Source organism: Bos grunniens, chromosome 5, assembly GCF_055505025.1.
Source record: "Bos grunniens cultivar Pamir isolate PY7600 chromosome 5, Bosgru_T2T1.0, whole genome shotgun sequence".
Lineage (NCBI taxonomy): Eukaryota > Metazoa > Chordata > Mammalia > Artiodactyla > Bovidae > Bos > Bos grunniens.
This window is the reverse complement of record NC_141169.1, coordinates 117,614,590-117,722,099: the sequence shown is the minus strand read 5'-3', so window position 1 is coordinate 117,722,099 and position 107,510 is coordinate 117,614,590. Positions and strand designations below refer to the sequence as shown.

Here is a 107,510-nt window from a genome sequence, read left to right as displayed (position 1 = left end):
TGCATTGGAAGGGCGGAGTCTTAACCACTGGACTAGTGAAGTCTCTGCCCAGTCCTTGTGTGTCCAACTCTTTGTAATCCCTTAGACTGTAGCCTGCCAGGCTGCTCTGTCCATGGGGATTCTCCAGGCAAGAATACTGGAGTGGGTTGCCATGCCCTCCTCCAGGGGACCTTCCCAACCCCAGGGGTTGAACCCACATCTCTTATGTCTCCTGTGCTGCGGGTGGAATCTTTACCTCTAGCACCACCTGGGAAGCCCACCCAGCCCTTAAGAAGCTCAAAGCTGGAGGCGGGGGTGGGGGTGGGGGGTTGGGGGGGACAGGATCGGAAGGGTGGAGGGGAGGGTGGTGAGGCGCTGTGCGTGGTGGAGCAGAACAGAGGAGGAGGCAACGGTGGGAGGGGTCTAGGAAGGCTCCTGGGAGGGGGCTGCCTGAGCTAACACGTCTTCAGGAGGATGTGTAACTTTATCAGGAGACAAGAGTGGGCCACACTTCAGGCCGAGCGGGTTCAGGGGACACAGAACGAGCATTCTAGGCAGGGGAGCCTTCTAACAGGTGGAGGATGGGAAGAACGCACACTAGGGAAATCCTTCCCGGGCAAACTGTTCTGCTTCTTTGCCTGTCTACGCTCTGCCTCCTGGGTGGCCAGCAGGATGAGAGACACCAAAATTAAAATAAGATCTCTGAGAGGCGTCCGGGCAGGAGAATGAGATGGGGGAGGGCTGAGGCTGGTGAAAAGACTCCTCTTGCTCTTGAGGAGTCACAGGTGGGGCTTCTCTTGTCCTCAGCACAGAAGACTCAGGGTACTGGGGAGCAGCTGTGTGCCCAGGAGACCGGCAGCTGGACTCTGTCCCTGAAAGCAAGACCAGGTCCTCACCTTGTCCCTCTGACAAGCCATGCAACAGGTGTCGCTGAGTGTGGTGCCAGGGGCCAGGGCTGCTGCTCTCAGCGTAGGCACAGCTGCGAGGGGAGAGGACGTCTCAACATGCTGGGTGGCATGGTCTACTCGGCTGGGGCGGTGGGGTGGGGAGGGAGAGGGCAGTGCCAGACTTGGAAATCAAGGAAGGCTTCCTGGAGGAAGTGATGCAAAAGAGTTGGCCTGATTCCGGCAGGCAGGTTAGCGTGGCTGCAAGGCGGTGGCAAACATGGTGCAAGCCTCCCAGGACGGGCAAGGATGAAAATGAGCCTGGCACACGGTTAGCCCCAGGGACAGAATGCACCTCCTCTGCGTCCTCAGTTAGCTGAAAATCTGGCTGCTTCAGAGATAAAGCTGAGACATGCAGAGGGCTGCGGGGGTGTGGGGGGGAGCGGTACGAGGCGGGGAGAACCACGGAAAATTGGTAAGTCACGGTTGACTGCTCTTCACTCCCAAAGACACATTTGAAAACAAACAAAAGCCAGGAAGGCTGCAAGCCCCAGCTGCTGCCCCGACCCTCCTGGGCCTCTCCCGCACCTGGGCATCTTGGCAAATCCGCACTGGGACGGGGCCCTGAGCAGCACGGCCCCTGGCTCCTGACCCGCAGGAGGGGAGACTGAGACCCCAGCAGCGCGCTTGTCTGAAGCCCAGACGGGCCGGGTCTCCCGCCTTCTAGGTCTTTCCACTACTTCACCAGATTCCTCGGAAATTAGCAATGGAAAAGTGATCCCACGCTGGGGTAGGAAGAGAGTCATATTTTCCGTCCTGGCTCCTTGTGAGCACCTGGGGTGTGGTGGGTCCCCCCAGATCCCGTGCAGAGAGGGGAGCTGGCTTCCGTCCCCCTCAGGGGCAGTTAACAAGGATGCTTTGGCAGTGCCGACATCACGGGCTGGGCTCCAGTGTGAAATCAGTGCTGGGGGCTCTGGCTGGGGCGGTACCCGCCCACTGCTACCCCCATCCCCACCCCTGCCTGCACCCTGGGCGCTGGCCACCGGCAGAGGGAGGCGGTCAAGGTGGGCAGCTGGCTGGCCTGGGGGCGATGGCAAAGCCTCAGAGCCTCTTGGGCCCAGGAGAGGAAGGACACATAAATGCTTGGCTCGGGGCGGGGGCCCCCCAGCGCCGTCCTGCTCTTGCCCTGGGTGGACCTGGAGGCCAGGAAGGCAGCACCAGAGCCGGCCGGCCTGAACTTGAGTCTGGCTCGCTGCTCACTGGTCCTGCGCCCACAGCAGGCCGCTTCACCTCCCCAGGCTCCATCTCCTCCCCCTGTGAAACCAGCCAGCAAACATAACCCAGTGCTGGGCCCATAGTCAGAGCTCAGGAAGTGCCAGCGTTTATCTGATGCTCAGACTCCCCCACCGCCACCCCCAGCCTCCACCGCCCACCCCGTCCTATACCCAGATGTGGAAACCATGGCAGTTTTGTCTTTTCTCCCCCACATTCTGATCCCTAAATCTGAGGTCTCAAACTGCTCCACGTGGAAGAGCTGGCAGCTGGAGGAAAGGCTCTGAGGTCCGACACCCATCAGTGATGTCCAGGCAAAGCTTGCTGGCAGGGTTGTCCTGCCCCAGGCTGTCGGGAGAGGGGTTCAAGCCGAAGGGGACAAACTGACTGAGACCCTGAAGCTGGCAGCTTTGCTGAGTGGCATGAGGGCCTCTACGGAGGCCTTGGTCCCCAGCGGTTGGCAGGAAATCACTGTCTGGGTCCACTGCTAAGCTGGTGCCCCCCACCCCGCTTCCATCCTTCCCTCCCTTCCTCCCTTTCTCCTTCTTTCCTTCCCTCCCTCCCTCCCTCCCTTCTCTCTCTGCTCTTTTCCTATTTCTGTCCCTGTCTGTGCTGCTCGCTGGAAGCAGAGGGTGAAACTGAGCAGACATCGACTCAGTCTAGTGCAAAGCAGCAGGCACCTTGCAAATAATCCAGAGAAATGGTGTCCAGCAGAACTTTCTGCACTCTGTATCTGAACTGCCCACCACAGTAGCCACTAGATGTACGTGGCCAGGGAGTTCTTGAGCCGTGGCAATCGAGGAGCTGAATTTTAAATTTTATTTCACTTAAATCAATTCAGATGTAAATAGTCCCCTGTGTCTAAGGGCTACTGCATCAGACAGACAGCACGGATCTAGTCACAACTCCATGTCACCAGGCTGTCACTTCTGCATGGCACATGTCTTTATCCGAATGTGTGAGTTCAGTTTTTCATAATCTGTCTCTCTGAGATGCAATGTGCCTTAATCTGCTGTCCCTGAAAGCAGGTCCTGAGATAAAGGCTTGCCGTCTGGTAGCTCGGTGGGGAGTGAGACCCTAGAGATAACCAAGACAGGCTTCTCCTGCCTGCCCCCAGCCTGGCTCCTCCTGCTGGCGTGGTGCCTGGCACTTCGCCGGATCGTACGCCGGCACAAGAAGCCAAAAGGACCAACAGAGAGTTGAGGCCTCAAGGCTGTGGAATCTTTAGTTTGTCCCCTGGTGGAAGAATCCCTGGGGGAACCAGACCTCTCGCTTGACAAAGCCTAGGCTCGGGGATGACCAAGGAGCTGGTTCTCCTTCTTGGGCCAGTGTACTCCCCTCGGTTCCTGGACTGCCGTGTTCTTAATCTCAGGGCCCCAGCATCGCGTGTCAGAGTCCGTCTCCCACCCTCTGGCGTTGAAGGCACCTGCCGCTCACGGTTCATAGGACTTTGAGGAGATGAGCAGCGAGTGTCTGAACAGAATGAAAGTTTCAGGGAAACAAAGTTCCTGTCTCTGCGGGTCGTTATTCTGTTTCCACCCCCTAGAACAGTATTGGACTAAAAATAGGAATTCAACAAATAGCAGAATAAATAAAGTGAAATTTTTTTTCAAGTGGAATTTAATATCTGTAAAATGTGCTATAAAGCAAATATTTTCAAGAAAGTGTAGGGCCATCACTGGGCTGTGTGGATCAATAAAAAGAATAGAAAATCTAGAAAGAAATGAAGGCAGGGGATATAAGTTTCTCTGTTTAGGTATACCTTTTTTTTTAATGATATAAATACATTTTTTTAATCTCTTGTCTTCTGACTTAAAATACAACTATATGAGGCAACAATATCAGACTGTGGTAATGGGCTTATAAAATATAGAAATATAACTTGTGTGACAATTCTAACACAAAGAAGAGGACAGAACAAAGTTATAGAGGAACAAAGTTTTGTTGACCATTTGTCATTAAGTTGGTATTAAGCCAAGCTAGATTTTTATAAGATGTTAATTATAATTTCTATAGCATCACTAACAAAATTACTTTATATGTAAAAGATGTATAAAGAAGTTAAAAAATTAATGGCACACTAGAAAATATCTGTTTAACACTATAAAAGATAGTAACGAAAGCATAAATGAATAAAGAAGCAAATGGTAAAAGAGCAGACATAAATCTCATACCTCCTTTTTCTTTAGATCAGTAACAGCATTCATATTAAAAACATCCTTTCCAGCATCCTCATAACATTTGTCCATGGTGTTTCCATCACCTGGAATACCTTCTCCCCTTCCTTTCCTGTTACACTTAAATTTTATCAATCTGTCAAGACCAATGCAAGTTACAGCAGAAAAATTAGGGATGGAGCAATCGGCAACCATTCCAAAAAATGACCCGATGGTACATTCTCTCTTCTTGCGCCAAAATAAACTTGAGATGCATTAAGAATCTTAAGGTAAAACAGTAAAGCCATAAATATACTGGGAAGGAATATATTTATTTATGTAATTTCTGAGTGGATAAAAATCTTCCTAAGCAATGTCACATGCGTCAGGAGCCATAAAGGAAATAATGGAGATTTTTGCTATATAGAAACACTATAAACAAAGTCAAAAGACAAAGAATGAACTGAGAAAAAATATGCACCGGAAAAAATAGTTCTAACTCGATATACAAAAATCCCCTTGCAAATCAACAAGACAAAATATCTGCGGAGATACGGGAAGAAAACTTAGAGAAGAGAAAGTTCAAATCTCCAACACATCTGTGAAGAAAGTTTACTATCAAAGGATGCCCATTCATTAAGATTACAATTTTCGAATATTAGATTGAAAAAGCTTATGAAAAGATGAAAATACCTGTTAAAGATCGTACATACCAGTGAGAGTTCAGGGAATGAACAATCCTATGTGTTGCTGGTGAGACAGCACACTGGGAAATATCCTGGAGACAAAGTGAGCAACGTTCACTCATTAAACAAATGTTTACGAAGCTCCTCTGCATGCCAGGCACATGGCAACAACATGCCGCTCATCTTTGCTCTCGTTTCGCGTCCAGTGTGGTGCGGAGATAGGCATGAGAGAAAGAAGTATACAAACAGGTTTGTAATTACTGCAGTTGTAGGACGTACTTATATTTAACAAGGGGTCCTAACCTGGTCAGGATAACTGGGGAGGCTTCCCTAGCGGGTAATCCTGCAGCCAAGTCTAGCGTGGCTGAAGGATTTGGTGCAATGAGAAGGATTTAGTGAGGAGAATGGAGAGGAAAACCGTTCTGGGCAGAGAAAATGACGATGTGAACACTCTGACGATCTCTGGGGTTCTCCCCTATCCTGCACCTGTCACTCCCGGCATTCGCTGTCCCTTCTCGTGTTTCTTGACTCAACTCCTGATTCCAGAGCTGCTGCAATATATTATCTCCAGTAGCCAGTTTTCACCTCAAAATTATTGGATTATCCGAGAAACTAAAAAGTGTGCCTCACAAAGGAAGTCAATAGATAAAAACTCTTGAGTGGACACAGATTTCAAATTTAGCAGTCATGTACTTCAAAGCAGCTACTCTAAATTCAAGGAATTAAAGAAAAACATGTTTAGAGAAAAACATGTTCAAGGAATTAAGTGACACTATCTTGCCAATGAGTGAACAGATAGGGAGCCACCACAGACAGATGAGATCTTAACCGCAATTCTTGAGTTGAAACGGGCAATAACTGAAACTTTCAAAAATTCACCAGATGTGCTCCAGTTCTGAGATGGCAGAAGAAAGGATCAGTAAACCTGAAGGTAAATCAACAGAAAGCATTCCACTCAAAGAAGGAGAGAAATAGGATTGGAAGAGAGAAAAAAAGAAAAAGAATGGAACTTCAGAGACCAGAGAGACAATATCGAGTGGTCCAAATGCATATCTTTTCTTCAGAAGGAGAGGAGAACGATATAAGGACAGGGAAAAAATAAGGAAAGGAGCCCTCTCAATACTAATGGAAAATTTAACTTAAATACCCAAGCAGCTCAAAAACCCAAGCAGGGTAAACACCAGCAAAAGCACTTCTAGGTAAGTCACAGTCAAAGTCTGAAAGCCAGAGAAAAGGAAAAATCTTGAAAAGTTTGGAGAAAAAACAAAAACCCAACTTGTTCCGTGAAGGGGAACTGTGATACAGTTAACACCTGCCTTCTCACCAAGAAGCAAAGACATGAACCCAGAGGCTGCCTCACTTACCTACTGTTGTTCAGTCACTCAGCTGTGTCTGACTCTTTGTGACCCCCATGGACTTATCTATTAAGATCCTCAAAAGCAGAAATTAGTGAGAGGGGAAAATAATTAATATTTAATAAAAAACCAACCAGGAATTCCCTAAAACTGAAGAGAGATGTGAGAGCTTAGATTGAAAATGCTCAGTGAACATCAAGTAAGATAAATAAATGAACAAAAAGAAAAATCCAAACATTCCACATCAAGGCACACCATAATGGAATTATAGGACATCCAGGAAAGAGGGGAAAAGTCTAAAATTATTAAAAAAAACTATGAGTCACTATAGGACTAGTTTTTAAAATAATTATACAAAGATTATAAAGGTATTATACGTTACAAAAAGTACTTATAAGAGTTTATAAGTACCAGCTTGGTTAGAGTAGAAGTCAAGCTGTGGAAAATTGACTATTGGGTAAATGGTTTTTGTCCGTAACAATGCAAGTGAATTTTTTATAGTAGAGCTACAATTGTATTCTGTCTCATAGCAAAGATAACCCAAAATAGTACTTTGTAGGATGTTAACAAGTTTTGTACCTATTAGCAAATTCATTTCAGCGTTTCTGATTGCCTACATATATGTCAAATTCCCCTTCGAACTGTTTCTCACATATTACTGGTTCCTTATTAATTAGTGAGTTAAGCAAAACCTTAGATGTGTTCATTTTCTATTTGCATGAGGATCATGCTTTTAAAAATTTAATTCTTTTAGTTCACTGACGAGGAATTGAACTGGCACATCCTTCATCGAAACCTAAGTCTTCATTGAAACGCCAAGGAGGTCCCATGAAGATCAAGCTTTAATCTCTTTAAAAATCATTCTTTGTCTACAAGAAGCTGAATTCGTAATATATAATATATAAATAGAAAAAGAGCTCCTATACAGAAAAAAGAAAAACACAAGTTCACTTAAAAGTGAACAACCTGTTAAACAGAGAAGTAACCTCATCACTATTCAGAGAAAGTACACTTGCAACAGGAATTAATCGTTTTTCCCTCACAGCAGCTTTCCATGGGCCTGAAATCATGGTCAGCAGAAAACTGACCAAGAAGGGGAGAGGGGCCTGGCAGCGGCAAGGAGCTGGCCGGGGGCAGACTCACCTGTGAGGTCTGAACATCTTAGAAAGGGGCTGGGCTGGGTGGGGGTGACACCTCCCCCAGGGGAGGGATGGCACGGCTCAGATCTAGATGGTAGCAGAGACAACACCCAGAGAAATCTAGGTGATGTGGGACACCAGCCTGCGATCTGAGAGTGACCCCCGGGGGCCTGCAGGACAAGTTCAGTCTCCTTATGCCACGGGTGAGTCAGAGGTCAAAAGCCACGGAGATGGGATAAACAAGGTCCTGCTGTACAGCCGTCGCTTTGCCGACCAAGGTCTGTCTAGTCAAAGCTACAGTTTTCCCAGTGGTCACGTTTGGATGTGAGAGCTGGACAACGAAGGCTGAGCGCCAAAGGATGTTTTTCCCCAAGAGGGAGAGGGAAGCACTGGGCACTGGAGGGAAGGGGGCCAAGGGGCAGGCACTGGAGGCAGGAGGCGGCCGTCGCCAAGGCAGAGGCGACGGCCGGGACCTGGATAAGCAGGTGGCGGTGCAGAGGGCAGGGCGCGGACCCCGCACGGTGGCTTTGGTGGCAGGGTGACGGGGCATGCTACCGAGAAGAAGGCAGGTGAGGCAGCGACTTGCCCCAGGTGCCCCAGCCCGCCCCAGCACCTGGGACGCTGACGTATCCGTGTGACAATCAGACGGGCTGAGGCAGCCCCGTGGGAAGATAGCTGGGAGAACGTCTGGGCTCAGGAACACACAAGTTCCAACAAAGAGCTCCACCCAGGCAGCGGTGCCGATTGCTGCGCGCCCAAGGCTGCGGGTCTCGCCCAGAGCCCAGCGCCAGGGTAAAGGCGGCTGATCCCAGCAGGTTCCGCCCTCCCATGGGCGCAGGTGGGAGGTGGAGGCTGACTCAGGCCCTGACTCAGCAGGGCTGCCGCTGGGGTGACGAAGCGGGTCCTGGCCCACCCTGAGCGCCCTTTCCTGGCTGTGTTCTGGGAATGCCTCTCAGAGGTCCTCAGTGGAGCCCGTGGCTTCCTTCCTTCTCTCGGAGTTCAAAGACATTTTCTGGGTTGGTCCCACAGCCTCTGAGCTCAGGGCTTGCCCTTCATGGGGCTTGAAAGGAAAGCCTTCACCATCTTCAGTTCAGTTCAGTTCAGTTCAGTCGCTCAGTCGTGTGCGACTCTGTGACCTCATGCACTGCAGCATGCCAGGCCTCCCCTATCCAGCACCAACTCCCGGAGTCTACCCAAACCCATGTCCATTGAGTTGGTGATGCCATCCAACTGTCTCACCCTCTGTCGTCCCCTTCTCCTCCTGCCTTCAATCTTTCCCAGCATCAGGGTCTTTTCCAATGAGTCAGCTCTTCACATCAGGTGGCCAAAGTATTGGAGCTTCAGCTTCAGCATCAGTCCTTCTAGTGAAGGAACCATCTTCAGGGTGATGAAATCAGTTCACGGCCACCCTGATCTCATTTGCTCGTTCACGTGCTCATCCGTTGGTTCCTCCCTCCCTCCCCCCTTCTCCCGAGTGTCCACTGTGGGCCTGCTGGGCCCTGGGACGCTGTGAGATGGAGACGTGGCCCTGCCCTGGAAGCCCCTTGGGAATCTTTCTCCTGCAGCAGCAAAGCCAGTAAGTGGTGGAGAACCCTGAGCTGGGGCCATGGGCCAGGGAAGGCCTCTAAAGACCTCTGCTACTGCTGCTAAGTCACTTCAGTCGTGTCCGACTCTGTGTGACCCCATAGATGGCAGCCCACCAGGCTTTCCTTCTCCAATGCATGAAAGTGAAAAGTGAAAGTGAAGTCACTCAGTCCTGCCCGACTCTATGCAACCCCATAGACGGCAGCCCACCAGGCTCCCCCGTCCCTGGGATTCTCCAGGCAAGAACACTGGAGTGGGTTGCCATTTCCTTCACCAATGCACGAAAGTGAAAAGTGAAAGTGAAGTCACTGAGTCGTGTCGACCCTCAGTGATTCCATGGAGTGTAGCCCACCAGGCTCCTCTGTCCATGGGATTTTCCAGGCAGGAGTACTGGAGTGGGGTGCCATTGCCTTCTCAGCTAAAGACCTCAGCTGAGAGCAAAAGGGTGATTTGGGGAAAGGGCAAAGGAGGGTTTTAGGGGCACAGGTGGAGGTGGGTGGGATGTGTGGTCAAGCTCTACAGACTGTGCAGGTGGCTGGAGCTGGGGTGTGAGTGGAGGAGACCCCGGACAGGGACTGTGTTCTGCAAGGCCTGGGGAGTGCAGGCTGCAGGCCTGGGAGATCGGGGCCGCAGGTTAGGGTGAGGGTGCAGAAGTGGGGAGGGGTTCAGGGGGTGCCAGGCTGGCACTGTGGAAGCACGGCTTCCCCAGACCTGCGGCAGGAGGCAGGAGGGACATAGCTGGGGCTGGGGGCTGAGGGTCAGGGGTCGGGGGCACAGCGGGGGCAGCTGGACAGGAGAGGCCCCGGGGCAGGGCCTCACCGTGGGTGCTCTGAGCCTCCTCTGCCCCAGCTTCCGAAGGTCTCCCCGCAGCATGCTCAGTCCCGGGCCCTGGCCCCTTCAGGGCTGGCCTCTAGATGTGGAGACCTGCCTAGCCCTAAATCGTGGTTTTCCCAGGCCGGCCACATCCGGTGATACTGGCAGGCCAGCGCACCGGGTCTGCCTGACTGCAGTCAACTCCTGCCCACGCTGGTGGCCCCTCTAGTTCCAGGGCTCCGGCGGGGTCAGTCTTCGGTCCAGGCCTGCATCCTTCCCCTCCTGGCCACAGTGGTGACCCCGGGCCATCGTGAACTGACATCCGGGTCCCCGAAGCCCGCCCAGAGTAGCTTCCCCCCACTGCCTACGCTGCCCCCCAACCACGGTGCCCGCCCCCAGGGGAGCGGCTGGGACTCTAGCAAAGAGGGCGGCTCAGCCCAGGCCAGGGGTGCTGGGAACTGCCCCACCCACAGTGGAGGCACAGTTGAAGGGTCAGCAAGGGGCTTCTGGAGGCCTGAGAACTGTGATTTGTGCAGACTCCTTGCTCGGAGCCTGTCCCACCTCCACACTCCCCTGCACACCCCAAAGCCCGGTAACCGAAACACTGACGGAGACCCCTCTGGGAGCCCCTGGCTCCCCCCAGGTCTTCCCAGGAGCCAGCCCTGAAGCACCACTTGTGTGAGCCCAGCTTACTTAGGAGGGGACCCCAGGAGACATGCGGAGGGCGTGAAGGAGGGTGGCAAGGAGGGAACCCAGCTATTATGGCCGGTGTCATCAGGCAAGTCACTTCTGAGGCTTCCAGGGCTCAGTCCCCAGGCCCCTGGGGAGTGCTGGGGGCCTGGGGTGGGTACAGGCTGGTGTGGCCCTGGCCGGAGGCAGTCAGCTGCCTGCTCCAGACATGCTTGAGTCGGGGGCTGCTTCTGGGCATCTGGGCTTTGTCTGACTCAGAGCCAGAGACAGCATCTGTCTGCAGAGGCAGCAGAGACGCCCTCCGGGGGGTGCCCCTGGGAGGGGCAGGAGATCCACGGGTGTGTGGGCACTGACAGTCTGGTCTCCCGGCTCCTCGCCCAGCGATGGAGGGGACATCCTATTCCTTTATCTGAGGGGCTTCTGCCAGGCCCCAGTCCTGGGAGCCTCAGCCAGGGAGCCGTGCACCGGGCAGAGTTGGGGAGGGGGTGTCCGCTCTGGCCCCCAGCCCCAGAGCTCCGAGGGGCAGGCCAAGGGGCTGGCAGCTTGGCCCTGACGGGCCTGGTCTGGACCGACGTTCCGCCCCCTGGGGCCCGTGGGCTGCCATGGGCGCCCAGCAGCCAGCCTTTGTCCTGCTGGTCACAGGCGCCGCGCTCCGTGCCCAGCTTGTGTTTCCCAGGCCAAGCCGGGCAGGCAGGAGCCCTGCAGCCATGGAAACCACACAGACCACCTGTCCCGCCCCGCTCTTCGCTCTGCCCAGCCGCTGCCTCAGTCTCTGTGGACCTCCTGGTGCGCTGGCCTGGGCCCAGCTGCGCTCCAGGCAGACCAAGACTCGGCCCTGCCTGCCCGGGGACCTCGGCTGGGCCACTGCAGAGGGAGCCCAGGGGCTCGGGAGCCCCAGGGTCCCCTCACCTGCTCCTGGCACTCAGGGCTCCGAGGATATCGGGTACTGAGTGCTCTTTCCTCTGCCTCGTGTCCCTCCTTCTGTCCAGCCGCTCGCCCCTGGGGCCCGGGCAGGGGGCCAGCTCACAGCCTTGCTCCCTGATCAGAACTGCCCCAATATAAGATAGGCTGTCTCGAAAAGAGGTGAGCTCCCCATCACGGGAGATGTGCAAGAGTAGACTCCTGGAGCTGCTCCAAGGCAGTCCTGGGGGGCGTGGAGAATAACTGACGGGATGAATGAGCGTGGGAAGGGCTTTCGCTCAACAGTTTGTTGTCCCACTCTTTTGTTCAGTGAACACCAGTAGTGTCCACCTTTGGGCTTGTCCACGGGCAAGGGCTGGGCAGGTAGGTGACATTACGGTCATGACTGTTGCCTTTATGGCAGGCAGAGGCCTGTGGATAAGCAGACTTCGGGGGAGACACACATGTTCTGCCCCCAGCCAGGCAGACTGGGAGCCCAGAGGGGTCCCAGAGGTCAGGACTTCAGTGCCAGATCCTGTTGGAGGGGAAACCGAGGCACAGGGGGTGGCCATGCCACCTGGAACATGGATAACACCCCAGAGCTCCGGGTCCATGGCCACCCCCACTGCAAAGGCCTTAGGAACTTCTGAGGAAGGGAGCCCCTTCTCCAGATTTGGGGAGTGACCCGGGAGCAGCGCCATGAATGAGGCTGGACGTTGTGTATTTATTCAACAAGGCCCTAGAAGAACTGGGCACATGTCAGGCTGGGCTGAGGACCGCCACGAGCATCTGAGCAGACTCTGCTCCTGGGACAGTATTCCAGGTTAGGACGATCCTGCTTCCCAGGTGGCTCCATGGTAAAGAATCCGCCAGCAATGCAGGAGACTTGGATCTGATCCCTGGGTCAAGAAGAGCCCTTGAAGAAGGGAATGGAAACCCACTCCAGTATTCTTACCTAGAAAATCCCATGGAGAGAGGAGCCCGGCAGGCCCCAGTCCGTGGGGTCACAAAGAGTTGGACATAACTGAGCAACTGACCACTCACGCGTGCTTCATGGGGCCATGTGGCTGGCTTGAAGGGTCAAAACGTTCTGAGCTTCTCCCCTGCTCTAGTCAGCTAGTGCCGCATAACAAAGCACCCGAAAGCAGCGATGCAGAGGTGCTGCTGCTGCTGCTGAGTCGCTTCAGTCGTGTTCGACTCTGTGCGACGCCACAGACGGCAGCCCACCAGGCTCCCCCGTCCCTGGGATTCTCCAGGCAAGAACACTGGAGTGGGTTGCTATTGCCTTCTCCAATGCATGAAAGAGAAAAGTGAAAGTGAAGTCGCTCAGTCGTGTCTGACTCTTCACAACCCCATGGACTGCAGTGCACTAGTCTCCTCCATCAGTGGGATTCTCCAGGCAAGAGTATTAGAGTGGGGTGCTGTTGCCTTCTCCAGATGTAGAGCTACAACCATTTTATTCTCATGAAGTCTGTGGGCCAGTTATCCTGAAAGGACACAGTGGGGACACGTCTGCTCTGCTCTGCCTGTCTGGTCCCTGGGCTAGGACTGTCCCCCAGCCCTCCTCTGTGTGGCCCCTCCACGTGGCTCAGGCTTCCCCAGGGCACGGAGGTCTCCGAGGCGTCGAACACCCTTCCTCTATGGTCGCTCAGGACTGTGGAGTAGCAGTTGTGCAGCCTCATGTGGTCAGCTGGGGGGAGACGGGCAGCATCACGGCCTACAGACCCAAGGAGCCCCCAGCCCCTCAGACCCGCGAGGAGAGGACAGAGACCTCCGCTCTCTATGGGAGGAGAGGCAGGGCATTGGCAGCCATATTTAACACTGCTGCTTAACTGCCTATTCCTAGCCTCCAATTTCTTCCTGTGGTTTGAAAACTGCCGTCGGCCAAGTGAGTGAAAGTCGCTCAGTCGTGTCCGACTCTTTGCGACCTGATGGGCTATAGAGTCCATGGAATTCTCCAAGTCAGAATACTGGAGTGGGTAGCCTTTCCCTTCTCCAGGGGCTCCAGGGGATCTTCCCAACCCAGGGATCAAACCCAGATCTCCCAAACTGCAGGCAGATTCTTCACCAGCTGAGCCACAAGGAAAGCCCAAGAATACTGGCATGAGTAGCCTATCCCTTCTCCAGCACATCTTCCCGACCCAGGAATCGAACTGGGGTCTCCTTCATTGCAGGCAGATTCTTTATTAACTGACCTATCAGGGAAGCGGCCGTCAGCCAAGGCTGGGCTTAAATCTTAAGCCAGAAAACCATCCTGATAACCCCTCTCCTGAGTAGCACTTTCTGCTCACACATTCACCCTTGGTTAGGACCCCTTTCTAACGGATAATAGGGACAGCCATGGGCATGGTACTCCTTGCCTTGCCTGTGCACCCACACATGTGTGTTCTTTTTTGGTTGTCAGAGCAACCCTGTGAAACATTGCAGAGGAGGGGGGCATCTCACCTGGAGTTTTGCAGGATGAGTAGGAGTTCTCCAGACAGAGTTTGAAAGAAGGTGTGGTAAGCTTGAGCACATGTGCAGTCAGGTGTGGCTGGAGGACAGAGTTTCGCTTACCTTGGGGCAAGGAGGTTTTAGTGGGGCCGTGCACCAAACAGCCCGGACTCTAACCCTAACCATTCTGGCCCCAACTGCATGAAGATTGGCAGCTGGCCCAGGACAAGCTGGTGCTCGTGCTTGCCCACGGGCACCCCCAGAAAAGCCTGTCTGCCTGTCTTCTCTGCTTTACGTGGTTTCAAGAGTCCTTCGAAGCATTCTCTGGGGTAGGTAGGTGGGTGCTGTTAGCCCCATTTCACAGATGAGAAAACCAAGGCTCTGAGCAGTTCCTCTGGAGTCCAGGTGGAGTGGGAGGGCTGGGACCGGGGGTTGGGAGCTCCTCTGGTCTGCTCCACAGCCTCATCCTTCGGGACTGAGCTCAGGCAGGGCGGGAAGTTCTTCTTCTCCCCCCAGCACCCCAGCTGCCCCCGCAGCTCCCCACCCCTCTCAGCCCTGACCACATGGCCCAGAAAGGCCGATTCAGAGCCAGCTGCAGCCAGCCGGGCCTCTGGTTTAGATCAGCAGGCAGCAGAGAGCCTGGTCACGTGCTCACTCACGTCCACTGCTCCTTGGGGCCACGGGCGGGGGAGGGCGAGAACTCGGGGGGAGAGGTGCTGGATGAGGGGAAACCAAGGCCTCTGCCACCAGCTTGGGCCCGGCTTCCCCTCCCGTCCAGCCCTTCGCTTCTGGCTCTTGAAAGCCTGCCTCCGCCCGCCAGGTAGCCAGCCAGCCCCGGGGCCAGTGCCCCGCTGCCTGCCTGCTCCCGCCTGGCCCGGTCACCCCGAGGAGCTGACAAAAGCCAGCTGCCCTCCCAGTGGTCGCCCGGCAGGCAGACACCCGGAGGCGTGACGCCCGCCCTGGTCTGGCACCGGAGGCTGCCAGGAGGGCCCTTGGAAAGCTCCCCTCCACTCCCACTCCCGGGGGCTCTGCAGCTCCTTTCCGGAATGGCTTCCCGATGAGGTCATGCCGCTCAGAGCGAGGGAGGAGGCCGCCGGGAAATGCTGCTGGCTGGGCCCCAGTTCGCCTGGAAGATGGCTGCCCGCGGCCTCCTGGCCCCGCTGCCCGAAGGACCCAACAGGGCCCCGTGGGGAGAGGACGTGGGGCGGCATGCTTGGTGGCCTCGCCCTGGGGCGGCCGGGACCCGGGGCCTTCATTCCTCTGCCAGCCTCCATGCCGTGGCCCCAGGGCCTCACACTGAGCCCAGAGCCGGGCCTGGGACCGCTGCAGCGCCCGTGGGGAGCTGGGGCTGGCTAGGCGGGAGTGGGCGCTCACTGGGCCTCGAGGGAGGGAGGGCCCTGGCCGGCATGCGGGCTCCGACCTGCCAGGCTGCGTGTTCCTGGAGCGTGAGTTCTTTCCGGCCACGGGGCAGAGAGCTCGAGGCCGCCGCCTTCCGGGGCTGGGGCCGAGGGGGCCCATGCGGAGGCCGGCTGGGGCCCACCCTTGTGCCCCTCCACCCACGTCCCTCTCGCGCCTCTTCTTTCGAAGCCAGGCCCCCTTCCCTGAAAATGGAACCTGCCCGCGGGGAGCTGGACAGACACGGCAACTGAGTGCAGAAGTGTCCCCAGAGGTGACTCCCCTCCCCACCCAAGGAGGCCGCAGGAACCGGCTGACCCCACAGCCCCCAGGGCCTCTCGTAGGGAGGAATGGACTTTAAGATCTGAAACCGCCCTGCGAGGGCTGGCGGAGCAAGGCTCACAGAGGCCTTCTTGGGTCCTCCCTGGGTCCTGGGAGCCGGAGGAGGTCACCTCTGCTGAGCGGGGCCCAGCTGGAGGCCCGGCAGGACCCCTGCCCTTGGCGGCTTGGGGACCCTGGGGGTGTGCAGAGCGAAAGAGCAGGCCTCTGTGTCTGCAGCCCGGGGCTCTGTCTCCGCCTCCAATGGGCTGTGTGACCGCTAAGCCCTGCTCCCATCTGCAGACCGGAGGCTCATCCACCCCCAGGCCTGACGACCCAGGACCAAGCCTCGCAGCTATGCGGGGGCAGCCTGTCTCTGGGTTTCAGCTCGAATGTCTGTGTTGGAAGAGACCCAGCGGCCACAGAGCGGCGCCCCGTGCGCAGAGGAGGGCCGGGCGCGGGAGTCAGCAGCAGGGCCAGGATCCGAGCCCAGCCTCCTCTGCTGGCCCAGAGTGACCCAGCTGGGCCTCCTTGTCCCCCTCCCGCCTCCCCCTGCACAAAGCACAGGCTCCCGGAGCGGATATGCTCCCCTCTGCTGCCCCCTGGTGGCTGAAGTCACACATGGCGGTCCACATCCCTAGACCCTGGGGTACCTGTCAGTTCAGTTCAGTTCAGTTGCTCAATCGTGTCTGACTCTTTGCGACCCCATGGACTGCAGCACACCAGGTCTCCTTGTCCATCACTAACTCCTGGAGTTTACCCAAACTCATGTCCATTGAGGCGGTGATGCCATCCAACCATCTCATCCTCTGTCATCCCCTTCTCCTCCTGCCCTCAATCTTTCCCAGCATCAGGGTCTTTTCCAGTGAGTCGGCTCTTCGCATCAGGTGGCCAAAGTATTGGAGTTTCAGCTTCAGCATCAATCCTTCAAATGAACACCCAGGACTGATCTCCTTTAGGATGGACTGGTTGGATCTCCTTGCAGTCCAAGGGACTCTCAAGAGCCTTCTCCAACACCACAGTTCAAAAGCATCAATTCTTCAGCACTCAGCTTTCTTTATGGTCCAGCTCTCACATCCATACATGATTACTGTACCCACCTACTATAGACACCCACAGATGTGTGGCACCCACAGGGACACAGCTGTGCTCCCTAAGAGCCCTGGTCAAGAGCACCACTGTGCCTCCCTAGGGCATGGTACAGACAGGAGGCACCTGGCTCTCATTTGCCCCTGTGCCCTGGAGCAGGGGTCCCCAACCTCTGGGATCTAATACCTGATGATCTGAGGTGGAGCTGATGTCATAACAACAGAAGTAAAGGACACGGTATGCAATGCGACTGAATCATCCCGACACCACCCCCCATCCCCATTTTCATCAGGTGGCCAAAGTATTGGCTGTGGAGAAACGGTCTGCCATGAAACTGATGAAATGGTCTTCCATGAAACTTGTTCCTGGAACCACGAGGTGAGGGACCACGGCCCTGGAGTCTCCCATCTCAGGCGGGGGGTGTGGAGGGAGGTGGGGGCCTCGTGAGCCTGCAGGAGGCCCTGCACAGCTGGATACAGTTAGGAAAGCTGAGAAGTTATTGTTTGGGGTTAAGTCGAAACTGATCTCCCCAAGGTGACGGCCAGACACCTCAAGGGTGTGTTCCCCTGATGTAGCCTCTTGGGCGCCAGGAAGCAGGGCCCCTGGATTCCAAGGATGTGAGGAAAGACGACAACAAGGGTGCCACTGCCCCCTCCCAGGGCTGGTCTGGCAGGAAGAGCAGGGCATGGGGGTCTCCACCTCACCCTCCAAGTCCCGGCCCCGTCCACCTCCCACCAAGGCCCTGCCCTGGCCCGGCTTCACCGTCGGTCGGCCCAGCCCCGCCTGGCCTCCACAGGGGTCTCCCCGACCTTTCCTCTGCCTCTGTCCACCACCTGAGCGGTTTTCTTAAAATTCCAAATGGCCCAGCCCTGACCCCTGGCCCTTGGGGAGGCCTCACAGTACCCCTCAAGGCTTCTCTAGTCCAGCCCCTCCTTGCATCCCAACTTCCATGGCTTCTGACACCCACCTCCTTGTTTGTCCTATGACAGCTGGGGGTCATTTCAGTCCATTTCACAGGTGGAGACACTGAGGCCAGGGAGCAGAAGGAACATTCCGAAGGTCCCAGGGTGAAGGTGGCAGAGCCAGGCCTGAGTGCAGGGTCTGAACCCCCATTGGGGGCAAGCAACCCCCACTCCCTCCCAGTGTCCACCAGACAGAGGCCCATGGGACCCGGGAGCTGGGGGCAGGGAGTGCGGGGCGCCACCACCTCCAAAGGGACACAGCCTGACTCCTGGCCTTGAGTGGCCTCCAGCTCGCGGGGCAGCCAGGCTGCAGGGGGCCTGGAAACTTGACCGTGGCTGTTTATTCAGCTGTGTGAGTTGGCGCCGGCTCCCCCACTGGGCCTTCTGGAGTTAAAACACTCGGCCCTGTCCCCACCGCCGGGCAGTGACCTGCTCAGAGCCGGAGTCCCCTGTGGGCGGCTTGCAGGACCCCAGGGGCCACCCTCTCCGAGCCAGAGGAAGCATCTCCTCTCCCCGTCGGGCAAAGTCCGTGTAAAGGAAAAGCAGAGAGCATCCTTGGTTTGGGTTGAGGAGCATTTAAAGAAGGGACGTGGGCGCAGAGCCAAGGACTAGCTGCAGGGGACGAGCAGTCCTCTAGGGCTGGTGGTGGAGGGGTGAGGGGGACACTGGGTCCCAAACCTGGAGCAGGTTGCCTGGAGAGGACCCCCCACCCTGAGTCCTGTCGGGGCACCTCCCACTGGCTGAGCCCAAAGGGATGTCAGCACTCAGGGAGACTGTCGATGCCTCCCGCCATCCAGGTCAGCCTCTGGGAGGCTGGAGTGGGCGGAGAGTGGGCCTGCAGATGCGAAGAGAAAAGGGGGCAGCAAGCCTCCCGAGGAAGGGGACCTGTGCCTGTGGAACATTCCTCATGGGGCTGGAGGTGGGGAGCCACAGTACTTTCCTGCAACATAAGCGCAGAGAATCCTGCTTGGAGCCAAACCAAAGGATGAAGCTCTGTGGTCTTTCTTTAGAAGCTTGCTGAAGTCCTGTCCAGGGGTGGCATCTGAGTTCCTTCCCCTCAGGTCTGGGGGGAGGCCCTGATGGCCCGGGTGAGTACAGAGTGTGGAAGGGCACCAGGTGGGTTCAGAGGCTGGGCTGTGCCTACCCCAGCCTCCGCCTGGCTCTCTCACCGGCACTAGGAACCCAGTGGGTGAGGGGACGCCAGGTGCAGGCATCACAGGTGAGAGCTGACACTGCCCGACGTGTGAACAAGGCTGCCTGCCCTGATTCCAGGCCCCCCGGGGGCCCCGAGCCACCTCCAGCAGGGCCCTCAACCTGGTGGAACAGAGGTGAGGCATTCCCACTGAGCCCAGTTCAAATCCTGGACCCAGGGAGCCCCTGAGGGTAATAAACCAACCGTGACAAGCCCCTGTCTTCTGAGGCGACCTGTTAGCAGCTCACCCAGCACCTGGAACAGGCATCACGACATAGAAATGCACTGGAAATGAAGGAATTTCTGCGCTGTCTCTCTGCACTGTGTTGACCCACCAGCGTCTCTCTCTTTACTCCGAATGACGCCTTCTAACCTTCATGGGCGCCCCGCTGGTGGTCTGCATCGGGGCAGGGAGCTGGCCCCGGCTGGGCAGCGGTGGGGAGGGCTGGAGGGGGAGGATAGGGGTGGCAGCGCCCAGGAGTCAGGCGGAGGCAAGTCTGCCAGCACAGGCCCAACCTCCGGAGACTCCCGGCTGGGATGGCGGGGTGACCAGGAGCTCCGTGTTCCCATCACAGGGTCACGGCATCAAGGGGTCAGCCAAAGAGGAGAGACGGAAGGGGGCCGTGGAGTGAATCACCGGCTGAGGCTGAGGGGTGAGGCATCAGGACACACAGGCCCGCCGGGCGTGAACGACAGCCTGCCTCTCTTCCTCATCCCCATCTGTACGCCCACAGGAGTGACAGGCGGGGGGCTGCACGGGGTCAGGTCGATGGGCGCGTGCTGAGAGCCTGGCAAGCAGGGGCCACTGTGCCCCGGTGGTGTGATTCGGATTGAGACCTGACACCCCTGACTCTAACCCTAGAGAACAATTTGTGGAAATCGCTACTTTGCTTTGTTGCCTTGGCTGCTGGGGAGCTCTGAACCAAAGCCATGAGCTTATCTCTGGCTCCACTTAGACTAAAATCAGTTTTTAAAACTTAACTGCATTTTCATTTATTCTTTTATTTGGGGCTATGCGGGTCTTTGCTGCCTTTGCAGCCTTCTCTCTAGGCTTCAACAGTATGTGAACTGTGAACTTCCAGATGTATGAGCTGGATTTAGAAAAGGCAGAGGAGCCAGAGGTCAAATTGCCAACATCCGCTGGACCATAGTAAAGACCAGAGAATTCCAGAAAAACATCTACTTCTGCTTCACTGACTACACTAAACCCTTTGCCTGTGTAGATCACAACAAACTGTGGAAAAGTCTTCAAGAGATGGGAATACCAGATCATCTTACCTGCCTCCCGAGAAATCTGTATGCAGGTCAAGAAGCAACAGTTAGAACTGGACATGGAACAATGGACTGGTTCCAAATCAGGAAAAAGAGTTCGTCAAGGCTGTATATTGTCACCCTGCTTATTTAACTTATACGCACAGTACATCATGCAAAATGCTGGGCTGGAGGAAGCACAAGCTGGAATCAAAATTGCAGGAAGAAATATCAATAACCTCAGATATGCAGATGACACCAAATGGCAGAAAGCAGAGAATTAAAGAGCCTCTTGATGAAGGTGAAAGAGGAGAGTGAAAAAGTGAATGTTTAAAACTCAGCATTCAGAAAACGAAGATCATAGCATCCGGTCCCATCACTTCATGGCAAATAGATGGGGAAACAATGAAAACAGTGAGAGATTTTATTTTCTCGGGCTCCAAAATCATGGCGGATGGTGACTGCAGCCATGGAATTGAAAGACACTTGCTCCTTGGAAGAAAAGTAACAACAAACCTAGACAGTGTATTAAAAAGCAGAGACATCACTTTGCCAATAAAGGTCCATCTAGTCAAAGCTATGGTTTTTCTAGTAGTCATGTATGGATATGACAGCTGGACAATAAAAAGGCTGAGCATCTAAGAATTGATGGCTTCAAACTGTGGTGCTGGAGAAGACTCTAGAGAATCCCTTGGACTGCAAGGAGATCCAACCAGTCCATCCTAAAGGAAATCAGTCCCGAATATTCATTGGAAGGACTGATGCCGAAGCTGAAACTCTAATACTTTGGCAACCTGGTGTGAAGAATTGACTCATCTGAAAAGACCCTGATGCTGGGAAAGATGGAAGGCAGGAAGAGAAGGGGACGACAGAGGATGAGATCGTGGGATGGCATCACTGGCTCGATGGACATGAGTTTGAGTCAACTCCGGGAGTGAAGGACAGGAAGGCCTGGTGTGCTGCAGTCCATGGGGTTGCAAAGAGTTGGGCACGACGGAGCGACTGAACAACAACAACTCCAGCTGTGGCACACGGGCTTAGCTGCTCCCCTGCATGTGGGATCGTAGTTCCTGGACCAGGGATCGAACCCACGTCCTCTGCTTTGGAAGGTGGATTCTTAACCACCGGACCAGGGAAGTCTCTTTCCCTTCATCTTTTGCCTCTGCTTTTCATACCACGCCCTGTGGCTTCTTGGTTGCACGACCAAATCCTTTCTGAGCAAGGGACCCCTGAGTCCTCCCTTCAGGCTCCTCGGTCCCCACAGCCCTGCAGAGGCCCCCCGCACCAGTGGATGACACGTACTCCTGCCCTCAGGGAGCACGCCTGCCAGGCCTGGGATGTTCACACCCTCGGCTCGGGCTCAGACCCCTTCTCCCCACCCCCTGCCGGGTCCAGGCTGCCCCTCCACCAGCACACCTGCTTCCTGGGGGTCAGCGCGTCCAGTGAGGCTGCAGGACGGAAGGACTCGGGGCCCGGCACGGGTGGCAGCTGCCAGTGTCTCCTCTGTTTCTCCTCCTGTTTTGCATAGTTTTATGTACTGATTTTTCACTGTGCAGGGTCTTCGTTGCTGTGCAGGCTTTCCTGGAGTTGCCGTGAGCCGGAGCTACTCTCTAATGGCCTGAGACCCTGCTGCGGTGACCTCTCTTGCTGCAGAGCATGGCTCTATGTGCACGGGCTTCAGCAGTCGCAACACGTGGGCTCAAAAGGTGTGGTTCCCGGGCTCTAGGGCACAGACTCAATAACTGTGGTGCCCAGGCTCAGCTGCTCCGAGGCACATGGGATCCTCCCAGACCAGGAATCGAACCAGTGTCCCCTGTACTGGTCGGTGGACTCTTCACCACTGAAGCCACCAGGGACGTGTGCTCCTCCTGTTGTGATCCTTGTCTCATCTTTCGGCCTGGCCCTCAGGCGTCTGAGTAGTGGAGGCAGCAAGCACATGGCAGAAGTGCCCCCGCACCCCACCCTGACCGGTCCCCGGTAGGTGGCACCCCAGGCCTCTGTCCCGAGGAACTCAGGCTTACCAGGAGACAAGGTGATGGAGCAAGTCCTGGGGCTGTGAGCACCTGGGGGACGGGAGGCATCAGGAGAGGCTGCCTGGAGGAGGGGGCCTCACAGGGGGCCTCACAGGTGAGACCTGAAGCTGAATAGGGTTGATCGGGAGAATGGGGTGTGGGGGCGAGCAGGTAGGCAGGAGGCTGTGAGGAGAGGTCAAGACAGGTAGGTCCATGGCCCTTCTAATGCCAAGGAGCTGAGAAGGTCCTTCGAAGCTGGCCCTGGGGTACCGGAGCCTGGGTCAGCGGAGGCAGGGCTCCCCTGTGCCTGGGGAGGAGGGAGCAGGCAGGAGGCTCGGGGGGCACACGGAAGCTTCCGGGAGGAGGGTGTGCCGGGCTCTCAGATACTCACTCGGGGCACAGTTCTGACCTGATCATTCAGTCGGGCCTGAGGACCCCTCTGACCCAGGAGCCTGGCCCCCCTCGGCTGGTGTGGGAGGGAGTGTGTCTTTCTCCCCAAGATTGGCACCGAAACCCCCCAACCCCTCAGGGTAGCAGCAGAGAGAATGGCGATGATTTGGGGAAAGGATAACGGATTCTGGCCAGATTTCTGAAGTTAAAATAGACTTTGAAAAGTATGGCTGAGACCACAGTTTTGGAAGAAAAACAACAAAAGAAGCTTCTAGAAGCCAGCGCCCCAGCCAGCATGAGCTCAGGCCCCAAACAATGGCTCTGGGGAGACGATCGTTGGTGACCCTGACCTGCACAGCTGCAGGCCTCCAGGGGGCTTGGGAACTTAGGGGGGCCCAGACCCTCAGGACAGGGCGGGGCTGCCCAGGGTCCCCTGCCCTGGGAGCATGGTGAGTGGAGCCACGGGCTGGTCCCAGCTCTGCGGAAGGTGGGGCGGGGCGGTCCTGCAGTGGCCACGAGAGCAGGTCCACCTTTTCAGATGCCCCGGGAGACCTGGGTTCGATCCCTAGGTTGGGAAGATCCCCTGGAGAAGGGAACAGCTCCCTACTCCAATATTCTGGCCTGGAGAATTCCATGGACTGTACAGTCTACGGGGTCACAAAGAGTTGGACATGACTGAGCGACTTTCCTGACGGGGCTGTGCAGGGATGGAGCCATGAGTGACCCCGGGGGCACCTGGCTGGAAGGAGGACCCAGAGTCTGCCTGCCTGGACAGAGCGCGTCTGAGGCTGGGCGCCGCTGGCGGTGAGGCTGCAGGAGTCAGATGCTACTGGAGAAGGAGGACTCTGAGCTGCCTCAGTTTACCCTGATGACCAAGATGCACTGCTGCTGCGCGCCAAGTCGCTCAGTCGTGTCCAAGTCTTTGCAACTCTATGGGCCGTAGCCTGCCAGGCTCCTCTGTTCCTGGAATTCTCCAGCCAAGAATACTGGAGTTGGGGGTCTGCTCAAGCCAGAGCACCAGATCCAAACAAATGAATTCCGTTTCCCCCTCTGGATGCAGCTGTCTTTCCTCAGGGATGCTCAAGGTGGGGGCGGGGGGAGTGCTCCGTGGTCCTGAGACCTGGGCGAGGCTGGACTCAGGCTGGGATGTCTCGGACCCTGCAGCCCCTGCCCAGGCTGGGCACCATGGAGTCCAAGGAACACCGGGGTTCCCAGGTTTGACCTCTGCGCCGGCCCGCCCACCAAGCCCTGGGCCCGCAGTCTAAGGTCCAGTTCTCTGGGGACCGGAACTGAAGCCTCTGCGGCTGCACGGCCTCGGTGGGAACCTGAGAGCTGGATTCTTTTTCTTCGGAGAGGAGGCTGCGGCCAGCCCCGGAGTCATTTCACTTGTAAATTAGGTCTTGGCTTTTCTCTCTCTGGCTTCCCCCCCTCCGCCTTGGCTGGGAGGTGACCATCTGCAGTACGGCCAGCGATGGGCTGGTCACCCCCAAGCTGGTGACTTGACTGTTGTGGGAAGAGTTGGGGGGTGGAAGGATAGGGAGGGGGGCCCCGCCTGGGAAGCTGTGCTGGAGGCGGGGCCTGCCTGCGGTGTCCAGCCTCCTCACTTTAGGTTTGGGGTGGCCCTGTAGGGGGCCCAGTTGGGTCGCCCTTCCCCAGCCCCACGATCCAGGCCCCTGGGCGCTGTCGGGGGGCGGGGGGCCCAGTGGCTTCCGCGCAGACGCAGAGCCTGAGCTGGGTCAAGGTCCCCCAGGCCCCGCCTGCCCTGGGCAGGAGCCGCTTCCGGCCGCAGGGCAGACAATGAGCTGGCTGGGGAGCCGTGGCCCCTGGCCAGATCCCCCACCCCCATCCCAGCCACACAGGAAGCCGGAACTCGGAAGACAGCGTGTCCTGGAGTGAACCCTCCAGCAGGCACTGCGGTCCAAGGCGTCTGATTCCCAGAGGAGGCGCCTGCAGTCGAATCCAACTGATTTCTTCCAGCCTTAAAATGACGGGCCCGGGAGCCCTCCGGGGGTGGGGGGACTTCAGTCCTCGCCCTCGGGGTATGCTGAGTTTCTTCCTAACCTTGAGGCCTTTGCACTGGCCGCGCCCTCTGCCCACCAAGCTGGCCTCCAGGTCCCTTCAAGGCCACCTCCTCCTGGTTACAGCTGCAGGGGCCTCTCCTGGCCCACGTCTCCCCTTCCTGTCGGGGTTTCACGGGCCGTCCGCCCCTCTTCCCTCCCCCCAGCCCCCAGCACCCGCTCAGGCCTGAGCTGGACCTGTCTGCCTTAGTCCCCTCTGTCGCCAGTGGGTCTGGGTGAGCTCCCCCCAACCACCCCGACCCCTGTGTCCACTGCCCACCCCCTCCAGCCAGCGCCTCTCTGCAGGCTCAGCTCACGTGCTCCCCCAGCCCCGGGGCCCCTCCAGTAGCACACGTACCACCTCCGTGTGCCCATCTCTAAGGGGCCCAAAGGCTGGGGTGAGGGTCCAGGTGGCTGGGGGCTGCATACCCCAGTGACTGTCGGGGTCAAAGTCACCAACGACCCCTTTCCTCTGCACCCCCAGGGCTTGCCCCTGGAGACAGGCCTGCGGACCAGGAGGCCGGCCCCTCTGAACCAGATGGAAGGAGCTGAGAACCAAACTCTCCAAAGAGCGGGGCAGCCCTTCCCTGGGCCCTGATCCCTGGCCGGACGTCCCACCTCCCCACCCCCAGCAGAGGACCGGCTCCTTCCCAGGCCTGCAGGCCCCACGGCCCTCGCCAGGCCCCCAGCCTCCTGGGCTCCTTTCTGCCGAGAGGCCCCCCAGGGCCTCGAACGCCCCTGCCCCGGGCCAGCGGTGCTCCTCCCCACCCGCGCTCGCCCTGCGGGCTGCAGGGAGCCCCCATCAGTCTGCATCGGTGGGTGGGTGGGAAGGGTGGTTTGTGCAGCTCCAGCTGGGTCTCACCTCTCCTGCCAGGCTTGGCTCTGCTCTTTATTTTCAAGGTGAAGGAGTTAACTTTTTGCTCACTTCTGCATTCTCCAAACCCTTTAGCATAAAACCTGGTACACACTAGGCCCGAAAAAGATGCTCGTTGGCTGACCCCTGACTGAGGCAGCTTGGGGACCGCACAGCCTTGCCTGTCTATGTCGGTTTGTGTGTCTGTGTGTGTCAGTCTGTGAGTGCATGAGTGTGTGTGTGTGTGTGTGTCCTTGTGTGTGTGTGTCAGGGTACATGAACGTGTATGTGTGTCTCCGTGTGTGTGCCTGTGTAAGTGTGTGTGTCAGTCTGTGAGTGCATGAGTGTGTCTGTCTCTGTGAGTGTGTATCCATTTGGCTGTGCGTGAATGTGTGTGCCTGTGCGTGTGTCTGTGTGTGTCTGTGTGCCTGTGTGTATGTGAGAGTGTGTATCTCTGAATGTGTGTCTGTGTGCATGTGAGTGTGTGTGTCTCTGAGTGTGTATCTGTGTGCCTGTGTGTGTGTGTGTGCTCCACCACCATCTGGAGCGTGCTGGACTCCACACTTGGTCTGCTGGCCTGCTCGCCGTGTATACTGGAAGTTTCCCGGAAGAACTGATGTCCCCCAGCCCCTGCCACCCTGGCGGCCCCTGACCCTGTTGGGGGGTCGCCTGGCTTCAGGGGGTCTCCCTCCTGCCCCTGAGCCCCTGAGGAAGAGCCCTGGGTATGATTCAGCTGTAAAAGGCACGAAGCCCGAGGTGCCTGTCACACCAGGAGGCTGAAGAACAGTAGCAATGGAACAGCAGAGAAGGTCGCAGGAGGAGACTGGAGGCCCGGGGGTGCGGGGGTGGCCAGGCCGTCACGGTGGATGCCAGTTTGGTGGCTCCTCAAAGGCAAAGCCTGGTGGGTGACCGGCAGTCCGTCCTGGGGTGCCCCAGGAACCTGAAGCAGAGTCCCTGGATGCCCCGCCCCCGGGCACGTCCACAGCCCTAGCGGCCGGAAGAGGACACGCCCCAGCGGCCCCAGCGACGAAGGGACGCACACGCTGCGCCCCACGCGCCCCGCGCTCACCCGGCCTCTGCTGCGTCTGCTTCGAGGTCCTCCGGGGACTCATGTAGCCCCGCAGCCCCGTGCGGACCCCGCATCCAAAAGGTCGTCCCGCCTCAGTCTCCCCGCCTGGGGGAGGAGCCCCCTCCCCAGGCCCCCCGCCGTCCACCTCCCAGCCCCCGGAAGCACCCCCAGGGAGGGGCCTGCCGGATCTCAGCCCTCCGCCAGTCTGTCCCCCCAGTGCTCTGCCTTAAGCCCCGCCGGTCCCCGAGCCACAGCCATTCCCGGCCGCAAGGCGCCCTCTGGTGGGAACACTGGGGGATGTCAGGGACTCCGGAGAAGCCCAGAACTGGGCTGGACCCCCAAGGTCAAGGGCAAGAGGCCGCGGGCTGTCTGGGGACAGAGACCTGCCCGTGTGAATCCTAGGGACCAGGGCGGGGACACTCTGGACAGGGCGGTGGAGGAGACAGAGACCTGTGACTTGTCAGAAGTGACTGTTGCTCTTGTCCCCACGGTTCAGAGGGAGCCAGGAAGGGAGGTTTCCCTAGGGCCCTCCCCCCAGGGACCCACTTCCCCTGCCTCGCCTCTGCCGCCAGGCTGGGGCCACCCTGCCACCCCGCGAAGCCCTCCACACCCAGGGGGTTCCAGGCTTCCCCAGCCCCCTGCCTGGCCCGGCTGCAATCACCCAACCCTGATCCTGATTCACCTGAGAGGAGAGGGAGACCCTTGCCCTCCACTGGACTCAGGGCAAAGAGGCCCCGGAGTCCAGGGCTGAGGGCCAGCCGGGAAGGCTGACGCTGAGATTTATAGTAAGAAATACAGGGACTTCTCTGGCAGTTCAGTGGTTGACTCCGTGCTTCCAATGCAGGGGACACAGGTTTGATCCCTGATGAGGGAACCAAGATCCCACAGGCTGGCCAAAATCTTTTAAAAATAATTTAAAAGATTCAGCAAAGGTTGTCCTCCTCCAAGAAGCCTTCCCTGAACGCCCTTGTCTGGCCTCCTTGGGGCTCCCGGGGTCCTGGGCTCTTGTCAGTTTCTGGGGCATCTTCCCAGGAGGGCAGAGTCATCCGATTTCTTTCTGGACCCCAGGGCCCTGGACAGCATGGCTTGCCCATCAGACATGACTGGTGGTCCCCTTTCTTCTGGGGCTGTTGCCAGTGCCCTGAACGAGCCTCTGTCCCAGATGGGTGTGGACATTGGGCCCAGGGATGCTGGAGCCTGCCCCGTGGTCTCCCTCTGGGTGGAACAGCAGGCCCCTCCGTGTGTGCCCTGTCTCTGGCCTCCTCCATGCGCCCGTGGCCCAGGTCCAAGGAGGCATAGCGAAAGCTTCAGAACCTTATAAAGTCTTCACCCATTTCTCTGGGCTCTTTAAAGCACAACCAGATTTTCCTCCAATTAATATAATTAATTTAAAAAGAAAACAACCAGAAAAGGCTCTTTTCCTGGCCAGAGAAGTGAAATGAAAGTCTCTCAGTCATGTCTGACTCTCTGCGACCCCATGGACTGTAGCCCACCAGGCTCCTCCATCCATGGGATTCTCCAGGCAGAGAAGGATGCATCAGCCACGTTGACCCCGTCAACCAAACGACTGCAGGGTGGTTATCATTTGCAGCGTAACTCAGCCACAAGCTCATCCAGCACCCAGTGTGAATTTTCAGTACTTTTCTGGGTCAGGCTCAGGTTCCTCCTGGCCTGGTTCTGAGAGAAGACCAGATGCAGACACTTTCACCAGCCAGGAAACCAGTGAGATATGTGTTTGAGGCAGGCTCACTTGCACCATGCTGACTTCCACCCTCTAAAAACCCTTTGCTATGTTGTCTCCAGTTTCTGGAGAGAATGTCGTAAAAGCCCCAGACCCCCAGGAAGAAATTGGGTGGCAATGCCCTCCGGGGAGATGCCACAGAAACAGACAGGAGCCCCAGGGAGGCCAGCACCAGATGGGGGAGATCAGGGAAGGCTTCCTGGAGGAGGCAACCTTTGCTGAGCCCTGAAGGATGAGCCAGGCAAACCGTCTTAAGAAGCAATCATCAGGTGAAAGGACCAGCACCAGGGAAGGTGGGGAGATGTGCCGAGGGGAGGGGAGGGGAGGCTGAGTGTGGCCCCCAGGCCCAGGCACCGTGGCATCTCTTTATGTCCACCACCCACAGACAGGGATGGGAGAGCCAGCCGGAGCGCTCAGGTGGCTTCAGGGCCATGTAGCAGGGCCCAGGAGCTGCTGTTCCCCGTGTTCCGGGTGGCGGGCAAGGGGGCAGTGTGCTAGCAGGATCCACTTTCCTGGAGGCAGGGCTCTATCCTGGGTCCTGGCCTGGATTTACCCCGTCCCTCCACAGGGGTCCGAGGTGCCCTCCTGGAGGAAGAGGATGCGGGTGGGTCTGCCCTCCCCATATGCCCACCCGCTCTCTCTCTTGGGCACAGCTCCTCACAGGAGGAAGGGTCTGGACTTCCCTGGTGGCTAGGGGTTAAGATCCCACCTTCCAGTGTGGGGGCGGTGAGGGTTCAATCCCTGGTCAGGGAGCTAAGCTCCCATAGGCCTCTGCAGCCAGAACACTAAAACCTAAAGCAGAAGCAATACTGTAACACATTCAACAAAGACTGTAAAAATAGTCCACACCGGAAAAAAAAATCTTAAAGAAAAAAAAGAGGAAGCGACATGGAGCAGAGCAGTCTCCATACCACGAGCACCCTGGAGACGCCCCGGTGTTTGCAGTCATGCCTGCGCTGGCAAGACGCCTCTCCTCACAGGCCATGAAATGTGTGCCCGGCCCCTCTCAGGGTGACAGCCAGGGAGGCAACAAGCAAGCATTTCGTGGAGAGGAAACTGGGGCTCAGAGTCACAGAGCCTGGTGCCCACAGCCCCCGTCTCCAGGCCTAGGAGCCAGCTGTGAGGCGCCCGTCCCAGAACCCCCTCACACCGTGCCAGGGTTGGGGGGCTGCAGCGTGAAGATGCCGAGGAAGGAAGCAGGGTCTGGCAGACCCAAGGCGGGGCCATCACCTCTTTCATTTGTTCCTTCACCCCTTCATTCATTCACTCACCATCGCGGACATGCCACCGGTGCTCAGGGGTCACAGGGCATCAGTGCTGGCCAAGGCCTGAACACTAAGGACAACCTCCTGAGAGCCAAGGCCCAGAGCTTTCCGGATCCCAAGGCATTTCCTGGGCCAGGACTGGAGACGGCCCCGAGGCCCAGGGTGCTGCCCTCTGGTGGCCTGTGTGCGTTTCAGGCCGATGTAAGAGGCCTCTGTGGAGTCCGGGTCAGCATGCCCACCTCCCCAGGGCCCTGCATGGTGGGATGGATCCAGGCGAGGAGGTCCATATAGCCAGGCCAGGGACCCGGGCCCCAGGGTTGGATGCTGGCTCTGCCAGCGATAGCTACAGCAGCAGGGGCAGGGTGAGAACCCCCAGGCACCCTGGGTACTGGGCAGCACACGTGGGCTCCTCCAATCCTTGCTTGGCCACTGGGTGGCCCTGGAGGTCCTTTTCCTCCCTGACTGTCAGTCTTCCCGCCCTTAAAGCCATGAGGGCCATGAGTCAAAGTCTTTGTTGTTCGTGAGTCACATGGGGTGTGGGGTAAGAATGCAGATTCTCAGGCATTATTGTGGTCAGTGGTCGGCCCTGGTGCTCTGGTTCTTGGTGCCCAAGACAAAGAACAAACACCCCCATTGCTTTTAGGAGATCAACCTGGCAAATAGGATTACGGCTTCAGATGCAATTACATTTCAGACAGTTAATCCAACTTCTTAAGGATGAGTCCCCAGTTCAGAAATGAGCTTTCCCCTCCCCCACATGATTGGCCAGTCATTCTCGGAGAGGCTGGGAAAGCGAGTGACTCAGTCCCGTTTTCTAAAGAATACTTGGCTTAAGAGGCATGAAAAATGCATGACGTTAAACGCAGTGGCAGAGTGACGACCAGGAGACACGAAAGTGTTTGCATTAGACAATGAGGCTTCGCCTGCACCCCCCTGGCCCTGTGTCAGCGGCTTTGCCCAGATCAGCCTGGGCTGGCTCTGACTCAAAACTCTTCTCATGAACAGGGGTGGCTGGGGGTGTGGTGGGGGGAGTGGGGTGTCCGCCTGCTCCTTTATTCCTTCAGCTCAGAGCTCCTGGATCTGACTGCAGCCTGGGGCCCAGCTGAGCCCCAAGGGAGGAAAGTCTGGACAACCAGTTGTCCGCAGTCTGAATGGACTGGGGATGAGGACGTCCGAGTAGATCGCGGGGTGGGGAGAAGTCAGGGACTGTGCGCTCCAATAGCCATCTCCCCACCTGCTTTAGTAACAGAGCTCCAGTTTCACCTGGGTCTATGCTGCTCAGCTGAAAGGTTACATTTCCCACCTCCCTTGCAGCTAGGTGTGATCACGTGACCAAGTTCTGGCCAATGAGAAGTAGGAGTATCCAGGAGTGGGAAGGGACATGCCCTTCTTTGGCCCTTTGTCCGTCCAGCAGCCTGGAAGCAGATGTGATGGCAGAGCTCTAGCAGCCACGTTGGAGGCTGAGGTGAAGGAACACATGCTCAGGAAGGTAGAGCGATGAGCAGACAGGACCCTGAGTCCCTGATGACATGCATGGCCTTTGCAGCAGCCCTAGCTTGCCCACATTTAGAGTTCTTTTATGGGAAAGAAAAAACACACATTTACCTTGTTTAAGCACTGCAGTTTTGAGCTTTGCTGTTATAGGCAGTCAACCCTAGTCAAAGCGGGTATAGTGGGGAAGAAGTCTTGAAGAAGAGAGACCAAGATGAAAACCAGAGGCGTGATCAGGCTGAAAGACTGCATGTGGTTTGGGTGGCTCACACAGGACCAGTGGATGACCGGCTGGGTTGGGACCTGACTCTGGGTTCAAGGTCTCCTGCACGAAGGTAAGGCAGTAAGGCTGCGCCCTCTGGACCAAAGGCCTCGAGGGGCCCACGGGAGTCCGATGGATACTGTGGGAGGATGTCAGAAAATGGCTACGGGGGCGACCAGAGCCTGAAGGAATGCAAAGGACTGTCATCTGTCCTCCAAACCCACTGTCCCCTTCTCCCCAGCCTGGGTCTGTGTGCCCACCTGTCCTCTAAGTGGAAACCGGCCTGGCCAGCAGCTCAGCTCATGACCTGGGTTCCCTGCCCCTTGTAGCTGAGGGTGAGCAGAATCCAGCCAGAATCAGTGGAATGTGGGCAGAGGGAATGCAGATGCTGCGTCACGGGCTTAAAAGGAAATTGCTTATTTGGAATTTTCTGCTTCCGCCAAGCAGGATTGCAAATGTACCCAGGCTTATTTGAGCCTGGCTGACTCAGCCGTGTCCTGGGGATGTCCGAGCCACAGGATGGACAGAACCTGCATCCTCCACACCCACAAGTCCACATCTTGTAGCTTACACCTCTGGTTCTCATTAGGATATCTGGAAATACTTTGGGTTGTTCCAGGGAGGGGAGGGATGCTGTAAGCCTCTAGTGGGTGGAGGCCAGGGATGTGACTAAACGCCTTCCAGCACCCACCACAGCACCCCCCACCCCGAGAATGGTCCAGCCCTGAATGCCTGTGGTGCCGCCATTGAGAAACCCCAGCTCACTCAGGCACCTGAGGGCATAGCGTTCGGCTCTTGCCAAAGACAAGGTCCAGGGTCTTGGTCTGGCTCTCGGAACCCTTTATGACCTGACCCAGCCTAAGGGCTCAGGAGATCAGCGGTCAGAGTCAGGCTGTAGATAGTGGTAGAAAGGAGAGGGAAAGGAGTTTCAGATGGGACAGAATGGAGGAGCCCGGAAAAGGCACAGAGGCAGCGTCAAATCATGGACCAGATGATTGCCTAGTCTCCAGGCTGAATGGCTTTAGAGGAGCAAGTGAGGGGCTCAAAACACCGGCTCTGGGGAGAGAGAGCAAGGGAGGCAGATGATGAAGTCCAAGTATTTCCTGTCATGCTAATGGAGTAGCCTCGGGTTCACGTTTTCTAAGAGTTTCTGCCTGTTTGTTAAGAGTTTCTGTTTGTTTTTTCCAATCAAGGAGTCTTCAATTTTTCTCAGTGTCTTTTTAGCATCCTTGGAGATGAGCTTGTGGCCTTTCTTCTTTGAGCCACTGATAGGACAGGCCATGGTAAGTTTCCAATATTTGATCACCCTCAAGTCCCTGAGCAAGGCCTCAGTTTGCTCATCTGTAAGTGGGTGATAATAAAACCTCCCTCATAGGGCTGTGATGAAGAGTAAACGAGTTAATGACAGTGGCTGTGCTAGGTAAGTGTTCATTAAACACGGAGCTTTCAGTGTGCCGTGGACACTGGTTATTTCTCCCACCCAACATTCACTCCCTTCTTCCATTTTCCTCTCGGAGCCACTGCTGATGGGAATGGCCCCAACCTGGGCTCCAAAACCCTAGGCCAGCGCCTCCCTCCCCAGCCACAGTAATTGGCCGCAGGATAGGCATATAGCCCCCGCCAGGCCAGCCAAAGGCAATGACAGTTGTTGGCCCCTGGGAAAGAGAAGCTCTCTTTTTCTGTGGTTGTCAACCTGCACGGCAGAACCCTGGAGCAGTGAGGGGCCACGGCCTGCCTGGGATGTGGCCAACTTCTGGGTTAGCAGAATTGACAGAGAGATAAAAAATCACTGGTAAGTTTGTTTGAGCCCTGATCCAGCTATGCCTGAAGCCACACCACCATTAGACTCTGGAGTTACGTGAATCAACAGTTTCCCCTTTTTTTAAATTGCCTACAGCTTTGGCTTCTGTCATTTGCAATGGAAAATATCCTGACTAATACAGGAGTCAGCAAGCTGTGGCTGGGGGCCAAATCCCCAAGCTAAGAACGGATTTTACATTTTTGAAGAGTTGTTAAAAATTAATAAATCAAAGAAGACTGTTAAGAGACTGCATGTGGCCTACAAAAGTCTAAAATATTTACTACCTGGCCTTTTTTTTTTTTAATTGCTAAATCCTGGACTAATGCATTACTTATAAAAATTCTTAATCTCAATACTTGGTTCACTTATTGTCGTCTTTCCTTTTAGTGGTGAAAGCAATACATTTGCCTCTGAGTGTGGCTTTCATTGCTTTCTGCAAGTTGTGTAAATCAATGGTGGTTAGTTTCTCAACTGTCTGCTCCCATCCGAGTACTGATATGAGGACTTTTCTTTCCATACTCACTGTCCATCCCTGTCTCCACCCTCTGTCCTGTGGGGCTTCTGATGACTATGGAACTTTGAAAAGAGTAAAGAGAAGGTGCTTGCATGGGGAAATTTGGAGAGGGAGTGAAAGGGGCTCGGCCCCCATGAAGAAAGGTAAGGATGTCCCAGCAGGCGCTGATGGAGGCTCTTAGTCCACAGCAATGAGAAAAGGAAGTGCTCTAGCAAAGGCCACCAACTCGGCCTGGTTTGCCTGCGACTATCTGGTTTTAGAACTGAAAATCTCTCATCCTGGGGACCCCACTCTGTCCTGGGCAAGCCAGCACAGCTGGTCAACCTAACAGCCTCTCCTCCGCCTGGGCAAGCACACGGCATCCTCCTGCATGATGGTAATCCTCGGATACTGGATGGACTTCCACGTGACGGAGCACGCCCATGTGACTCTCCAAGGACTGACCTGAACATCCTCCCAATGCCAACGTCTAGTCCTGTCCCCCTCCCTCTGCCAACCTTGAAGGTCGCAGCTCCTTTTCTCTCAATCTCATCTAGCCCAAGGGGCCTTCCTCCTATAGATGGGGCTTCAGCCTCTCTTCTTTCTCCAGTTCTAAGACTCTCAGCTCATAGAGGCTACCTGAATTTCTCACCATGAAGTTCCTTCCGTCTTCAAAGCTAGCAGGGGCACATCAGATCCTTCTTGGGCTTAGAATCCTCTCACTGCTTATCTAGATGGGGCCAACACACATTCGGAGTTGCTGGGGTTCAGGAAACACTTAAGAGTGAAGCCAATACAAGATGCAAGAATGAGGCAGGAGGACGTGCGCGAGAGCGGGTGTGGCCGACGCGGGAGAAGCGGCGGAGCTCAGACTCCAGGCTTGAAGGAGCCCGTGTTCGGTCCCCGCTCCGCAGTCATAGATGCAGCTGCCTCCTGGAAAGTCACTTATTCCACAGCTGCTTATAGAGCCTGCGCTATATGCCAGGTTCCCTCTTATCTTGGGAATAGGGCAGGAGCCAAAGCAGATGTGGAGATGGTCCCCAAGGAGCACCTGTTGTCGTTCAGTCACTAAGTGGTGTTTGACTTTTTTGTAACCCCCCCAGCATCACCAACTCAGTGGACATCAGTTTGAGCAAAGTCTGGGAGATAGTGAAGGACAGGGAAGCCTGCGTGCTGCAGTCCATGGGGTCACAAAGAGTCGGACATGACTCAGAGACTGAGCAACAACAACCTCATGGACTGTAGCCCACCAGGCGCCTCTGTCCATGGATCCTCCAGGCGAGAATATTGGAGTGAGTCGTCATTCCCTTCTCCAGGGGATCTTCCCAACCCAGGGATCAAACCCAGGTCTCCCACATTGGCAGGTAGATACTTTACTACTGAGCCATCAGGGAAGCCCTAAGGAATAATTAGGAAACAAATCATGACATTTTGTCCCCAGTGTCACAAAAGGAACATCCGAGTCATGACAGAGAACACCAGTGAGTACATTTGGGAGGAGGAACGTTAGGCCCCCCGGATGCGGGATGCTCATGGTAAGGCCACATAGAACCAGGGAAAGAGCGCTGTGCCAGAGGAGATAGCATGCGCAAGGGCCCTGGGGTGACCTAGCTTGGTGCATTCAAGTAGCAGAAGACAGGCAAGGGGGAGGGGAAGAAGGCTGCTCACGTGTGTGATGGAGTTGAGGGGCAGGTAGAGGCCAGAATTCCTACTGCGGGCAGGAACCCCTCAGAAGAAATGGAGTAGCCATCATGGTCAACAAAAGAGTCCAAAATGCAGTACTTGGATACAATCTCAAAAACGACAGAATGATCTCTGTTCATTTCCAAGGCAAACTATTCAGTATCACAGTAATCCAAGTCTATGCCCCAACCAGTAATGCTGAAGAAGCTGAAGTTGAATGGTTCTAGGAAGACCTACAAGACCTTTTAGAACTAACACCCAAAAAAGATGTCCTTTTCATTATAAGGGACTAGAATGCAAAAGTAGGAAGTCAAGAAACACCTGGAGTAACAGGCAAATTTGGCCTTGGAATACAGAATGAAGCAGGGCAAAGGCTAATAGAGTTTTGCCAAGAAAATGCACTGGTCATAGCAAACACCCTCTTCCAACAACACAAGAGAAGACTCTACACGTGGACATCACCAGATGGTCAACACCAAATCAGATTGATTATATTCTTTGCAGCCAAAGATGGAGAAGCTCTATACAGTCAACAAAAACAAGACCGGGAGCTGACTGTGGCTCAGATCATGAACTCCTTATTGCCAAATTCAGACTTTTGAAGAAAGTAGGGAAAACCACTAGACCATTCAGGTATGACCTAAATTAAATCCCTTATGATTATACAGTGGAAGTGAGAAATAGATTTAAGGGACTAGATCTGATAGATAAAGTGCCTGATGAACTATGGACGGAGGTTCGTGATATTGTACAGGAGACAGGGATCAAGACCATCCCCATGGAAAAGAAATGCAAAAAAGCAAAATGGCTGTCTGGGGAGGCCTTACAAATAGCTGTGAAAAGAAGAGAAGTGAAAAGCAAAGGAGAAAAGGAAAGATATAAGCATCTGAATGCAGAGTTCCAAAGAATAGCAAGAAGAGATAAGAAAGACTTCCTCAGCGATCAATGCAAAGACATAGAGGAAAACAACAGAATGGGAAAGACTAGGGATCTCTTCAAGAAAATTAGAGATACCAAAGGAACATTTCATGCAAAGATGGGCTTGATAAAGGACAGAAATGGTATGGACCTAATAGAAGCAGAAGATATTAAGAAGAGGTGGCAAGAATACACAGAAAAACTGTACAAAAAAGATATTCACAACCAAGATAATCACGATGGTGTGATCACTCATCTAGAGCCAGACATCCTGGAATGTGAAGTCAAGTGGGCCTTAGAAAGCATCACTATGAACAAAGCTAGTGGAGGTGATGGAATTTCAGTTGAGCTACTTCAAATCCTGAAAGATGATGCTGTGAAAGTGCTGCACTCAATATGCCAGCAAATTTGGAAAACTCAGCAGTGGCCACAGGACTGGAAAAGGTCAGTTTTCATTCCAATCCCAAAGAAAGGCAATGCCAAAGAATGCTCAAACTACCGCACAATTGCACTCATCTCACACGCTAGTAAAGTAATGCTCAAAATTCTCCAAGCCAGGATTCAGCAATACGTGAACTGTGAACTTCCAGATGTTCAAACTGGTTTTAGAAAAGGAAGAGGAACCAGAGACCAAATTGCCAACATCCGCTGGATCATCAATAAAGCAAGAGAGTTCCAGAAAAACATCTATTTCTGCTTTATTGACTATGCCAAATCCTTTGACTGTGTGGATCACAATAAACTGTGGAAAATTCTGAAAGAGATGGGAATATCAGAGCACCTGACCTGCCTCTTGAGAAACCTATATGCAGGTCAGGAAGCAACAGTTAGAACTGGACATGGAACAACAGACTGGTTCCAAATAGGAAAAGGAGTACATCACGGCTGTACACTGTCACCCTGCTTATTTAACTTATATGCAGAGTACATCATGAGAAACGCTGGACTGGAAGAAACACAAGCTGGAATCAAGATTGCCGGGAGAAATATCAATAACCTCAGATATGCAGATGACACCACCCTTATGGCAGAAAGTGAAAAGGAACTAAAAAGCCTCTTGATAAAAGTGAAAGAGGAGAGTGAAAAGGTTGGCTTAAAGCTCAACATTCAGAAAATGAAGATCATGGCATCTGGTCCCATCACTTCATGGGAAATAGATGGGGAAACAGTGGAAACAGTGTCAGACTTTATTTTGGGGGGCTCCAAAATCACTGCAGATGGTGACTGCAGCCATGAAATTAAAAGACGCTTACTCCTTGGAAGGAAAGTTATGACCACCCTAGATAGCATATTCAAAAGCAGAGACATTATTTTGCCGACAAAGGTCCGTCTAGTCAAGGCTATGGTTTTTCCAGTGGTCATGTATGGATGTGAGAGTTGGACTGTGAAGAAAGCTGAGAGCCGAAGAATTGATGCTTTTGAACTGTGGTGTTGGAGAACACTCTTGAGAGTCCCTTGGACTGCAAGGAGATCCAACCAGTCCATTCTAAAGGAGATCAACCCTCGGTGTTCTTTGGAAGGAATGATGCTAAAGCTGAAACTCCAGTACTTTGGCCACCTCATGCGAAGAGTTGACTCATTGGAAAAGACTCTGATGCTGGGAGGGATTGGGGGCAGGAGGAGAAGGGGACGACAGAGAATGAGATGGCTGGATGGCATCACTGACTCGATGGATGTGAGTTTGAGTGAACTCCAGGAGTTGGTGATGGACAGGGAGGCCTGGCATGCTGTGATTCATGGGGTCCCAAAGAGTCAGACACCACTGAGCGACTGAACTGAACGGAGGGGCCAGAGGTGCCAGCCCCCTCCATGTGGGTTAACTCAGTCAGACATCAGAACCCCACACGGTGTAAGGGCTATTGCTGGTCTCATGTAGCCATGAGGAAACCCAGGTTGCAGAGCTTGAGCGCTTTGCCTGACGTCACACAGGGAAGAGGGGCTGAGGCCACTGAGCCCCACTAAGGTGCCCTAAGACCCATCTGGGGTCCCCAGGGCACCCTGATTCTGGATAACTCTTCATTTGGGCATCAGCATGTCTCCACATTTGTTGAGTGCCAGAACCCCTTTCCTAGCAGAAGCACCCTGTCTGCCTTCAGCCAATCGTTCCCCCACCCCAAACAGATGAGGGACCCTTGGAGCCAGACCCGGGCCACCACCTTGTTCAGGATGTCTGGAGCTGCGAACCCATTTGGGAGGAGGGGTGGGGGGAGGAGAGATGGGGCTGGAGGAGGCAGGAAACTGCCTGTGTCTTCAGACCTCAGAGCCTTTGGAATGGACCCCGGGGACCCAGGCAGGAAGGGACCTCAAGCATGCGGCCTCTGTGTGTGTACGCACAGACACACGGAGAAGGGTTCATAGAGCTCTTCCACACTAGACTTCCGCCAACCGTGGAGCTATTCAGGAATCCCCTTGGAGATGCCAACAAGAACCCGGACCCGACACGGCCGGGCCTGGAAGCCGCCCAGACATACCTGCTCGGCCGACATTCGGCCCCGCGGCCAGCAGGGAGCAGCACGACGCTGCGCAGCGGTACCCGAGTCCAGAGAGGCGCGCTCTGCGCCCGGTTCTCCCAGGGAAACTGAGGCCGGGAGCAGCAGGCAGAAGGGGTGGGCTAACCGAGGCGTCTCACCCGCCGGCCGTCACCCCTCCTCTCCCGGCCCCACCACGCCCGGATTGTCCAGGAGCTGCCCGACCTCGGAGGTCTCCCTGCGCGACCCCGATCGAGGTCGGCGGCCGGGGTCCACGGGGCATGAGGTTTGGGCGGTCGCCGAGGCTCCGGGTCGGGGAGAGGCGGCCAGTGCGGGAGAGGTGTGTGTCTTTTATCGAAGTCCAGACATACTCCGCAGGTCCCCGGGATTCGCCCCATTATCGGAGGTGGAGACTGAGGCTGGGGGCAAGGTGGCCCCCGGAATCTGGGCCCAGATGGGGCCACGCTGTCCGCCTCGCAGTCCCAGGGCCCCGCGTGGCCCAGCGTCCCGCGACACCCCCTCCCATCCTGGTCGTGGAGAGCCTGCAGCCTCGCGTCTCACGTCGCCGCCGGGTGGCAGCATCGGCTAGCGCGCCCCAGCCGGCACACCCCCGCTCCAGCCACTGGCAGCTAGGGCTCGGCCGGACCCTCCGGTTTGCAGGGCTCCGTTTCCCATTCCGTGAAATGGGGTGACATCTGGGGGGCTGGGACGCAGAGAACACTTGGGGGTGAGGCTGCTATAGTCATGTCTCTTTTTCTGTGCCACAGTTTCCCTGCCTGTGAGGCTCTTCAGCGTCCCTCTCATCTATCTGTGAACGCTCCCTGTCTGCTGGCTCTGCTCAGCTGCACCGGCGGCCTCCGATCAGAGGCCGAGGAATGGCCCGCGTCTCGGTAGTGGCAAAGGTTTAGGGGATTTGCAAGGATTAAGAGGGGATCAGGAGCAGGGGGTCGCACAGCAGGGTGAGGGGAGCAGGGCCCTCAGTGTGGGGGCGGGTAGGCTAGGTGGGGCCCAGGCTGGCTGGAAGCGGCGCGCTGCCCCTTCCCGCGCCTGCGAGTTTCAGGCCTCTGTCGGTCCTCTGAAACTAAGTACTTCACAGTTTCATCCTTTCGCCCAAGAGACGTCCAGATCTGTACCCCCCGAGCAGGACAGGCGTCTGCCCAGGGTGGTGCTTAGGCAGAGGGCCACGGACCGGCCCTCTCCAAACAGAGCTTCAGCCAAAGGCAGGCCGTGTGCCCACCTGGGTGCCCGCTGGCCGGCACTGAGCCAAGTCAGATGCTCCAGTACGCGAGGCACCACGCTGGTTCTGACCTTGCACTCTGGGCACTGCAGAGGAGAAGGTGCAGACCGAGGAGTTCGGAGGTGATGGGGAGAGCAAGCAGGGGATCCTTGTGGTGGGAGCCTCCCACAGAGCCAAGGAACCCACCTCAGCATCCTCCCATCTGTCTCCACCACGGTGCTCAGCCAAACAGCTTCCCAGGGAGGTCATGGAGCCAGTGCCTTGCATCTGGCCAGGCCTGTCTGTCTGTCCGTTTCCTGTCCCTGCTCTCAGTAAGCGCCACCGGCAGCGGTCCTGACAGGTGTGGGGACCCGGGGGCTGGAAGAGGGGCTCTGATTGAGGTCCTCGGGGGCTGGCAGAAATGCCTGTGCGAAGGGCGTGGTCCGGGTGGACCCCAAACGGGGTAATTTCTAGGCGTAGGGGAAACGCGCCCAGAACGGGGATGGGTATGGGTGGTCTCTCCCTTCCTCCCTAGAAACTGGAAGCCCAGTGGCTACACCGCCCGATGGGGCCACTCCTGCCGGGCCTCCACTCCCACCCTCGCGGGCCCCTCCCCAGGTGTCTCTTCGGTGCAGCGCCCTCCCCGCGCACCCAACCCCCTTCTTCCCTCTTAGTCTGGGCTCAGCGATCCGAAGGGAGCCGGCCTGGGGAGGGGGTTCCGGGGGAGAGATGCGTTCGTGTGTCACGGGGAAGGGAGGAGAAAAGGGAGGGGAGAGGCCGGGAGCGAGGGAGAGAGAGCGCGCGGCGAGCGAGGAGGGCGGGCGGGAGGCGGGTCCTCCTACCTGGGGCGCGCTCGCTCGCTCGCAGCTCGCTTGCCGGGGCCGCGAGTCACCTGGGGAGGCCGACAAGTGCGGACACATTGGCCGCCGCGGCGCTCGGCGAGGCGCGCACGGCCCCAGGCGGCTGCGCCCAGCGGAGGCAGCGCCCGCCCGCTCGCCCGCCCGCCGCGCTCGGGCCCCGGCCCCCGCTGGTGCTCCCGGGGCCCCGCGGTCACTCAGCCCCGCTCCGAGGTTGCAGCCCCCGTCCCAGGTCACTCCCACAGGCGCACGCGGCGGCGGCGGCGGCCCGGGCTCACCATGGTGGCAGCGCGCGCCCAGTGCCCGCGCGTCGCCGGCCGCCGGAGCCGCAGCGCCGGCTGAGCGCTGTCCACCGAAGCCCCCCGCTCCTGCCCGTCCCTCGCCCGGCCCGCGCGTCCCCTCCGGCCGCCGCGGTCTATGGCGCAGCCCCCCTCCCTGGATCATGCACAGAAACTTTCGCAAGTGGATTTTCTACGTGTTTCTCTGCTTTGGCGTTCTCTACGTGAAGCTCGGGTGAGTAGCCCTGTGGGCAGGGGCGGGCGCCCAGGATGGGAGCAGCCGGTAGGAGCCGCCTCCAGGGGCTCCCCGCGGGGACCGGAGCGGGGCACGGGCAGCTCTCGGGGATCCCGGGCTGGCCTGTGTGTTGAACCCGCGGCCCGGCCCGGCGGAGACACCGCTGAGCCCCTTGAGCGGCGGGTACTCGCGAGGGGCGCCCGGCCCAGGGCCGGGGCAGGGAGAGCAGGACGCGCGGGCGGCCAGGCTCGCGGGTAGCGGCGAGCGTGCCCGGCGCGTACTTTCACCTGTTTGGGCTCCAGGCCCCGGGGGTGGGACGCGCCTTCCCTCCTCCGGGCTGCGCTGGGCGCGGAGCCCGGGCCGAGCGCTCGCCGCCCAGAGGGCGCGCCGGGGCGGGGGCGGGGGGCTTCGGGCTGCCGAGGGCCCCGGGCGGGAGGGGGGCGCACCCCCTAGGAGCGAGCGCGCAGGCCTGGGCACCCGCCACGGCACTTCGTCTCTATCCATCACCCGGACGTGTTGAAATTACCTTGACAACTCGTCGGGCTGGCTCGGAACGGGCCGTGCGGGCGGCCGGGCCGCCTCGGGCTCCGTCCGGGCCCCGCCCGCCCCGGACCCTCGGCCGGGCCCCCTCTCGCCGCGCTCCCCCTCGCGCGGCCCGGCGGGCGGGCGGGCGGGCGCCCGGCGGGCCGTGCTCGCTGCAGTAGCTGCTCCGAGTCGTATTTCCACATTCCTGAAGCCAGCCGAGTCCTTACCTGTTGAGCTGCGATCTCCTTTAGACGGAATCTGTCTCGGCCTCGCTCGAAGTCGGGGGCGGGGTAGGGGGCGCGCAGGATGACCGCGACGGGGGCGCAGTGTACCTCCATCGCCCGGACGCGCGCTGCGAGCCTACTGTGCGCCGCCAACGGTGGGAAGGCAGGCCGGTCCGGCGGCGGGCAAAGCCAGTGAACAGCCCCGAGGCAGGGCCGGCCGCGCCGCGGCCTCCCAGGCGGAGAGGTAGAAGCAGGCCCGAGAGCCATTTCATCCATCGCCCCTGGTCCGTCGCCTCCTCTGCCATTTTACAGATGGAGAAACCGAGGCCCTGGGGCCGGTAGGGACCGAGGCCAGTGGCCACAGAGGCAGCCTGGAGGCTCCCGCCCCAGCTTCAGTCTGCAGGCCTGGGCGGGCGTGCCTGCGGCTGCTGGTGGCTCTGTTTATCGTGGGTCTGTGTGCCGGCTGTGTCCCTGGGTGTTTGTTTATGGGTGGTGAGCGCGCAGGGCACTGACTGTACTCGGGTGGGGGCGGGGAGGAGGCGCTGTTTCCCCGACCCTCGGGGTAAGCAGCCCCTGGGATTACTCTTGCTGGGCCCTGTAAAGTAATAGGCAATCCCCTTGCGGGTCCTGCCTTCTGCTGCCTGGTCCTCAGCACCCAGGCCTTGTGGCCTTCTGGCGGCCCTGCAGGTGGGTACCTTCGCTCTTCTCGTTGTAAAGACTGGGAAACGATGGGGCAAGGGAGGCCAAGCCACTGTCCACAAGGGTGAGAGGCAGCCGGGACAGGCACCCTGACCATGCCCCTAATACCCACTCCTCAGCAGGGGGCCATCTGAAAGCACCCCTCCCCCAGCTGCGGGAAGGGCTCTGTGAACCCACCGCCACCTACCCAGCCCTGGACAGTGGAAGGAGCTGAAGGGGGTGCCCAGCCTGAGCTCCCAGAGCTGGGGCCAGGGTCCCCTCACCCCCAGTTCTTCCTGAGCCCCCCTCTCCCCTCTGGCAATGGGACTGAAGCTCTGGCTGCCCTGGACAGGATGGCAGCTGGTGTCCGTGCAGAGAACCCAGGGAGTGAGAACAGTCTGTGCGCCCTCGCACCTGTGCCAACCTCCCTGGGAGTACGTGAGACAGCCAGGCGGGGGCCCCAGCTCTATCCTCCGCGGGCACCAAGGAGCCCTGGAGGGGGGACTCCTCCCCTTGGCGTGCCCCTTAAAACATACGCTCGCCCAGTCCTGGGAGGGGCAAGAAGACCGGTCCCCATACGCCCCTGTGGAAGCACATCCAGGAAGCCAGAGAGTCACCCTGGGGTGGTCTACCAGGGGGAGGGGACTCAGCCCTGGCCCCCATGGCATCGATGGTGCCTGCGTTAGGAAGGGAGGGGGATGCACGAGATGGGGAACGGGGCAGCTGGGCCAGATGTGGTCTAAGGGGCTCGAGGACCTGAAGCCTAGTGCCCAAGGAAAGGTCTGGGGCTCCACCCCCGTCACACCTCACTGGGTGGCTTTGGGCAAGCTCTTTCACCTGCCAACTCACCTTCCCTCATCTGAAACTTGGGGTAACACTCACACCTCCTGCCCTGGGCGCTGGGAAGGTCAGTGCCTGGGTGGGGGCCTTCGCTCTGGCGGTGAAGGAGGTCCCAATCAAGTCAACCCTTTCTTGTTGCTAATGACATCACAGCCACCGCAGGCACCCGGGGACTCCTCCAGGACCACGAATCACAGGAGTGTGGGTTTTAGGTTCACAAGTGTGGGTTTTAGAGTTCCAAGTAAATATCTGAGATCGTGTATATTGGAGGGACTACTCCGTGATCACAGCCGCCTCCCCCAGCCTGTACCCCCATGTTTTTCAATGTTCAGGGAAGCTTCCCTCACCCCCACCTCGACATGTGTGTTGTGTGTGTGCACACACACACACGTGCCCCACAGCCCCGATGCCAGTGCAGACGTGCAGCCCTGGGGAGCCTCTGGGCTGGCAAGAGGGGAGAGCTCAGCCCCTGGAATCCTTTTGCTGATCGCGGCCCCACGAGTAGACGTGCCTTGGATTTCGGGCAATTTCAAAACAAATGGCTCTGAACAACCTGTAGGATGCTGCCCTGGAGGAAGCCAAGCCGGGGCTGGACCGAGCCACCTGGGGTCCAGGCACCCTCTGCCCCTGGAACTGGGGTCATGAAGTCCCAGGAGCAACCTTGCTCCCTGCCCTCCCCATGCTCTTGGGGTTCAGGGGGTTCAGGAGAGGCAGAAAGGCCCAGAGGGATGAAGGTCGAGGCGGCGGCCCCTCCTCCTGGGTGTTAGGGACAAGTCTCCATGCCAGCTCTAGAAGCCAGGAAACCTACTCCCTCTGGGACCGCCGGCCCCACGCACAGGCCCCTCTTTTCTTGTCCTTGTCCCTCTTTGTGCCTTAACTGCTGCTTAAAGGATCTACACCGTATAGAGAGACATTCGTATGCAGCTCCGGGTGGGCAGACGAAAGGAGATGGGACTCAAAACCAGCTTTTTGTTTGGGGCTTAAAAAAAAAAAAAAACACTGGAAGTTCAGAAAAGGGTGTTCTCCTGGGTTGGCTCCACCCCACACCTGTCCCAACCAACCCCTAAGAGGAGGGCAAAAGAGTGAGGTAGAGGAAGCCAGGGTTGGGGGCTTCTGTGCACTTGTTTGGCGGTGTGTTTCCATTGTCAGGCTTTCCAAAGAGGCTCGGAGGCCGGAGCCTGCAGAGATACCGGTGCGCTGGTGCACAGGTGAGCCCTACCACGCTGGGCCCGGTTGGCCATGGCAGTGAGCGTCTGCGACCCACAGCCAGTCTCCCCAGACCCAGGGGCGCACGCAGGCAGAGGCGCAGCGAACACAGTGCATTTGGGCGCACACACCTGCACCCTCACAGACGCGCCCACGCCGCCGCAGGCACGCACAGGCATATGCAGGCACGTGCATGCACACAGGAGCACAGAGCCTCGCACAACACCCCAGAGGAGCGCACGCCCCCGCGCGGTTAGCCCGCCGTGCCTGCCCCCCAGCTGCACCCTCCAGCGCGGACCAGAGCGGTGGGGCTCGCCGAAGTCGGTGGGGAAGCTGTCCGAGCCAGGGTGGTTTGGGCAAGCCCTGGAGGCGGCTCCCGCCGCACGCTTCGGTCAGCCTCCCCTTTAAAAAAACCCGCCCGCGGAGGAGGCGGATGTAGGGGTGGCCCGTCCAATGGCAGCTGGGCGCCTCAGGAGACTTGAAGACGTGAGGCTGAGCGAGCGACAGAGCTGGTTCCGACCGATCGACGGACGGAGGGCCGGACGGCGGCCGAGGCGCACCCACCGCCCACGGCCCGCGCCCCCACCGGGCCCTCCAGCCTCAGCGCGCGCGGCAGCCCCAGCCCCGGCGAGATGCGAGGCCCTGGAGGCGGGGCACGGGCGACCGCTGCGCCGGGGCCCGCGCGCTCGGGTCCCTAGCGCCCCGTTCCGCCGCCCTGCCTTGGGGAGGGTCGCGGAGACCCCGGCCCCAGCCGGCCCCCGCGCTCTGCCCGCGGGGCCTGCGCGGCCCCCCCGGGAGCGCCGGCCCACCATGCTCCTGCTGTCGCCGCGCAGCGCGCTGCTCTCCGTGTACTGCCCGCAGCTCTTTCTCATCCTGTCCAGCGGCAGCTACCTGTGAGTGCCGCGGGCCGCACGCGGGGCGGGCGGGCGGGCCCCCCTCCTGGGCTTCCGGCGGCGGAGCTGGGCTCGCGGGGAACGCCGCGGTGAGGTCCCGGGGCGGGGCGCCGGGTTCCCGGCACGCGCGGGAGCCGAGATACTTTGGGTCTCCTCGCCGGGCTCAGCCGCCAAGGTTGAGGAACTGGGGCGGGGGGCGGCTGAGGCAGTGAGAGGTTCTGGCTTTGAGGTCAGAGAAAGGGCTGCTCGCTGGAGGCCTGACGGCGCCGGTAGACCGACTGCGCGCACCGAGCGCGAGGTCCGGAGGGCGCGCGGGCAGCGTGAAGATGCCCGGCGCGTCCCAGCCAAAGTCCTGGACCATCAAGGTCCCCCTCCTAGATAAACCCACGCGGCCCGCACGGCCGTGCTACCCTCGGGAGAGCCGAACGCACACGCCCGCTGCACCGCGTGCACACTGGCGCACACGTGCACAGCGCGTCCCACCAGACAGCACCCAAGCTGTCCCCCGAGTTTTCCGAGGTTTCACGCGGCTTCCTGCCGCGCCGAGCGGCCGGAACTTCACCAGGGGCGAGGCGGGGCGCGCAGTGCCCGCGCGCGGCCGGCCGAGGTGCGCCCGGCTGTCCCGGGCAAGGCAGCGAGAGGCGCGTGGGCCCGCGTGCGCGTCGGGCCGGGCAGCGCCCGCCGAGCTCGGGGAAGCTCCGGGCAGGGCCCGACCGGGCCCAGGGAGCGGAGGGGCGCGTCGGCGCAGCGGTGGCTTCGCCGGATTCTCTAATGGGACGCATATGCCCTGGCCTCCGATTTTAAAAAGACGTTTGATTTATGGAACCGCCGTTTGGGGGAACTGAAGCTGGATGCTACTGATTAAACCTCAGGGCCAGTGCTGCCTCCCCTCCCCCTCCCTCTCCTTTACACGCGGGCCACGTCCGGGGTCGCCTAACGCGGCCGGAGGGGGCAGCCGCTGCCTTCCCGCTCCGTGTGCCACCCCCGCCCCCCGCGCGGCCGCAGTCCTAATAAATCGCCGCTCCCCCACCCCCTTTTAATAGAGACGCAGCCAATTTCTCCTCCAGCTCCTAGGAAATTACTATCCTACCAGTTTTCCTTCTATAAATAGTCGCGCATCTTGAAACAAAAGTTCGCAACCGCAGCCAGATGCTGCGAGGCCCGCGGTTTCCCGGGCTGTGGGACATAATTACAAGGTCCCGGCGCAGAGAGCGCTCCAGGCCCGGCGGGCAGCCCCGGCTGGCTGCGGAGGCATCGCCTGGAGCAGGGAGGGGGGCAGGCCGCCCTGGGCAGGGCGCAGAGCCGGGTGGGGACCTCCTGATCGTCGGGGGCTCAGGCTAGCAAAGTGCCAGGCTAGAGAGTCCTGCTTTTGGCGTCCCTCCGGGGTTAGGGGTGAACTCGGGGAGGTCTTGAAATCTCAGGCCCTGGTTCTTAGAGGTGGGAGGTGGAGACGGCTCCTGCTCCCCAGAACCCCCAGCAAGTCTGTCTTAAGCCTTGCTGGAGAATCAGCAGCTACTCTGCTTAACAGATCACTTTCGGGGCCAGCTGGCTGAGGTCTGGCATTGATGGGGCGGTGGTGTCCAGGGATGGGAAACCAGGAGTCCTCCCAGGGTGGTTTGGAGCAAGAAGCCGGGAGGAGGGGGGGTTGATCTTCGGTCTCAGGAGCTGATGAGAGTGGGGTGCCCAGGCCGCAGCTGAGGGGCTCAGGGGCAGGTGGTGGCCAGTGTACCTCCACGGACCCAGAGTTTTCCGCTCTGGCACCCCAGATCCAGGCCTGCAGTGACGACCATCTGTGCCCACAGAGGCTCGGTCCACACACTTCAGAGTGTGCGCTGCCAGCTTTGTTGGCGGAAATTCTCCTCCGTTGACAGCTTTCCGGAACGTTCCTGGGCTAGTGCTGGGGTCTGGGGTGGGTGGTGGGGGGGAGGGCAGTCAGACAGACTCTGCCCCCTACCCTGCCTTCAGCACCCCCGCCCCAGTGGCGTGCTGGTCTTCAGCACCGGGGTGGGGGGGCGGGGGGGTTGCTGAAGCAGAAACTAACTCCAGGGTTCCCAAGAGTGAGCCAGGGAGGCTCCTGCATCTCTGGGGTTTCCCCACCTGCTGGTGGGCACTGGGCTGACTTGGATTAGGGTTAGGAGTGTGAGGCTCCACGGGGTGGGAGCAGGGCCTCAGTAATGCAAACGAAGATGAGTATGTGAGAAGCCGCTGCAGGGTGTCTATGAGCCCTGGCCTGAATGCAGGTGAGGCTGCAGGTGAGGCGCCCCGGTGCAAAGTGCTTCCATCAGTGTTGAGGGTCAGCTGTAAGGTTAGCTCTGCGGGATCTGCGGATGCCAGGGGCAGGAGGGGCCCTGGGCGGAGGCGTCTTTCTGCTCCAGAGAACTTTCCAGAAGGCATCCATGGCTGGGATCACAAGCACTGGCGGACAATTGATCCTGCCCCTTTCATCTGGGCTGCTCTCCCAGCTCCCCGTCCCGGGCTGTGGTCCGCGCACAGCGAATCCCAGATGCATGCCTGGGCCGCTGCCACTGATCTGGTCGGACGGGTGTGCTGGCCTGGAAGAGCCCTGAGCCCCTGCCGGACTCTGAGCTCGGCCCGGCTGGCCAACCAGGCAGCTGCCTCTCTCCCGTGTCATCAGGACAGGCACTCTCGGGGCCCATGGGGGTCCCCAGGGCCTCTGGGAGGGCAGGTGGGAGACCCCAGGCCGAGGGGAGGGCCCACAGCGCCCGGCTGGCTGGCAGGGGGGCCCGGCCGAGGCCTCGTGCCAGGACGAGGCTGGCCCGCCATCCCAGGCAGGTCCCTGCGGCCTCGGCCTCCTGCTCCCAGATGCGGGGGTTGGCTGCAGCGATCCCCCCAGACCTTCCGGTAGGAGTTTCTCATGATGACCGCCCGCTCTGGGGAGCCGGGTGAGTCATGGTGACGGGGCAATTACTCACCGACCACCTGGCTGCGGGGGGTGAGGGGCGCTCACCGCTGCCTTGCCAAACTGGCCTCTTCCCGGCTCTGCCGCTGTGGCTTTACTGGTGGTGCCAACCGCAGGCCCAGAGGCCCTGTGGGCATGACCCTGGGGGGTGGGGGTTGCTGAATCAGGCCCACTCCCGGGGCATCACCAGCCCAGGCAGGGGCAGAAGGGGGCCACGGGTTCAGGAGGAGCAGCTCTCAGCCAGGGAGACCGTGTCTGTCCAGGTGCAGGAGGAACGCCGCTGGGTGGCCTCTGGGCCTCAGTCTGCTTGTTGCCGTCGGTCGCTTCTCAGGCTCAGGTCAGGCCCAAACGCCACTGGAATTCAAAAGTACCTGTGACTCTGGAGAAGGGTGTGCACACAAGCAGTGGGAGCCGGGGGTCCCGATGAAATCTCAGCCCCCAAGGGACCCCAGCTCACGATACACAGATAGAGGCGCTTTGATCGCAGAGAACTTCAAGACACTGATGACGTGTGCGTGAGGCTCTGCAGCCACGACAGGGGGAGCGTGCATTTCGACATGGCTCCTTTGACCCCCTGTGTGTGGGGTGGAGGGTTGGCAGGGGAAGGTGGGTCTCCCACGTGCTTCCTCCTATGGCCGCATTAGGCCCTTCAGCGGTGTACTGAGGCCCGCAGGAGAAGGGCCCATTTTCTGACTAGCTGTCCCTGTTGATCCTTATGAGACCAAGGGGCCTGATGGTGACCCAGATACCAGGCTCACAGCTCTATTATTGCCTGGGTGCATCCCGTAACCTCAGCTATGTCCTCTGTACAGTGAGGGGCAGGGGAACATTAACTCAGAGGAGTGTAAGAATTCAACAAGCAAATGCAGGGATGTGCTCAGCTGGGTATCTGGTATATAGTTAGTGCTCAGAAGATGGGGCCATTTGCAGTTATTAGGAGCAGAGAGGCTGGCCACCCGTGACAGAGGGGAGCCCTGTGGCTGTAATTGTTCAGGAGAGAGTAATGAACTCTTTAGGGTATCTCTGAGGGCTTCCCGGAGCAGGTGACATGTAGACAGAGTTTTGACGGATGGATAGGAGTTGCCCGGACTAAACAGGAGCATGAGAGAGACTCCCAGAAGGAACAGTACTCACTGTCAAACACATTCACCCCGGGTTTCTCTCGAGGGAGCCTCACGGCGACCTCCTGAGGTGGGAAGACACAAATGCCAGGGTCCAGTAGAGAGACCCTTTGCTGAGGCCACCCATGCCCCAGGATGACAGTCCTGCCAGCTCTAGTCCAATAGGGAGAGGAGCCCGGCAGCTCTGGGCCCAGGCTGAGCCGCTGCTGGGGTGCTCTGGAGCAGGGGTGGGGGTGGGGAATGAGGGTCTTGACTGCGGAGAGGTGGGCACCCTGTCAGCTCAGGATCAGGGTCCCCAGAACAGACTATTCCGTGCGGCCTGAGGGCAGCCCCTCACCTCGTGGGCCCCCGCCCCTCCCCGGGGCTGATAGTGGGGCTTAAGCTGACTCTTGAGGCCTCCAAGTTGCAAGGCCCTGGGTCCGGCTCAGATAGGGCTCCGCTCCCCTCCACACCCCCCCCCCCCCAGCAAGGGGACGGGAGCCCGGCGCCCTCCCTTGTCAGATGAAACCCGGGCCCAGGGCTCCCTCAGCCTGATGAAAGGGTCATTGTGTGGCGCGGGCCGCCCGCTGGCCAAGGACAAAACCAGCATTTGTCCTCCTTCCCTGGCTCGGGGTGGGGGCCTCCCCCCAGGCTGACCGGCGGGAGAGGGGGGTGGGCACAGGTGCGCGCTCTTCCCTCTCCCCATCTTCCCCATCTCCCTCACGGAGGAGCCGCTGCAGTCGCCCAGGCACCCCCTCCCAGTCTGGCCTCCCACCCAGAGCATCCACGGCTTCTGGGCCAGCCCCACGGTTGGCAGGGAGGCAGTGAGCTCTCTGGCCCTGGAGGCATACAAGCAGATGCGGGAGGGAGGCTCAGGGATGACGGGGAGAGGCCAAGCAGATGCGGGAGGGAGGCTCAGGGATGACGAGGAGAGGCCAAGCAGATGCGGGAGGAAGGCTCAGGGATGACGGGGAGAGGCCAAGCAGATGCGGGAGGGAGGCTCAGGGATGACGGGGAGAGGCCAAGAAGATGCGGGAGGGAGGCTCAGGGATGACGGAGAGAGGCCAAGCAGATGCGGGAGGGAGGCTCAGGGATGACGGGGAGAGGCCTCGCCCGGAAGGAAGCCAGCACTCCTGGTCCTCCGTGCAAGGCAGCCACGTGGCATGGCCGACCTGCTCTGTGGATGGGCTGCTGAGGCCCCCGGCAGGTCATCTCACAGCCTCAGCAGCAGAGCACCGACCAGGCTTGGCACCCTGCCCACCGAAGCCTCGCCCAGCCTTGGGCTGGAGCAGGTGGCCTCTGAGGCGCCCGGGACCCCAGAAGAGCTCGGCCTGAGGCTGTGAGTGGAAGACACTGCAATTCTGCAGTAGCCACTGCAGCCGCAGACCCTAAAGCCTGACAGCTGCCCAGAGCAGGCCCCGGGGGACTTGGCCCTGCCCAGCAAACAGCTCCCCCGCATCAACAGAAAAAGCCCAAGTCAGCAGTCCTGGTGGTCCCAGCCCAGTGACACCTGTGGGCTTTCATCCCTTTCTGGAGCCACTTACCAAGGCCACCCCTGCTCCCGACCCTTCCCCACGTGCCTCCTGGGCCAGAGGTATTCCTTGTGCTGGAAAGCCCCAGTGCCACGCCCACTGGAGCCATGAAGGGGCCACACCCTGGTAGGAGTCTGGGTGGGGGCTGGGTTCGCCCTCCCATGGCACCTGGCAGTGTTGCCAAGGCTGCTGAGGGGTCCAGAGCCGGGACGTAGGCCCTCAGTGAACCAAGCTGCAAAACAAATGAAAAATGCTTTTGAATGGGAATTCCTTCATCACCTGCTCCGTGGGCCCCTGACTGGGGACCAGGGCTTCGCATTCCGCTTCTGCGGGACCAGGGCTCCTCGGAAAGGCTTACTCTCACATCTGGGGTCTGCTCTGAATCTGTTTCCTCCTGGCCTGCCAGAAAGGGGAGCTAGGAAAGGCCCCCCACTTGGAGAAACCTGAAGGTTAGAGCTCAGAGTAACTCTCTAGGTCATGCTCAGTGGGGCTGAGCCCAGACTGAAGCTGAATCTGCTTGACTCTTGGGCTTCCCTGGTGGCTCAGCTGGTACAGAACCTGCCTGCCAGTGCAGGGGATGCAAGAGACCCCGGTTCAAGCCCTGGGTTGGGAAGACTCCTTGGAGAAGGAAATGGCAACCCACTCCAGGACTCTTGCCTGGAAAATCCCCATGAACAAAGGAGCCTGGGGGGCTACAGCCCATGGGATTACAAAGAGCCAGACACGACTGAGCATACACACACACCTTGCCTGACTCTTAGGTTCTGTGCTGCCTCTCAAGGCGTCCTGCTCATGTAGGCTTCCTGCCTGCCACAAACTCCCCTACCCACCAATTCCCTGCCTGTAACCTCACATGAGTGGAGAAACCAGCTAACCCAGCTGGCTAGCACTGTCCGCTGACCAGGAGTCCTGAGAGTCCGAGTGAGGGCTGCCTTAGATTTGGGGCCAGCGGGGACGCTTTCCCAGTGGGTGCGGGGAACCAAGAAGGCCTGTTTCCTGCCCTGGGTCTCTCCCTGCCTTGGGGCCCCAACCTTTCTCCTCTGAGACCAGCTTGAGCAGAGAGGAGGTGGCCCTAGCTTGCCAGCTTGTGACCTCTGTTGGGTCAGCATGTGTACGGTGCCCTGTGCCATGGACTTGAGGCAGCCTTGTGGGCAACCCTGCCTCCTTCTGGACTTCAGTTTCTCCCTCCAGGTGATGGGGCTAGATGCTCAGGGACCACCCCGCCCCCTCCAGCCCTCCCGCCACCAGCTGGCGGACTTCCAGCATTGCTAGCTCACTCTGCACACCAATATCGCCCATTCAGCCCCTGTGCCAGGGGAACAAGACTGGCTGCGTTGCTGTTGTTCAGTCACTCAGTCGTGTCCGATGCTTTGCGACCCCATGGACTGCAGCACACCGGGTTTCCCTGTCCTTTGCTATCACCTGGAGCTTGCTCAAACTCATGTCTGTTGAGTCAATGATGCCATTCAACCATCTCATCCTCTGTTGTCCCCTTCTCCTCCTGCCCGAAGTATTTCCCAGCATCAGGGTCTTTTCCAATGAGTCAGCTCTTCGCATCAGATGGCCAAAGTACTGGAGTCTCAGCTTCAGCATCAGTCCTTCCAATGAATATTCAGGGTTGATTTCCTTTAGGATGGACTGGTTGGATCTCCTTGCAGTCCAAGGGAGTCTCAAGAGTCTTCACCACAGTTCGAAAGGATCAATTCTTCAGCGCCCCGCCTTCTTTATGGTCCAACTCTCACATCCATACATGACTACTGGAAAAACCATAGCTTTGACTATACTGGTCACATGCACGGCTGTAATTGGGAAGCTCACTTCCTTCTCCATCACTGAGCCAAGCCCTGTGGTACCCACAGCAGGAGCCCTAATCCATCAACAGTGATGGTAGACCAGAAGGTGACCTCTGACCTGGGTCCTAGAGAATGTGCCAGAGAGGAGAATGGTGTCTGTGGCAGCAAGATGGCTGGGAGAGGGGGGTGGGGGCCTGGGGGGCGTGGATGGCGAGGAGGTGGCCCTGATTAGAGTGGGGTGGGGCAGTGGGGGGCGAGGGCTGCGTGGAGGCAGGGCAGGGGGCCCCAGGCCCGGGGAGCTGCAGGGCAGGCGTGAACTGCTTTCTTCTGAGCTAAGGGAAGACCCTGGGTGCAGAGTGACCGGTCGGGGAGGGGAGGAGGCTGGTCCGGCCAGCCTCAGAGGGAGGGGTGCCCGGGGGAGGCGGATCGGCAGGGCTGCTGGGAGGCCAAGTGTGGGAGGGGAGCCCTGTCAGCACCCAGCCTCCGAGAGGCCAGGCCTGTGGTTGTGGGATTGACCGCTGGTCCCCCAGCGCCTAGCGCAGCACTCGGCTCTCAGCTGGTTCCCAGTACACACAGGTCGGATGGCCCAATGGCGGCTTGCGTGTCTGGGGCCCAGCAAAGCCCACGGACCTGGTCAAGGCCCCCTGCCCAGCAGGGGCAGAGGCCTCCCGGCCCCAGGTGTGTTGGCACAGGTGGCCCAGGGGGTCGCCGGGGGCTGGATGACAGCCAGGCTCCCCAGACTCCCATCTTCCCAGGGTGACTGGCAGGAGACCCGGGAGTTTCCGGGGGCTGCTGACACCCCCCTGCAGAAGCAGCCAGATCCGTCCCCTCGCTGCGCCCATCCTCCCGGGCCTGTCCTGCGTCCCCTGTCCCCGGCTGCCCCGGGTCAGCTCTGCGGCAGGCAAAGTGCTGGCTTGGCGGCCCCCACAAACCATGTCCCTGGCCCCGCCCTGGCAGGGTCCTCTCCTCTCATGGTACCGCCGCCCCCGGGGAGTGGAGCTTGGGGTCCTGCCTGCCCAGGTTCCCATGGTGACCCTCCTGAGCCTCGGGTCCACGGACTGGGCTGGGATGGCGGTGGCCTGGGGGGTGCCCAGGTCGTGTGCCCAGGGGTTGGCCGGGCCAGGAGCCCAGGGCTGGCGGTGAAGCTGGTGTCAGCTGCCTTGGGCTCGGCCACTCCCTCTGTTCCCAGGGGTTCAGAGCACACAGGGACTCTGGGTTCATCTCCCAGGGCCCAGGGGACCCCGGGGACAGCGGCCTGGAGATGCCAGCCCAGGGCTGTGTGGTCAGGCAGGGCTTCGTTCCTGGCCGCAGCTCCCGGAGGGGCTGTGTAAGGGACCGTGCCCTCCCTGCCCCCTCCCCCTCCCCAACCCCTGTGGGAAAAGGAAGCCATTTCCTTCCATGTGGCTCCAAGAGCAGGCAGGGGCTGAGGGCTGATGACCGCAGTGGCTGGGGGGGTCCCCCTGGACGTCTAGCTTCTGCCCCAGCAGTGGGCATAGGAGGGAAGGCTCCCCCCGGGGCCACCCCATGCTTGCTGCTCAGCCTGGTGACTTCTGGAGACTTCTGGCGGGAGGGGTGGGGCAGGAGAAGATGGCAGGAGCTGAAGGATGCTGAAGGGATAGGCAGGGCCTGGGGCCAAGCCAGTAGTGGGGAAAAGGCTGCAAGCCCACTCTTGGCTCCCAGACCAAATCCCTTCCAGGTGGCTGGGCGGCTGGGGCCAAGGTCCTGCCCCCTCCTTTAACCCAGGGCGGGCTGCAGGAGACAGGGCTGGTGCTGAGGACCCCGGCCACCTGGGTCAAGCCCTGGGCAGCCCTGAGCTCGGGGAGGTGTCCTGAGGGGGCTGGCCCCGGAAGTTGTTCAGGGCAGTTGTTCGGGTCACTACAGCCAGGCCGCCAGGGTTGGAGCAGGTGGTGAAGGCGCTGCTCCTGGGAGGTCCTCGGCTGGGGAGGCCCCGGTGGCCCAGGACTCCTTGGAGGGAGCAGTCCAGAAAGAGGGCTGCTTTAAAGAGACGGGGGTGGCGAGGGCTGTGCAGGGGCGACTGGTCCAGAGGGGGTGCCCAGCTTTGGGGGGAGCAGAGGGCGGACCGTGGAGCGAGGGAGAGCCTGGGTGGGTGGGGCTCGCTGAGTCACTGTCACTCGGAGATGCTGAGTGGCCAGGGCAGGCCCCCGCCCACACCTGCTCCTGGAAGAGGGACCCTCCGGGACGCCGGCCTGAGGCGCCCGGGTTGGGGACTGGACCTCGCCGTCTGCCCATAGGGGACGGCTCGTTGTCCACTGTCCGACGGGAGCGTGCCCCCCAGACCTGCTGCTCAGACTGTGTCCAGGGTGGTCAGGAAGGCCGTGGTGCTGGCCAAGCCACTAAGCGCCCAGACTCCCAGCCTGGCCACAGGCCTACGGGGCCTGCCAGCTTCCTCCCACCTGTCCCGCCCACCTGTCCGTCCATCTGTCTGTCGTGAGGTTTCAGACTGCATCCTGGTCACCCAGGCCTGCAGGTGCCCCCGCATCCAACAGGTCTGGGGCATTGGGGCCGAGCCCCGGGCTGGGGGCCTCATGCCTGCTTGGGCCTCAGCTCGTGTGGGCCCTCAGGTGCCCGGGCACCTCTAGGTATCAACATCCCCACCTGCACCTCGGGGAGTGACGAGAAAGGTCAGGGCTCAGGCCTGGGGAAGGTCTGGGCACAGCAGAGGGTGCAGGAAGCGTGGCCGTGGCCTGGGCAGACAGGAGCTGCTGAATCGCAGCCCCTAAGGCCTCCTCAGGAGCCTGGCGTCGACGCGCCCACGTTGGGCAGAGGAAGGGAGAATGGAGGAGAGACCCAGGTGGGCTTCTTGGAGGAGAGGGCATCAAGCTGGGCCTTGAATCTTGCCTGGCTGCTGGAGGAGACAGGGTGGCCGGGAGGGGCAACTGTGGCACAACGTGGCCAGAACCCCGGGAGTGTCGTGAAGGGCCTACATGCCCAGCAGAGGTCGGCATGTTTCTGAGTTCGGAGGTCAATGTCCTGAGTGACCGGGTGAGGTTCGGACTTCACTGATTTGGCTGACGTGGGGGCTGGATGGATCCTCCAGCTCCTGGGCCAGGGAGGGCCTGGGAGAGCACGGGTTATGCGTGTCTGCCTCTGGTGGCTGCAGCCCCTTCCCAGGACCCCCTGCCCGCCGCCTGCTCTCTCTCAGGCTGCCCAGTTTCTCTCCAGGGTGGGGTCCCTGGATGCCAAGCCAGGAATGCCAGTTATGCGGGGAGGGCGGGGGGCCGCCACCCGCCGGGGGCGCGAGGGAGCCGGCGGACGCCGTGCTCTCTTCCCCGGGAACACTGCGGGCAGCGAGCTGAGCGGGGCAGTGGCCTGGAAAGACTGCAGCCCGGGGACCCGGGCATGGGCAGCCAGCCCGCAGGAGACCCCGCCCGCGAGTGGGGGCTGTTTCCCACAGGGGACGGATGGGTAAACTGAGGCTCCCAGGGGCCAGCAAGAGTCAGGGGCTGAGCTGAACCCGAACACAGGATCCCGACTTGGAGAAGGCTCTAGGATCCAGCTGCAGGTACCTAGATGGTTGCCCAGCCCCACTGCACAGATGGGACACTGAGGCCTGGGTGTGGTGGGGGGGCCATTGGGGACCCCTCCTCCCTGCCCCCCACCACGGAGCTCCCCGCGGGGTGTCCTCTTGGAATCGCAGTCTCCCCCTCTGGAAAGGGGGCTGGTAGGGCACACCCTGAAAAGACCTGCTGCAGATGGCGTGGGACACGGGGAGGAGGCTGCTCGGGAAGGATGGTCTTTTTGTCCTGTGGCCCCCTCCTCTCTTCTGGTGCAGGCCCTTTGACAGGGCAGGCAAGGGGATGCCTTAGATGGCCTGCCAGACTTCAGTAAAGTCAGCCCTCTGCACATCCCCCCACCCCCTAATCGTCCCGGGGGTTAAAGCACTTCCTGATCCAGTACAGGAAGAAGCCATTTGCCAGCAGAGGGCTGACTGTGCCTTACTATCAGATGAGAAAACTGAGTCTCAGAAGAGTAGCCTTGGAGTGGCCTTCCCGAAGTCTGGGGACGTCCCCAAGTCACATGCCTCCCCTCAAGCTAGCCTGGAACCCCAGCCGGGAAAGGAGATGAGCAGATTCAAGGCAGATTCAAGAGCGGGGGCGAGTGGGCTGTGTGCCCCTGGGCCTTTGCACCGGCTGCACCAGGCTCCTAGCCTGCTACTCCATTCCCTCCTGATCCCTCCTACCAAGGAAGGCTGTGGAGACCCTGCTGGTACCGAGCCCTGGGTCTGTGATGATCTGCAGAGTGCTCCCTGACCCGGAAGACATCCTTGTCCACGTTTGACAAGCAGGAGCGCCGAGGCCACCATGCGTCCCTTACCCCGACTCTGCCCCCGGGGCCCTCCTGGGCTCCAGAACTGAGAGCCTCTTCCGGCTCATCTGTGGCTGGGAAGTTCTGGGCCAACCCCTGGCCACCCGAGGCAGAGGCTGGCGGGGACGCAGCCGTGGGTGGGCGTGGGGGCCAGGTGCCTCCCTCCCAGGTATTTGCCCAGTTACTTCCTGGACAAGTGGACCCAGGCTCGCCTCCCTGGCTGATCGCAGATAATTAGAACATTCTTCAAATATTTTGCCGGAGGATGCCCGAGAAGGAAGAATTACAAAGCGCCCGGGGCCAGGAACGTGGGCTGGAGGAGCTCTGGGCTGCTGGGCCCCCCCAGGGCCAGGCCAGGCCAGGGTTGGGGGCCTGGAGGGAGGCGGGATCTGGTTCAGCTCAGCCAGCCTGTCCCTGCCTCCCAGGGAGCTGGGGGCAGGGCTGGGGTGGGGAGGGGGGGGTCATGTCCAAGGTCTGGCTGGGTGCCAGGCAATGTTGGGGACCCCCCCAGCTGGCGGTGGTGGATAGACCCTGCCCCACATGGCCTCAGGAAAAGCCGGAGGGGTCAGGCTTAAGAGTCTGGCTCTCCTGGGGGGCTGCGGGGGGTGGGAAGACCTCTCGGAGGAGGGTCTCTGAGGTGGGGAGGTCAGTAGGTCTGGGAGAAGGACCGGAGGGTGAAGGTGCAGAGGCAGAACACAGGGCTAGTGACCCGAGTTTAAAGGGGTGTGGCAGCCTCTTGATTGACAGCACCCAGGGCCAATGAGAAACAGCCTAGCGCCGGGCTCAGGCCTTGAAGCCACGCCCAGCCGGTGCTGGAGCAGGGCAGAGGGGCAGGCCGGGTCTGGGGTGGGCATCACCAGAGGGAAGAAGGGGCCGCCTGGCTGGCGTCCTGCGGGAAAAACCTTTCTTCAGTGCTCAGCTCCCCAAGACGGGTACAAGTTTCCTTCCCAGGGGGACGAGAGGGGTCAGAGGTCTCCCGCGCCCACCCCCCTAACACCCCCCCCCCCCGCCCCCGCGGTAGCTCCTGGCTCCGGTGGCTCTGGGAGGGGTCTGGGATGTGGAGGCCCAGCTGGGCTCAGTCATGAGGTCTGGGTTCCGGAAAGTCCTTGGCTCCCAGCCCCCCATGGAGTGCTGCCCCAGTCCTGGGCTCAGGGGCATTCCCAAGATCCTTTGGTGGGTTCAGGGCAGGCTGAACCCCCAGCCCTGGGGTGGGGAGGAGGGCTGCATCAGGGCCGGGAGTCTGTCCTGTGACGGGGGAGCCTGGGGTCCCTGCCGCAGCGGGCGTTTGCCCTCTGCGGAGGCATCTTTGTCCCGGGCTGTGGTTCGCGGGGTTGGTCGTCAGGGAATTTGTAGGCGAAGCAGCATGCCGAGGTGGAGGTGCCTGGCCCAGCGGCCGCCTCCATGGCCGTCGCCTTAAGGCCCCATGGACGGATCAGATGGCTTGAGGCTTCCTCTGGGCCTGAGAGGCTGTTCCGTCACGTGGGCCGGGCTGGCAGTGACACCATCTCTGTCTGGCTTTTTCAGCAGGAAGACAGGGATGCCAGTGGACCAGGGCCCAGGGGAGGGCACTTTGGGGTGGCCTCCCCCGGGAATCACAGCACCCTGCCCCGTCCGGGGGCTCGCGGTGCTAGGCCTCACGTGGAGGCAGGCGTTCACTCAGCGTGTGAAGTGGCGAGGCTCTCGTTCAGTCGCTCAGTCAGTCGTGTCTGACTCTGCGACCCCGTGGACGGCAGCACGTCAGACTTCCTCGCCCGTCACTGTCACAAGCCGCTTTCTGTGGACCTGGAAGGGTGGCAGAGAAGATGGGGCGCGCCTGGGGCCCCCGGCCTGCCGAGGGTATGTCAGTGGCAGCGTCCTGCTCTCTGTGCGGGGGTGGGGTCCCTGTCCCTGGGAGTCCCCAGCGCATATTCCCACACGTCCTGCTCACTCGCAGGTCCATCCAGCATCCATGGGGACCACTCAGGCTGGATGGGGCCTGGTGGGCGGGGCAGAGCGCGCTGTGGGGAGTGGGTCAGCAGGTGCGGCGGGGGGCTGCTGGCGTGGGGAGGGCCGGGGACTCGGGCCCTGCTCCCAACCTGGCAAGAGTTTGGGGGCCTCCTTCAGCAGCCCCCCGGGGAAGCCCCCCAATGTGGCCCCTGGGGACCGATGGGGGAGGATGGTTCTCCAGGTGGACAGGTGACCCTCCAACTGTCTTTGAGGGTCAAGGATGAGACGATGAGGTACTGACCCCCTGGGACCAGGCTCCCTCCCTCCCTCCCTCCCTGAGCTCCTGGGCAGGTGGTTGGACCTTCTGGAGCTTTCAGTGTTTATTCTGAGGAATAACAACAACCGCTATTACTATTATTGTTACAACATTCGCCTCCCCACTACTCAGGGGACTCTGAGCCGAGTCCAGCACACAGCAGGCGCTCATGCCACCTTGAGTCCAGCAGCATGAAGGATTTAGGCTAGACTACTAGCCGCTGGGGTGGGTTTGGAGGGTTTTGGCTCCTGAACGCAGCAGGAGCGTCCTACACAGGGACAGGGAGGACAGGATGGTTCTAGTCCTGAGCACTGGGGAGACTCTGGCTCCCCCTAGTCGACCCCTCTTGGGTCCGCAGCACCCCTGAGGTTGTTTTGCAAGGACGCCCCAAGAGCCCTGAGGCTGGGCCATGGCGGAAGAGGGGCTTGGCCTCGACAGGGGTCTTAGTGCGGCAGCGCTGGGAGGAGGCTGCCCCTCAGGGCCCGGCCCGGCTCCTCTGGGCGGAGGACAGCTAGCAGGTGGGCAGCTCTGCCTCTGGCCCCGGATGCTGGCCAGGCGCAGGCCAAGAGCAACAGGCCCTGCCTAGTGCAGTACCCCCCAACCACGTAGGGCTCCCTCCACCCCACAGTCCTCGGGGTCCCTGTGCCCACCTTTCTTATTGCCCCTGGAGCTGCTGGCGGAGCCTGCCTCCCTGTTCAGGGTTCCCAGAGGACCAGAACCCCGTGGCCACAGGCTGGCCACATCAGTGGACAGAGTCTAGGCAGAGGCAGAGGGTGGTGGGCAGGCAGGGGAGGGCCCTAAGCAGAGCCTCTGAGCCTGGATTTGGGCTGTGTTGTGGCCCAGCCCAGCTCCGCCTGCAGAGGGGCCAGTTCACAGCTGCCCCCACAAGCCTGTGCTGCAGGAGGGGTGAGCGGCCTTCAAGCACACAGGAGTCATCTGTAAGGTTCACGTTTTTACAAGTACTTTATCTCTTTATTTGGTCCGCGCAGGGTCTTTCACTGTGAAACAGACCCTTTAGCTGTGGCCCGAGTGCCTAGTTGCTCTGCAGCGCGTGGGATCTCAGCTCCCTGACTGGGGATCGAACCTGTGCCCCTGCATTGCAAAGCAGATTCTTAACCACTGGACCACCAGGGATGTCCTCTAATATTCACATTTTATTTCTTAAGGGTGTTTTTTTTTTTAGTTTAGTTTTTGTAAGAAAACTTGATTTTTCATTCTTGCCTTGTTCTGCCACCCCAGTAAAGTCTTGCACAGTAAGACTGCTACATATGAAGGAGTTTCGTTCTGAGAGTGTGTTCGTAAGTCCACAAAGTTGGCCCAGGTACCCAGCTAACACAATCGGCTATATAGTACTATACCGTAATAGGTTTATGATACTTTCCACATAAGCCATACAAACATAAAAAACAAACACTAAAAATAAAGACGGTTTTACTCATAGTACAGAGGGGCCTGGTGGGCTACAGTCTGTGGGGTCGCCGAGGGTCAGACACGACTGAGCGGCTGACACTTGCACAGTGCCTTGATAAGTAAGTAGCACAGCACACCGGTTGGCATCCAGGGGCTGGCAGGAACGTTTACATCTTTGCAAGTTCACAACTTGAAGGTCTGTACGTCGGGGACTTGCTGTACTGCAACAGCTTACTTTTTTTATTGAGGTATAACTTACATAAAACGCAGAAATCTCAGATGGACGGTGTGATGCATGTCTACATACACGGGCAACCGTGTAACCACTGCCCAGCTCGGGACAGAGCGCATTCTAGCCCCCAGGAGGCTCCCCTGTGCACCCCTTCCCCCAGTCAGCACCTCCCACCAAGGGCAGCTCTCCTGGCTCCCGGCTCGATGCTGAGTCTTACCCGGCCTGCAGCTTCTCCTGTGTAGCAGCATTTGCGTTGCCCCTCTTTCACACAGCATGGCGTCTGAGAGTCACCCGTGTAAATGGTCTCTCCCGCGGGGTGAATATGCCATAATTTGCCTGTCATTCTCCCGGTGATAGTGGGTGGTTGTTCTCAGTTTGAGCTGGAGACCTGCATGCATGTCCTTTGGCAGACATAAGTGCTTGGTTTTCTTGGGTGTATAGACCCCACAGTGGGATTGCTGGGGAGACGGGGGAGCTGGTCCAGGAATGAACCCCTTGGTGGGTGGGTGCGGTGGCCAGTGTGGCACCCATTGGCTGCAGAACTGCTGGTTTAAGCTTTGGTCCTCTGAGAGACACAGCTGGTCTCTCCCTGGTCCCCACAAGGAGGCTGGACCCTGGGGGCTCACTGAAGAGGCTCAGTGACGGGTGCAGTCTCAGGCTGTGAGCGTTGGTTACTAATGGCTAACGCTGATGACCTCTCCCCACAGGCCAGCTACAAAGCGCCATGTTCTGCGACTCATGCACCCCTCCAGGCAGTTCTGTGATGTACCAATGCAATTATTACTCCTCCTTTACAGATGTGGAAACTGAGGCCCAGGGATGGTTAAGAAACTTGCCTGAGGTCTCAGAGCCGGGGGAAGGCAGAGCCAGGGCTCCAGCAAAGCTGGCCAGCACGGGCACTCGCATTCCTAGCCCCTCCTCACAGCATGGCCAGGCGGGCAGCCTGGCTAAGGGCACTGCAAAAGCCCGCCCGCCCCTGGCCATTTCTCTGCTCTTCAGTCACGTGGCAGCACGCCTTCCCCCACCCCCACTGGAGCCCCTCATCCTACAGGTGGTCCCACCCACTTGGACCGCTCTGGCAGCTGAAAGATCTAATAGTTGTTCAGGGGCAGCCGCCTCCTGCGCCAGTGCTGGTCTAAGCACCCTCTGGTCTGAGACCGGATAGCCCTGTACACAGCCCCCAGTGAAGAGGCGAGGGCTTCCTGTCTGCAGGGCCTGAACCTTCCTCCTCCAAACTCCCCCCCACCAACCCGTGGGACTGACCCCGGCTGGGGTGAGCAAAGTTCTGGATTTTCAGCTTTGCCCACTCCCTCTGGCATTTGCCTGTGTCCCGAGGTCCCCGGATAGCGGAGGGGATGAGCCCGGAGCAAAATTTTCCATGGGAAAAGTCAGCGACTGAAACACAAGCGCCCCGCCCTGCTTCTCTGTGCTCAGGGCCCCACAGAGCTGCCCTGCCAGTCTCTCCCGGGGCACCTGGGCGGGCAGCCTCTCGGAGGGTGAGAGCCACCCCGCCCCCGGTGGGGCATCTCGCTTGCTAAGAGTCCCCTTAGCCTGTCCAGCACCCCCCAAACTGCCAGTTACCCCAGCATGCCGCCTGCGTCCGCCCTCCTGTCTCCTGCAGGGCACCAGCTATTTTGTGATCATGTATCTCTTCCCCTTTCCCACGCAGATGGTTTGGTTTCCTAACTCCCTGGTCTCTCACATCTGCAGCTTCCCTGCTCTTCCAGGCAGAAGGAACAGTCCTGGGGTCTGGGGGGCCAGGCCTGCTCAAGGAGGTCAGTTGCGGGAGGGGGATGGACTAGTTTCCAGACCTTGAAGGCCAGCCACGGAAGCTGTCCAGAAACCTCGATGAACTAACAAGTGACCTGGAGGATTCATTTCATTTATCTGCTTATTTACGTATGGCCACACCGTGTGCCATGAGGGGTCTTGGTACCCTGACCGGGAATTGAATGCGAGGCCCCTGCAGTGGAAGTGCAGAGTCAACCACTGGACCGTCAGGGAAGTCCCCCTGGAGGATTTTAAATGCGGGAAGGATGGAGGCTGTGTTGTGAGAATGAAAAGTGGGCGCAGTTTCCCACCCAGGCATCTTCTATATTCTGCTCCTGCTATGTGCTCTGCTTTGTGCGTTGGCTTCCGCAGTGGTTCAAGTGGTAAAGAATCTGCCTGCAATGCGGAAGACCCAGGTTCAGTTCCTGGGTGGGGAAGATCCCCTGGAGCAGGAAATGGCAACCTACTCCAGTATTCTTGCCTGGAAAATTCCATGGACAGAGGAGCCTAGTGGGCTACGTCCATGGGGTCACAAAGACTCGGACACGACTGAGTGATTGAGCTGTGCTCTGGGCCACACTGTGCTGAGCTCTGGAAGCAGAGGCCTGGCGGGGGGGGGGACCTTGGGCAGGTCCCCCAGTCTCTCTGAGCTCCATTCTGCACACCTGTCACATCGGGATGACAAGGCTCATCCCTCCAAGAGAGGGTTGAAACTCTGCAGAGGCCTGTGTGGTCCATGGTGGGTGCTCAGAATGGGAATATCGAATATCTTTAGGGGGAAAAAAGTCCCCGTGTTCTAAAGGACACAGTTCTGAAATCATTTCTGAATTATCAATCGTATCTGATTTCTTATGCTTCTGGGGTGCAATGCAGCTCTCTTCTCGGAAGCCCTTGTTGTTGTTGCTCAGTCATGTCCGACTCTTTGTGACCCCATGGACGGTAGCCCGCCAGGCTCCTCTGTCCGTGGGATTCTCCAGGCAGGAATACTGGAGTGGGTTGCCATTTCCTCCTCCAGGGGATCTTCCCGACCCAGGGATCGAACCTGGGTCTCCCGCACTGGGAGGCGGGTTCTTTGTCACTGAGACACCTGGGAAGCCCTTGTCTCACCACTAAGGCACACGCTGGCATCTGGGGGACGGCTGGGGCCCCCATCCCCATCCCCCGTCACCACCACCCCCCCGGGGGAGGCAGACAAGCGGCTACAGGCAGGGAGTCAGCCGGCCGAGGCCCCTCTCAGCCCCTTCCACACATCTCACCCACGGCCGGGGTGTGCAAGTCCTGTAGCACTACAGGTAGCAATGTTTAAAATTGTGTTTAACCTGAAGTGTCCACTTCCACGGGTAGAGCATACAGTTCCGTGGCGCCTGTGCATTCACCGTGCTGTGTAGCCGCCACCTCTGTCGAGTCCGTAACTTCCCCGTCACAGCTATGAAGCGGGGCCTCCCCGCTGCCCGTCCCCCAGCTGTTTCCGTCTCCACGGGTTTGCCTTTGGTCGACGTTGCTTATCGAAGGGATCCTACAACACGTGGCCTTTTGTGTCTGGCCTCTTTCACTGAGCATGATGTTTTGGAGGTTCATCCATGGAGTGTGTATCTGAACCCCATTCCTTTTTATGGCCAAATAATATTCCATTGTCGGGAGAGACCACGTCCTGTTTGTCCATTCATCCACTGATGGGCCTCTCAGCTGCTTCCTCCTTTCGGCTATTGTGACTGTGCTGCTGCGAGCATTTGTGAACAGGTTTTTGTTTGAACACCTGGCTTCATTCTTTTGGATACACACCTAGGGGTGGAATTGCTGGGTCCTGTGGTCATTCTATATTTAACTTTTCGAGGACCATCCCAACTGCTGCCCCACCCACCAGCGATGCAGTGGGTCCCTGTTTCACCACATCCTTGCCCACGCCTGCTGTTTTCTGTTGTCTGATCACAGCCGTCCTGGCGGGCAGGAGGTGTCTCTTCACTGTGATTCTGATTTGCATCTCCCTGGTGATGAGCGATGTTTAGAATCTTTCCACGGGCTCGGGGGCCATTTGTCTTTCTTGGGAGAAATGTCTGAGTTCTTCGTCCATTTTCAAATTGAGCCGGCTTCTTGTTACTGAGCTGCAGGTGCTCTTTTAGACACAATCCTTGAGTATTTTTATTACTATTATTTTTTTATTTTTGCTGCCCTGGGCCTTCGTTGCTGTGTGCAGGCTTCCTCTAGTTGCAGCGAGCAGAGGTGACTGTCTAGTTGCAGTGCGTGGGCTTCTCATTTCGGCGGCTTCTCTTGTAGCTCACAGGCTTAGCTGCCCCGTGGGATGTGGGATATTCCTGGACAAGGGATTGAACCGGTGTCTCTGCACTGGCAGGCAGATTCTCAACCACTGGACCACCAGGGAGGTCCCAGTCCCTGAGTATTTCCTCATTTGTCCATTCATTCACCCACTGCACACTTATGTCGACTCCACGGGGGCAGCCCCGAGGCCCCGGGGGCAGCCCTGAGGCCCCCGGGTCAGCTCACATCTGCACTGCCCTGGACACGTTTGCGGTCTTGGGTGGAGACAGGCCAGGTGTGGAAATAACGACTGTGGGGCCGGGGTGGGGGTCTGTGTCCACGAGACCAGTGTCCCCCATACTTGTCCTTGGTAACGGCCCCACGTGATGCTGAAGCGGAAGTACTTTGGCCACCTGATGCGAAGAACCGACTGATTGGAAAAGACCCTGATGCTGGGAGGGATTGGGGGCAGGAGGAGAAGGGGACGACAGAGGATGAGATGGCTGGATGCCATCACCGATGAGATGGTCATGAGTCTGAGTGAATTCCAGGAGTTGGTGATGGACAGGGAGGCCTGGCGTGCTGCAATCCATGGGATCTCAAAGAGTCGGACACGACTGAGCAACTGAACTGAACTGAACTGAACGGGCGGAGGGGTTTGAGCACAGAGGGGCTTGCCCGGGGGCCTGGGAGGGAGGAAGAACTTGCAGAACAGGAAAAAGGGAGGGAGGCCAGCGTCCCAGGCAGAGGGACCAGCACCAGCAGAAGTGGCGGGGTCGCTAGCGGGCAGATCCCAGGAGGCCTCTGGCTCTGGGCAAGGAGCCTCGGGGGCTGTGGGCTCTGAGGGGCATGATTTGGGGGTGGGGGTTGAGGGATGAGGGGAGAGGGTGCCGGGGTGGCCAGTCCGGAGGAGGGGGCCGGAGCTGCGTGGCTTCTTTCTGCCCCCAGGTCCGTCCTGTTAGACCCCATTTGTCTGAAGCCCTGCCCCTAGGCACAGGGGTTCTCACCCTTGATGGCCCAGAACCTGCTGGAAGAATCCGAGGACAGGGAATGTGCTTTCCACGTCCAGGCTCCAACCTGAGGCCTGGAGGCCAGTACCCGGCAGAGTTCCCATCCATCTCGTTTCCCCGGCTCGGTTTTCTGAGCGTCTACGGTTACTTTGGGCTGAATTCCCCAGATTCCAGCCCGCTCCCAGCCCCGCCTGCCCAGATGCTCTTCCTCCAAGCCAGCCCCGGGCATTTCTGCCCATTGTGCCCGTGGGAGACCCAGGGGGGTCCTGGCCAGATTAGCGGGTGGGGCGGGCGGGCCATGGGGATTGAGTGTCACCGGAGTGTCCTGGGCGCAGCACGTGCTATGGGCTCAGGCCACATGGGGACTTTCCCAGCTGGCTGTGGGTGCCCAGCTGCCCTGGAAAAACACTGACTCGCTCCTGTCCAGAAAGGGGCTGGCAGGCCCTGGGCAGGAGGAGCGAGCTCACCATGCTAGGAGACCAGGGCCTGGGCAGTGGCTTCGGGGAGCCCCTCGTGGCCTCCCCACTCCCGCCTCTTGCCCTCTGGCCTGCTGTTTGGAAGTCAGAGTCCATCTTAAAACCAGCTGTTGCCGTGGGCCTGTGAAAACCAGCTCCCCTCTTTCCAGCTCGCTGTCCCTTCCCTGGGTGCTTAAAGCCAAGCAGCAGGTGCAGCTTCTGTGGGAAGCAGTCAGAGGGTTCTTCAAAGAGCAGGACAGATGACCCAGCGACCCAGCAATTCCGCTCCTGGGCACCTGCCCCGGAGAACGGAAAGTGAGGATTCAGACTGAACCTGCGCGTGTGTGTCCAGAGCAGGGTTATTCCTAGGAGCCAAAAGCTGGAAGCAAACCCAACATCCGTCAGTGCCAAGCAGATAAACAGCACGGGATCTCGCCAAACGGTGGAATGTTATTTAACCATGAAAAAATAAGTTCCTGATGCAACGAGGACGAGCCTTGAGCAGGTTATACTAAGTGAGAAAACCCAGACACAAAAGGGCATGTGCTGTTTGATTCCGTCTGTATGAAATGTCCACAGGCGCAGAAAGCATAGTCTTGGCTGCCAGGGGGCTCGGAGGTGACTGCCGAGGGGTAGGGGTGCTTTCTGGGGTGGTGACGATGCCCTGGGACTTGGCAGCAGTGGTGGTTGATGAACGCTGGGGATACGCTGGATGCCACAGGACTGTAAACTGGTAGAGTTCCTGCCATGTGAATTCCACCTCCTTAAACAGACAGTCAGGCTGATGACACCCAAGCAAAGAGAGAAAGAGCCCAGAAAATGCCCGGGGTTCCTGCAGGGTGCTGGGGGATTAACTCTGAGCATTTTCAGGAAGCGTCGCTCTGAGGATGACTTACCGCAGTAAAGCGCCTGCTGAGTCTGGCACATGGCTCAGTTCATGCCAGGTCCTGTCTTCTCCGCATGCACCCCAACTTCCAGAAACAAGAATAAAATAACGACGGTCACCCCCATGTGTGCAGCCTTTCTCCCCCATGCTTCTCTGGTCTGAGCTTGTGTGTTGGGAATAGGTGCTTTATACCCCACATCGAGGGTGTGAAAACTGAGGCTCAGAGGGGCAGGCTACACGTGGGCTGCAGCTGGAGTCAGGACCTGGTGGGCTTGGCCCCTGGCCTGGGCGGCCCCCTTAGCAGCCTGCCTGGCTTCGGGCCCCTGGAGGAGAGGGGAGTTGGGGTCTCCAGGTGATGGGGAAGTTGGGGTTTGCTGCTTGGGGGCAGCTGCGGACGATCCCAAGTTCATGGCCGTCAAGTGCCTGCAGAGTCTGTGTGTCTGATCCCGAGATTGAGAGAGGCGTGGTTCCTGTGTTTGGAGGACTGTCGGTTCGTCAGACTTGTGACTCTGGTCCTTCCAATCCCATTCTTGTGAATTTGAGGCTGAGGGGACTCAGGAGGTGTGTGCATGTCTTTTCAAAACAGAGTCCTGCGTGGGGGTCAGTGGGACGTGGTCCCTTGAGGGCAGGGGTCTGCGCTTCGTTCCCCAGCAGGCAGTGTGGCGAGGGAACGCGTTCGTGGCCCGAGGGGCTGGGTGGGGCGGGCACGGCGGGCGGCTCACCTCCTCGGTCCTCTCCCCTCCGCAGAGCCCTGTCATCCGTCGTGGCCCTGGGAGCCAACATCATCTGCAACAAGATTCCTGGCCTGGCCCCGCGGCAGCGCGCCATCTGTCAGAGCCGGCCCGATGCCATCATCGTGATTGGGGAGGGGGCGCAGATGGGCATCAACGAGTGCCAGTACCAGTTCCGCTTCGGACGCTGGAACTGCTCCGCCCTCGGCGAGAAGACCGTCTTCGGGCAAGAGCTCCGAGTAGGTAAGGGCGCCTCCGGGCCCGTGGGAACCTGCCGTCTGGGCTGTGGGTGCCAGGGGCCAGGCACACCCTCGCCCTTGGGAGGCCAGGCCGGCCGCGCCCGCTCGCTTTTCTGCACCCGCTGGCTGGTTCCTCTGCCGTCCCAGTGCTGCTCTGTGCCTGCCCGGCCCTCCAGGGCTCTGGGATGAGGCAGGTGTCGATGGAAGCCAGCCCCTGTGAATGGATGCTCTGCGGTGTCCCGGGGCGGACGTGCACAGCAGGCTGGCCACGGGGTGATGTGGGGCGGCGGTTAGAGGCCCACCCTGCAGATCGGTGGCTGCTGGTCAGTCCTGGGCGTGAGGCTCTGTCTCCCCACTTTGTCTCTGCGTCTGTGTCTGGAAATGAGCTAAGGGTAGCAGCTCCTACAGGGAGTGAGCCGGGGGCTTGATGGGAAAGGCCCCCAAGATGTGCTGTGTAAATGCCGCTGTGATTCTGAGAGCGGAAGGGGTTGTAGGCAGGGGTCAGCACGAGCAGAGGGTACAGGACACCGCAGTGGATACACGGGGCAGGGAGGCATCGGGCTGAGGGACGGCAGGGTGGGTGGGTGTGCAGGGCAGTCGGGGGAAGGAGTGGGCCTCTGGGGACACCGGCAGTGAAGGCCACCGCAGCAGCCAGGCAGGGTTTCAGGGGGCCGAGCCCCACTGTGTTTGCGTGTCCAAGCATTGGGCTCCCCGCATGGGCCAGGGGCAGGCTCCCTCGAGCCTGCTCTCCGGGGAAGGAGACGGAGGACTAAAGGGAGAAGCGCATGCGGCTTGCGGAGTCTGACCTGATTTGGAGCTGCTGTGTGACCTTTGGCCTGGCGCTCGGGGCTTCGAGCCTCAGTTTCCTCATCTGTCTGGGCCCCCCTCCCAGGGCCTCTCCCAGGACCTGCCTGTGGGCGGGCTAAGTCACCTCAGTCATGTCCGACTCTTTGAGCACCTGTGGACTGTAGCCCTCCAGACTCCTCTGTCCATGAGGATTCTCCAGGCAAGAGTACTGGAGTGGGTTGCCATGCCCTCCTCCAGGGGATCTTCCCCACCCAGGGATCGAACCCAGGTCTCCCACACTGCAGGCAGATTCTTTACCATCTGAGCCACCAGGGAAGCCCATGAATCCTGGGGTGGGTAGCCTATCCCTTCTTCAGGGGATCTTCCCGACCCGGGGATCACACCTATAAAGTCTCCCGCATCTCTTGCGTCTCCTGCATCAGCAGGTGGGTTCTTTCCCACTAGCGCCGCCTGGGTAGGTGCAGGTGCTTAATAATCAGCTGCTGCACGGGTGAGGGTCGGGGTGGCGAGCCGGCCTGCCCCCTCCAGGAGTGTCAGAGGGCGGGGAGTGAGGACGGGGCACAGTGCCTGGCACGAAGCGCTGTGACCCCAGGCCCCCGCTGCAGGCACAAGGAGGGCCTCCAAACATGTGTGCACCGCAGGTCCCTCCCAAGGAGCCTGGGCCTGCCTGCCGAGCGGAGCCCCAGACGCCGGGACCCAGGCCAGCGCTGAGCTCGTGGGGCTGGGGGAGGCGCAGGGGAAAGCCCCAGGGGCCCCTTTGCGGTGAGCAGCCTGTGGGTGGCACCTGGCAGCGCCAGGAGGGTGAGACCGCCCCCTCCTGAGGGCCCACCACCCAAGAGCGGCTTCCCCTCTCCAGGCGCCGGGGGAGAGGGCGGGGCTGCCTCCACACCCGCCGCGGTTGGGAGGGCGTGGGCACCAGGCGTGGGCCCTGGTGCTCACTTCATGCCAGGTGCCCACTCAGCTGCCTGGCACCCCCTGCCCCGAGACCCTGGGCTCCCAGAACACGGAGGCCAAGGGAGGTGTGCGGTGGTCCGTGGCCCATCGGGGGAGCTGGGTTCAGATCGCCCCCTTCTGACAGCCCTGCCTGCCTCCCTGGGCACAGGGGACCTCGGTGGGCGTGGTCCACAGCCTGAAGACAGGTAGGAGCTTGCCCTGCATTTAGGACCTTGAGACACAGGCGGCAAGAGGGAGCTGGCCACTCTGCACCTCTCCTCAGGGTCACGCCCCAGGCAGGGAGGTTCACCAAGAGTACCCAGGAAACGCCGGCCTCCGATGCACCCTGCAAAGCCGAGGAGTGGTGTTGCCCCCCAACTCCCGCCAGGGACTGGCCCACCCCACCAACAGGGAACCCAGATCACTTTTCCTGAAAGCATCCCCTGGTGCTTCCAAGGCTCTTGGCTAACAGGTCCCAGCTGTTCCTTCTTGGAGACCAGCCCTCTGCCCACGGGGAGAGGCGCCTACCACCAAGGACCGGTCGATGTGGTGGGGGGGCGGGCGGCCCTGCCTGTGACCTTCTTCATGCCTTGAGCTCCTCTGGGATCAGGCCTCTCCGGCTCTGCTTCACCCGTTTCGCTCTCAGGAGCAGTTCAGAGGCAGACGTTAGGCAGAGATGTCCACCCACCATCCGTGTCCCTCATTTTCCCCTACTCCTGTCATCCCTGTGCATGCTCAGCCACTCAGTCATGTCTGACGTTTGGCAATAGCCCGCCAGGCTCCTCCATCCATGGGGATTCTCCAGGCAAGAATCCAGGAGTGGGTTGCCATGCCCTCCTCCAGGGGATCTTCCAGACCCAGGCATCGAACCTGCCTCTCCTCTGCCTCCTGCCTTGGCAGGCAGATTCCTTACCACTGTGCCACCTGGGATGCCCCCTGGCACCCTCTGCCAGGCCATTCATTACCTTCGTGTGGCCGACCGACCCTCTTCCTTGGCTGGCCTCAGCTTCCACGGGCTTCCTCTTGGCTCTCCGGTTGCTCCGTCCTAGAAATGGCAACCCACTCCAGTGTTCTTGCCTGGAGAATCCCATGGACAGAGAAGCCTGGTAGGCTGCAGTCCATGGGGTCGCACAGAGTCGGACACGACTGAAGCGACTTGGCGGCAGCAGCAGCCCTGCCCCAGGCAGCTCTCCCCCAGGGTCAAGACCAGCATGTCCCCTCCCCCGGGCCGTGGACCGCGAGGCTGAGCATGGGCACCTCCGGCTGAACACTCAGCGTCCTGCCCCTGAAAGCTCCATCCTCAGCCCCCTGCTGGCCTGACAGCCCCATCATCTTGGCAGTAACTGTCTCTACCCCTCCCTCCACGCCGACCCCGGGTCTGCCTCTCCACTGACAGCTGTCAATTCCTCCCTCTGCCTCCTACTTACCCCAGCCTTGTCACTCACTCCCTTCCTCCAAAACCTGAAGTAGCTCCCTACTGCCCAGGATGGAGGTAGCTTCTTAGCGTGGAGTCTGAGTAGCGCCTGCCTCCCTTACCCCTGCCTCCCTCCATCCCTTCTGAGAGCCAAGCTCCAGCCATTGCCTCCTGCCTTTCCCTCCCCGAGCGGGCCAGTCCCCTTCCCTCCTCTGGGACTTTGTTCCCGCCACTTCTCACCCTGGGAGGCCCTCCGCCTCCGCTTTGCTTGCTCACGTCTGATTACCCCACTGGCCAGGGAGCGCCTTTGTCCACCCATCCCTGGCTCTTCCTTGTCCACAGCCAGGCCGAAGTCACGTCCAGGAGCTTCACCCTCCCAGGGTCGCTCAGCCCCTGTCCCGAGGCCCCCCTGCACTCTGCCCGCAGTGGCCGGGATTCCTCCCACCAGACTGGCTCCCGCCCGGGGCCTGGCGCCCTCCCCGGCCCTTGCTGACCTCTAAGGAAGGCCCAGCTCTCAACCAGGGGGGGCCTGGCTGCAGGCCAAGCCAGGCTGAGCCCTGGGCCATCAGAGTCCCGCTGGGTGCTGCAGTGGCGGTCCGAGCTGGCACCCTGCTCCTGCCAGGGCTCAGCTGCTAGGAGTCACGAGCAGGAAGTGAGGCCAGCCCGTGTCAGAAGCACGCGGGTGCCCCGGGCACGGGATCGGAGCCCGGCTCTGGGTGGGCAGGCAGGCACTCGAGCGGTGCCAATTAATGACTGGCCTTGTGAGGGGGGATGGCCTGGGCGGGTGGGACAGGCCCCCTTCAGGTCCTGCCTGTGACCTTGGGCCATGCCCAGACCTTGAGAGCTGCAGGGAAACCCTTTAAAGGCACTGTTCAGCCTTGTCCAAGTTCTAGCTCCTTCTCCAGCTCCTGGTGCTGTTGCTTGTATGCTTCCCGGGACGGGGGGCTTACTACTTCAGGTGAAATTCGCGTTTCTTATGATGACCCTGCACCAGCTTTGACCTGGGGCCCTCTGGGTGCCAGTCTCTGTGTGCTGGGACTTTCCTTCGGGGAGCTGAGGCCCACCCTTGCCCACCCTCCACCAACGTGGTCTCCCCTCGTGCCTGGCAGCCTCCAGCCTTGGACCCTGAGCCCACTCAGGCTAATTTCCTCATCGAGAGAGCGAGGCTGGGCCACCCTGGCCCCTTCAACCCGTCTCTTCCATTACCTGGAATTGGGCTTGTGGGGGTGCGGGGTGGGGTAAGGATGGGGAGGAACGTGAGAGTCTCTGGAGTGAACCTCGCATTCCAGGGACACGTGTTAGCGACTCAGGGCCCCCAGGGCCCCTGACCAAGGCAGGGTGTTTCTGACAAGCGCCATGATGGAGCCAGGAGTCCTATTGAGGGCTTCCTTGATGGGGTGAGCGTTCATGGAGACCCAGTGACTATCAGAGTGACCCAGATCAGCACAAAGCTGAGAGCAGGGAAGGGGGCCCCAGGTGGAGGGAACACCAGGAGCCCAAAGCCCAGAGTCCAGAATGTGAGTGGTGTTTTTCCGGGAACTGCGGGAACATCAGAGCAAACCAGAAGATGGGGAGACCCGAGGCTGCCCAGGAGGGGTCAGGGCTGGAGGGTGCCTGCGGCGTGAGTGCTGTGAAGGCCAGGAAGGCCCAGATGGGTCTGAGCAGGAGAGGGTTCCCTGCCACCACTGCCCTGCCCCCGGCTGTACCTGGTGCCCCTGGAGACCCACTGGCACAGGACACGGGGGCTGTGGCTGCGTGCACTTGGCCCCTGCCCGCACCCTGAGCTGCCATGGAACACTGAGTCCCGCCCATCACATGCTGCTCGGACATGACCAGGCATAGGGCCACCCCTAATCCCGCCTCACGTGGGGCCCGTTTGCTCTCTGGGTGAGATCGGCATTGGGAGCAGGCCCTCTGCCTGCTGGCCGCCTGCTGTGGGGGCTCAGCAAAGGTCTCAGTTTCTGAACAGTCCGAGACCTCCCTCCACGCGTCCGAGGGGATGGTCTGGGGCTTCCCCGTGGGGCAGTGGCCGGGGCCTTGGAGGAAGAAGGGCAGCTCCGCAGCTCTGTGCCCGTGCTCGTGCCTGGACCCCTGACCAGGGCCTCAGAGCGCAGGCTCAGGGAGGTGCCACCTGAGTCCCCAGGAGAGACCAGGGCTCGAGGGCTGCCCTGTCCCCTTTGGGGACACAGGCCCCCACGGGCAGAGGAGCCACTTGAAATACGGCCCATGCAAACCGCGAGGTGCCATGAGTGTAGGATATGCGGCAGATTTCAGAGATGTCAAAAGAGAAAAGCAAGTAAAATGTCTCTTTCATGATCTTTACATTAAGATGTTCAAATGGTAATATTTAGGCTTCCCTGGTAGCTCAGTTTGTAAAGAATCCACTGGCAATGCAGGAGACCTGGGTTCTACTCCTGCGTCAGGAAGATCTGCTGGAGAAGGGACAGGCTACCCGCTCAAGTATTCCTGGGCTCCCCTGGTGGCTCAGCTGGTAAAGAATCTTCCTGCAATGCGGGAGACCTGGGAGATCTTTACATAAAGATGTTGAAATGGCAATATTTGGATATATGGGCTAAATAAAATATGTCACCAAATCTAAATTCACCTGCTGCTCTTCACTTGTCTTTATGTGGCTGCTAGAGAATTTTAAATGATCCCTGTGTCTCGTGTTTGGGACACTGTGGCACTGTTCTCAGAGGGGTCAGGAGTTGCCCTGTGTCACCCTGGTCGGGGCAGAGTGGACGTTTGAACCCAGATCTGAGTGTCTCCTCCCAGGACATGGTCCTCCAGCTCGGCCACGGGCAGAGGGTCACCGCCGTCTGCCCCCTGGGGCAGCACGTGGGTGTGAGGGTGGCTCCCTTCAGCAGCCCCGGATGGCTCAGCCTGCCTGGGGCAGGACGCTGGTGGTGGTGTGACGGCCACCCGGTGCTGCTCTTGAAGCCTCGAACCCTGCGCGCCCCGGGTGAGCCGATGGGGCTGGGCTGGGAGGCCCAGCTGGGCCCCGGCCTTGAACCTGCACACCCTCTCAGGGAGGCGCATCTTTGTCCTGTCTGTCTGGTCACTCCCTACCCCTACGCCCATCCCAGGGGCCCAGCCCGAGGCAGCAGAACAGACCTTTTCAAGGCTCACGGCTTGGGGTCCAGGCTGCCAGGAGACCAGGGACACCCAGGGCCTCCAATGTCAGAATCAGGAAGACTTCCCTGAGGGCAGCGCTCCCACCGGTTCACTCCTGGTTCAGGACAGATAAGGCCTGTGGTCAGTCCGGGGGTCCTGGCTCTGCGCCCTACATCGGAAGGCCCCTAGCTCCAGGAGCAGCAGCTGCTGAGGTGAGCAGGCGCTGGACCGTCCAGCGGTGACCAGCTGGAGGCTTGGGCTGGCCGGTGGCTGATCCATCCATGTGGCCCCTCAAGGCCCGCCTGGCGCTCATCCAGGGTGGGAATTTTCCAGCCTCAGCTGGCAGAGCCCGGACAGACAGGACAGGCTGTGGGTGGAGAGAGGGCACTTCTGCAAATACAGACCAGATTGGCCCAGCTGCCCGGGTCCCACTGGGTGACCCTGGGCACAGCCTCACATTCTCTGGGCACCCGTCTGCCCACCAGCGCCAAGGCTGGGGTCCTGATTCCCCCAGGACTTGGGACGAAGTGTCCCCAGAATAGGGGCAGGAAGTTCCCTCGGTGCCCACCCTGCGGTCCTGCCCAAGGCTCCATGGACAAGGGGTCCAGGCCTCTGGGCTCCTGTCCACCATGCTGGACACAGGTCACAGCGTGGGCAGGCCTCCACCCTCGAGCTGCCAGGGCAAACCTGACCCAGATCTCAGCCTGTCTCCCCGTGGGCCCCTCCTGCCACCGCAGCGGGGGCGCCATCGCTCCAAGGCCGCTGCGGCCAGGCCCTCACAGAAACGCCGCTCGCTCCTGGTTCCACTGTCCACACGGCACAGACAGAGGCCCTGGAAGCCTGAGCTGCCCGAGGTCACACACGGGCAAGAAATAGTCATCTGAACCCACGGTGCAGCCCTGTGCTCAGTGAGGATCCAGGTGCCTGGTTGGGGGAGGGGGCAGGGGGCAACTGCAGAACGTGGGGAGGGGGCTCTGGTCACGCCGAGTTCCCTCTCACAGGCATCCGCTGATTTTGCTGCAAGGCCTGTGCGGGGGAGCGTCTCTAGGGTAGGCTGCCCGGGGCTGACCCCCCTCAGGAGAGAGGCCGCCTGCCGGAAGCTGGGGTCCTTCCTGGGAGACACCGGGCCAGCCCTCCCAGAGCCCCGGGCAGGACGGGAGCCCCTGGAAGGCCAGCCCAAGCCTGGCTCAGCGGGAAGGCCGCTGCGGGCGCGAGGGCCCCGCTAGGTCAGAACAAAGGCCTCGGGCACGGGCGTGCCGGCGTGTTCGGACCTGGCAGGGCTGTTTCCAGCCCTGTGTTTATGACGACGGCGGGGAAGAGCTTAGCGCAGAGACACTGACTCAGCCAGGAACCAGCGGGGTGGGGGCCGGGTGGGGCCAGAGGGGGGCGCAGCGAGGGACAGAGGGATGGAGACGCAGATGGGGGTGGGCAGGGACCGGCAGAGCCTCCCAGCAAGAGGGACCCGGAGAGGGCAACACACACGGGTCACAGGCGGGCCTGTGCCCACCCGCTCACCCACCCAGGCCCAGGTCCAGGCGGCTCTGAGATGGGCGGTAAAAGCCGCCACGTGCGCTGAGCACTTCCAGAACCCTCACTCCACTGCCTGGACCCCAAGAGGTGGTGCGGGGGGGATTCAGAAAGAGGCAACAGGGAGCAAGAGAGCCTCTCTGCCATCACCCAGGGGGTCCAGGCCGGGCCCCCTTTCCCAGAACCCTAGGTCGGGCTGGCAGGGGTCCTGGTAGGGCGGGGGCTCTGGGCTCCAGAGTCTTCGGGTGCACAAATGGGGCTCCGGGGCCTGGCAGCCTCAAGGTCCCTGTGGGCTTGCCTGCCCCCGCCTCCTGCCTCACCCCACGTGTGCTGGGACACACCGCAGGCAGGGGGCACCTGCCCAGGTCCCGTGACTGGGCCAAGGCTGGGGCCCAGGGGCCAGGCTGGGGCATAGCAGCGCCGGGGGCCACACGGGCACTGCGCCTACCCTGCTGGAGGACCCCAGGAGCTGCTGGTGCGGCCGGGGGTGTCTCCTGGCCTCCGTCCCTCCACCTACACCGTGGGTAGGGGAGGTATTCTCCCTGCCTTCCAAGCTCATGGGAATCTGAGACTCAGATTGGGTGGGGGTCTCAGAGGGCCGGGGGAGCCCACCAGCTGGCAGCGTCCCACTGGCTGGGCCTGGAGGGCCCAGGAGCCCACCCTGGCCCACGTGCCTACCCTACTTCAGCCCTGGCAGCCTCACTTGGATCTCAAGTTCAAGTCTGGCAAAGGATCCTGTTAAGGAGGCTTGGAACCCACTGCACTGGGCCCCACCCCCGTGTTACGTGGGCAAACAGACTTGGGGGAGTGAAGGTCCGGGCCAAGGCCACCCAGGAGCCCCAGGGCCATCTGGACGGGGCTGTGGGTCTCCGGGGCAGGGGAGTGCTCGGCTGCCCCCTACTTGTGGCCAAGGCAGTGCCTTGATTTTCCCCAGCCGGGACCTCTCCTCGCCTCTCGTGGTGACGGCCCTACCAGCTGCGCATTCCTTTTGGACGTGTCTTTCCCCAAACCTCCTCACCCAGTCCCCCAGCTGGTCCCACTGGCTCCACCCTCAGACTCTATCCCAAGCCTGGCTGCTCACCTCCTCCACCTGGCAGTCCATCAGCGTTTCTTACCCAGACCCTTCCACAGCCTCCCCATGGGTCTCCCTGCTTCCACCACACCCCTGCCATCAGCAGAGCGTCCTTTCCAATGTCCGTCACAGCAGCACCTTCCAGGGGCTTTTCATCTTCATAGAATAAAATGTAAAATCCTCCCTGTGGGCTCCCAGAGTCGACATGGTGTGGCTGTCTCTCCTGCATCAAACCACACACCCCCATCTCATTCTGTCCTCGGGGCCTCAGCATCGCCGTTCCCTCTGCCTGAACTCTGTTCCTTGCACCTTTGCACGACTCGCTTCTCTTGTGGTTCGGGACTTCCCTTCCGTATCCTTGTCTATTTATTATTTTGGCTGTGTGGGTCTTAGTCGTGACCCACGGGATCTTGATCTTCGTCGTGGCATGTAGTGTCTTTTTAGCTGTGGCATGTGGGGCCTAGTTCCCTGACCAGGGATCGAACCCGGGCCCCCTGCATTGGGAGTGCAGAATCTTAGTCCCTGGACCTCTAGGGAAGCCCCTTCAGCCTCCTTCCTGAGAGGGGCCTGCACTGGCCACCCTCCACCCAAGTGCCTCCCTACAACCACCCTGTCGGCCGACCCCTCCGTGGTTCTGACGGAGGCTGTCTGCCTGCACGCCCTGTGAACCCCCTCCCAGCCCATTAGTCACCTGGGCTGTGACGCGCCAGTCCTGCCCTGCTGTCTGGCGGCCTTGGGCTTGGGGGTAGGTAGGGGCTCCAGTCCGTGGGGTCGGTGAGGAGGGCGGACTGTGCTTGGTGCTGGGGAGACATATGGATGGTACTGCAGGGACATGAAGGAAGGAGGGGTGAGATGGAATAGGGTGCCTGGGTCCCAGGTCTGGTCAGAGAGGCGGGAGACAGACCGTGTGGTTTCTCCGTTCTGGTGGGTGGAGAGTGGTCCGAGCATGGACCCTGGGGCCCGGGGTCAGATCCCAGCTCTGAGGTCAGCCTGCCTTCCGTGTGACCTCGGGCCGGTCCCCTGCCTCCTCTGAGCTAAGTACCCTCACTGTGAGGGGGACCCCATGAAGGTTTAAATCGACTAGGACGAGTTGTGTGCAATCCCCTGAAAACCTGCTGTAGGGCTTTTTGTTTGTTTTTGGTTGGGGGCAGTTTTTTTTGCTGTATTTTTAAAAATATTTATTTTATTTGACTGCATCGGTGCAGCACGCAGGGTCTTTGATCTTCCTTGCAGCATGAGGGATCACTTTTTGGTTGCGGCCTGTGGGATCAAGTTCCCTGACTAGGGATCGAACCTGGGCCCCCTGCATTGGGAGTGTGGCGTCTCAGCCACCAGACCACCGGGGAAGTCCCTGCTGTGTTTGTATAGCAGCTTTATTCAGATATAGCTCATATCAGTACAACCCATGCATTTAAAGTATACAACTCAGAGGGTTTAGTGTAGTCTTAGGCTGTGCGACCATCACCATAGTCAATCCAGAACATTTTCATCACTCCAAAGAGCAACGCTGTACCCCGCAGGGGTCGCCCTTCAGTCCCCCTTGCCCTTGGCAACACTTGCTGCTTTCTGTCCCTGTGGACTCACCTGCTCTGGGCCTCTCACATCAGTGGCATCGTCTGGCAGCTATGAGCCCCACGTTCTCAGGGTTCATTCACGCAGTAGCCTGTGTCCATACTTTGTCCCTCTGTGTGTCTGCTGTGTTTTGTTGTGTTGAGGGACCGTGCTTTCTTCATCCGCTGATGGGTATCCGGGTTGCTTCCACCTTCTGGCTGTTGAGAATCATGCTGCCATGAGTATTCACACACAAGCTGTTGCGTGGACACACGTTCGTTTCTCTTGGGTACATATCTAGGGGAGGGGTTGCTGGGTTACAGAGTCACTCTGTATTTAACATTTTGAGGAACTGCCAAACCGTTTGCATACCCATTCCCACCAGCGGCGCATGAGGGTTCTGGTTTCTCCACATCTTCATCAACACTTGTTAGTGTCTTTTTATTTTAGTCATTCTAGTGGGTGTGACAGAGGATGAGAGGGTTGGATGGCATCACTGATTCAATGGACATGAACATGGGCAAACTCCAGGAGATGGTGAGGGACAGGAAAGCCTGGCATGCTGCAGTCCACGGGGTCACAAAGAGTCGGACACGACTTGGCCGCTGAACGACGACAGCAAAGTGGATGTGACATGCTCGCGTCGTGGCTTTGATCTGCATGCCCTTGATGGCTAATGATGTCGAGCGTCTTTTTGTGGGCTTAATGGCCATTTTTATTCCTTCTTTGGAGAACTGTCCATTCAGATCCTTTGCCTGTTTTTAATTGGGTTGTTTGCCTTTTTATTACTGAATTGTAGAAAATACTGTGTTTTCTCAAAGCAGGGGAAGTGCAGGTTGGCAGAGAGGTGGGGTTTGACAGAGCCAAGCTGTTGGCCACAAGACGGGCACACATTTGCTCACGCTCATGGGAACTGCATTTGTGCACGTGTGGGTCCAGGCATACACCCCAGACACACGTGTGAGAACACAGGCAGCGGTACACAGGATGCCCGAACCTGTGTGCACCACGGAGAGTCCGTGTGTGGTGTGTGACACACGTGTGGACATGAAGTGCAGGTCAGCCACCCTCTGTGTGCTGGGCCAGGCCTGCCCCTGGGACCACTCATGGGTCCTCTGACGTGGGGACTCAGCCATATCAGAGCAATTACCCTCATCCTTATTTTGCAAAGCGGAAACACTGAGGTATTCAAAGGCCCCTTGATTGGTCCAAGGCCACCCAACTGGTCAGTTTTAGGGTCTAGACTTGAACTCGAGGGCTCTGACTCTGAGGCTGCTCCCTGGGACCTTTGACTTTGACCTCACCTCAGTCATTTCGGAATGTCAGGTCTGGGTTCGCCCACTTCCTGAGCCGCTGTGTGACTTTGGGCAGCATGCTGTCTCTGTCTGGGCCTCAGACTCCTTGTGGAGGAGCACCGGATGGCCCCTCAGGCCCTCCCAGCTCCCCTTCTCGGAGGGGACAAGCGCCGTGCTCACCGTGCCTCCCCAGGCCCGCAGTTAATCAGGTCATCATGAGCTCAATTAGTGCTGGTGGTGGCTTTCTGAAGATACCATGCCAGGCCCCTCTGTCCATGGGATTCTCCAGGCATGCATACTGGAGTGGGTGGCCATTTCCTCCTCCAGGGGATCTTCCCGACTCAGGGATCAAACCTGTGTCTTCTGCATTGCAGGTGGATTCTGTACCACTGAGCTACCTGGGAAGCCTGTCTCCTCCAGTAACTGCTCACAAAGCACTGCCTGGTCCCCAGCGTCCTCCTTGAGGTCTGGGTGAGGGGATGGAAGGGTTAGCGAGGCCCTTATGATCTGGGAAGACCCTTTTTCCCTGGACCTCAGGTCTGGCTGGCATGCAGTGGTGGGATGGGGGTGGGGGTGGGTCTTTGCTTGGAGGGACGGGGTTAAGTCTGAGTAACCAATAGGAAAGAGAGAGCAGAGCTGGACGGCCCCTGAGTGGCCAGCGCCTCGGTTTACCTATGGGACAGTGGTCTCCGAGGGTCAGCTGTTTTGGATTCATCTAGAATATGTGTGGAGGGGACAGCTGGGCAGGCTGCCTGGGAGGAGGCTGCGGATAGCACAGAGAGGCGCCCGGCCCGTCCTGGGGGCCCCGAGTTGTACCTGGTCGTCCGTGGCCCGCCCTGGCCCCCTCATTTGGTGACCGTGAGGGCAATGCCTATTTATGTTGTTTGCTCTTTGAGCTCTCCTGGGACCGTGGGGCAAAAGGGGCACAGGCTCCGAGAGCGTTTGTGGCTTGCCTGGGGCTGCGCAGCAGGTATGAGACTGCAAGTTCAGGGCTTTCCTGCCTGCTCCTCCCGCGTCTGCCCGAACCTCCCTCTGCTTCCCTGAAACCTCGGGCTGGGGGCCCTGCGTGGCTCACAGAGCCCATCTTGACTTCCTGAGTGCCAGACAGACAGCCGGACCTGCTGCTGGCTGTGTGGTCTGCGGGTGCAGATCCGTCTGGGGTGGGCTCCGGATCCCAAGCGGGGCCCCTGGGCTCCCGAGAGCAAAGAGTGCCCCCCAGGACAGCGGCTGGCCCCACACAGACTGTCCCCGCTGCCTCCGCCCAGCTCCCCACCCCCATCACCAGCTGCATCTGGAGCAGCCGCTGTGCTCACGTGTCTGTCACTGCTGCTGCCTGAGCAAATCACTTCCCAGCACTGAGGCTCAGTGTTCCCATCTGTGAGATGGGTCTCATTCAGAGGAGTTATTCTGTGGGTGGTCGTGGAGACAGAAGGGGATGATGCCTGTCGTGCATCCAGCCCCCTCCCTGCTCACATGGGGGCTCAGGGAGTAACGCTGCGGGGTGGGGGCACACAGAGGAGTCAGACATGGATCCCGTCCACCACCCCTGCAGCCTGCGGGCACCTGGCAAGAGCCAGGGGCGGGCATTTCACCCCAAAGCAGGGCTTCGGGAAGCAGGGGTCCTCCTATCTGCGTTCAGAGCCTGGGTGAGCTGCAGGCACGTGGGCAGGCAGGCAGGGCTCCATGAAGAGGGAGCCATGTTCTCCACGTAGGCAGCAAGGAATTGGGCCTTGCCCTGTTTATCCCAGCAGAGTGGTGTGCATGGGGGCGCAGCTGCACCTGCCCACAGGCGACCAGCTGTTGGGCTTGGACAAGCAGGGCTTCAAGGAGTGGTGGGTGGGACAGGTGGGCAGGGCTGGAGGGCATCTCAGGGGCCCGGGAATCCCGGATGTTTGCTGGGACAAGGCCCACGGGTTTGAGGGGCTTCTCTCTAATCCAAGCCCTCCCCCTTCTCACCCTGGAGGACAGGCAGCCGCCCCGGTGTGATCTGGTGGGGGAGGGGCCCATGTCCTCCCTCCAGGCCAGGCACACTGTGAGTTGGCCCCCAGAGTCAGCGTCCAGTTCTGTGAAATGGAGCGACAAAGCCGTTGCATTAAATGAGATGCGCCTGCAGAATGCAGCGGGGCGGGGGGGGGGGTGAGCAATCCCCTCCATCCCGAACCCCACGTGACTCCTCAGCTCCCCAAACCATGCCTCCCTCATGCTCACCTCCCGCTTGTCTCCATGGTGAGATGAGAGGGCTTGGCTCATTAAAACCAAATAAAAAAGGAATTAGCGGGAGTGGCAACCGGGTGAGTAACTGATGAGTAACTGGGTCTGAGCTGAGTACGGGGCAGAAACCAGGCGGGAGCAGAAAAGATGGGAGGAGGGGTTCTGTGAAATGCCCTCCAAACACGCAGCCGTCCCTGGCCTGGGCACCTGCTGGCCTGCCTGGCGCTTTAGGGTGGGGGATGTGGGAGTCCCCCTTCTGGCTGCTGCTGGGGAGGAGGGCGTTTGGGGAAGAAGAGGATGGAGTGCGGGGCTCCAGGGCCTCCAAGGGCACGCCCACATCCTGCTCGCACAGGCAGGGCTTGGTTGTGGGACTTTTAACTCCGTGGGCCTGGCCTCCTGGTGGATTACACAACCAGAGGAGATTCCTCACCCCCTGCCCGGTGCCCAGCGTGTGGCACGCCCATTCCGAGGCCAGCTCTGCCTCCCCAGGGCTCCCAACCAGTGTTCACCTGCTGGTTAGCACTCCCCCACCCCCCACCCCAGCGCCCACAGATGCAGAGGCAGAGGCAGAATCTCACCGCCTCCAAGGGGCTGTGCATCCTCTTCCCAGTCTCCTCCTGCCCAAGATGACTGAGGGCAAAGGGCCACGGAGCAGGTAGGATGACCTCCATGACCTATGCCCCAGGCCCTCCCTCTGCAAAGCTGGGCTTGGATTCCACTGCCCGGGTTCAAGTCCTGCTTCAGCCATTAACACCTCGTTTCACAGCTTCCTGATAGCTCAGTTGGTAAAGAATCTGTCTGCACTGCAGGAGACCCCGGTTCAATTCCCAGGTCAGGAAGATCCCCTGGAGAAGGGATAGGCTACCCACTCCAGTATTCTTGGGCTTCCCTTGTAGTTCAGCTGGTAAAGAATCCACTTGCAATGAGGGAAACCTGGGTTCCATCCCTGGGTTGGGAAGATCCCTTGGAGAAGGCAAGGGCTACCCATTCCAGTATTCTGGCCTGGAGGATTCCACGGACTGTATAGTCCATGGGGTCACAAAGAGTTGGACACTACTGAGTGACTTTCACTTCACATCACTTCACTTCACAGCTTCTGTGTACTTCGGTGTTCTCACCTATGATATGGGAATAAGGATAAAACCTGTCACATGATCGTCGGGACAGGTCGATGAGGACACGTATGAAGGGTCAGGGAGTGCTGGTGCTGTGAGAGCCGGTGAGGAGGAGGGAAGCACAGCTCCGCTGATCTGCTTGCTAAATAGTTCCAGGAGTCCCCTCGCCCCGCAGCCAGTATGGGCTCTAAGATCTAAACCCCGCAGCTTCTCTCTCACCCTCACACTGGCAGAAAGTGCCACCTGCTTCACGGGACATCTCTGGCCACCCACACACTGGCTCCCTGGCACCTCGGCCACCTCTTTTTTCACGACTCTTGATCTCCTACTCCTGGCCCAGGAACACCAAACTGTTGCACACCTCTGCACCTGCTGTATGTGCACCAGGAGCGTGCACCCACCACACAACTATACGTACACACACTCACATACTTGGACACCATATACACAGTCACACACACCACACACACATTCACACATACACACATTCACACACACAAACCATGATGAGTTAACACATACTTCTTGTTAAGACTTACTTTAAGATGTCACCTCTTGCAGGAAGCCTTCCCTGACTACTCCACCCCACCCCCAACCCCCCACTGAGAGGCAGGTTGAGGAATCCTTGGAGGTTCCATGGTTCCTTGTGGCCTCCTTGCAGAGCTCCGTGGTCACCTTCTCTCCTGGACCCCGAAGTTCACTGCCACCTCCCCTGCCCATGCATGAGCTAGTCAGCAGGCTCTGCTGGGCTCGGGCGACACCAACACCAGCAAGAGTTCAGGTGCCCACTTCACACCGTGCTCTCCCTGTCCCTGTCTGTCTGGTGCTCCTGGCTAGTGGCCTGGATGGTGTGGGACCAGGGCTCCTCCGTGCTTCTCCAAGAGCCCCTCACTGGGCTGAGGCGGACTTCTGACTGAGCAGTGCCATCAGAGTGGTCCCCAGGCAGGAGGGGAAAGTGTAGGCAGGACGGGCCTGCCCGGAAAGAGGGGCGGATGAGCAGCAAGGCCCTGGGAAGGCGGTGCCCTTTGCAGCCCCTGGTCTTCCTAGGGAGGAAGGGATGTCGGATACCACCCTTCCCTCAGCTCTTCTCAGAGGATGGAAATTTCCAGGAAGCCATGGCCTGCTCCGAGAGGCAGAGGCCGACCAAAGCCTCCTCCGCCCTGGGCCCCTGAGACCTTGGTCCTCATCCTGAATGGGAGAAACCCCGGGAGCAGGGACCCCAGATAAGTGAGCCCCCAGAGTGTAGGTACTCGCTCAGGATGAGTACCCCCACCAAGGGTGAGCCTCCTAGGGGAGTGGGGACCCCCTCTGGATGAGCCCCCCTCAGCCGGTTGGTGGGTGAAGAGGCGGGCCCCAGAGCACAAGGCCAGCACCCAGGACAAGGCCGGGCAGGCAGTCGGTGCTCAGTGGATGCTCGTGGAATGGACCTAACTTGACTCTCAACCCTTTCTCAACCTGGGGGACCATGCCAGCCCCCAACAACAGGAACAGTAGGCAAGCACACGGGGCATGTTGGCACTCTTGGGTGGGCTTGTGCGAGGAGGGCTCCTGGGTTTCCAGGCCCCCCCTGAGTCCAACTGGGCCACGCCCTGCTGTGGCTGAGGGCACCACCATTGCCGCTCACCAGAGCTGGGCTTTGGTCCAGTCAACACCACTGAGCTCCAGACCCGTAGTGGCAGGTGCTGGGGACCACACAGTCTCAGTCGTGGCCCTCAGGGAGCCTCTCTGCTTGTGGGCAAGGTGAGGGGTGCCCGAGAGACTGGGGCTGGAATGGCTGGATGCACAGGCAGGGGACGGGGCGTGGGAAATAAAGAATTCAAGTTGGGACTGCCCAACTAAGGGGCCTTTGACCCACGTGGAGCCAGGAAGTCCCAGTGGTCGGGCTCACCGGGTGAACAGTGTCAAGAGCAATGAGAGGGTCAGATCTGCCACTGAGGGTGGTCAGGCAGCCCGGGCTGTCTTCTGGCTGGTGGTCTGGAAAGGCTGCTTGGAGGAGGAGACATTGGAACTGGCGTTGAAAGGTTGTAAAAATTTGGGCATGAAAGGGAAGGAAATTCCACCCAAAAGACCAGGAAACCTCCAGGAGCATGTGACCAGCACCGGAATTTGAGTTGTTTGGGGTGGAAGATAGGGAGAGAGGGCTGGGGATCCAACCTGCACGGACTTCAGGCCTTCCCTTTCCAGCTCAGGCAGAGGAGAGGGAGGGAATGTGTATGTAGCACAGGTGTGTGCGGAACTGCACTTTGCACCCGCCTGGAGGATGGCTGGGGAGTGCGGGTGGCAGGGGAAACCCGTGCCCCAGCCTGGGAGTTCAGTGGCCCCTGAAGCAGGTAGGGCTGATGGAGAAGGAAGATTCAGGCGGCCAGGGCCTGGTGAGGGGGTGACAGTGGGTGGTTAGAGAGAGAGATGGCAGCAAACGGGTTCGGGGTCCACTGCAAGCTCGGAGGATTCTGCCTGGCCCCTGGCCGGTGGGGTGGGCGCCCCTGAAGGGATCAGCACAGGTGGTCCGCTCCTGAAGAGCAGCGCTGGGAGGCTGGCAGAGGTGCAGACCCCAAACAGCCCCTCCCAGGACCCCCGACTGCGTTGTCTCCCAGGAGGAATCTGGGCCCCCGCCCAGGCTCCTGGGACAGAAAGAGAAGGGTCTTCCGTGTGGCGGCAGGGCCAGGGCACGCACCGAGTGCCCAGGGTGTACTGTCCTTACGACAAGCCCTGCCAGGTGGGCTCCATCAGCCCGACGTGGCTGAGTCGGAAGCTCAGAGAGGGCCAGGGCTGAGCCCAGGGTCACACGGCTGGCCGGCAGCAGGATCAGGGCCCAGCGCCTGGCCCCGAGCCCACGCGGCCGGGACCTGCGGGGCTCACCGTCCGCACCCGTCCCCTCCCCGCAGGGAGCCGTGAGGCCGCCTTCACCTACGCCATCACCGCGGCCGGCGTGGCCCACGCCGTCACCGCCGCCTGCAGCCAGGGCAACCTCAGCAACTGCGGCTGCGACCGCGAGAAGCAGGGCTACTACAACCAGGCCGAGGGCTGGAAGTGGGGCGGCTGCTCCGCCGACGTGCGCTATGGCATTGACTTCTCCCGGCGCTTCGTGGACGCCCGCGAGATCAAGAAAAACGCCAGGCGCCTCATGAACCTGCACAACAACGAGGCGGGCAGGAAGGTAGGGCGGGCGCGGGGCGGGGCGCGGCTGCGGTGGGCGGGGCGACGCGGAACTGGGCAGAGCGCTGTGAGCGGGGCGGGGCGACGGTGGGCGGGGCAGGAGCTGGAAGGGGAGGGGCGATGCAAGCAGGGGGAGGGGCTGGGACGGCTGGGCGGGGCAGGCCTGCTTCAGGTGTGACAACTGAGTTACCCAGTTATCCAGGGAGGGTCTGGACCTCTCTGAGATTTGGGCTTCTCTTCTAGAGAAGGGAGTTGGTGAACTGAGGCCTGAATGTGCTGGGTGGGTAATGCTGAGCACAAGCCATCACTTGTCCATCCCAGAAGGTGGGCCTTTCTATTCCCATTGCAGAGATTTGAAAACTGAGGGTGTGTTTTCACACTGAGAAGTGATGTGTCCGCAGACCCCAGCTGGTGGGCAGTGGTGTAAGACGGGGACCCTTTTTGCACATAGGGTAGGAGCCGGGCCTGGCAAGCGTCGTGCGGGAGCAGATCACAGTCTGTCCCTCCCCCGCTCCTATAGGAGTCATGCCAATACACCCAGAAAGGCTTCCTGGAGGAGGTGGCCTTTGATTCATTTTGAGAGGCTGGAGGAAGGGGTGGTGCCAGGAAGCAGGAGCAGCCTGAGGAAAGGCAGGAACTGAGTTGGAAGTTCTCGAGCAGCCAGCTTCATGTGTAGGGAGGGGTGCAGAGAGGTGCGTGATAACGGAAGACATTCAAGCCGGGACACAGTGGGGAAGAAGTCAGGGCGAGTCCAGCTCCGCCTTGGGGAGATGAAGGCCCCAGATACTGGGCTGGGAGGAGCGGCCGCCATGGCGGCAAGATGGCCCGAGATAGAGCAGCCAGCTGAGCGGAACGCCTCTGGGTCTGGTGCTCCAGCCCCAGGGGCTGCACCCAGGGCACCAGGGCCTGAGGGGCTCTGCAGGCCAGGGGCAGACTAGCCTTTCCAGGCAAAGAAGCCTTGAAAATGCCCTCTGCCCCCAAGCCCTGAGCTGATCTCATTCACTCAACCAATGCTCCTGCCCAGTCTGTGTGCCAGGCATCATGCTGGGCACAGGGCACAGGTGGGGTGAGACATGCCTTGGCTGTGGGAGCTCCCCCAGCACCCAGTGGGTCCACATGCAGGGAGCCCAGGGGCCTGAGGGAGGGGTAGCAGTAGCTTTCTGAAGGCAGTAGTGTCCTAGGGAGACCTTGAAGGACATGCCAGAGCTGAGAAGAGCAGAAGCAGGGTGTGAGAGGTGAGGGCAGGGAAGGGGCCCGGGGGAAGAGGGGGCCACTGCAGAGGGTTCAGGCCTGTGGGAGCACCAGGGGTGGGTGAGACAGGGCTTGAGACATATGCAGGGGCCAGCCCAGAATGGGCCTTGAACGCCAGGCCCAGGCTCTGACTTCACCTTGTAGAAGTGGAGGTCGCCTTGCAGCCCGTGCTTGTTCCGTTATGGTCAGAGGAACAAATAGTGAAGAAGGAGTCTTCATTTCTGGACCTCCATGGAGCTCTCAGACAGCATGAAGGCTGTGGATTCTCCGTGTCTGTGTGTGTGTTAATCTCTTAGTTAGGTCTGACTCTTTGCAACCCCATGGACTGTAGCCCGCCAGGCTCCTCTGTCCATGGAATTCTCCAGGCAAGAATACTGGAGTGGGCTGCCATTTCCTTCTCCAGGGGATCTTCCTGACCCAGGGATCGAACGTGGGTCTCCGGCATTGCAGGCAGATTCTTTACCATCTGAGCCACAAGGGAAGCCCCAGGCTCCATTCTCTGGGAGCAGGCAATGGTGATCTGTGTCTGGAAGGGTAGAGGAAAGAGATTCACTTACATGGAGGACACCAGGAGGGCTCCCTGGAGGAGGAGGCACATCTGAAGTCTAAACTGAACCAATCCCCTTTGAGCCTCTGCAGTGGCTTAGGTCTTGAGCAGGGGCTTTCCCACACCCCTGGGAGAACAGTCTCACTGTCTCCATTTTATATTTGGGGACTTGGTGGCTGGCGGGGGAGAAGGGGTGGCAATTGCCAGGTGGTAAAAAGGCATAGGGGAAGTGGAGACTAGCAGGATTGGGCCTGAGGCAGACAGGAAGGCTGACAACAGGAGGCTGGTGATGGGCCTGGGGCTGTTCGGGGGTTGGGGGGAATTGGGATGGAGAAGAGTCAATATGCTGGGGGAGTTTGACTGGGGTGGAGCCGTGAAACCCGGAAGCCATGCTCTAAGGAGAAGCAGACTGGTGGAGGCAAGGTGGGGGGCAGATGAGCCGTGCGAGGGCCTGTCGGGGCCAGGGCAGCCACGGCAAAGGCCTCTAACGTGGTTGGCAGCCAGGATTCTCCTGCTGACACTGTCCCCAGCTGTCCACGAGGCCCTGGCTGACCCTGTCCCTCTCCCACGTCCATCTCCTCCCCCGCAGGTAGAAGGTACCTTGTGCCCCTCCCCCCTGCCCCCCCAGCAGCCCCGACCCCATGGGGCTGTGCAGCCCATGTGTAGTCTGAGCTCTTGGAAAAGGCCAGTGGTAGTGACCACACAGGGCCCCCTGGGGGCTTATCATGGCAGCTGAGACGGGTGAGTATGGCTTCTGAGGTTTCCTGGAGAGCTGAGTCCAGACCTTCACGGGTCACTTCAGTGCTGGGCACTCCGGCCCACTCGTGGAGCAGCCAGGCCCGACCCCCAGCCCCCGGGCCTTGCACGGAGTTCAGCAAGTCAGGAGGAGAGGAGGCTGTTGCTGCTACACCGAAGTCCCACAGCGAAGTGGCTTCTAGCAAGAGGAATTTGTTCTTGCACAGAGCCAGAGGCCGAAAGTCAAGGTGTCCGTAGGCCCGAGCTCCCTCCCGAGGCTCCAGGGCAGGGTCCTTCCGGCCTCTTCCAGCTCCAGGGGCGCGGGCGCTCCTTGGCTTGTGGCCGCATCACCCAGTCTCGGCTTCTGTCTTCACATGGCCCTGCTCTGTGTCTGTGTTCCCTCCTCTTCTGTCTCTTACAAGGACACAGGTCCCTGGACTCAGGCCCCTCCCAAACCAGGACCATCTCATCACGAGTCTTACCTTACTTACATCTGCAAACTTCCGATCTCCAAAGAAGGGCATATTCTGAGGGGCTGAGTAGACACATTTGGGAGGACATTCTTCAGCCCACCCCAGACTGGCACATGGCCCACTGAATCCCTCGTGGGCCAGGAGCAGACAAGCTGAGCGTGCAGACCTGCTCAACTCTGAGCTCCTCAGGGTTTTGGTCCACCAACCGGGGACTCCCCCTGACTGAGCACCCTCCCCAGAGTGTAGGCCAGCCCCTATTCTGGGAAGAACCCCAGTCTGCCCTTTTCTGGAGCTCCCTAGGGCAGGAGTGAGGCCCGGGGCTCAGCCAGCAGCTCCTCTGGGCAGGGTGGGTCGCTCTCCACTCTCCTAGGTGGTCTCCTGAGGCAGTAGGGGCTGGCGCCACCATCTCTCTCTCTCTTATCATGAGGGCACTGAAGCCGGAAACAGCACATTCTTGAATCCTGTGATCACTTCCCGGGAGAGTGAGCCCCGGGGACCCAGCCAAGCAAGGCTTCAGCCCTTTGCTCTGCACACAGCGGTCCAGTCAACTTCATCTGCGGACTGTCACTGGCCACAGAGGAGCTGACTGTGGAGGGAAGGGGTTCAGGGCGGGCGGCAGAGCGAGGCGGGGGGCAGCTGTTCAGCGGGCCAACGTGGGCACGCCGGTGGACCACCCGGCCTGCACAGAGGCTAGCCTGGACACTCTGCCAGGTCTCTGGCCATCACCGCCCATCTGAGGAAGCACCTCCTGGGCCAGCAGCATGGGGTAGGGCCAGGTGCCCCCCAGGCTGGGGCTCTGAGAGGGCTATGCATCCGGTCAGCTCCTGGCCTGGGGCATCCATGGCAGGCAGCGTGACCAGGCCAAGGAAGCTTCCAAGCTCTGAAGGGCAGATTAGTAGAGTGAGGGGCTTTCGGGGAGAGGGAAGGTCCCCTGGAGGAGTGTCGGGAGCCGCATTAGGCATTACTGGCAATGTCCTGCCAAGCAGAGGAGGGCATGGGAACCCACTCCGGGATTCTTCCTGGAGAATCTCATGGACAGAGGAACCCGGCGGGCTACGGCCCATGGGGTCACAAAGAGTCAGACATGACTGAAGCAACTTAGCTTACAATGGTCCAAGCAAAGATGATCGTGGGGTGGGGTGGAAGGAGGGGGAGGAGAGGTTGGACTGGGGTGGACAAGAGTGAGGAGAGGGGTGGGAGGCAGATGAGAGGCCTAGATACATTTTTTCTGAAGAGGTCGCACCTTCACCCAGACCCCCAGACCAGACTTCTGGCCAGTGCCTTTGACCCAAACGCCCCACGGCAGTCATCAAGCGCTGCCATTCCAGTTCTGAATATTCCCCTGGGCCCCCTCTCCCTCCTCCGAACATGGGGTCCCTCCCCACCTCGGCCAGGACATCATCCGCCGGGACATCATCCGCCAGGACATCATCCGCACAGGAGAGGAGACTCTCGCCCCCTAAACTTCAGGCCGCTAGCCGCGCGTTGTGCTCCTTTGGGTCGAATCTTCCCTTCGTGGTGATGGTGGCGGCTCTCCAGACCTTCTCGCGATGCACCCCTCCTGGAGTGCCGCTCCTCTTTGTCTGAGGAGCTTCTGCTCCTCCGTCAACGCCTAGCACAGGCACCACCTCCCCCAGGAAGCCCCACGCCAGCACCCCCCCCTCACAGGCCCCTGCGCTTTGCTGCTTTGTCTCAGTTTCCTGGGCGTCCCGGGCTTCCTCGCCTTGGTCCAGGGCCCCGTGCGATCAGGGCAGGCAGGAAAGGGATTGGGCAGTCCCCAATACCGTGGGATGTTTCTCTCTCTGTTTCTTTCATTTGTTCATTCATTCATTCATTCACTGAGGGTCAGGGCTGGGGTTCTGGACCAGGAGGCAGAGGGTGGCCAAGACCACGCAGGGCTAGGCTGTCGCAATGAGGACAGCGGGAACTAAGACAGCTGACAAATGGCCCTTGTGCAGCCGTGGGGCGGCAGCTAATGATTCCCCATCTTTAATCAGGCCCGGCTGGCAGGGCCTTTTCGATCTGAGTAAATGAGTGCCCGGGGTCAGGGCTGGCTCTGGGAATCAGCCTTCCGGGGCCAAGGAGGGAGGCCCAAGGAAAACACACGGCTGCACCCATCACGGGCCCTCGGGGAGCTGGGGAGAAAGAACAACACTGGTCGGAGGGCGGCTTCCCAGCAGACGGCACGCCTGGGCCTCACTGATCCATGCGCTCACCCGCCGCCTGCCCCCACTCCGTCCTTCAGCAAAGGTGTACAGAGCTCCATGTGCGTGCCAGGCTTCCATTGAACAGCCACTTATTAAGTGCTGACTGCATGCCAAAGCCTACACCAGGCACAAGGGTGGGGAGCAGGACAGACCAGAGGGGGGGGTCCACATTTACTGAGCACCTGCTCTTGCTGGACCTGCTACCCCACCTGGAGGGTGCATGCACCAGCTTCTTCACCTGCTACAGTGAGTCCCACTCCTGCCCCATCCACTCAGCCTGTTTCCTCATCAGTGCGTTGACTTGCAGCTCCCTGAAGGGTTGTGAGAATCTCGAGGAACACATTTGATGAGCACATGCCTTGCTCTGCCGAGTTCTGAATATTCTCATGGGGACCCTCATAGGGTCTCATGCAGTTAGGGACCTTGTGGTCAGTAGCCCCATTTCATGGATGAGGAGACTGAGGCTCAGAGAGGAGGAAACACTGATGTGTGGTCACACGGTGGGAAGTGGGTAGCCAGATCTGGGTCAGATGGAGGCGAGGTGGCAGGCCCCCCACCACCTGCCTCCCCTCCGCCTCTCCTCCCCAGCCCATACTGAGCCTGCCCTGTGGCCCGCAGGTCCTGGAGGAGCGCATGAAGCTGGAGTGCAAGTGCCACGGCGTGTCAGGCTCCTGCACCACCAAGACGTGCTGGACCACGCTGCCCAAGTTCCGCGAGGTGGGCCACCTGCTGAAGGAGAAGTACAACGTGGCCGTGCAGGTGGAGGTGGTGCGCGCCAGCCGCCTGCGCCAGCCCACCTTCCTGCGCATCAAGCAGCTGCGCAGCTACCAGAAGCCCATGGAGACGGACCTGGTGTACATCGAGAAGTCCCCCAACTACTGCGAGGAGGACGCGGCCACGGGCAGCGTGGGCACGCAGGGCCGCCTGTGTAACCGCACGTCGCCCGGCGCAGACGGCTGCGACACCATGTGCTGCGGCCGGGGCTACAACACCCACCAGTACACCAAGGTCTGGCAGTGCAACTGCAAGTTCCACTGGTGCTGCTTCGTCAAGTGCAACACGTGCAGCGAGCGTACCGAGGTCTTCACCTGCAAGTGAGCGGCCCCGCCCACTCCGCCCGCGGCCCCGCCCGCCCCGCCCGCGGCCCCGCCCACTCCGCCGCGGCCCCGCCCCGCCCCCTTGGCATCTCTGCCCCGGCCTGCCTGACCGCGCGGGCCAGAGGGGTGTGCAGGAGGTGGGCGCTCCAGGCTCAAGAGCGCTCCCACGGGCCGGTCACCTTTTCCTGGCCCACCAGCGGTTCTCTCCTGCCACGCCAGTCCCCTCTTGTGGCAGAACAGTGCCCATCAGCTGGTCCAGAGGGCAAGGCCGATGGCGTGAGTGTCCCCAGCGGCGCACAGTGCATTTCTTCTCTCTGGGACAGTGAACCTCAAGGACACACATGCTCGGAAAGCAAGGCGACAAGCCTCCGAGCGTCCTTCTCTCCCAGCCTGGTGGTACAGGACGCAGAAAGACTTCGTCCCAGGCCTCAGCAGTCACTGGGCTCTGCGGCAGTCTGGGCAGATGTCGACAAAAATTATTTATGTTTTCTTAGTATCCGAAGAGGATTTTAGCACTAAGGCATAGCCGGTCCTAACTCTGTACTCTGTTAGTGTGTCCCCTTGCCCCCCTCTGCTCCCTCCTCTGGCCCCTGGGTACCCGCGGGAGTATCCCTGTGCATGGCCCTGTCCAGGGGGAGGTGGCCAGTGCACGTGGTCTCCACGTGAGCTGGGCGGGGGGCACGGCCGAGAGCCTGTGAGGAGAGCCACGGACAGGGATCTCTGGCCCCTTCCTCCCTTCTTTTGAAAATCATATCTAGCAAATCAGATTGTCACCCACGTCAGGTTCCAGGAGTACTACGTCCCTGAGTGTGTTGCTCTTCCAGCCCCCCACCAGCCTGACACCCCCTGGTTTACAGAAACCCCTCCCACCCTGGAATCAGCTGGACCCCCAGGACAGCACCATGCCGGGGCAGGCTGGTGGGACAGGGGGACAGTTCAGGGGTATTTGCCTTATTTGACAGATGGGGACCCTGAGGCCCGGAGCAGCTCAAGCACCAGCAGGGGACCCGCAAGGCTGCGAGTGGAGGCTCTCCCCTGGGCTCAGGCTGCCTGACGGTCATCCCAGGGCTCCTGACCTCGAAGGACGTGCTCTGGGGACACCCAGGGTGACAGGCAGTCCCCATGCCTTGAAAACTCTGGCTGTGCCCTTCCTCCCCCTGCCAGCTTCAATGGGGTCCACGCCCCTTGCCTCGAGGTGCCTTTGAGGGTTTCTCTGGTGGTCTCCTTGCCCAGTCCAGCTCCTTTCATCCTGACCCTGATGCTGAGAAAGCTCGGATCCAGGGCACTGCTCCGCCAGGGTCCCACAGCTGCGCCAGCAGATGGCTGCCCTCCAGTCATCTGTGGTCCCCACCCCACGCAGACCTTTCCATGAGGTTAAGTTACCCTGAAACCTGGGAGACAGGAATGGAAAGGGGTCCTGCTTGACTCTAAGCTGTGGGCTGGGTGGGGAGAGACTCAGTGCTGGACATGCCCTCTGCCAGTACTCCTGCCCACCTTGGGGAGACCGAGGCACGAGGTGTCCAGGGCCAGAAAGGACGGTGTGCACCACCATCCATGCGCTCGTCCCTGTTCTGAGCTTAAGGCGTTTTCTCTCAGAATCCCATGGAGACAATCTTCAGGCCACTAACCAGACAAGTGGGCTGGACACTAGCCTGGGGTGAGTGGCCTTGGGCCCTGGCCCTGGTGTCTACCCTGCCTGCCCGCACGATGCCAGGACATGCCACCAACAGCTGCTGTCCTGGGAGCTCCCAGGCCACTGTGAATGCCCCCAAGCCCCCTTCCCACCACCCCACCCCAGGTCCCAGGATACCCCGCTGAGTCCACAGGCCTAGCATCCTCTGCCAAGAAACCTGGTTAACTTATATTGTTATATAGCGTCGAAATGTCTATAGTGTCTTTTAAATTATTGTGACCTACACTGGGTACTGGGGGGCAGGGGGATGGCCACGCTGTCCCCGAGCTAGGCTCCTCCTTCTGCTTGAAACCGGCCCTTGGACCTTGGGGCCCCTGATGCCACCAAGTCACGTGCACTGTCCCTCGGCTACTCGGTGGCCGCCACCGAGACCCCGCCCTCCCCTAATAGGATGTCACCCTTCCCTTGGGTGGGGGCGGGGCTGTCGTGTGGCCCAGGCAGGGACGCTGGTGGCCAAGGCGCTGTGTGTCCTTGCGGTGGCCACCCCCCCACCCCTTCAGGAGAGCTGGCGGGTTTCTGATGGGCTGTGTCTGGGCTCCCCAGGAGGGGAGCGCTCGGCTCCAATAAAGCTGGAATCAGAGAAGCAAGTGTGTGAAGTCTCTGCAGCCCTTGCCGCGGGAGTAGGAGAGGGACTCACGAGCAGTCCCCTGAGGACAAGGCCTCCCACCCTTTGGACCCTATGTGTGGGCAGAGCTGGCGCTGTGCTGATGGCTCTTCCCCCACGCCGTCCTCCACACCTTGCTGCGGGGGCTTGGTTCTCATCCTGCCTGTCCCCAAGAACTTTGGGCCTGTCCCCACCAAGCAAGGGCCACAGCTGGGGGGCTGGACACAGACTCTGAGGCCTCCCCAGACAGCCTGGGTCAGGCCACAGGGGCAGGAGGGTCAGCCTGGTGCCAGGGGGCTGCTCTCGGGAGAAGAGGGGCTGAAGGTGGGAGGCCCTGGCCCCATCTGTCTCCCTCGGTGTCTCCTTCCCCCTATGACCCCAGTGGGATCTGTCCTCAGGGTCCCTGTGGGTCTGTCCAGCTATATCTGGGTGGTTGTGACTCCATGACCCCCCCCCATCCCAGGGCGCTCCTTGCCCTCTCTGGGGGAGGCCAGGCAGCCCGAGGTCCCTGGGAGCTCCACGGGCCCCTGACTGGCCATCAGGCCTCGCTGCTTCTGCCAGAGGCCCTGTGAGCAGGGAGGATGAATGGCATTCCTGCTGAGGGCTGGAGGCATGCAGTGGGGCCGGTTTGGCCACTGCCCGCTGTCCCAAGGCAGCCTGGCATCACACAGCCCCCATCCGCCTGGGCACCCGGGCCCAGATCCAGGGGGAGGGGCCCCCAGGTGGGCTTTCGGAGGAGGACGTGCCCCTCAGGGCGTGGAAAGGGAGGGAGACGGGGCAAGCCCTGGACCTGAAATCTCAGCTCTGTCCCTCCTGGCGCCCCCGCCCTGGGCACAGCCTCTAGTGCCCCTGCACCCGTATTTATCAGCGTCTGAATCAGATACACCAGCGTCCCCATCCCAGAGTGGGAGGTGGCTGGGGCCAGGACTCGGGGGTCGACGGGCTTTGGGGGGCCCCAAGCCAGACCCTAAGGGCCCCAGGGAGATTGGCAGGAGGCCCCTGCTCCCCACGAGACGGTGAGTGCGTCTGCGGTGGCGGCGACCGCAGAACGCCAGGGTCCGGCTACTCCCACAGGGCCAGGAATGAGGAAAGAGCTCCGAGAATGCCCCGGCCCCAGTGCCCAGACTGTACTCACTGCTTGGCCATGGTTCAACCCCAGCCCCGGCCTCCCAGGGCCGCCCAACAGACCCTCCAAGAAGCCCTGCCCCAGGCGTTGAGCCCACACGGCCTGGCCCGGTCTGGGGGCCCCCAGACCTCCCCCTACCCCAGCCCAGGCGCCACCTCTGAGGCTGATGTTTCAGAAGCATTCCCCAGCAGCCCGGCACCCCCACGGCCCCCAGAGTGACACCTGTGCTCTCAACTCTCTCTGTGGGCCCCGGGCGTGCAGGCCCGTCCTGCCTCTGAACTTGCCCAGAATGCAGCTTCTGCGGGCTTGCCTTCCCATTGCACCCGAGACAGCAAGGATCACCAAGGCTGGTGGGTCACAAGGGCTTCCCTGGGCAGGATTTGGGGACACTGGGGTGGGATGGAGGGCGCCTGCAGTCCTGGGGGCATGTCTCCACCACCCACTCATTCATTCATTCACTCACTGGCTCATTTAGCCTCTGGAGGCCCCATCTGGCCCTGGAGATGGCGGTGGTTCAAGCCTGCCCCTGACCCTCAGGGGCTCCAGGCCTTTGCTTCTTTCCTGCCCTAAGCAAGGCAGCCCATTCCAGGGGTGTAACCGGACTGAGGCGGACTGGGAGAGAGGAAAGGGCTTTGGACTGGCTCGTCCACCTCTGAGCCGCAATGTCCCCTTCCGTAGAGTGGACATGGGAGCCGGCTGTCTGGCCAGGCCCGCGTTCCTGCTTTCTCTGGAGGACACTCCTGCCCACACTTTGCTCTCAGGCCAAGCTTTGGCAACAAGGCCTCCCACCCTGTTTCCCAGGGCTGCCCACTCAGCTGCTGTCCAGTGGCCAGTGCTCCCAGGGGGTCCCGTGGCCGTGGTGACAGAGGCTCTCTCCTTGCTGCGGCCTTGGAAGTCCTTCCTGATTTTCTGTCTCATCTCCTACGGCCAACCTCTGCCCCATCCACACACAAAGCCCCGACCCTGCCAGCAAACCTCTCCTCCCCAGAGCTACCCATCACCCCCACCTCCCGCCCAGCCTTTGCTGCAGCTGTGTCTCCAGCCAGGGAATCCCTGTCTCCTCCCATCCTTTGCCTGCAACCCTCTCCCCCATAATGCCCACCATTCCCCAGCAAACTTGCCAGGGCTCCTGCCCTCCCTCACCTTCCATCCCAGCTCTCTGTCCTCATGGGCAGAGAGGTCTCATTGCTGTGACTGCCCCCTCCCAGCAGGCTGGGGGCCCTTGCAAGTGAGAAGGGCCCCCAACCATGCCAGTGCCTGGCTCTGGCCCACGGTTACCCACAACCTCACAACACCCCTTCCCCAGTTAGGCCTGTGCTAATTCTGTTTAATCGATGGGAGAACCGAGGCACAGAGAATAGAGGGTTCTGTCCCAGGTCATTTGCCTGTGAGAGGCAGAACCGGGATTTGAACTCAAATCTCTGGGGTCTTCCCTCTACCCAGCTCCATGCCAACTCCCACGAGGAGAAATTGAGGCCCCGGGGCCTAGTCCAAGGCCTCACAGAGATGAGTGGGAAGAGAATAACTACAGCGGGTCCGGGGAGGAGATGACAGCAGCTGTCTTCACTGAGCACAGAATGGTGAAGACTGGGCTAAAATGCAGCAGGCGGGATCTGGGTTAGACATCCGGGTGAACTTCCTGCCTCCTAGAGCTGGGAGGTGGGGAGGGGTCAGGAGGGCGGAGTCACGGGCCTGGTGAAGGGAAGAGGGGCCTGGGGCAAGCAGGGCTGTGGTCTAGGGAGCCCGAGGGGCCCAGGAGGGCATGAGAGGTGAGTGAGGACTAGAGCTCCTGGCGCTCAGGCAGACGGGCAGGCTGAGGGCCCTTGAGCAGAGCACGTCCCCTGGGAGGCACAGCACTGAGTCAGGGGCCCCGGGAGTCGGGAGGCTCAGCTGATCGTCACCTTGGACCTCACCTGCGGCTACCCCTGCCCTTCCCCCTCCCAGTCTGAGCTTGCGCCCACCTCCCTTCTCTGTGATGCCCCTGCCTCCTCATCAGGTCTTTGGTCTTGTAGGACCTGGAGACTCAGCTGCCTGGCCTGAGCATCCAGGAGTCTTAGGAATCTTGTAGGTCTGAGGACGCAGGGGGCCACAGGGAGTCCTGGCACCCCCAGGAGTGCCCAGCAGAGGCCTGGGTTGTGGCAGGTGGTCTGCCAAATGAATTGGCAAGGGGGGGTGTCAGGGCCTACCCTCAGCCTGCCCTGGGCCGGCACTGCTTCCAGGGTGCCAGGGGTGAGCAGCGCCCAGGCAGACTCGCCTGGCCGGTCCCCCTGCTGGCCTGTCCTCTCGCAGTCTGCGTGGCACGCCGCCCTGAGCTCAGCTGGGATCCTGCAGCCTCCTGGGACGCCGAGGAACAGCAAGCCCTCCAGCCTTGCCGGGAAGTGGCCCAGACGCGGGCCCTGGATCAGGAGTCCTCTTACACCACCTGCAGGCAGAGGCCAGCCGGGCTGGGACGCCCTCCAGGCGCTGGGCACAGGTGGCCTCGCTCGTCCCCTGTGGGTGGCCGGCCCACCCACCCTCAGGCCCCAGGGTGGTCTCTAGGACTCCAGTCCACCCAAACTAGCCCAGCGTGGGGTCTCGCTGGTAAGGCCAGCCAGGACCCCCGAGGAGGCCTTTTCGAGGGTCTGCAGCTCTGGAAACCCCCTGCCTGAGCTGTGGGGGCTGGGCCACAATGGGGCTGTTCTGCTGCTTCACCGGGTCCCCAGGCCCGCAGTGGGCTGGGGGCATTTGACCAAGTCCCTCCCCTGGCTTCTGGCTCAGACCCTCACTGCTGGCTCCTGAGTTCCCCTTTTCCTCCAAGCAGGACAGGACAGCACGCCCACTCTTCCCTGCATTCCTTTGTCCCCTCATCCATCACTGCTCATCTCCTTGGGGCCCAGGGCTTGGCTGGGCCTGGTGGGGCCCAGAGCTGAGGCTGAAATCAGGTCCCTTAATAGCTTCAAACCAGGACAGGGGCAGAATGATGAACAGCAGGTCCCTTCATCCCTCCTCCCTGCCCCCATCCGTGAGGCTGCAGCAGAGGCAGGAGGTGTGGGAGCAAGAGGGGTGGGGAACCGACCCTGGGGGGCTGTCGGCAAAGCTCCCTGCAGGAGCTGAGGCCTCCAAGAGAAGGGAGGAAAAGGAGGGGTTGGGAGCAGAGGTGAGTGAGGGTCTCCGGCGGGACCTGGGCTGGCTGGCTGGAGGGACGCAGAGCTTGGAGTGTGCGGGGGCTGGGCAGTGGGGAGAGTGGAGCTTGGACAGCTGCCCCACCACCGACCAGGTTCCAGAAGGTTCTGGGAGGACAGGAAGGAGCCCGGCCCTTGAGTTGCACGGTTTCCAGCTTTTTCCAGAACTCGCACTCCCCACTTCTCCTTTCCTCGGGGCCATCGCGGATCCCAGATCCCGGATCTGGGCCTTCTGGGCAAAGCCAGCTGGCTTCCCTGACACCTGAACTGCAATCCACGGCCCTCTCGTCCATGGAAAACCTCTCAGTGAGACCTCCCCGGTGGTCCAGCAGCTAAGACGCCGCGCTTGCAGTGTAGGGGGCACGCGTTCGATTCCTGGTTGGGGAACTACGATCCCACATGCCCAACCTGCTGCAAGAAAGAAGGCTCTCAAACAGGAGTCACCAGGCTGGGAGGACTTTGGGCAGGAAGGCTGGGCGCTGAGCCCCTCCTGAAGCAGCTCCCCACCCTGGCCCTCCTCCGCTAAGCCCGGGGGGTCGGGCATCCATCGCCCTGTTGTCCGCGACTCCCCAGCTCCTCCTCAGACCCAGGACGAGCCTGGCCACCCCAGCACCTCACACCCCGCACTCTGAGCTGCTGAGGCCTATGCCAGAGCTTTGAGCTTCTGCTTGTCGACCTGTCCGGGAAGGCAGCCGGCTGCCGGCAGAGTAAGTGGGGCTGGCCTTGCAGATGGGGCCTGACCCGGACGCCCGCTTCCCCTCCTGTGTTCCCAGGGAAGGAGCATCGATTAAATCTCAACGGCAAACATGCTAGGGGAGGGAGTGGACACAGCTGAGTCACCGGGGCTGTCTCCCCGGGAGCTGGGGGCGTGCCCACGGCCGGGAGGGGCAGTCTCCCATCCCTGCTCTGGTGGAAAGCGCCTGCCAGCACCGCTCACCGAGGACACGGAGGGGCAGCCCTAGGAGGTCCGGTGCAGGGTGGGCCTCAGGCCACGTTAGAAGGCCTTGCTCACTGCCCGAGCCGCTGGAAGGAGGGAGCTCCTCGTCACTAGAGGAATTGAAGCATAGTTTGACCTCCACACGATGGCAAGTGGGGTGTGCAGCCCCCACGGCGTTCCACTTTCACGATTCTCAGACGCGGAGAGCCTATGCTTTCTGTCTAGTGTTCCAGGGGTCTTGGTTCTGCGGCCCAGGGGGGAGGTCACGGTTGTGGGCCAGGGCCCAGGCAGGCAGGGGATGGGTGGTGTTGGGCTCTGGGAGGCCTGCCGTGCCCAGGTCCCCTTCTCCTCTGCCTCATTTGGAGTCCCCTCTGGAGGCGAGAAGCACTTGGTCTCACTCGTTTGCTCAATGAATTTTGCTGCGCCCCTCTAGTGTGTCAGACACTGGGGAGGCAGTGAAAGTCCTGCCCTCGGCGAGCTGACCACCTGGAGAGGCCACAGAGGCAACAGGCCGTCTATCAGAAATGTAACGAGCAGCATAAACCATGGAGGGTCCAGTGTGCGAGAAGGGAAACAGGGCCGAGGGGGGTTACGGAAGACGGGCGGGCGGTCCGAGTGCACCACCCGAGGCGGGTGAGCTGCTGCTTGACAGAGGCCAGGGCAGGAGAGGGAGAGGGCGCCCCAGGCAGCGGGACCCACCAGGCCAGAGGCCGGGAGGAGAGGGGACGGCTGGTGGGCAGGGAGCTGGGCGCCAGCAGCCCCTCCGGTGCAGGATGGGGGCCTCCGCAGGGTGCTCGGGGTCGGGGAGGAACCTGGACGCAGGCCTGCCCCCGCACAGAGGGCCGGGGCTGTCCATGGACGGAGCGTGGCTGGCTGGGCCCGGGAGCTGACTGACAGCAGGGGCTCTGGGACCAGCCCTTTCCTGTCCTTGGGTCTTTGGTCCACTGTGCCTCAGTTTGCCCTCTGTAAGACAGGACGGACTGCCTGTCCAGGGCCTGCGAGGAGCGTCCAGCAAGATGGCCTGTGTGGAGCGCTCAGAACTCGTCCGCCCTCCACCCTGCTCCTCCCCGTCTTCACCATCCGTCCAACTGAGGGGTAGAGGAAAGAAGCATCCCCCAGGCTGGCAGCCGAGCAAGGACAGGGGGAAGCCCCTCTGCCACCCACCCTGCTCGGTCCCCACCTCGCTGGACAGGCTCATGGGTGGTGGGGGAGCTGTGGGAGTGGGCAGCCCCTCCCTGCTCGCCCCCTTATCCCCAGGGAAAAGCAGGACTGTCTCCCTGGGGAACTCCCCCTGCGGACAGATGCCATACAGCCCCGGCCAGCCCAGACCAGAGCGGGAACTGCACATTGCAGTTTGCATGGAAGGGCCCTGAGAGCCTCACCCTGGTGTGCCCACTGCACTTTACAGTTTGCATGGAAACGCCCCGAGAGCCCTGCCCTCGTGTGCCCACCGCATTTTACAGTTTTAACCTTTCCCTGATGACCATTGTCTGGCTCAGCCCCAGGGCCCGGGAGCCCCAGGTCCCGACCTCTCCCTCTCCTTCCGGCCTCCCCAGCTGGTGCCCTTGCCCCTCCCTGGTTCCTTCTGGGGGTCTCCTCAGCCATTGCAGGCCCCCGTGTGGGGCTGGGGCTCAGGGACCCTGTCGTCCCCCGCTCCCGTCCCCCACGGGGGTTCTCGCAGTCACAGGGCTGTCCGTGGTTCTGAACTACTGTCTCCCAGGCCAGGGTGGCCGTAGACGTCCTCCAGCCCCTGGCTCCGCAGGTGGCACCACCGTGCCCCCCACACGGCCCTCCCCCTCTGGGGACTCCCTGGGCCACCTGCCCTGGATCCCGCCCCATTGTCTGGCCCACCCCCTCCCTCGCCCTTTTCCTGGGGTCCCTGCCCCTCCCCTGGTGGCCCCCAGTCACCCCCCGGCTGGGACGCGGCTTCTGCCCGGACAGCCCGTTTGTGCCACCCCCCTCCCCCGAGTGGCTGTGTGAGTGCTGCCTCTTCCCTAGTCCGTGCAGATGGGGGTGGGGGTATCGCTGTTACTCTCGGGTGAAGGGGGCCCGGGACGGTGTCCAAGCCCCTCTGGGGACCCCCACCCCGATGCGTCCTGGCCGGCCCGGCGCTGAAGCGCCCCCGCGCCACTGTAACGGCACCTTAATCCTGTAATCGTTTTCTGATACCCTCGTGCGCCTGTCACCGGCAGTTAAGTCAGAACTTGGCAGGAGCCCCAAGCGCCAGGCCAGGCCCGGCCCAGAGGCGGGAGGGGCAGGAACCCCCGCCAGGGTGGGAGAGGCACCTATTTTTAGCCTGGAGAAGAAAACTAAACCCCAACACACACAACATGCAGCACAAATATTTGTTTTTATTCTTAAAAGGGCTTGGGCGGCGGGTCTGGGGCCTGCAGCGCACGCCTGGCTGAGCCACGCTGGCTCGGGGAAGGCGCGCCTGTCCCCGCATGCCCCACAGCCCCCAGCCTGCACTCCAGAGCCTCCCTGGTCCGCACCCACTAGCACCGTCCCACAGGAGCCAGAACCAGGGAGCCTGCTGGGGCACCATGCCCCTCTCTCCGCCACAGCCCCGGAACCCCGGCCTCCTGGGGTGTCTCCCCCAACCTGCCCTTGGACAGGCCCTCCATCAGCCGGGGGACGCACCATGCCGTGCTTAGCGCTCAGTCGTGTCTGACCCTTTGTGACCCATGGACTGTAGTCCACCAGGCTCCTCTGTCCATGGGATTCTCCAGGCCAGAGTACTGGAGTGGGTGGCTGTGCCCTCCTCCAGAGGATTTCCCAACCCAGGGATCAAACCCAGGTCTCCCGTGTTGCAGGCAGATTCTTTCCCGTCTGAGCCACCAGAAGACCTTTTTAAATCAGAAAGAAAGTGAAAGTCGCTCAGTCATGTCCAACTTTTTGCGACCCCATGGACTGCAGCCTGCCAGGCTCCTCTGTTCATGGGGATCTTCCCAAGCCAGGGATCAAACCCAGGTCTTTGCATTGCAGGTGGATTCTTTACTGCATCAAACACGCCCTATTTGGGGGTGCCAGTCTGACTGCTCCTTCCGGCTCCTGCACTGCATCTGGGGTGTGAGGAAGACATCCCACAGTGCTCACATCCGGGGCAAGGGGTGCGGGACGTCTTCGCAGCACTGAGGACGCAGCCTGGGCTCCCTTGGGTGCTGGGGAGGAGGCGGGGAGCGCGCTTTCCTGCAGCCACTCTGACAACCCCCACAGCCAGGCAGCTTTCCCGCTGAGGCAGAAGTCTGAAGTCAAGGTGTGGGCAGGGCTGTCCCCCCGGGAGGTTCTGTCCCAGCTCCAGGTGGCTGCCAGCATCCTTGGCTTGTGCCCACATCACGCCTGCCCTCAAGGCCAGCATCTCCCCACCTCTCTCTGCCCCGTCTCATGTGGCTGCTCCTCTGTGTGTGTCAGAGGCCCTCCGCCCCCTCCTGAGACACCTGTGATTGTGTTCAGGGCCCACAGATAATCCGAGATAAGCTCCCATCTCAGGATTCTCGCCTCAAACACACATGCCATATAAGGGAAGATGTGCAAGCTCGGCGTTTGGATCTGGCCGTCACGGAGGCCACTGTTCAGCCCAGGACCGACAGCCTGAGGACTCCTCAGGAGGGACACCCCAAAGCCCCCAAGAGGCAGTGCCTTCTGAGAAGAGGGCAGAACTGGGGTCCACAAGGCAGAGGGCAGCCCTGGTCTCCAGAACTGGGGTCTGGGGGAGAGATGCAGAGCTCCTGGGTGCACCCCAGCCCTGCAGGAGTGATTGCTGGCTGGGTGGGGAGGGCCGCCCTGGGGTAGAGCAGGCCTGGATCAGCCAGGCTCACGCTCGCGGGCCATGTGCTAGTGAGGAAGCATCGCCCGAGGCTGGTCGGGGTCACCCTGCCTCCGAGGGCCCTTCCTGGCAAAGGCCAGCAGAACCTTGCCGGTGAGGAGTGAGCCAGTGATACATGGCTCTTAATACTCTGCTGACTCTGCTCCATCCCCGCCCAGGCCTATGTGATTCACCTCCAGCTTGGCCAGAGTCTGCCCAGGTCCCCTTGGATACCTCCTGTCCCCACCGCCTGCCCGTGGAGTCCCCTGAAGACCTTCGTGTGGCCGTTCCCCTGCTAGGAGTCACAGGCTGGCTGTCACCAGCTCAGAAAGAGCCCCTTGGGCTCCAAACTGCAGAGGCCACGTCACCGCCTGCCCCATCCCCGGAGCTGGTTCTCACGGAGCTCGTCCCCAGACTTTCGGCTGGTGTCGCCGGTAGGCACGACCATCGCCGGCTTGTCACCACCAAGGCCTGACGACAGGGCGCAGGGCGCAGCAGGAATGCAGCAGTGTTGTGTTGACCCAATCGATGGATGGATACTTTCCAGACATTGGTTCCATGAGAAAATGCCTTAAGTACCAGAAAACAATGATACAGAAGGGGAGTGATGCCACCAGCTCAGCCAGCAGGCGGCTCTGGTGACCCCAGGAGCACGGTGTGTCCCCCCCACCCCCAGCCCGCCCTGGGCCGGGGTTCTGGCTGGGTTCAGGTTTCTAGGAGATTAGAACTCCAGTGAGTGCATTTGCCGGGCGCCCACCCGGTGGCTTGGTCGGTGAAGGCCTGCAGCGCAGGAGACGCAAAAGTTGTAGGCTCGGTCCCTGGGCTGGGAAGATGCCCTGGAGGGGGAAATGGCGACCCGCTCCAGTGTTCTTGCCTGGAGGATCCCCTGGACAGAGAAGCCTGGCAGGCTGCCGTCCATGGGGTCAGGATGTACAGATTCTACCAGGGAATGCCAGGATGCCAAGACCACCCGGTGAAGAGAGTGCCCCATCCAAGCACCCTCCCAGGCTGGGGAACCCCGACGAGGTCCCAAGCCCACCCTCACAGCCCAGGAGATCTTTCTAGAGAAGAACTCAAGGCTGGACATCTTTCCCTCGTGTCCCGGTGCCAAGCACACCGTTGGGTTCAGTGACAACTTTTGAAGCAAATCAAAGGGAAGACCGAGACGAGACCTGGCTGTCCCAGCGGCCACAGCTGGGCAGAACACTGGAGCACTCTGGGTGGTTTAGACCCCAAGCCCTCTCCCCCTCACGGCCTGCGTGTGTACAGGGGGGAAGGGCTCAGACCCCGCGTCACTGGCGTGGCCGGCTTGCAGGGGGTGGCCACTGGACCAGCTGGCCTTTCCTGCTCCGACCTTGTTTTCAGATGGGGGCAGCAGGGGCAGATGTGGGGGTGTGTCCCCTGTAGCCTCGGGCTCCGGGGCAGGGGCCCCAGGCCCTCTGACCCTCCTCCGCAGGGCAGCTCCTGTATGCCCACTTCTGCAGGCTGGAGTTCCACAAATGCTGAGTTAGCCCAAAGGGCTCTGCTGCTAAAAGTGTTTGACAACCCCCAAGGGGCGTGAGGCTCGCAGAGGGATGCTGTCTGCCTCGGGCGTGACAGGTTACACTGGTCCCACGCCTGTCTGCCAACGCCGGGGTACCCCCAAACAGAGGCTCCCTGAATGTAGGCTCTCAGCTTCTGCAGAACCTCGAGGGTGGCCTATGACAGAGCAGCCCAGAGCTGGTCCCATCGCCGCCCCCAAGCCCGACTCAGCCAGGGCCCCTGAGAGGAAGCCAAAGGCGAGGGTCTGTGCTCAACTGTTCCCAGGTGAAACTGTCACACGAAAGACGAGTTCCAGAACTGCTCGGGGGGCTCTCAGCCACGCTAATTGGCCACGGAGGTCGTGGGTCAGGGCAGGCCGCACAAGGACACCTTGTTGCCAGGCGCGGCTGGCTCACCTGGGTGGCGGCGGGAGGCTCACCTGGGGTGGCGGCGGGAGGCCCGCCTGCCCTTTCCCAGGAGGCCCGACTGCTGCTGTCACTGCTGGCGTCACCCCGTGGGGAGGGGACGTCCGAGACACAGCCAGGCGAGCTGGCGGAGTCCCCTGCGCCCCATGGTCAGGAAGAGGGAGGCCTTCAGTGTGGCCTGATCTCACAGCCCGCCAGCCCGCACCGCCACAACCTCACGCCTCCTGGCTGGAGGCGAGAAAGGCTGGGTTCTCCAGGAGGAGCTGCCCAGCAAGGGGCCCAGCCCCAGGGCCCAGAGAGCAGCGCCTGGTGGGAGGCAGGGCCATGCGAGCCACCCGCAGCTTCCCAATGCCACATTCAGCTTTCCAGATCAGGCTGGCAGAGACGGGGGAAGGAATTCCAGAGCCCAGGCCAAGCTCAGGAAAGGCCAGGTGAGCATCCCAGTGCCCACGGGGAGCCAGCGGAGCTTGGGGTCCGGAGTGTGTCGGGCTGGAGTGCCGCGTCTGGACCACCCACTCTGCGGCGCCCCCCAGGAAGCATGGCACCCCTGGCACGGCCCACCGACGCCTGGGGTCAGAGCGCCCCCTGGTCCTGCACTCTTGGTGCATCTGCCGCTGCTGCGGGTCAACTCTGTCGGGAAGCTCTCTCCTCCGTGGGCCCACACCCAGCACCTGCCCAGCCCTCCCTAAGGTGGTGAATGGAAGGATGGACAATCGGATGGGTGAACAGAAGGATACGTGAGTGAACAAAAGGAGGCGAGAGTGAGGACCCAGTGAAGGACAGGACGGGTGAATTGGAATGAACACGTGAGCAGACAACCTCCCAAAAGAGCAGCCACCCAAGAGGGGGCACCGCAGCCCCATGCCCAAGCAGGGCCTCACTGGGGGCCAGACTGGGGTCAGGCCAGGCCCCCGTCCCCAGGGCCTCCGTGGCCACTAAGTCTTTGAAACCCCAGTGGTTCCCCGGGGTCCTGCAGGTTGTGAACGTGGCCAGAGTGGCCCGTTCTCAAATCCTCGGTACCTCGGGGCCCTGTTCCTTGGTGCCACCGGCCCCTGGGCCACTGGTTCGGTTTGCCTCCCCCCAGGTGACTTTCCAGTCCTCTCTGCGGGCAAACTCCTGCGCATCCTTGAAAAGCGGTTCACGAGTCACCTCCTCCAGGAAGCCCCAGGTGCTACGCAGACAACGGCAGGAGCAGGGACTCCACGGCCCACCGCCGACCCCTCCAGTGGCCCGTGGCGGGCCTGGAGCGGAGTCAGGGAGAGAGGCGCCCCGTGTTGG

At 60.2% G+C, this 107,510-nt stretch overlaps 1 protein-coding gene across 5 annotated transcripts; it reads left to right on the top strand.

Moving 5' to 3' along the window:
* Window positions 1-40,702: 40,702 nt before the first annotated feature.
* On the top strand, window positions 40,703-95,236 carry WNT7B (Wnt family member 7B). Of its 5 annotated transcripts, none has more exons than XM_086404293.1 (4): window positions 40,703-41,187; window positions 68,233-68,455; window positions 86,380-86,651; window positions 92,482-95,236. In XM_086404293.1, exons 1-4 carry the CDS (start codon window positions 41,092-41,094, stop codon window positions 92,959-92,961), a joined length of 1,071 nt encoding a protein of 356 aa, XP_086260419.1. In that variant the 5' UTR covers window positions 40,703-41,091; the 3' UTR covers window positions 92,962-95,236. The 5 variants fall into 5 exon arrangements, with proteins under 5 accessions (XP_086260419.1, XP_086260420.1, XP_086260422.1 ...); XM_086404294.1 differs by having other exon boundaries at window positions 68,233-68,459; XM_086404296.1 differs by lacking the exon at window positions 40,703-41,187 and adding an exon at window positions 45,162-45,553 and having other exon boundaries at window positions 68,233-68,459.
* The last annotated feature ends 12,274 nt before the right edge of the window (window positions 95,237-107,510 follow it).

What these genes read in the sequence shown, in the direction of transcription:
- WNT7B (XM_086404293.1), top strand. Translation starts at nt 41,092, where the DNA reads ATGGCGCAGCCCCCCTCCCTGGATCATGCACAGAAACTTTCGCAAGTG. An exon ending in TCTTCGGGCAAGAGCTCCGA is followed by an intron (nt 68,456 to 86,379) that starts GTAGGTAAGGGC and finishes CCCTCCCCGCAG; the next exon opens with GGAGCCGTGAGGCCGCCTTC. An exon ending in ACAACGAGGCGGGCAGGAAG is followed by an intron (nt 86,652 to 92,481) that starts GTAGGGCGGGCG and finishes TGTGGCCCGCAG; the next exon opens with GTCCTGGAGGAGCGCATGAA.